The sequence below is a fragment of the Lepidothrix coronata genome, unplaced genomic scaffold (genome assembly GCF_001604755.1).
Source record: "Lepidothrix coronata isolate B3197 unplaced genomic scaffold, Lepidothrix_coronata-1.0 Scaffold187, whole genome shotgun sequence".
Lineage (NCBI taxonomy): Eukaryota > Metazoa > Chordata > Aves > Passeriformes > Pipridae > Lepidothrix > Lepidothrix coronata.
Window position 1 is genome coordinate 74,681 of NW_016690367.1, and position 138,414 is coordinate 213,094.

At 49.9% G+C, this 138,414-nt stretch overlaps 6 protein-coding genes and 1 long non-coding RNA gene across 22 annotated transcripts in view; 5 read left to right on the forward strand and 2 right to left on the reverse strand.

Moving 5' to 3' along the window:
* The window catches only part of LDLRAP1 (low density lipoprotein receptor adaptor protein 1), a 22,385-nt gene extending 13,386 nt beyond the window's left edge, over window positions 1-8,999 (forward strand). The window contains exons 8-12 of one of the 6 annotated variants that reach the window (XR_001877445.1): window positions 163-197; window positions 1,970-3,284; window positions 4,146-4,171; window positions 4,259-4,335; window positions 5,468-5,588. Coding sequence is in view for 1 of the 6 variants with exons in the window: in XM_017831133.1 (XP_017686622.1) it covers window positions 163-197; window positions 1,970-2,114 (180 nt within the window). In the remaining 5 variants the exon portion in view is untranslated. Of the gene's footprint in view, window positions 1-162; window positions 198-1,969; window positions 4,046-4,145; window positions 5,314-5,467; window positions 5,589-7,456 lie in introns of those variants that run through there. The other 5 variants (XR_001877446.1, XR_001877444.1, XR_001877447.1 and 2 more) reach the window with 5 other exon arrangements.
* A 4,164-nt stretch (window positions 9,000-13,163) lies between these two features.
* Window positions 13,164-20,198, forward strand: LOC108505207. Of its 3 annotated transcripts, XR_001877423.1 has the most exons (5): window positions 13,164-14,523; window positions 16,602-16,683; window positions 19,074-19,161; window positions 19,266-19,372; window positions 19,752-20,198. It is a non-coding gene; the product is annotated as an uncharacterized LOC108505207 (long non-coding RNA). The 3 variants fall into 3 exon arrangements; XR_001877422.1 differs by having other exon boundaries at window positions 19,074-19,372; XR_001877424.1 differs by lacking the exon at window positions 19,266-19,372.
* Window positions 20,199-25,407: 5,209 nt separating this feature from the next.
* MAN1C1 (mannosidase alpha class 1C member 1) lies at window positions 25,408-88,314 on the forward strand. The gene is made up of 12 exons (XM_017831111.1): window positions 25,408-25,996; window positions 45,154-45,250; window positions 66,819-66,934; window positions 69,028-69,108; window positions 71,310-71,404; window positions 75,659-75,782; window positions 78,358-78,451; window positions 81,943-82,058; window positions 82,247-82,466; window positions 83,979-84,151; window positions 85,107-85,222; window positions 85,941-88,314. Exons 1-12 carry the CDS (start codon window positions 25,430-25,432, stop codon window positions 86,059-86,061), a joined length of 1,920 nt encoding a protein of 639 aa, XP_017686600.1. The 5' UTR covers window positions 25,408-25,429; the 3' UTR covers window positions 86,062-88,314.
* Window positions 88,315-93,135: 4,821 nt separating this feature from the next.
* SEPN1 (selenoprotein N, 1) lies at window positions 93,136-109,898 on the forward strand. Its single transcript, XM_017831095.1, has 12 exons — window positions 93,136-93,278; window positions 97,050-97,167; window positions 98,256-98,386; window positions 98,878-99,090; window positions 99,881-100,005; window positions 100,743-100,880; window positions 102,635-102,716; window positions 103,644-103,832; window positions 104,739-104,844; window positions 105,577-105,689; window positions 106,364-106,465; window positions 107,606-109,898. Exons 1-12 carry the CDS (start codon window positions 93,165-93,167, stop codon window positions 107,774-107,776), a joined length of 1,602 nt encoding a protein of 533 aa, XP_017686584.1. The 5' UTR covers window positions 93,136-93,164; the 3' UTR covers window positions 107,777-109,898.
* A 384-nt stretch (window positions 109,899-110,282) lies between these two features.
* Window positions 110,283-120,563, forward strand: MTFR1L (mitochondrial fission regulator 1 like). 2 transcript variants are annotated; one of them, XM_017831100.1, is made up of 8 exons: window positions 110,283-110,300; window positions 110,421-110,515; window positions 111,987-112,091; window positions 112,784-112,893; window positions 113,755-113,966; window positions 116,147-116,459; window positions 119,582-119,707; window positions 120,007-120,563. In XM_017831100.1, exons 2-7 carry the CDS (start codon window positions 110,501-110,503, stop codon window positions 119,685-119,687), a joined length of 861 nt encoding a protein of 286 aa, XP_017686589.1. In that variant the 5' UTR covers window positions 110,283-110,300; window positions 110,421-110,500; the 3' UTR covers window positions 119,688-119,707; window positions 120,007-120,563. The 2 variants fall into 2 exon arrangements, with proteins under 2 accessions (XP_017686589.1, XP_017686588.1); XM_017831099.1 differs by having other exon boundaries at window positions 119,582-120,563.
* Window positions 120,564-120,956: 393 nt separating this feature from the next.
* On the reverse strand, window positions 120,957-128,644 carry LOC108505262 (membrane progestin receptor alpha-like). 6 transcript variants are annotated; one of them, XR_001877438.1, is made up of 5 exons: window positions 128,582-128,644; window positions 125,332-126,571; window positions 125,032-125,182; window positions 123,304-123,439; window positions 120,957-122,082 (listed from the first exon to the last, which is right to left on the reverse strand). XR_001877438.1 is itself a non-coding variant. In XM_017831096.1 (3 exons), the coding sequence occupies exons 1-3, from the start codon at window positions 124,227-124,229 to the stop codon at window positions 121,232-121,234; spliced, it is 1,077 nt and encodes a 358-aa protein (XP_017686585.1). In that variant the 5' UTR covers window positions 124,230-124,279; the 3' UTR covers window positions 120,957-121,231. The 6 variants fall into 6 exon arrangements, 3 of the variants coding, with proteins under 3 accessions (XP_017686585.1, XP_017686587.1, XP_017686586.1); XR_001877437.1 differs by lacking the exon at window positions 128,582-128,644 and adding an exon at window positions 127,193-127,610; XM_017831096.1 differs by lacking the exons at window positions 125,032-125,182; window positions 125,332-126,571; window positions 128,582-128,644 and adding an exon at window positions 124,140-124,279.
* A 2,115-nt stretch (window positions 128,645-130,759) lies between these two features.
* Window positions 130,760-137,018, reverse strand: STMN1 (stathmin 1). Of its 3 annotated transcripts, none has more exons than XM_017831103.1 (5): window positions 136,957-137,018; window positions 133,574-133,644; window positions 132,640-132,812; window positions 131,673-131,864; window positions 130,760-131,298 (listed from the first exon to the last, which is right to left on the reverse strand). In XM_017831103.1, exons 2-5 carry the CDS (start codon window positions 133,584-133,586, stop codon window positions 131,230-131,232), a joined length of 447 nt encoding a protein of 148 aa, XP_017686592.1. In that variant the 5' UTR covers window positions 133,587-133,644; window positions 136,957-137,018; the 3' UTR covers window positions 130,760-131,229. The 3 variants fall into 3 exon arrangements, with proteins under 3 accessions (XP_017686592.1, XP_017686590.1, XP_017686591.1); XM_017831101.1 differs by lacking the exon at window positions 136,957-137,018 and adding an exon at window positions 135,214-135,293; XM_017831102.1 differs by lacking the exon at window positions 136,957-137,018 and adding an exon at window positions 134,136-134,265.
* Between the last annotated feature and the right edge of the window lie 1,396 nt (window positions 137,019-138,414).

Consider the following 138,414-nt stretch of genomic DNA (forward strand, 5'->3'; position numbering starts at 1 on the left):
TAGGAGGCAGATTGCAGAGGAGGGTTGATTTGGGCACTCAGAAGCCAATATGCACATACATTTTTTGTCTGCCAGTGCTCAAGTGCAGAGCCAGACCTCTAAATACACTTTTGTGTGCTCTCTTAGCAACTACTTGTCTCTCTTTTTATCTCTTTAACAAAGGAAATGGATGATGGTCTCGACGAGGCGTTTTCAAGGTAATTCTCATAACTCCCTTTACTAGTTCACTCCACCACTGGGGACCAGCCCCAGAGACTTGACTGCTGACTGGCTTTTAATAATGTTCCTCATCTAATCAGTGCCATGATCTGACCTAGGCAGCTGCCCCATCAGTGCCTCGGCTGGTAATTGAAAGATAGGCTTTGAGGCTGGCTGATAAGCCAAATATTTTGACAACCTTTTAAGGGTGGAGAGAGGCTGTGTGTGATAGGGAATTTAATTCCCCAAGCAGTTGGTGTGTCTGCTCCCCCTTGCCAAGGCTTTTCCAGGCTGCCTGTGATGCTGGTCCCAGCTTTGGCACGGGGGGTTTTGCTCTTCCTTGGCTCACAGATTCAGAGTGTGTGGCCATTGATTCAAGGGGTTTAGTTCTCTTTCTAATCCAAATTAAAAGCTTCCCTGCACGTGCATGCCGAGCAAAACAGCAATGTTAAACAAATCCATTTCCTTTCAGGTGGGTTTTCCTGCTTGTTTTCATGTGGGGACCACCCTGTGGGGTGGTGGGAATGGTGTAGTTTATTAGGGTCTCCTCCTCCAGGTCAGTGTGTGAAGCCACCTGGCCACCATGAGATGTGGAGGCCCCAATTTGGGCAAATCTGCCCTGGGTGCAGATGCCAGAGGCAGCAGGGAGCTGCCAGGTCTCCTCTTCCTCCTCCTCTTCTGGCTGGGAGGTGCTGGAGGAGGGAGTTGGGCAGGAGCAGGGCTGACCCAACACTGTCCCTTCCCTGAGAGCCATCTGCCTGTGCCAGGGTTTGCAGCACTGCAAAACTGCCTGCTCAGCCCTAAGGAAACAGCCCTCTGGGTCTTGTTTGGCTCTCGGGGATGATTTACAGCTTCCACTTCCACAGCAGCCTTGTCCCAAGATGTGGCTGATAAAGGGGCTGCTTCAATTTGCATCCTGATGTTGGCTGTTTTCCTCAGCCCCTGCTCCTTGCCCTACTTAATGAAGCAGATGTTGCTGGTTGTGGGCTTTGTTTTTGGGTTGCTGGATCCTGAGCTGTCACATCACCCTCGGCCTTGTGGTAGTGACTCAGTGTTTGGGCTGCTCATCCTCCAAGGCGGGTGCTTCCAGAAGCATTCCTGCCACATCATCATCATCCCTGGACATTTTTCTTCTTTATTAAAAAACGTGGCTTAATCTGAGGCTTTTTTTGATGAAACACCAAATGTTTGAGTTAACCTTCAGCCCGGGGAGAATTGATGCTGCACTGCTGCATTTTTCACAGAGGTATTTAATAACACAACAAAAAACTGGGGCTCGTTAGGTTTTTGCGAAACATCTGGGATGAAAAGCTCCTAAAGCTGATCCTGGGAGCTATTAAACATCAGCTGAGTCCTCTGTGTCTTAACCCGAGGGGTTAATGCTCGGGCAGAGCTACAGCACACGCTGCCTGTCCAGACACAGCACCACGACACTGAGTCACTGCACCCAGGCTGCTCCTTTGGGCAGCAGAGATCAGATCCCAGCCATAGCTCCGGGGAGGAAAACAGCCAGGCTGTTAATATATGGGATGTCCAGACTGCAAATTCCCTGGATGCCTGCAGGGGAAACGCTGGGACAAACCAGCAGCAAAGCTGCGACGGCCCTCGAGGGCGCTGCAAATGTTCTGTGCCAGCTCCCCCCTTCCCGAACCACTTAATTCCCTTGGAGGGTGTTGAAATGTGGAGCTGCAGTGTTATGGATGCATCAGGCATCCGGGCTATAAACCAGCAGGATTTGGGTTCTTACTTTGTGTTTTTCTCCCCCCCTTAGGTTGGCTCAGTCAAGAACAAACCCTCACGTCCTCGACACGGGGCTGACAGCTCAGGACATCCAGAGTGCAGAAACGCTCTCCCCTGTAGACTGGAACAAAATAGATTCCACCACAGGCGAGAAGGATGATCTGTTCATGTTCTGAGGTCAAATGCATCTAAGAGCTGACTAGAGAATAACCACTAAAAGTCTCTGGACTGGATCGTGCTGTTGCAGGTGCTGTACACAAGGGACTCTTCTAAGGGCTCTTCTCCAGGTCAGGTGATGTTACAGCACAGTTTAGACCAAAGCTTTAGAAACCTGATGCAGATTTTTATACCTTGTTTTTATCTAAACCACGAGATGCTCTTGAACATATTTATTCCCAGCCGTTACCGTTTACATGTGTTATTGGAAGGCGTGGAGAGCATCTACAGTGTTACGTGGCAATAATACCATGGGAGAACCTTCAGCAGTGCCTGTTGCTCTCTGAAAACAGACTGTGCACCACCAAAGTCCCTCTGTGTGTATCCTCTAGACAAAGGTCTGCAGATGCAAATGCAATTCCAAGCACAACTGTTACTAATCCACTGATTCTTGAACAACACGTCACCTGCCTGGGCGAGGGGAGGAGATTTGCAGCAGCTGCTGACAGTGTTAAATCAAAGAGGTGGCAGAGATCTTGCTTTTGTATGAATGTCTGTGACACTCTCACAGTTGTCAATCACCCCTGCGGGTTCTGGCCATTTCTTCACCAGCTCCATGTGGGAATTGACACTTTTTTTACCCAAAGACTCTGCGAAGTTTTGCACTTTAAAACTTGAACTGAAAGCAATGGTCCGAGTTGTCGAGGTAAGCAGTGCCTGTATTTTCTCTTCAGAAGCTATTTACCCAAAAATAACCCAACCTGGCAATGCTGCAGCTCTGTTTCAAAGCTGATTCCTCATGTCCACCATCTCTGATGCGACTCAAAATACTGAAGCTCCTTTGCACTGTTGGCTTTGAAAGCAAAACCACCAAGGAGGAATGATTTGTTCTGCTAAAGCGTGTTGGAAGTGGCAGCTTGGGTGGACCAGCAGCAGGATAGGTCTGTGTTCTCAGCCTGGCTGAGTGGATTTGCCTGTCCATGACTTCTTACTGCCTCAAAACCATTTGGTTGTTGCTCACTCGATGGACTCCAGTGGAATTGGATTGGGCAAGACCAATACCTGGATGTTCAGTTAGCAAGAGGTGCCCCTTCCAGGTACTTGGATCCCCTGCTCCCTGACAGCCACAGCTCCCAGGAGGCTCAGGAAGCTGCTTCATCTGCTCCTGGAACTGAAAATAAGTAATGGAGGTATAAAGCTTATGCTAATTAAAAGATTAAGTTTAATGATCCTAAATAGTCACACTGACAGTTTGCAGTGTTTGTGGCCTTATGTGAAGTATACTAATCTGTTTTATAGATTTGTAACTTGGGTTTGAAGCACTAATTCATTCCCCAGATAGCTCTTCATAACTCCCTTAAAACTGCTCGCAGGAAAAAAAAAAACCCTCTCTGTCAGCTGTAAGAATTCATTAGGAAGCAGCTGAGTGACTCTGACTTAGATTTGAGATTTTTTTTTCCCCTCCTAAGTGTTAGAGTGAGAAGGTGTCGAGGACTCGTGGAGCTGACTCATCATGTCTCTTAATAAAACGTGTGCTCTGTGTATCCTGCAAAACGGGGTTTAAAGCAATTTTACATCTTCAGACGACTGTGCCCATGACTTCCTTGATCCTGTGTGCAGCACCAGCCTCTTGTGATTGAAGGAACTATCAAAGCTTGTCCCTGCTGCAGAGGCACAGGGGAGAGACATGAACCTCCTGCACAGGCAGGGGTTGTAGCCAGTGCCTTGTCCCGACTCAAGGAGTTCTGATCTCCCCAGAAAACAGCCTGAGCTGTAGGATGGACTGTGAGGATTTCTTTGTACATTGATCTTTCTCCTTTTCTAGAGACTCTAGGAGCAGATACCGAAGTGCACAACACTATATATGTGTGTATATAGTTTTTTAAGAAAACCTGATGCTGTAAAGAAAAATCTGTACCGAGGGAAATAAAAGTTCTACCATTTTTTTGGAGCGTCTGTGCTGGGTGACTTTATTTTTACATGGGTCCTTTTAATGTGTAGAAGTGTTTGTATTTCTGGTTAAGTTCTCCCTGTCTCTTGATGCACAGCAGGAAGTGATTGGAAACATCCTTAGGAGGTGTGTGTCTGTTGGACAGCTGATTCCAGTGCCATCCAGGTGGGAAGAGGGCTGCAGTCAGACACTAGTCCGTGGTTCTGCTTCCAGGAAGTGCTTATGGGACTGGATGTTGCCCCCTGGGATGCACAGAGGGATGTACAGTCTGTCCCTGCATTGGCCTCCAGGTAAGGGGGTGGTGATGGGTGAGGAGAGGGAGGTCAGTGCTTCAGGCTCGTCTGCAGAAAAACGTGATGCCAGTAGCATCAAACCCCCAAAATCTCTTTAATTTATAGAATTTCTGAGTCACAAAGTGCTTCTCCCTGGGGGGGAGCTGAATCTGTACAGCTGCCTTTTAAATAAAAACAGCCTGGAGAGCCCAGCACAGCCCCGTGTGCTCAGCATCCCTTTGCAATTCCTGCCTTTGTTGGGCTCCTGCACTTCCCAGCCAACCAGGCTGCCAACCTTGTCTGGGAAGTGCATTGGGAAACCCATCTGGGGTGCTGACAGGTTTAACCTGCCACCCACTCCCTTTGGGGTGCTGGAGTGGGGCTGCGGGTGGAGCTTTGCAGAGACACCTCTCATCCCACAGTGCTGACAAAAAAAAAAAAGGACTAAAAGTTCATTTTTCAGTTTAAATTGCCTGTTCCAGGGTGAGCTGTCCCAGATTATGAGTGCTGAGCACTGGCAGGCTGTGCCTTCATGCATAACTGATGGCGGTGCTGAGGAACAAATTGATCTTTCCGTTCGGATGTGACCTTTTTTTAACTGCCGGTTAAGAAACTTTCAGCATCCATTTCCTTCCCCTCTGATGGCTGCGAGGGAGGGAGGGGGAGGCTCGGGTGGGCTGGGGGAGCTGGTGGCTCCTCTCCCCTCAGCCCCGTGTTTTTCCAGGGGGGACACGGAGGGATTCTGCTGCCCGTTCCCTCCCTCGGAGCAGCCGCAGCAGCAGCAGAGGTGTTGGCGTGGGCTGTGCTGTGAAAGGCTGGTCTGTCACCCTGTGCTGGCACGGGGTGTGTACGGGATGGAACAGCTCCATCCATCCCACAGCCGGTAGCCAGCGTGGGCGAGGGAGCTGACGGAGAGCCCGTCTTCAGCCTCCCTCTCAAATCACCTCTAAGGAAGCAGAACCTGCAGCTCGCACGAGCCACGTGCTGCTTCGGGGCTAAATGTTTTAAGTGCTGGTGCTGCAACTCGTTAAACTCCTTCAGAGCATCCCCAAAAGTGCAACAGCGAACCCAGCTTGCTGCTGCCAAGTTGCAGGCTGGGTTTAGGTGGAGATGTTAAGTTTTGTCAAGTGTTGCTGTTTCCTCTGCTCAGCGAGGGCTCTTGAATGATGGCTGTTGTTCTGTGAGTCGAGGCCAAACCCAGCTCGAAGGTTACAAACCAGCTGCTTCAGGGAAGTGCTGAGCTGTGGAGCACAAGGTGTGCAGTGTGACAGGTACCGAGCCCTGAACCTCTCTCCTCTCCTCAGAGCACCAAGAGGGTTTGTAGCTTCGTGCCAAGCTTGAGCAAAAGCTGCAGAGCTGTGGTTCCCCCAAATTGTTCCTTTTTCCACGCACAACTAGAGCCACCTTTCATCTGAACACCTGAATGCTGCGTTGTGGCTCTTACAGCCATGGGCTGCCCTGCCAGGCTTTCTGTGCTCTGCAGCAAGAAATAACAGTCCTCGTGGAGAAGCACAAGTGCCTTTTGGCTGGGGATGGAGGGGGGATTGGGTGGGAAAGGGGGGTGTTGGTTGAGCACTGCTGTCCCCCTCTGACACGTCAGCCTTGCGTGCCGGCTGCCTGTGAAGATGAGATTTGTCCTGTGGAAGCCAAGGGGAGCTGAACCAGAAAACACAGGCAGTGTTTGCCAACAGCCCAGGGCAGGGCTGGCTCAGGAGGAGCTCACCACGGGTCAGCACGCAGTGCTGGAGGGGTATTTTGTGCGTGTGTCTCTGCCTCTGCTTTTGAACTTCTCCCCAGGTTTGAAGTGCTCGGTGCAGGAGTGATCCCACAGCACAGCCACCCTTGGTCTGCACGAATGAGGGGTGAGGGGTTACTCTGCCAACCCCCTTCTGCGTGTGAAAGCATCTCCCTCTGAGAAAAGCCATAATTTCAGTGCCAAAAATCTGTAAACTGGTCAAAAATTAACTTTTTTATGCCCCCTTCCTTAACTTTTTTGCCCCTAAATCCTGCTGACCATCTGTCCCACCCACCCCAGACTCCCCAGGTCATGGCCCCAAGGCTGCCAGAGCTCAAGGGGTGTTTGGACAAGGCTCTCAGGCCCAGGGTGGGATTGTTGGGGTGTCTGTGCAGGGCCAGGATTTGGATTTGATGATCCTTGTGGGTCCCTTCCAGCTCAGGATATTCCATGATTCTGCCGGCATCTGACTGCGAGCAATTTATCAGGAGTGAGTGGATTCTGCTTATGACAGAGGGAGTCTTAATATTGCATTACTTCATTTATTTAGCACCTCTCCTCTGATGCTCAGGGGAAGGACAACGGGAAAGAGCATTGGGGGTTGCTGGGAGTTGGTTGTTATTTTTCTTCCCTGCTAAAAGCAGACATCTCCAGCTGGTTCTTGGCTCCGAGGAGGAACATTGGCTTTACAAAAAGGAGGGATGTCAAGTCATTAAAAGCTGCAGGAAGAGGAAGTCTTCTGAGGTGGGAGTGGAAATGGGGCCAGAGAGCTGGAGCCAAGACAGCAGATGTAGTAAGTGCAGGAAGACTGGAGGCAGTTGCACAGGGTAATGTGCAGGTAGAAGGTAATTAGTGACCGAGTGCCTGGTTAATTAAGTGCCACCGGCCTCTCAGGCTGGACACACACTTGGTCCTGTCCCTGCTGGGCTCTGATCTTCTTTGGTAGCGACTCCTTCTCACTCCTGGCTCTGGAGCAGCTCCCAGCGTGGCAGCTCCTGGCCAGCAGAGCCAGAGGGACCCTCAGCTCTGCCCGGAAAGCGGATTAGGAGCTCTGCTATCGGGGCCACGCGCCGCTGCTGGCCCGTGGCCAGCGTGTCTGAGCAGGGCACTGGAGCCTGGGGCTCTGCCTCCCGCCCAGCGCCCGGCTGGCACCGCTCACCTTTGGCAGCTCCCAGCCTCTCCCGGGGCACTGCCCTGCTGGCAAGCTGTCTGCCTGGGCTGTGAGCACAGACGTGTCTTTGCAGCTCCTGGTTCCCCGTGGCGTGGTCTTTGGGAGCCCCACAGGGGCTGGGCTGTGCCAGCCAACCCAGCGTGGGAGCACCGGGCAAAGCGGTGCCGGCTGTGCCCACGGGCAGGGACCCTGTCGCCTCCCAACCCTTCCCTCTCTCCACTTTTCCTTTGCAGGAGCCAGGTGATTCTCACCAACGTCACTGCTCCCGTGCCAGGGCCGCCGCGCTCCCCTCCCTGCGAAAGGAATCGGGAGAGGCAGGTTGGGAACATCGACCCCGTCGAGGTTTGGCTCTGAAATCCCCGCTGGCTCCTGTGATTTATCACTCACCCAGCTGCTGCTCTCAGCTTGGAAAAGAGAAGCGAGGAGGGAAAAAATATGGATTTTTAAAAGCTTGGCTTTAAAGCCCAGGGGCTCAGGCCAAAGCTCCTGTCCTGGCTGAGGGAACGGGGTGGGAACCACGTTGCTGGTCACAACTGGGATAAAACAGCCACCCACGTCAGGCTGTGGCCAAGCAGGGATTCTGCTGCCTACTCGACCTTGGCACACAGGTCTTTTGAGGTATGACGTGAGGAAAAACAGTGTTTGGGTACCAGTTTATTCCCCAGGCACCTTGTTTGCCCCAAACTTCTGCCACCACGGTTTCCACTTTGGAATCACCAAGCCATCGTCTCTCCGGCCACGCGGGGGGATACCCAGGGGGATTTTAACTCCCCTCCTTTTAAACCAACCACTCTGCAAATTCCTCTCCAAATCTCTCACTTTCTGCCTCCAAGGTTTGGGGTTTTTTTTTTATTTCACCTTTCCAGCCATCACCATCAGCAATTTCTCGCCCAGCAAAAAAACTCCAACCTCCACACGAGAGTCTTCCCGACGTTCCCTGCAAACCACAGCAGCAGTTTCTGTCTCGGCTGCTACAATCCCACGGATGGTAACACCACTCCAGGCAAAGTTTTGGCTTTAAAAGCCTTCATGATGATACTTTGCAGGGAGTTATTTGGCTTGTACCTTTGTGTTTCCATCTCCCTCCGCTGATCTTGCTGTAACAACCCCCCCAAACCTGCTGCTTGTCAGGTCTTGTTTTAGCTACAACCCTCCTCCTCCCCCTGCTTTTAATGTGACATCCCAGCACCCGGCCTGTCACTTGGCTATTGCCTCTATCACACACTCATACATACGAGCCTCAGGTCTAATTAATGTAATAAAATGTGTAAAAGCAGTAAATCTGCTCAGATGTGGCAATTTTATCACTTCTATACGCTGTCACAGCACAAGTAAAACTGACAGCAAAGAATAAAACAGTTATGTCTCTGGCATTTTTTACTACTTTTAATATGCTCTCTTTTTTTTTTCCTCTTTGTTACTGGAAATTTAAATTATAATGGTATGCTTCACTTAAAGAAAGTATCCATAGCAACAGGAACATCTAAATTATTGCAGGCTGATCACTTCTCTCCTGGAGTCACATCACATGCCTTTCAAAGACAGTCCCAGAGGTGCGGGATTTTAATAGAATTTTTTTTTTAACCTTTTTTGCAAACAAACAAGCGTATACACAGCACTTTCCCCATCAATACACTACCTACAGACAAATCTAAACCGAGAGTCACTGCCAGCACATTTGGCTGCCCAGAGAGGGGAGTTTCAGGCTTGCTCTTTCTGAGTCCGTGCCTCCTGGTCATCCCATGTGAAACAAGAATTTCCATGGAGTTCAGCTGATGTAAATTCTGTTGGATCAGGGGAAAGCAGGAGGGGAAGGGGAGGATCACTGAGCCTGCAGCATCAGGAACCTGCTCGTCGGATTCCAAGCTGGCCTCAGTCTTATTTGTAGTTTATCCTTTCCAAATTCCCAGGTGACAGGACAAGGGGGAAGGACTTCAAACTGAAAGAGAGTAGCTTGAGATTAAATATTAGAAATAAATTCTTTATTGTGAGGGTGGGGAGGCCCTGGCACAGGTTTGCCCAGAGAAGCTGTGGCTGCCCCTGGATCCCTGGAAGTGTCCAAGGCCAGGTTGGACAGGGCTTGGAGCAACCTGGGCTAGTGGGAGGTGTCCCTGCCCATGGCAGGGGGGGTGACACTGGGTGACCTTTAACTTCCCTTCCAACCCAAACCTGTCTGGGATTCTGTGATCCCTCAGAAAATAACTTTAGCAGCCGCTCAGCATTTAAAAGGCAATGGGTGGGAAAACACCCAGGTATTTTGCCCCCCCCATCCCCACATCTGAGCCTCCTCCGTGACTTTTGGGCTGAGGCAGCTTCAGCTTTCTACTCTTGAAAAATGCCATCGTTTTAATCATGGAAAAAGCCTGAGCAACGCACGCACAGAGCTGTCAAATGTGAGAAACAAACATTCTGGGAGAAACAGAAAGGCTGGTTTTGTTTTTTTTTTAATTCCAATCTCAATTATAGGAATCAAATGCGTCATGTGGATCAATAGTAAGTTGAAATTGCTCAGCCAGAAAGATTTTAAATATAAAAAAGCTGCAGCTGAGAGCCTTCCTTTGAGCTCATGTATTATTATAACTGAAATTATGATAGTGCACCGTGTTTACAGGCTCCCTTGGAAAGCTCAGGTTAAGAACAAAGGTTTAATCAATGTACCCGTACGTAGTAACAGGATCTAAAACCCAGCCCGTGTGTACTGGGATCTTATCATGGCCAGGAACAGCAGAGATTTGCTTTTAATGTCCTTTGATTCCCATTGCCATGTGGTACATTCCCAGGTCATCATTCCCTGCATTTTCCCCCTGTGATTCAAGCAGGGTGTGTTTGCAAAGAACATGCAAATTAAACTGAAGTGAGGCAACCTTTGAAAATACAAAATATTACTGATCACTTAACCTTTGTAGAATAAGAGCTGACGTGCAGACAAGTGGCTGGGCTTCATCCAGCCCAAAGGAAAATGCTGAAAACCAGGAAAGCGTGTCAGAGTTCTTTGGCTGGTTTGGTTTGTAAGGAAGGGTCAGGGAAGCTCTGTGTCCGTGGAGAAAGAGGGGCTCCCAAGGAAAGAGGCTGCAGGTTTTGGGCATGGTGGCATCAGAGAGACACCAGCAGAGGCAGTGACAGGAACCAGGTGCATGGTCTGGCAGGGACTTTCAGATCAACTTGGTTTCACATGTGAGTGAAAAAAAGAGTCAGAGTGAGAGAAGGTGGGTGGTTAAAGAGGGCTGAGCGTGATGCAAAAAATCTGTTGGACCGGCAGATCCAGCTCCCATTTGAAAATCACCCCCTTTACAGCTCCCGTGAAATCACCTTTTAATAAAGAGGCTATAAAAGGGACCTGTAATTTCGTGGTTGGTGCATGAGCCGGAAGATGAGCCAGCTGACTTTCACAGAGCTTTATTACAGCTGTGGTCCAGCTGGAGTCAGGGATATTTACTGTGTGTGAGCACAGAGATGATGCAGAAATCCACAGCACTGACCTCTGGTGCCAGGCAGTGAGTCAAAGCCGTCCCTGCCCGGCCCCAGCTGCCTCCCAGCTGTTCAGCATCAGGTCAGGCAGGAAGGTTTCCCCATCCACAGGTGGAGCCCTTTGACTCACAGCTTCCCCACATCCACCTTCTCACCTCTCAGAGTAATTAAATAAATCCCAGAAGCCACAGCCCGAGGTCCTTGGGAGGATCTGTCACCCAGTGGTATGTCTGAGGAGGGGGATGGGGCTGTGCTGCTCTGCTTGGGGTTTGCTTCTTAAATCGGGCCAGATTTGATCCTCAGCATTTATATTTGAGGCTTTGATGGATCCATGAGCATTTGGGGGCTGGGCAGTTGCTCAGAACTCATCAGCAAGATGGGATTGTGTCTGAAAAGAGTCAGTGCTGGGCAGGCAGGATTTTTGCTTTTAGGGGTGACAAGAGGGTGGACTTTGTTTTTCACATGGGTTAAAATACTGTGATCCAGCAGACGGCTGGCGTTGTATATCAAGATTAAATTCTGGGGAAAGTCTGTCAGAATCTGGGTCACTTGCTCCTCTGTGGTCTCCCATTTATATATCAAGCTGACCCGACTCACGTCTGCAGACTGTGATGGGAGAACTGGGAGAGCTTCTGGTGAAGTTATTTAAGGGCTTCAGACAGGTACGAGCACACGAGTCATTTCACAACCCTGACAGGAGAAGCTCGGCTGCTGTGCTGGCTGTACTTCATCGGTGCTTCCCCCTGCCCTTGATGCTTTGTGCCTTTCCAGTTCTGCTTTTTATGCCCTCCAAACGAGACTGTGGTCTCTTGAGGCCGGGATGAGACAGAGCCAGCACAGGCTGGAGTGGATCTTCCCAGCTACAAGTTCCCTCGTCTCGTTAACCACGTTGCATAAGGAGGTGCAATAGTGCTGAGCTCAAAATTACATCTCTTCCTTTCCTGCCTGACACAGCAGCAGGGAGAGAGAACCGCAAACAAGTTTAAAGTATTGCTTCCTCAGAGCAAAATCTGGGAGATGAGAGGTTTGGGTTTCGGCTGGCTGACCAAAAGCCCCTGGGGAGCTCGGGATGCTGGTGCCTGTGACTGCCACAGCCGTGTGATTCCAGCTCCAGGATGGCCCAGGGCACCCACCCGCCAGCTTTGCAACAAGCTGTGATTTATGGGATGCCTGTGAGTGGCTGGTCCCTGTGTGATAATGAAGGGGAGTCTGTGATGTCCCTGCTCTGAGAGCAGGGAGCAGACTCATCCACCCCGGGGGTCCCTTGTGTGTCCCCACACCACCTCTGCACCCCAGCTGACAATGTGATCCCACTTTCCAGCCCTTCCCTGGGCTGTGATCAGCAGCTGGGGTCCGATGGCTGCAAGCTGATCTCACTTTAACCTGGAGGGATGCAGGTGTGGTCCTGCTTTGGATTGTCACTGCTTCTCCCCTCCTGCTGCCCCTGCCAGCTTCAGTCAAATATCATCGAATCCGTCTCTTCCACGAGATTAACTCACTCTCAGACCCTCAGGATGAACCACACGCTGGGCTGGGACTGATGGAGGCCAGAATCTGGGAAACATTCCGTCTGGAGCAAGGTGAGCTGAATCCTAACCTGCTTCGTGCCTCACGCTGTGGCTGCAGAGCTTGAAGCAGGGAGTGATAAAGCCTCCTTTAAATGGTGATTTAAAGGCTGGCTGCCCTGATGAGCTTGGGCTTTATCTGATTTGGGACCAACTACGGCCATCTCAGGGAGGTGCTGGAGTGATAACATAATGCAATATCTGGAAAGGTGGTTTCTGGCTGTGCAGTGAGAATAAATGCAGTAGATTGTAACCCGGGAGAAAACCATTATCGATATCTTCTCTGGTTTTATACACATGGCTCAGAGATGTCACTTAATGACTTCTGTGCTGAACTCCAAACTGCTGCCTGAGTTACCAGATCTCTTTAAAACCACACACAGGCTTCCAAGTTGTTTGAAAAAAAAAGAAAATTTGTTAGATCTGAAAGGCCTTTCCAGCCCTGGTACCATAACTGTATTCCCTCTCCTCCAAAGTTTGATCCACCAGGTGCAAAAATCCTTTCAAAGAGCAAGAAGGTGAACAGGTACCTCAAGAGAAGAGACCCTTCCATGTAACAGGTGTTTTGCCATCAACCATTTGAGCATCTGTCCCTGAATTTTTCCTCCTCTCCAGGACAACTCTCAGCAATGGGTGTTTGGGGGCTGAAGTTTCCCCTCCTTTATCTCTCTAAGCTTCTGATGACAACCCTGGGATTTTCCAGGATGAAATGGAAAGAGCCCTGAGCAAGTTTGGGGGGAAATCTCTGGAAGCAGGCCATTAGCAAAGCATTAAAGGCTGAGCTGGGTTTGCCTTTGGCCAAGTACACACAGGCTTCCCTGGCTCCTGCAGGCTTCCCAGCCTGGATTTGAGATGCTCCTGGATGTTGCTGCTCCATCCATCCTGCAGGTGAGTCCCATGTCTTCCCTCCTCCACCCCACACAGCCCAGGGGCCATCATGGGCTCAGTGACTTGTGCCGGGGTGATGGCTGGAAAAACCCCCTGACCAACTGAGGCAGACACAAAGCAACAGCCTTCCAAAATCCACCAGGTGACATTGCTTTTTCCCTACCAACCAGTGAGAAAATGAGCAATTCCAGCCTCCCTACAGTGCTAACTGCTCCTACAGAGGTGCTCGGACAGGCCACGCTGATTAACTCCATGTCCCCTACAGCATTCCTGGGCCTGTGCTCCCAGGAAGTTCAGCTTGTCCCAAGTGTCTCCGGCTTCCAAGAGCCACAAAACCTGGGAGAATATCAGCAACATGAAGTGATGGCATTGCAGCAACCCATCAGCAAGGCTGATGTCCCCACAGGTCATGTTTTCCACACCTTGACCAAGAAACCTCTGGGGTTTGTTTCCTTTCTGAAGCTGGGACAGGAGGATGCCACCCTGAGACAATAATTTCCTTACCTCTCCCTTCCCCTGTAACTACTTGATTTCCCCCTCCCTTGCACTTCTGATACCTGGCAGGTATTTTTATAATCCCATAACTGTTGTTTTTCTTCAGCTCTCATTTTCTGTTTTGCAGCCTGGCCACCTGGTCAGAGCCTTTTCCATCTGTATGCAGCGTGCATGGCTGGAGCAGCCCACAGGAGACCAGGATTAAAAACTGTGAGCTAACACAGCAGCTCAAGGCTCAGCAACACAAATACCTCCTTTCCCATTTTTTTTGGCATTTCAGCCAGGCAGAGTGTCACCCTGACATGGAGGAGGGGGAGAAGGCACCGACCTATACAGGGTTTGTTGGGGTCCTTGAAGAGGAACTGCTTATCCTGGATGAGGATCCAAGGAAGATTTTTCTTCTTTCACGTGGATTAGGCATTGCCCTGTGTGCAGGCTTAAGGTAGGAAAAGGGAAGCTGAAAAATAGTTGGATCTATGGGTCCAGCTATGAGATTTGTCATTCCATGGGACCTCTTCCACAACAGATGGGGAATGATGTGGTGAGTCTGGGCTGGGACCACCCGGAGACACCAGCAAGGAAAAGCATTTTCCTGTTTCACAGGTCTTCAGCACCAAGAAATTGTTTTATTTTATACTGATCCAGGAAAAATTGAGAGGCCTCTGAGGACATTTCTGAAGTCAGCAGCAACCTGGAGGACGAAACCTTCGTCTCTCCCACCACGGCAGGGGGGCTGTGCTGGCCATCCGGCACCAGCAAAGCCCCACAGTCGGGATACTGGATGATACTGGAAAAGGGAGCTCCTCTGTCAGGAGAGTGCAGTGTCCTCTCCAGGGCTGGGATGATGAGGCACCTACAGGCCATGCCCTTGCAGATGCCACGAGGTAGGTGGGACATCTTTGCTCACTGGGCTCAGACTGGCAAAATGTCAACAATTTGGTGCAGACCTCCCCAGGTTCGGGATAAATATAGTGCAGCCAGTGATTCATCCCAGCGAGGTTTGGAGTGACCTGTTTCTCAGGTCGGGATGGATGAACTTCACCCTGAAGGTGACTTGGAAGTTATTTTGGGCTGCACTGAGCCCTTTCTGTATTTCAGGGTTTGACAGGGAGCTCAGTGCGGTGTCCAGGACAACCAGCTGAAGGGATTTGGCCTTGCAGGGGGACATGGACACTCAAGAAAAGTTTATTTTTAAAACAGAGCAACAATCCTGCCTTTCTGAGGGGAAAAAAATAACCTGCAAAATAGGACTGGTGACACCGGCACGTCTGCAAAGTGCGGACTCTTCTTTCATGGCTTTAGCTGATGACTTCCTGTGATGGTTTAAAATCTTAGCTCTTGTTTCTGGCCTGGATCCTGATGATCTGGCACAGAAACTCCCACCCTGGAAACGCTGAACTCCGCAGGGGCTCTGCTTTCCTGTTTTGGTTAATGGCTGGGCAGGGAAAAGGGTAATTCTGTAATTTGGCAAAGCGCTTCAACAACTTCTACTCCTCTCTACAGGGAATAGAAATACATTTAGTTGCTGGAACATCTGCCCCATTAACCTGATATTTTCTTTTTTCCCTACGTACTATTGACCTCCTTGGAAGAGGTTTAAATTCTGCTTACCTTGAAAGTCCCTGGGGAGGGACTTCACCTGACAGGCACCAGGATCTGTGCAATTTATCCCAATCAATAACCTGGCAGCTTTGCATCACTCCAGAAGGAGGCTGGTGACATCTGAGTGGTGCCAATAAAATGCCCTTAAATCTTAAAATAACTGCCCGAAGGGATCTCCTGATCTGCTTCACCCTCCAGCCTGAGCTACAGTTGACAGATGATTTTAGCCAAGCCTTAGTGGTCACCTGAGGATGGCCAATATAGAGAGCTATAAGCTGGAATTTTCATTGCAGCACCACAGTTTAAATGACTTTTAGCTCTTTGGAAATGCTTCCTTTTTCCCTACAATGGAAGTATTTATGTTATCCCATTCAAATGCTCTGAGGTGTCCTTATTTCTCTTGGCCTGGCTCATAATGGCCTGGCTCAAAGGCATTAAAGTTTAAGGGAAATGAGCCTGGCACCAGGGCAAGGGGGAAAATACTTTTGGCTCTAAGATGGATCTGTTTGCTCAGGCTTCTCACTGACCACGTGCAGGGGAGTGACTCTGCAGCCCACTCAGGGTCTCTCTGCATCACTTCAGGAAAACAATCAAGAGGGGTTGAAAATTCGATCCAGTGAGTTTATCAAGGATTTCCTAAAAAGTGTCAGAGAGAATCCAATTAAAATCAGCAGCGTTGGACAGTAACTTACCCTGTCTGTGGACAAATGGCCAGAGGACCTCCGTGGCTCCCTTGCCATCAAGTCTAATAACTCCAATTAATAACTCTGATTAATAATCTGACCCCAAAGTTTCTCATACTGTTACCTCTTGCTGAAAGATTCCAAAACTGCTTGTCCTGTAACAGCTGCTTTGATAAATTTCTTTGCAATGTGTGTAAACTGGTAGGTTTTAGTCTTTGACTTGTCTCCTAAAGACAAACGTCCTCTGTGTATCTTCCCATATGGTTTATATGAAATTGTTTTTTTCTCCAGTATTTTTTAATAGATTGCTACTGAGCAGTGTATTAACCCCAAGGGTCTGCTAACCACAAGCTGGAAATCTGTCCTAAATTATTGTAGCACTTATCTATTAGTCCAGAAGAATTCACACACTAATCCTCATCTAAAACTCTCCCCGTTGGGCAGGATCCTCTTCAGACTCAGCACCAGAGCTGAAAACTGTCACAGCTCTGCTGAAATCACTGACCCCGTGGCACAATTATTAACCCAGGGGGCAGCTGGGGCAGTGGGGCTGATATAAACCACGAGAGCTCTGAGGCAGGTAATGGAAATGTATGGCTGTGTTTCATCTTTGGCCAAAACACAGAGCAGAACCAAAAGAATATATGGGTTTGTTGGGGTTTTTTTTTGTCTTCTAGTCTGTGGACAATGAATGTGATGAGCAGAAAGGCTTTTCTTCCCGTGTTCCCACATGGTGATTAATCTTCCCAGTGTTTGAAGGTATTGGTTGTTATTTTCTGGCTTGCCTTGAAATTCACTTTTAAAAAGCAGCGACAGTGGGATATATTTATATGATGAAAGAAGATTTTTTGTGTGTGTGAAATCTGCGTTCCTGACAACGTTCTCAGAGCAAACCCAGCCCACCCCTTCGAGGAGAGCAGAGATTACCACACTGGGGGAGAGCAGGGATAGCTGCTGGCACGTGAGGATGCCTCTGGACTGCACAGATGGTTGTCAAATGAGTGGAAATTCGCCCTTTGGGAGGTTATTTTCCTTAAAAACTAAACCAGTCTTTAATGACTGCTAGGAAGCCTGGCAGTTTCCAAAAGCATTGGTCTGCTTGGCTCCTTCTGCAGCCGGAAAATTCCTGTATTTTCTCAAGTAGGGTCTCCTGGTAGGCTTTTAGCTGTTCTCAGTCCCCACTGATGTCAGATGGGTCTGTCACCTCCTGGGTTCTTCCCAAACAATTCAGATGTCTGCTAGGAAATGTTGGACAGCCAGATTTTACCTCAAAAAGAGGGGAGATCTCTCTGTTCCAAACAACTCCAGATGAAAACCTCCTATAGACAGCAGGTAATTCAGTCCCAGGAGGCCACTGGGATCACCACATCTTACACAAACTGCTGCTTGGGTTGACTCCAGATGCTTTTTTTGACACCCCAAACAAATATTTAAGTTTGGTTTAAGATTATTGGGCTTTCTCAATGCTTCTGTTTGTGGAAAACTGGGTTTGTTTCACTTTCACTGAGTTCATCACGGATTCACCTGCAGTTCTGCTTTGCCTGAACTGCATTTTCTGACAAGTCAAGTCTCGGGCTGAAAATTATTCTTAGACTTTTTTTCCACTTGGGATCTTATTTCTGAAGCCATCTAAAATAGGCTGTTGCTCCACATTCACGAGAGCAGATTCATTGCATTCTCGTGGCCCTTACCTTACTTAAGTAGGGGAAAATGGAACACAGACATTCTGATGATGCTGATTTTAATGGGGAAACAATGTGCAGGCTGCTACATTAGTCACCTGGTATTACAGGAAAGTAATAAACTAGAACTGTTTCTGCTCTTTTCTCCATGCACCTTCTGCTATGTTTCTGCTTTTGTACTATTTTTTAGCTTGTTTTATATTTTCCCTGGCACAGAGGAGGTAAGATTGCTGAGACCTTCACCATAATTAAGCAAGATTCTTCCTCTGATGAAAGCTCATTCCTACACAATTCTGGTTTAAGAGACACAGAACAGGTTGTTATCTCAGATGTGAATGGCTTTTTTCCCTTTTTCTAAGATAAAATATAAGCCTGGTTGAGGTGGTGGGGGTTATATTGTGTAAATGTTTCCTGCTAGCAGAGAACCATTGGAATTCTCAGCGAGGCTTCTATGCATCCCTAAATGTGAGTGTTAATTCAGATAATTAATATCTCATATGCCTGAATGTGGAGTTGAAGGAAAAGCACCCAAACCTGCAGATATGTGTGATGTTGCCTCTGAATTCTGAGGGTTCGGGGGGCTAAATATCCATTTTTCTACACATTAAGCTCATTAAAATTATCACATGAAATTTGTCCTCCTGCACAGCACAAACTGAATTAAATCAGGGCAAAATCCACTGCTGGTTTATCCGTTCTTGTGCCTTCCAGCCTGCAAACTTCCTCCTGGGCAGGAGCAGCAGCACAGGATGGTCACTAGATGCTGATGGGATCATTTGGAGGAGGAGGAGGAGGAGGAGGAGAAAGGCTGCTCCAAGGAGCCAAGCCTTAAGCATGTCTTTCTATACCTTTATCCTTTCCTTTCCTTCCTTTTCTTTTCTTCTCCTGCCTTTATCACCCACTTTATACATTAGTCTTCTCACATCATGTGCAGGTTGGTAGAGGAAACTCTCTCTGTTCTCAATATATCCACCCTGCACTGGTGGTATTTCCATCACCTGTTGGATTATTAGTACAGTTTAGCCTTTCAGTGTTTTATTAGAATAATTCCTACGGAAACAATCCTAGTAATCCCTCAGCACATGGTTTAATCTAAGCAGTCATGCTCCCCACTCCCTGTTCCTTAAGTAAGGAGCACACTCTCCCAGGTTAAACACCCCAGCAGCCCACGTTCATGGAGCAGATAACGAGGCTCTTAATTATCCAGGCTTCTCCACAGCCTCATGCCCTCTGCTTGTGTTTCTAAAACCTTAAAATAATCAATACCAGACAGATTTTTTCTGCCCTGAGTCATTACAGGCCATCAGGGACTGTTTTGCTCATTCTCCCTGCTTGGAGGAGTTTGGGGGCTGTTGTTTGTATAATGGATCAGCTGGTTTAAATGTATGGATTTCCCCTTATCTGATCACAACTGCAGGGAGACTGACACATCTATGCCTGGATAATATCAGACCTTGCTGCTTGCAGGTGGGGAACAGCTGCCTTGGGGCTGCATGGAGCAGGAAGATGCCTCAGAAGCTTTGTCCTCCCCGAAACATTCCCCACTGGGCCACGGGTGAGTAAGAGCCCGGGGTGGGAAGTGGGAACAGCCACATCCATCCCACGGAGCGGGAGCCCTCCGTTCCCAGCAGGGGGGGACTCATCAGCTCCTCGGATCAGGCTGCAGAAAGCTGGGCCACAAACTGGGCTCCATGCCACGGTGAGGTGTCAGGAATCCTCCAGAGGTGGCCCCTTGTTCTGTCACCGCCGCGCTTGTTCCTCGGGAGGTAAAGGAGCCCTTCCTCTCTAAAGCTGGCAGTTCCAGCAGCTTTTGTTGTCACTATCTGTACTTTGTAGTAGCTGTCAGCAGAGTTTGGGTGTCTGGTTTACATGCTGAGGCTGTGCTGTTTTGAGGATGCTTTTAGATGTTCTATCCCTTTCCATTACAATGAAACAAGGCTGGGTTGTTGGGCTGATTTCCTTTTCCTCCTTTTCTCTCCCTTCCTTTCCCTTCCTTTCCCTTCCTTTCCCTTCCTTTCCCTTCCTTTCCCTTCCCTTCCCTTCCCTTCCCTTCCCTTCCCTTCCCCTCCCACTGCCTTCTCCTTTCCTTCCTTCCCCTTCTTTTTTCCCCCTTTCTTTCTTTCCCTTTCAGTTTTTCTTTCACAGAACCACATTAACTCTGACCCTGCTGCCCTCACCACAGAGCCTCTCTTCCCATCTCCCTGCTCTATCCTTTCATCGCTGTGATGCCTAAAAATCACCAGCTGGAGTGGTTCTGAGAGCCAGAGAGGGCTTTCTGGGGAATAACTGGAGTGCTATTCCAGCATCACGAGACATCCCAGCCTCTCCTGCAGCCACAACGGGAGCATTTTCTGCAGTGAGAGCAAAATAAACATCAAGACTCTTTAAAAGATAGTCTGGAGGGTTGAGTGCAATTATCGGGCCAAACTCCGTTGCCTTGAGTGTTATCTATCACTCCGTAGTTTTCTTCCTCATAGAAAGGTGGATATTAAATTCTATTTTTCTTATGGCCATAAAAAAAAAGTAATTTTCTCTAAATTATTTCTTCCAGACCTGCTAAAAACAAGAATCATAATGCAGCAGGACCCCCATCTTCCCAGTAATTACACTCTGCCTCCTAACTCCTTCAACACCAATTTCTCAATTTATTTGGCTTCCATCTGGAACCACAGTCACAGGCAGAGCTGGGCTCTGTCTTATTATTACATGGACAAAATTGTTTTTAAAATGTAATTAAACATTTACCTTGAAGACAACGCTTTGTCTTCTTTAAGAAGCATAATATCTTAATTTAACCTAATCTAGAAAACCTTCCATTTCTGAGCTTTTACCTCCAAGACAACGTTATGCTAAACACAAAGCAAAACAAAAAGATTTCCTAATTTAACCTAATTAAAAGATAAGCCTCCAACTTCTCCATTGCTGCTGTCTGAAATGAGGAGGGAGGCGTAGCCCTTCCATTTGCTCAGAACTGTCTGTTTTATTATCCCTCTGGTTTGTTCTGTGCTGTCGATTTTTATTATCCTCCTTGATGCCCCCAAATCCTCTTAGGAAGCGGAGCCATCTAACCTTTCCCATCCGGGGGCCANTTCCCTTCCCTTCCCTTCCCTTCCCTTCCCTTCCCCTCCCACTGCCTTCTCCTTTCCTTCCTTCCCCTTCTTTTTTCCCCCTTTCTTTCTTTCCCTTTCAGTTTTTCTTTCACAGAACCACATTAACTCTGACCCTGCTGCCCTCACCACAGAGCCTCTCTTCCCATCTCCCTGCTCTATCCTTTCATCGCTGTGATGCCTAAAAATCACCAGCTGGAGTGGTTCTGAGAGCCAGAGAGGGCTTTCTGGGGAATAACTGGAGTGCTATTCCAGCATCACGAGACATCCCAGCCTCTCCTGCAGCCACAACGGGAGCATTTTCTGCAGTGAGAGCAAAATAAACATCAAGACTCTTTAAAAGATAGTCTGGAGGGTTGAGTGCAATTATCGGGCCAAACTCCGTTGCCTTGAGTGTTATCTATCACTCCGTAGTTTTCTTCCTCATAGAAAGGTGGATATTAAATTCTATTTTTCTTATGGCCATAAAAAAAAAGTAATTTTCTCTAAATTATTTCTTCCAGACCTGCTAAAAACAAGAATCATAATGCAGCAGGACCCCCATCTTCCCAGTAATTACACTCTGCCTCCTAACTCCTTCAACACCAATTTCTCAATTTATTTGGCTTCCATCTGGAACCACAGTCACAGGCAGAGCTGGGCTCTGTCTTATTATTACATGGACAAAATTGTTTTTAAAATGTAATTAAACATTTACCTTGAAGACAACGCTTTGTCTTCTTTAAGAAGCATAATATCTTAATTTAACCTAATCTAGAAAACCTTCCATTTCTGAGCTTTTACCTCCAAGACAACGTTATGCTAAACACAAAGCAAAACAAAAAGATTTCCTAATTTAACCTAATTAAAAGATAAGCCTCCAACTTCTCCATTGCTGCTGTCTGAAATGAGGAGGGAGGCGTAGCCCTTCCATTTGCTCAGAACTGTCTGTTTTATTATCCCTCTGGTTTGTTCTGTGCTGTCGATTTTTATTATCCTCCTTGATGCCCCCAAATCCTCTTAGGAAGCGGAGCCATCTAACCTTTCCCATCCGGGGGCCACGTCTAAGAGGATCAAGGGACCACCACCAGAATAGTTGGAGGGGTTTGGTTTGGTGGCGTTTTGTTTGGTTGGTTTGGGTTTGGTGGTTGTTGGTTTTTTTTTTATAAGGCTGAGACAAAATGCAGCCTGCTGTGTGAGGTCTCCCAAGGGAAAGAGGAGATTTAAGGAAGGTGAAGGATTATTTCCATTCAATGAGGCCGGGGCAGGTGCTGGGTGTGGGGAGAAGGGGTGATGGAAGCCCATGGAGCGATTCTGTCTTGCTGGTGCTGTTCCCTGGGGGGTTGCACGAGGCAGGTCAGCAGTAAAAGCCCTGCCAAACTGCATCCATGCTCGAAATACTGGAACTGGCAGCTGGCTCTCAGGGTTCTCCCCTTCTCCTTGTGAAGCCGGGCAAAGAAGCAAAACCAAATCGTCCTTTACGAGCTGCTCCCCTGGGCTCCGAGGAGCCTGTGGAGCATCTGCCGCGCTCCGCGAGCTCCTGCGCGACCTGCCAAGATGAAGCAGCTGAGTCTCCTCCTCTTCTCCCTCATGGTGCAGCTACAGGGCAGGGAAGGGAGAGCAGCTGTGCCGAGCGTTCCTCCAGCAGCTGCTCCGGAGGACACCAAACGTGGCGGGTGAGCGGTGGTGCCCACATCTCCCTCGTGCTCAACCGGGTCCTGCCTCCAAACCGCAGGTGATGGTTGAAAGGGTGATTTCAAGCCCAAACAATCAGGATGCAAATTTGCCTCCGAGGGGTGGCCACCGAGTTCAAGGTCCAGTGGGCAGCCACCAGAGCTAAAAGCACGAGGCTTTTCAGGTTTATTTTGACAAGAGGAAAACCTGCAGAGGCTGTGGAGGCGTGGAGGAAGGTGAAGGTGAAGATGATGCTTGGGCATGGCTGCGTCAGGAGCAGCTCCAGAATCCTGCTCCTAGAGTGGTTCTGCTACCTGCTTAAAGTGCTTTCCATGGGAAAATGATAATACAGTTACACAGTTATGTTTCTGATACTCAGCCGAGCAGTTCAAAGTCTGGGGCCCTGCAATCAGCTCAGGTATTTCTCCCCTGCGGTGTTGGTTGTTTGTGCAGAAGGCACACACTGCGCGCAGGCAGACGCAAACAGCAGATGATTTCTTTCCTCTCAGCTCCAGCTCCTTTCCAGCCTACAAAATGTTCTCTTTTAGCTCTTCCAAGTTTAGTCACAGTGATGCTCCGGTGGTTGTGTTTACCCTTTCCTGGGAGCCTCGTCCTACCCACAGCACCCAAATCCCACCTCTGGAGCCCCATTCCCCCCATCCAGCTGTTCCTGATCAATTCCAGGTGCTGCCAGGTTTGGGTGTTGCCCTTTCTTCTCTTTCATTGCTAATTCTGCAGGCTTGTTTGGGTTTGTTTTTGTAACATTTATGAGCTGCAGCTCTGTTTCACCATCTTCTCTTCTGGTACAGTATTACCTCACATGGTCGCTCTCAAATTTACTTGGTGTGGTACCTTGAAGGTTAAGGGTGAGGATTTAAGGATTTGGGGTTCATTGCATTTGGCTGTGGGCTCATAAAAACCAGAAAGGTGGTTTCCAACCTGCCCCCTCTGAGGGCCCTTCTCCTATCAGGCACTGAGGCAATGCCCTCAGGGCCATGTTGCCCTCCGGGTATGAATCCCATCTTGTGAATTCTGCCCTTCTGGCACACATCAGACCTCGGGCGGGCTGTGCCGGGTAAATTCGCCCCTCGGAGCCCTCATAAAGTGTGAAGTGACGGAAAAGCAGCGCTACCTCCACCCCACACCTGCCGAGCTCTCACAGCGTCTGGAGCCGCCCCGTCCCCTCAGCCCCTTTTTAAAGTAGCTGCGCCCCCCCCTCCACCAATCACAGCGGGCACGGCGCGTTCCTCGCAGCCAATAGAAGGCCGCCGCTGGAGGAAAGGGGCGGAGCCCGCCGCCCCGCGAGCCGGAGCCGGGCAACTGTGGTAAACAAGGGGGCGGGCCCCGCGGCTTGTCTGACATGCCGGACAGCCAATGGAAAAGGCGAGGTAGGCTAGACAGCCAATAGCAAGCGAGGGCGGGCGGAGCACTGCGCGTTGATTGGCTGGCGGTGGCGGCGGGGTGACCGTTGGCGGGCGGGGGCGTGGCAGGGGGCGTGGCGGGGGGCGGTGCCCCGGCGCTGTCGCAGTGAGCGGCGGGCGGTGCTGCCGTGAGGGGGCACCGGGCGGCGACAGCGGCCCCGCGGGTCCCCTCCGAGGTGAAAAGCAGAGGCATCCAAGTAGCTCAGTGCTGTTAGGCATTCCCCTCCCGCGTGCCTGGGTGGGCAGGGAGAGCGCAGCTGTCTCCCAGAGAGCCCAGCTTCTCCCCTCTCCTAATTGAGCGCTGGCAGCAGCGAGAGTGGGGCTCTCGCTGTTTGGGATGAGCGGGCAGGACTGAGAAGATTTTTTGCTCACTGTAGGAGCCGGAGAGGCTTGGATTTGTCAGAGGGGTGAGTAAAACAGGGCTGGGGGTAGAAAAGCGTCCGCCAAGCGGGGCTGGCGGCGTGTTTTGGGAGGGCAGCGCTGTCCCTGCCCGTAGGAGAAGGTGTGTTTTGGGGGCTTGTAGGGTAGGGTTTTAAGCCGTGTCCTGCTTGCTTTCAGGGTCTGAAAGTTGAGCGCTGTCTCTCCCATAAGGAGGGGATTGGTGTGGGGATGTGGATAACTCTAACAGCCAAGCAGAGATTTGGGGGAAAGAGGGAATTTGCCGGCATCTATTTTAGCAAGACCAAAACCCGTAGATTTTTAATTTTTTAATTTTTTTTTAATTTATTTTTGCCTTAAGAAGCTTAGCCCGAGCCGAGCTTTCCGCATGGCTGGTTTGCAGCCCCATCGTCCCCCAGCCCTGCGCGGGTGAAGGCAGCCCCTGGCAGCCTGGAGAGGAGCGGAGCAGCTTCGTCCCTGTCTGTCTGTGCTGTGTCCCAGGGCACCCTGCCCCTTCCAGGGTATCCTGCCTTTCCCGGGCTGTCTCAGGGCATCCTGCGCCTTCCAGGGCATCCTGCCTCTCCCGGGTTTCTCGCTCCCCGTCAGGGAGGAGCAGGAGGACCTTCTCGCTGCCCCTCTTGCTCCCGGGCTTCCCTACCAGCCAAGCCCAGCAGCCCGGAGCTGGAAAGGGAGATGGTGCAGAGCAGGAGCTGCTCGCGGACTGGAGAGTTGATGGCAAGTCCGGAGAGAGGGAAAGCGAACTAGTGCAGCTGGAGGGCGGGAGACGGGCAGGGGACAAAAGCCTTGTATCGCCGGCTGCCTCCTTCGTTGGTGTTGAATGACCGCGCTCTTGTCTCTCTCCCCCCCTCCCGCCCCGCAGAAATGCTGCAGCATGAACCCACCGCCTAGAGAGACCGGCTCGCACCTCCCCGGCGCCGCTGCCTGAGCCAGCCCCACACCGCAGCCGTCCGTCCGTCTGTCCGTCCGTCCGTCCGTCCGGCGGGGAGCCTGCCCGGGGAGCGCCGCCGGGAGCAGCCCAGCCCAGCCCGGCTCCGGCGGGATGCGCTCGCCGCCGCCTTCATGCCGGCAGGGGGGACGCTGAGCCGCCGCTCCGCCCGGCCCGGAGCCACCCACGTGCGGTCCCCGGTGAAGGCGGCCGGTGGTGCGGGCGGGCACCGCTGAGCCTTTGGCCGCAGGAGCCCGCGGCGCTCCCCGGGGCGGCGGCGGCGGCGGGTCCCGCCCGGCGGCCGCGATCCGGTGCCCCATGGTGGTGCTGCGGAAGCTGCCGGGCATGCCGGGCTGGCCGGCGGCGCTGGGGCTGCGGCTGCCGCAGAAGTTCCTGTTCCTGCTCTTCCTCTCGGGCCTGCTCACGCTCTGCTTCGGGGCCCTCTTCCTCCTGCCCGATTCCTCCCGCTTCAAGCGCCTCTTCCTACCCCGCCGGGCCACCGCCTCCGCCTCCTCTTCATCCTCCGCCTCCTCGTCCTCCGCCTCCTCCTCCTCCACCCGCGACACCGACCTGCCCCGCAGCCCCCCCGCCGCCGCCGAGCCCCGCCACGCCAGCCCCGCCGCCCCCCGCCGCCTGCGGGAGAAGCTCCGCACCGCCGCCCGCATGGCCGGCCCGCCCGCCCGCACCGCGCCCGGCGCCCGGCAGCAGGTGCAGGGCGGCGAGGGGCGACCCGAGCCCGCCACCGGCGCGACCCCCGCCCGGGAGACGCGGGCTCCGTTCCGCTTCGACTACGAGCGGTTCCGCCGGAGCCTCCGGCACCCGGTGCGGGGCGGGCGGCCCGGAGAGGACCCCGAGACCCGCGCCCGCAGGATGAAGATCAAAGAGGTGAGGAGCGCCCGCGCTGCTCTCAGTCAGCACTCACTGCTGGGTACCCCCTCTATCAGCACTCACTGCTGGGTACCCCCTCTATCAGCACTCACTGCTGGGTACCCCCTCTATCAGCACTCACTGCTGTGTCCCCCTCTATCAGCACTCACTGCTGTGTCCCCCTCAGTCAGCACTCACTCCTGGGTATCCCCTCTATGAGCACTCACTGCCGTGTCCCCCTCTATCAGCACTCACTGCTGGATACCCCCTCAGTCAGCCCTCACTGCTGGGTACCCCTGAGTAAACCCTCATCCTCCCCTCACATCACGTCCCCCCTCAGTCAGCCCTCACCTCCCCTCAACAGCTGCGTCCCCCCTCACTCAGCCCTTGGGGCCGTATTCCCCCTCAGTCAGTTCTTGCCTCCTCTCACAGCCATGTCCCCCCTTAGTCATCCCTCGCCTCCCTTCATGGCCACTTTCCTCCTCAGTCAGCCCTCACAGCTGTGTCCCCCAGAGTCAGCCTTCATCCTCCTCTCACATTGTGCCCCCCTCTCAGTCAGCCCTTGCCCCTCCTCACAGCCATGTACCCTCTCAGTCATCCCTCGTGTCAGCCCTCACCTCCCCTCACAACCTCCTCCTCCCCTCATTGCCTCCACTCTCCTCACCCTCCCTCACCTCCCCAGCCTCACCCTCATTTCCCACACAACCCTCCCGTCCCCCTTTCTCCTTCCTTTTCCCAAGGAAAGTGGCAGGAGTTGGGGTTGTCCCTTTCCCGGGGGGTGTTCCTGTCAGCGGGCGCGCACACCTCCGCTCACAGGAGAGGAAATGTCGAGGCAGCCTGATGGGGTGTGACTGGAAATTAAAGAGCTGAAATTAAGCAAAGGGAAATTTAAATTTCAGCTTGGTTATTATTAGGGAAAAAAAAAAAAACTCGCTTGGCGGGAGGTGTCTGGTTGTGCAAGAGGCTCCATCCCCGGGGGGTCGGTGTGAATCTCTGCAGAAATGGGGACAAAACTTGTGCTGGTCCGCGGGGATGGGATGGGAGGGGATGGGATGGGATGTGCCCTCACAGGAGCTGGGGAGGAGCAGGAGGGTCTGTCCCTGTGAATCCTTGTGGAACTGGCACAGGAATCGTTACCCACTAACAGGGAGCCGAGGGCTGCCCTCGCTGTGACCCCGCCGAGCCAGGATAACCTCGTCGAGGGGGTTGCAGGGGTGTGAGGGTGAGGGGAGAATTTGTCCTCGTGCCCACAGCTCGTGCATAAAAGCCTGGCAGCCTCACAAACATCGCAGACGGGCTGTGACCCAGTTAACCAGGAGCAATAGGCTCTGTGTAGTATTCGATTGTGTTTGTCGTATCCTTTTGCTATGATGAATAACCAACTTGGAGGGAATTTTGCTCCAGAAAGAGGTGCCAATAAGTAAAAAGCACAGATTTAATTAAGCAGAGTGTAAATTTCCCGAGTTTGTGCTCTCGCAGAGGTGCAGCCATTCAGCAAAGATGCTGCCCCAGGTTGAAGAGAGGAGAAAGTCAAAGAGTAACACAGCGAGGGCTTTCATCCGCTCCAACCTGCATTTTAAAAACAGTTTTTTAAAGCTCTCATCCCGGTATCTTTGTCAGTCACTAAAACAAAGGCTGCACGGCTGGTAAAATTCCAACTTCTGTGCCGGGCAACCAGACACAACACACCCAGGGGTGCTGGGTTTCTTTATGATCCCAGTCGGGATTGAGCCATCCTTTCCTGCTGCATCTCAGCTCCGGGGCATTTGGAATATTCCAGTACCCGACCGTCGCGTGTGCTGGGAGTTGGGGAGTGTGTGCCTGAATACATTGCAGAATCCCACTTCCAGGGTATTCCAGGGAGCACCACATACCTGGGAATAATCCAGCTTCTGCTCCGAGCAAACGAGTCGAACTGAAAATCGAATTTAGGAAAGCGAGTGGTGTTCATTCAGTCCTTTATTTGTAGTTAATTATTTTTTAAATATAGGATTATTTCAAGTTGTATGGATTCAGCCCCATCTGTTTCTAACAGCCATAATCAGTGCTGGGTAGCAGAGTTAGAGTTTTCAAGGATGAGAATCCATAAATATTAGTTTTATGCTGACAGCTAATTACTCTTCAAACAGAGCCCTTATTCCTTAAAAGTGCCTACACTCTGTTTATTCAGAGAGAGAGAGAGAGAGAAATAAATATGGTGCTGAGATATGAGACTGACTGTGCAAAACAAGGGAGGGTGGTGCAGCCTGGGAAGGAGATAAGGTGTATCTTTTTTTTTGTGAATCAAAAAGACATGAAGAAAACAAATCAGGAAGGTTAGAAGACAAATGCTGTATAAAAAGAAACAGATGGGGAAAAAAAGAATTGCAAGGCAGAAGTAAGTGATGATACAGCCTTTGGGTTAGCAAATATTCCTCATGTGATCTGAGATGCTGGCAGGGCAGGTATTGGGTTTGCTGGCTGGTTTAAAGTGTGTGCAGTAGCTGCAAGTAGCTTTTCTCTCCTTCCTCCAGAGCTTTAAGTCCTGCAATTTGCTAAAATGTGTTCCAAACTATCTTTGTACTAAAAGCTTTGTTGTTTTCTTTGCTTCCCCTTAGGCCATTCTTACAGGTCAGCACCTCTATAACAGAGAGGATGGATGTGGATGCAATTTGTTGATATTTTTTTTTCCCCATCTGCCAGAGTTTAGATGAAAGCCAGGAGGAAAAAACAGTGCGTTATCAAAGATGCCCAGAGCTGATGCCCAGCCCAGAGACTTGGAACTTTCTGTTTTCCACAGGACCCCTCCAGTCTGAGCAGGAATCCAAGCTTGTATCCGCTCTTTCCCACCAGCCTCTAAGCTGCTGGATGCTTCAGCTAGGGAAGAGGGTGTGTCATGACTTTCTTGGCTGGTATGTGTGGAAAGTGCTAATGCAGCCCTGCCAGACTTTTCCTGTTTAAAAGATAGAGTGTGAAACCCACAGCTGTGGTGTCTCCCACTTTACTGCTGTTTGGGAAAGCCCTTTGGAGTGTGAGGGGCACCGGAGCTGTTTGCAGATTGAGGAGTCAGGCTGGGGGGGTGTATTTGCCTCACTCACTCATGTGCTTTCAGTGCCGTGTTTCCTCAGAGTGCAGAAAGGAAAAGAGGTGGATTAGCAAGTTGAAATGACACCCAGAAAAGCCTGTTAGAAGAAGTAAGTGCTGCAGGGAGCTGAGCTGACATGTGCATGCAGGTATCTGCTTTGCACTGGTGGGTAACAGAGTGGCAGACAGCTTGGGTTCTGCTTACCTTTAAAGACAAGTCCAGGGTCAATAAATGGTTGTTTTCTTGAGAAGAAAAGAGAGCACCTCTCTTGCACAGGCTGTTTACTGCAGAAAGGTCGTTGGTCACCTGGAGGATTGTCTGGGATATACTGCTGTGTGTTCCTGTGGGCAGCTGAGTACTGTGGGCACTCTGACCTTTCCAAGAGAGCTGCAGAAAACCAAATAACAACCTCCCCGTGCTGCAGGTTGGGAAGTTTGAAAGGGATTATTCATCTCTTAAACTGACCTCTGGAAGAGGTATTAGTTCTGTAATTGATCAGTCAGGCATGGCTTCAGGGAATAGCTGATTTTTTACATGTGCCAAATACTAATCACTGATGCTCATGAAAGAAGGGAGGTGGTTGTAGCTGGAGAGCGACTGCAGAAATGCCACGGTGGGATTCCATATTTATTTGCTCTCAACAATTTCCAGATCAGATTGGCTCAGTGAAAAGTCAAAATTATTTCCCCTCCAACTGCTGGTGTTGCAAACTCAGCCTCAGATCTGGGGAAATCAGACCGTGTGGTTTCTGCCTTTTGCATCATAACCAGTAATAAAGATTTTGCTGTTGGAGCTGAACTGACAGTTTTGCTGATGATGGATGAACCAAACAGACTGTTTCTTGCTGTACTCCTGCTGCGTTGGCTTCACGGGCCTCATAGGTAGGGAAGCAGTGGGGAGAGAAAAGAGCATTTCTTTATTTTTTATACCAACCCTACTAATGCCATCCAGGGCTTAAGGGCATCCACTGTAACCAGCCAGACCAGAAAGTTCATCGGTGAAATACTTGAGTTCAGTCACGGGACGTGAGAAAAATGTGAAGAGACAAAGAGATTTACTAGTTTTTCTTTTGTTTTTTTGGGTACAAAAGGCAAATTTCTGTGCTTGGTGTCTGGGAATACCTCATACCTTAACCTGACAGTGTCCTTTGTCCCTTTCAAATGAGGGAATATGTCAAATTCAGGCAGGTGTTTAGTCCTGTGCTGGGATTGTACCCTTGGGTTTGACACATGCATTAATTTCCTTTGGTTTAGTAATACTGAAGCCTATTTATTTTACATTGCAGTTCTCTTCATCTTGGCTTTTTTTCTACTTGCCTCACCTTGCTGTCCTCTGTCCTCTTTTTAAGACAGCTCTAAAGATGTATTTGCTTTCAAAACTCACACCCTGGGGGGAAGGAGGCCATCAGAGTCCGTGTACACAGTTACCCTGCATCACTCCACAGATTAACAGGTAGATCAGTCTTTTAAACACAAATATCTTGACAACTTATCACTAAAAGATAATTAGCAAGAAGCAGGAGTGTTATCAGGAGCTCAGCTTTTGTGGGGAGTTCCTTGGTGTTGGTTGCTGAGTTGCCTTTGTGTGGTTTTGACAGTTGGGACTGCAGTGAAGAAGTGCTCGTTTTTGGGGCAGAGCTGGGGAAGCGCTGCTCGCTCTCCCGAATTTGTGCCGCAGCCCTGACCCCTGCTGGGAGAAGTGTCTGCTCTGATGCTCGTTCCCTCTCGCACACCTTTGGGGAGGCGAGGTGTGGGCGTGGGTGTTCTCAGCGGGAGCTCACAGGGGTTGTGGTCACCAGTTCATTGAAAGCAGGGCTCAGAACAGTTCCCAGTTCGAGTTCAAGTTGCCCTGTTGGTACAGCGCTGTGAACCACATCACTGAGGGTCTCTGACCATCTCCTTTCTGCAGCCAGCAATAAAAAGGTCTCAGACCTCTCCCTTTCCCTGCTCTGTGCAGCTCCTATTCTTCCACTTGGAGAAAATGCCTTTTCTTTGTGTAATCTGGGGCTGAGCAGCACGACAAGCAAATAACGTGATCCGTCGGTGGCTTCGGTGCGTGAGTAGCACCACGCACAGTTCCAGGTGGAAATGCACCTCCCCGTGCACAAATTCCTCCCTGAGACACCTGGAAAGTGTCTCATCCTTTGTGCCGGCCAAATGTGAAACCAGTGGCTTCCAACAGACTTGCTTTGGGTGCTGGGGGTAAAGAAAAGAGTTCTCAGTGAAATATTGACTATAATGGAGTGGGATAATGATCTCAAGCCAGTCAGATATACTGTGATCAGATCGTAATTCTTTCTCTGGGGTAAAAACACCTTTCCAAGAGAGAATTTCTCTGCAGTTTGAAGCACTGGCTGGCTCCAGGCTTGCTGGAATTTTCCTTTGCTCCACGCTCCTTCTCTTGCATTTATTTACTGAACCTGTGAAACGGGTACTGTAGTGTAAATCCCACAAATGGTGCATACAGTGGATTTTTTGCTTCAGTAGCCTTTGGTGGATTCATGCAAACACAATTTAGAGCTGACCTAGAGCCTCTTTCAGCTGTAGGGTGTACAGTTAATTGACTAAAAATGTATTTGTTCTGTTGATAGAGTGCATGAGTACAGAAAATGCCTCACATGCTGTGATCTGTGCTGCTGTGCTGTTTGCCTCAGATGCCAGTGATACCTCAGTGCTCGCTATTACCGATCTCTGTCGAGCTGAGGGTGTTTTGGAATTTGGGAGTACTGTGCAATTTGAAGTCATTTGTTCTTATCTCCCAAATCTAGCACTGAAAGCACTTGTTCCACAACAACTAAATTTGATGCTAGACTGGTTTATAAACTGCCACTTAAAGGCAGTGCCCTGTTCACAAGGGCAGAATTGTTGGGTTTTGGACCTCTCTGGGCGGATGATGAGTGACTGCAAGTGCTGGGCATGGTGAAATGAGTTTCCAGGATGCAGAAGGGCCTACAGCTTCCTGAATCACTTCAGTAGAAAGAATCACTTATTTCCCTGAAAATGCTCAGATAGAAAGACAAGGGATTTAGGGCAGGAAGGATGGAGCCTGGCCTGTAACCTCCCTGTTTTACCATCATTCTGTGGGGCTGTGTATGTCCAGTTCTTCAAATATTTACTAAAAAGCAGTCACCTGGGTTAAGATCCCATCTTTCCAGCCAAAATTTTTATAGACTCTTGATTAACTTTTTAATCAATGATTAAATCTGCCACTTAATGGGAGAAAGATTTTTGTGCTAAGTGTTCTTTCCTTTGGCTCTGCATGCAGGGCTCTACCAGAGGAGGTTAATCAATCATGTTTGGTTTACTCTCTGATTCTGTTACTGTTTAGGTTGTTTATCATTTTGATGGTTTTGAATATGTTTTCCAGTATTGAGAACAATTCAGATTTTAGATGGGAGGCTGAGGGGGGAAAGGGGAATGTATCTTTAGTATTAAATGACAGTGATCTGAACATAAAGCTGACATGAAGCTGTCAAAAGGAGAAGGCAGAAGGAATATTCACTCCATTGGTAAGAAAAGGAGGTCTTATGCTTGGAGCATTCTGATTCTTAAACTTAGGAAAGAGACTACATTTATATTCCCCAGAAAAGTGCTTCTCACTGAATGCTGTGAATGGATTTGGCATGAAGAGCACACACTCCCATGATTGCTGTCTTTACTGCGTGTCCCCTTGGCACTTCAGTTCATCATATGACACAACATTTTGGAAGGGCTCCAAGGGAGCTGTCATGGGCAGTGATGTCCCTGATCCGTGCATAATGTGAGTGCATTGTGCATGATGGACCCAAACCACTGTAGGAGAGAGAGCACAGTGGGGACGCTGAAGGACTGGATAATAAACATCCTCTGTTTATGGGACAGGGATGTTACTCATTTGTACCCTGACTGGAGGAGCAGAGCACCTACTGTTGATGAGATCAGGACACTCGGTACTGTGTTCTGTTCCTGATGGCAGATTCGTTGTGGCACCGTGTGGTTCCACTGGGCACCTCTGTGAAATGGGCACAGGTTTTTTAATCCTTAATCCAGCAAGTTAATGTGCAGCAAAACTGCTTCCTCTCGGGCCCTTCAGCGTTCCCTGGGAGGACTCTGGAGCGTAAGTAATGGCAAGAGGTTGCACTAAACTGAAGTGACTTTAGTGCTTCCCTTCTGCATCTACTTATCTTGACAGCAGGGATGCAGAGTCCCTCGTGTGCGTGTCTGCTGCGTGCTGGAATCAAAGGAGAGATCTCCACGGTGTTTGAAAAGGGGAAGTGTGTTCGTAAAATCTCTTCCCTTAGCAGGAAAGGTGATGGATTCTGGCTCTCTAGGAATGGGAGCCCCGTGTGCTGAAACCCCCATGCATCCTTAGATCTATCATGGGGACTTTCCCCATCCTTGTGTTTGTAATCCTGTGTCACCCATCCCTGCCTGGTGGTGTCCATTGCTCTTCCCAGTGTCCCTCCTTGGCCGTGTGAGCCAGAGGCACCATCCACACCCAGCTGCCTCTTCCTCAGCGGGCCCTGGGCAACCAGAACAGGAGCCTGTTGTACCCCCCTTTAGTGGGACACTCTGTGGGTCTCCCCACCACTTTGTTGGCATTTTGCACTGAACTCTAGTTTGTCTGTGACCTCTCCCCTCTGTCAAACCCATCTGGAGTTTTCCAGCTCGGGAGTTTTCGGGGAGGACGGGCAGACGACAGCGGAGCAGAAAACGGTTCTTGGGTTTATTTGAGCTAATTGTTCTGATGGTTGTAATTGAGTGGCAGCCAGGAGCTCATTAGTTCTAATCTGGCCTCCAACACTTGCCTTGCATGGCCCTAGAGCCGTTGTTAGATTTCTCTCTCTTAGTTTATTAGTGGGTAGAATGATATTCTGCTGCAAAGAATAATAAATGCGAGAGATGTAGAAATTCTGCAGCATCTCGTGCCAGCAGCTCCAGCACAGATGATGATATAGAGTGAAGCTGTATCTTCAGTGCATCCTGGAGAGTGTCTCTTCTCTTCAGAGGAAGTGACAGAACTCCCACTGATTTATGGAGCAGGATGGCTCTGAAGACTGTCTGTACTGAGAATTGGAGCCGTGTTAGTAACGTCCGAGCAACCATGTTTAAAGCAGGGTTCTTGCTCTAATTGTGTTAACATGATTTCCCTGGGCAGTGAAGAAAGTGCATAACCGTGTACTTTGCAAAGTAACAAAGGATAATTATAATGTAATCGTATTTCATCCATCCTGAAACCCTCCTGCTGTCTGGGTTAGCCAGCCCAGCTCACAAGTGAAATACTTCCAGTGGAAATGGGATGTTTCTGCCTTGTTTTTCTCTGGAGTTTTCTGGGAAGGACACGTATTTATGTCGGAGTTCAGCGTTGTGCTGAACCCAAACAAATCCTTGGCTGATTTCTGGTGCCGTTTTGGCTTTCCCGAAGTCCTTCCTCCAGCACCAAGACCGTGTTGGGATTCCTCAGTCCTGAACCAGCTCAGTTGTGTTCGATTATCTTGTCTATCAGACATTTGTTCTGAGTGTTGGTGAGCCCTCAACAACCAGAACATTGTCACTGCTGGCTGTGGATCTGCCCACTCTCATCGGTGGCTGCACAGTAGCATAACTCAAAAGGTTGATTTCTGAAAGGCAGCCCTGGCTGCAGTAGGATAAAGCAGTCTTCTCACTTGGTTCTTTTGTTTCTGGATTTCAAAGACTTAAAGAAAATTTGGAGTTGAATGTTAGGGCGGAATTTGGTAAGTGGAACAGAGTGGAACCTTGTTCCTTTGGTCTTGAAAGGCAGCATGGCCAGAGCAGTACTGTGGGTGCCTCTTCTACGCTGACAGGAACATGGAGTCTGTGACCTGGGAGGTGCCTTCTGTCTCTAATTCTGATGAATCTTTATGGCTCTCTTCTTTAGTTTATTACCCAGATCCCTTAACTTGCCATTTCTTGCTTTATTCTTTCAGCAGTTCATTAGTCACTGTCGTATGATGCCTGTGTAGTGCAGTGCTGGAGTGATGCCAGGGCCAAGCCTCGATCCCTCTCGGGATGGGAGGTCAAACTAAATGAAAACGAGTCCCCTCCATCCTGCCAGCTGAATTCTGACATTGTTCTAACATCCACTCCTCCAGCTTCATTTTTATTAAAGATCTGGTGTTTGCAACCTGATTTGTATGATTTATTGTGGGCTGTGGGACTCTTGGAAGAGTTTATCAGCCCCTGGTTAATAAATTTGCTACCGTGGTCCAGGAATTTCTTGTAACGCTTTTGTAAGGTGACAACTCTGACATGAGGCTCTAGGAAGGCTGTGAGTGAGTTTCTGGTGTCTGTTATTAGCTATTACCTTTGATAAATTATTGGACTAATCTCAGTGGACTACTTAATGCTTGAGAACTGCTCTGTTCCTCCCGTCAGAAGTTCAAATCACAAGTAACTCTGGGAAGGGGAGAGGACAGCAGTGCTCCAATCTGTCCCTCTGAGCAAGGACTACAAAGACAGATGGGGAGCAGGTGAACCAGCAAGAAATCATTAAACTAAACTCATCCTCCCAGATCTCTCCTGTTAAGCCATCCAAGTGTGAGATAAAGCACGAGGTGTGCTGGCAGTTCTCAGCTTCCCTCTTTCTCCTGTTCCAGCATTTGGACTGAAACAAGGACGGTTTCCAAACAGATGTTCCTTCTGCTCCCTAAGTCGGTTCTCACAGCGTGGAACAGGAGTGATGCAGGGTAACTCTTGGCCTGTATTTACATTTTTTTTTCTTTCTTTCTCCCCTTCCTTCAGTTATCCCATCTGCTTCTGCCTGCGTTTCGGGCCCTTGAGCCATCCATGTGTCAAAAGCAATTCCCTCTTTGTGGATGCTGGGAGGGAAGAGGCAGCTCAGCTGAAACGGGAAGAGTGAGATGAGTGCACTGAGCTCCGAGTGAGCCCGGGATGGTGCTAAGGTTTCCTTCTGATGTGGAAGGACTCCTTTTGTATCTTACAGCGTGGGTCCTGCTCAGAGCTGGGATTTCCTTTTCCGGATTTAAGGGCCTGTTGAGGTTGTCATCAGCCAGGGCTGCACCTTGAGCCGTGGTGTGAATCAGTCCCGTTTATCCACCTGGCTCCTGCTCTGACTTAGCAGCTCCGTGTCACTCTTGTTCCAGAGCCTCTTGCTGTATCCCAGGCCGAGAAATCTCTTCCCCAAAAGAGGATTTGGCGACTTTGAGGCTGGTCTTCACTTTTTATGTCTCTGAAAATGCCTTGGAAGTGTTTCTTGGGCTGAACTAGAGCTCTCCAGGTGTCCAGCTTGGGCTGCTGGATGTGGAGCCTCACACAGAACCCCAGCCTGGTGCATCATGATTTCCATAACCTTGTACCACAGTGACTGTCAGGATGTCTCTGCTCTGGGCGAGGAAGGCTTTATTTACTTGCCTCAGGTTGGCTCCGTGGCAGATTTACACACAGAGGCTCTGGTCCCTGTTTAGTCTTTCACTTCCATACCCACAGAGGATTCCTGCCATGGTGCCACATCCAAGGCTCAGGAGCACAAAGCCTGGCATCTTCTCTTGTTTTGTTTCTTTTCAGTATTGATCTGTTTGACATCTGTCCCCACAGACAGGCCTAATAGGTTCTAGAGACTTTTTTCCCCTGTTCTTATTATCCTTGAAAAAGTGAAGCAAAGTGTTTCCACAATCTTTTTTCTCTGTTCCTCCATCTCCTTGCAGTCTGCCCATTTTGGGTTACTTATGGCTACAGCTCCTTTTAGAGCATCCCCTTGGGCTGCAGCTCTCCAGAAATGAGAATCTTGTGCAGATGGTATCTGTAGGGAAAGAGAAAATTACTTACCTTGTCATAATGCAGGTCTGTAAAAACAGTCTTGCTTGTGTTTCCATCCACCTTCCCATTTAGCATGGGGACGTTATGGTGAGGAGCTGATGGATTCTTGGCCTGGGTGTTTAACTGCTGCCCATCACTCACCTGCAACGCCGGTCACTTTTCTGTGCTCTGTGTGTAATTAGGGATTTACAAAGACCGTGTGCTGTGCATGCTTGAAGGGACTCAGCTGAAATGTAAGAGCCCTCAAGGCAGCCTATGGGTATGTGGCAGTGCCCAAAATCTTGAGAGCTCGGGGAGTTTCCTGCGTGATTTGTGCTGCAGGCGCAAAACTCAGGAGGGGACTTGGAGGTGACATTTGAAGGAGCATAATTACTTGGTAAGTAATTTTTCCCCACTTTCTTTCCTCAAAGCCTGCTGGAGTGAAATAGTAGTTACTAGCAAAAGCGAGACTGTCCAACCTGGAGTTAAAAGGACTTGAAAAATCTAAATAACAGTGTCACACGGTGTGTACTGGGGGCTTTGTGGGTCTGCCTGCTGTCCTGTGTTCCTGCACCCCCCACAGTAGCTGAGGAGCTGTCACGTGTTTGACAGACACCTCCTAATACACAACTTTGTTAGCAAAAGTCATCTTGTGAACTGAACCAATACATTGGATTGTAAATGAGTTGTGATATTTTAGCAGTGTCAGGGAAAATATCTGCTTGATGTGCCTCCGTGTGTGTTTGGGTATGGGGTACCCTCTCACTGCCAAAGTGCACCATATCCCATAATTCCTGTAACTAGGAGCGTGGAAAAGTATAGCACAGTGTGATGTAGTTGGGTATCTTTTAATATTTTTAAGTATTTGCTATTATTATGTAGCATTCCAATATTTTACAAAAAGGGATTGATTCCTGGTCTTCCGTTTTTCACATTCTGGTACCTTCCAACACATTCTGGTACCTTCTGCTTTGAAAGAAGTACTTAAGTGCTGCAGATATATCCTCACAGCTGCAATTTCCACTTACAAAATCTGATTTGGGTGGGAAATCTGGCTGCAGGGAAGCCATAAACCAGGGTTAAGTTCAAATTCTGCACAGTATATACATTTTTAAAAAAAACCCACAATGTTTTATAAGCACCTTAAATTTCTTCCCTGGTTTCCTCATGTTACTCAAAGAGCTACTTCTGCCTTCATTCTGTGGTAATAACGAGGGGAGATCATAACTATTGCTGTGGTTTTAAGCTCATCTTTGTTGCAGTGTCACCTCTTCAATTTCTAATCCTTCCTGTATCTCACTATTCCCTTTCCATGTGTTTGCTGGCACAACATCTTCACTTTGGTCTCCATCACACAGTTAGACTTGCCCTCCGACACCAATTCTTTTTGCACCACCCCAGATTACCTTTGGAGTGTCCATCCCTGGAAAAAAATCACCTCTCAGATTTAATGGGGTCACTTTGCAGCCTGGCTGAGGCTGCAAACTGGACACCATGGGTTGCCTTTTCCTGCCTGTTCCCCAAACCTCGTGACAGCCAGTGCCTGAGTAGCTGTCAGGGGCAACAAACTTAGGGCAGAAAGAATCCTTATTGTTTTTTATTGCTGGATTTGTTGTGCAGCATCAGCCTGGCCGTGCTCTGGAATATCCTGTGTGTGATCAGCTGTAGAGGCTCGCAGGGAACATGAAGCTGACAGCACTGGGAACACAAGTACCTTTTTATTTCTATTAGATTTTTCCCCAAGCTTTGATTTTTTGGGAAGCGAAGGAGCCGAGGCTACGGCTCTTCTCGTGTCTCTACTAAATCACTCTGTGCTTTGGTCTAGACTTGCAAATTTGTTCTCAAAACCGTTGTTGTCCTCTTCCAGTCCAGCATCTCATTACTGGGCTAACTGCAAAATCAACTGCTCTTGCTGACATGTTTCCTGATTTAGATGCAGCTGGATCCAGCTGGGTCTTAATGCCTGAGATAGCCCTATCAAAGAGTTTTAGTGGTTTTTTTTTTCCCCTCTTGACACAGTTAAATCTAGTTACATTAGGAATTTAATTAGGTGTTAGTTTAATTGTGGCTTGAGCTGTTCTTTCCCCCATTCAGCTTTCCTAGCAGGGACTGTGAGTCAGGGAGACTCTTGAGTTCTATTTCTGTCCTTGTCACTAACACTAACGACCTTGGACTACTCTGTGCTGGGCTTTTTTTCCTGTTCCCCCAGTGCAAATCAGGCTTCTAGCCCTGCTTTTTCCCTGATTGTGGCAGGGAGAGAGTGCTTACCTCTGCAGATCTGAGCTGGATGCAGCCATTACTCAGCTGGACTGTCTGGCTGGGAACAACAAGCAGAATGTAAAACTTACTTTTTTCTTATTGTAACTTGCTGGAAGGTGCCTTGTGTCTGGATGGAGGGTGATTTCTTCTATCTTCATAAAGAATTCCTCTGTTGTTCCAGTGATGGGGATCAGTTTTGTTAAGCAAGGAGCTGTCGTGCAAAAGGGAGGGAGCTGTGATAGCAACTGATGGCATGAAAAACCACCCGTGCCAGTTTGAGGACAAGCTGCCAAGACTTTGCCAGAAAAAATCTGAAGCAAAGCCCCACTCACCTGTTGCTTGAATTACTGTTATGTTTACTTTTAGATAAAGCTGCATGTAGCAAGTGATTCACAGTCTCTATCTGCCATCAACACCGAACTATCAGCTGATGTGTTTACAGTCAGTAGGCTGACAGGGTTTGAAATTTTGGGTTAGAATCCATTAGGAAGAGCTGGAGCAGAAGGGAGGAGTTCTGTTCTCAGGCTGGTGCTTTAGGTGTGGAAACATGAGCTTTAGGTGTGGAAACATTTATCTTGTGCTTAAGGAAAACTCGAGCAGAACATTGTGCAAAATGATTCTGGGTTTGCAAGATCGTTCAGTGAAAGAATATTGAATCATGGAGTCACAGAATGGTTTGGGGTGGAAGGGACCTGAGAGATCATCCAGTCCCACCCCCTGCCATGGGCAGGGACACTTCCACTAGCCCAGGTTGCTCCAAGCCCTGTCCATCCTGGCCTTGGGCACTTCCAGGGATGGGGCAGCCACAGCTTCCCTGGGCAACCTGGTTCACCAAGTGAGCTCAGTCCCACAGTGTTTAATGCACACTGGTTTCTCTCTGTTCCCCCCAGTGCTTTGAGAAGAAAGGGGTGAGGTCTGTGTTGCAGAGGGATGAGCTGAGGCACAGGGTGGTGGAAGTTGCCCAGACAATGTGTGAGAGTCAAGAATGGAACTAGAGAGGAAATACCTGTCCCGTTGGAGTCAGGACTGTGTTCACTTGGCTTTGCCTGGGCTTTCATTTGGTAGTGACAGGCTCAGGTTTTACCCCCAGTCACCCCTTTGCCATCAATTAAAAGAAGAATGATATTTGATTCAGAGTTAGAGGAGTGAGGTGACATTAGATTAGCACTTCCCAAGGTGAGACTCTCATGGTTGTCAGTTGTTTGAAGGCCAATTAAATGAAAATCTCAGCAATTCACTCAATGTTTTATTCACAGACAGGAGCTAACATGGCTCCTGGAAAACAGACAGGTTAGCCAGCGTGTCTTTGAATTGCTCAAGTTCCTGTTGGGATCTATTGGATTTACTGTAATCTTTAATTATAAAGTTTAATTACTTTAGAATGGATTATCAATGTTGGTGTCCGTCTCGGTGAGTTGCCTGGTAACGTCTCTGGTGCTGCAGCACTGTCTGTTCTGCAGTTCCAGGCTTTTAAACCCACCAAGTAAAAGCCTCTGGATATTTAGTGCCTGCCTAAATGGAACATCTCAATCAGCTGAGTTAACACACAGCCCTTTTTGTTATCCTTTTGCTGTTACGTAAAAACATTACTGAGGACAGAGTCCCAAAGAAGTAACCTGAGAAGTTGCTCAGCTTTCTGTTAAAGATTTTCCAGTGAATTCCAGCTTTTTTGTATCATTCTGTTTGTATGGATATTTATATCTCCGTGTGATAATATTCAAAACAGCAACACGTAATAAACATGATGCTGTTTCATCACCTTTCCCGCAGTCAATCCTGAATTATACAAGTTTATGCAAGTCAGATTAGGGAAAAGTACATCCATTATTCCAAACATAAATGGCTTATCCTGGTGTGTTCAGGCAGACTTTTTCTTCTGCCTGCAACACTGGCAGTCAGTCTCTCTTTTTCTCTGCATCTTGTCATCTGGCAAATTATTTTTTTACACAGTTGGGGAAAATATATGGAATTATGTTGCAGCTTAAAAATGCAAACCAGAACAGGGCTATTTTGGGGAAGCAAGAAAGTTAGAGGTGGGAAAGAACAGATCTTGGGTTTGAAAGGGATGAGACAACTCATCTGCCTCCAACTCCAGAGAAAGGAAGAGAGGTGGGAAAAAACCAGTTAGGAATACAATGGGGAAAGAAATATTTAAAATTACCCTCACCTTCCCTTTTTGTTAACCCAAACTGGAAATTTCTCAGATGCTTTATAGTGAAATGTTTGAAGGGGAGTTGAAGAAAGGAGGCTGAAGAGCCACAGAAGTGGTTATCTTGTGAGGATAATGGCTTTGTGTAATGTTCCTTGGAAGTACTTGAAAGGGGCTGATTGGTCAGGATATTTAGATTCCATCTTTTAAGCATTTACTAATTATCCCAGTCTAGATGGATCCAACTAATCAAATAGCTGTTTGGGAATGCTCTGCATTTGGGAGTCTTTCCTGTTAACAAAAGGAGGGCAAGTGATAGCAGGGAGGAGGTTTTCCCCCTTTTTTTTTGTATTTTTTTCTCTCATCTCTCTGCTTTTTGCAAGACCATAAACTCAGAGATTTCGAGTGGTTTAGTTATTAAATGTGCTAAAGATCTGTGCATCTCTTCAAAGTGAAAACACTTCCTTGGTCAAGTTTTTATCCTGAAACCTGTTTCATCATTACCTGGATCACAGAATTCACCAAACGCCTTTTTGTTCTGCTGCTGCCTGTATGAAATATGTGGGCTTGAAAGCCAGATTCTTTTTGGGTTTGGATGGACCAAAGCACAAGGGAAGATAATGGCCTAAATGATGAAAGTGGTAGTGCAGATTTTCAGAATTCAGTTCCGTTATTTCTAGTTGATTTTAATACATAATTGTCTGACTGGGCTGCTGAAACTCTCAAAAGTAACAAATGACTTACAGGTTGTAGAAAAGAAAGAGCAATCTGACAAATTAAATTATAAATTTGGAAGTCTCTGCCATAAATCAGCTGAGAGCCAGAGTGATTAGAATATCAGGGCCAAATAGATAATTATCTATTAGATGGCAGATGGCTCACTGGTAAGAGCAAAATCTAAAATTATGGATCTATTTCCATAATTTTTGTGGTTCTGGGGCCATTTTTCAAATGTAAAATGGCATAATGATAACACTGATGTATTGTGATGTGTCACGACTGGAATGGCATAAAATATTCACTTCTAACCTTCGTGTCTCATCAGAAACCTGCCTGAAACACCTCAGCAGGCACATTCCTCTCCTGCACCTCTCAGCTCCAGCCCCTTCCCTTTCAGCCTGGAATTTGGAACCTCGGTCAGAGAAAGCTTTTGAGAGCTCCTATAAATGTGGAGTCCCCACTTTTAGAAACTTGATGAATCTCTTCAGTGGTTTGGAAGTTGAGCTGCTAAATTTGGCCTGGAGAGGCAGCTGCAGGGAGCCAGCACGGGCAGAATGGTGCAGATGCTTTTGGCTCTTAAACTTTTCCAGTTGCTGCTTTTGGAGAGAGGAAAGCTTGGTCTTGGAAAATGAAAAGGGGTGGGGGGGGGCCACATTATGCACCTTGCCTCCCAAATCTACAGGGTTTAAAAGCAGCAAGCAAACTTTTCTTCACGTAACGGGAAAAAACTGGCAGTTTGATGAGGCAGCATATCCAATCTCATCCATCATCTGTCTCCCTGACTATCAGCTCAGGACAGAACAGGGAAGGAGAGTTTAAGACACCACAGCCAGTGCAGCCCAAGAAATCATTTTGTAGGGGAACTTTCTGCAGCACCGTGACAAATGCAGCTTAAGTGGCTGAATAGGCAAATGAAGAATAAACGTGTTTATTCGAACAGTCCTGTGTGAAGTGGGTCACTCTGGGGAGCCTGTCAGGCCTCAGGCTGTCCCTCCTTGTGTGAGGAGACAGAAGAAAGGAGGAGATTTCCCTTGTAGGACATAAGAGACTGTTGAAGAGAAACCCAGGGTAGTTTTCCATCACCTCCCTGCGATGGAGGTGCTGGGGAGCTCTGGATCACAGGGAGCCGTGTGAGGCAGCGTGGCAGAGATGCCTGGGTTTGGAAGCTTTGGGTCTTCTGGAGTGGAGGGGTTAAAAAAGCAGAGGGAAGGAATTAACTTTAAATTCCGTGCTCAGCTTAAAACGAGGCAGATTCAGAATTACAACGTTAGGAGTTTCAGGCAACAAAATAGAGTCATTTCCACATCCTCTCTGTGTCCAGGCTCTCTGTGTGCCAGAAGGGTGGGTCCTCCTTCCTCAGCTCTGATTGAGAAGAGGAATGAACCCAGTAGATTGACTTGCTGTTTCCTTTCTGCCAGGGAATGCTGTGGGAATGCTGTCTTTATGGAAACACCATCTTTCCTGCAGGGAGCTTCAGGATCAAGCTCTGAGACATAAAAGCATTTGCTCCATACTATCAGAGTCCCTCAAAGATTTGCCCTCTTATCTTGATGAAGAGTGAGAACTTCCCATTTTGAATCCGCTGCCACTGGAAAAAAAAATCCAGAGATCTAGCAAAAATAAAGTAAACACCCTGAGTCATATGATTGAGACATGTTCAAGTGGATTTTGTGGAGGATTTCTTCCCCCCCCCCCCAGGCATTATTTGGTTTCCTCTCCACTGACTAATTCGTCCCACACTGAGTTTTTAAAACCCAAGTTGACTTTATTTGTTTGTCCAACATTCCATCTCCTGGTGGTGCCAGAGTCCGAATGTTATCAATCAGTCCAGCAAATGTTTATCCTTCCTCCATATGACCAGCTTTATGAAACTTTACTTTGGAACCTTGATGTTTGAAAAGGGCTGGGGGGGGGGAATCTGGCTTTTTGGGGCTGTGTGCTAATTAACGAGGATACTACCAGAGGCTTGTGATGTTGGGCTTGTGAAGCACACAGCTGGAGGGGAAAGTAAGAACTGAAATGACAGCAGAAATTCCAGACCAAAGTAACCTGCACATTCCTGATGCTGAAATAGAGCAGCAAACGCTGCTGCAGACACGAGGCAGGGGCACTCTGTGGAGGAACAACTTGTTTTAAACTGTCATTTTCTCTCAAAAGTCTGGTTTGAGTGAAGCATTTTAGACAACTCTTACCTTTGTTGGGCTCAGCAGAGAATGTTGTTGATTCTCTGAAGCCGCTTTCCTCCCCTTTGTTGTCTTTTTTTCCAGGGATGGAATCAAAGAATGTCCAGGTCACTGCGATGCTGGGGCTGGAACTGCTCAGAGCCAGGCTGGGTGGGTTATAAAAGGCAGCTTTATTTAAGGCACTCCTTAGAAGCTGACAAATCCCAGTCTCTCCCAGATGAAGAAAAGTTGCTTGTAGGTTTAATTTTTCCTACCAGCTGAAGCCAAAGGGGCAGGAGGACAGAAAAGGCTGTGCTGGGGGGTGTGTGTGTGTGTTGGAACCTGCACAGACTTGCCTTGCAGTCCTCAGGGGAAGGTTGACGTGCTGGGCCCGGGCAGGACAGTTCAAATGTCCCAAAAGGAATCGTTTGAGTTGGAAGGGGTTTCTCAGAAATCACCCAGCCCTTGTGCAGAACTCTCTTAAGGATGAGACTTTGGAGTTTTGATAGAAGATATCAAAATGTCGTGGATTTCCCCTTTCTGAATGTATTCTGTTAATTAATAGAAAGAAAACTTCCGTGCAGTCCTTAAGACCAATTTCTTCCTGTACTTAGGGACAGATCAGCTTTGGCTTTACCATTTTGAAATACTGATAAAATTTAAATACTGATAAAACTGAAATTCTGAAATACCGATACTCTCTGAAAAAAAAAGGTCAGAAAGTCAGAGGTAGAGACATCTTCCTACAACTCCCTCTTGGTTTGGATAGCTGAGGGGAAAAGTAGGCTCTTGGTGTGTTGGATACTGTGGTACTTCTGAGATGTGCCTGTCCCAAGTTGTGCACCAGGAATGATGAGCTGGAGACTTCCTCAAACCTTTGGATGCAGCTCCACTCATCGTGTTCAGTGTGAATTCAGACTTTATAATTAATGGGCCACTGCTTGCTGGGTTTAGCAATAAGTGAGAAACTCCCATTCCTTCCCAGAGCTGAGGTTCAGAAGACTTTCAGTCCTGTTAAGTGTTTTTATTCAATTTTATTCAATTTTATTCCATTTTTCTCTTCACAGATGATGAAATTTGCTTGGGATAACTACAAGCAATATGCACTTGGAAAGAACGAGCTGCGCCCGCTGACCAAGAACGGCCACATCGGGAACATGTTTGGTGAGTTCAGGCTCAATTTTAGTGCAATTTCATTGAATTTTTTAAAGGTCACATGTCAGTTCCTCTCTCTGCAATGCGGTGAGGAGTCTGGAACAGCTTTGATCTCCTTCCTCTCTCCACTTGTGTGAAGCAAGACTTTGAACCCATCTCCTAGAGGTGACCATTGCTGAGAATCTCATTCCTGCAGGCATCTCTGTCCCGGCCTGTATCACCTCTCTGTGCAGGTCTAGCACCAGATGTGTCTGCAAACAGTGCTAAACTGAAAGTGTCTTTATTAAAACATGAGGGCAGTCCAAGCCTGACAATGGTGCTATTTGTCTGAGCTTGTAGACATCAGGACCTGACCAAACTGAGCGTTTTCTCACCCGTTTCTCCACCGTGGAGCGAGATGTGAATTCCATGAAATATTGAGTGAATCAATATTAAAAGTTCCTTACAGTATGTGCACACTGGCTGGTATAATTTTACTCTTTAGCAGATTACCTCTTTTTATGTGAGCTGGTTATATAATTTCAGTGCTGTTCCCCTGCTCCTTCTGCTGGAATACTTGTTGACTTCTTGGGGTACTTTTTGATGCTTTGGGATATAAATCATCTTTTTCTTTTTTTTGCACTCAAAGCATTTCCCTGCTCTGCTCACTCTGCCCCTGCTTGGCCTTGTGTCACAGGTTATGCCATGGTGAGGCCAGCAGAATCTGCCTGAGCAGCACTTTCCCACCCATCCTTAGGGAATTCTTGCTGAGCAGGGGTCTCTCAGCTCCTTTACAACAGGAGTCTGTTTTGCAGAGATTATCTCCTGGAGTTTCCTCACCCAGATTAGAGCGGAATAGAGTTCTTTAGTGGGCAAATTATCTGTGAGTTGATTTCCTCGGGGCAAAGGGATAGGACTGATGGTATGAAGAACACTCCCATTTCCTGTTTTGTACTCTGTGGGTGTCCCAGTCTTTCCCTACATCAGGCACATGACGTGGGGATCTTTCAGAGTGGGTGTGGAGATCTTCTGCTTTGTGTGGAGACTGAGTTCAGCCTCCTGCAGAGACCTCCTTAGCTCTGGGGGGCCGGGAGATGTGTGTGAAAGGGAAGGTTTGAAGGTAGAAATGAGTCAGGTGTCTTCTGACACCATCAGCCTGGGGAAGAGAAGCTTCAGGGTGACCTGGTCGTGGCTTTCCAGTACCTGAAGGGGCTAAAAGAAAGATGGAGGGGGACTATTTGCAAGGGCCTGGAGTGCCAGGACAAGAGGGAATGGCTTCACACTGACAGAGAGTAGGTTTAGATAGATATTAGGAAAATATTCTTTGCTGTGAGGGTGGAGAGGCCCTGGCAAAGGTTACCCAGAGAAGCTGTGGCTGCCCCATCCCTGGAAGCTCTTCCGTTCCTCAGAATATCCCAGAGGGTTAACTCACATCTGATTGTGCAATACTGGGCTGCAAGAAAGCCACGTTAATGGCTGTGGGATATCTGGAGGAAGCAGTGCTGGAAGTGGGCTGGAAGTGTGTATGACAGCCTTGCTTTGTCAGGGGCTTTGATTCGGGTTGGTTTGTCCTTTTTTCTTGTTTCTCTTTCAACCCCCTCCAGCAAGACCCAGGTTTCTTACTTGAGAATTAAGTTCAGCACTAAGTTAAGCATTTTGCAGCCTTTCCATTCTGGCAAGCTTGTCAAAATTCCTCAAGGAGCCTGCCAGTAAACAGACAAAAATATTGAAAGCTTTAAAATGCATTTATCATGCTAAAACAATTGACAGTACTTATGCTTGTTTGTAGCGTGCCTGTGAGCACTCTCAAGGAAAATGCTTTGGAGCACAAGGATTTGCAGACAATTGCAGAAAAGAAGCTACATGGTACATTTCAGCCTTTTAATAGGCTTTTCCTCCTTTTAGCTGTGACTGGTAAAGAAGGGAAGCATTAGGCAATCCCTTGCTGCAGCCCTCTCTCCCTCTTGCCTTCAGAGACTTTCAGAAATTAGGACAGGGCGCTGTTGCCCTTCATTGTTGCCCATTGCCCCTGCTGTCACATCTTGCATCTTTTTATTCCTAAATTCAGATTTAATGGAGGCCAGTTGGGTGCTCTCCAGGCTGGAGATGTCAATATTAAGCTGAGATTTCTCTGCAGCTGCTTGCACGTGGGAGGGAAGGAACCTCTTTGGGGCTATTTTCGCGTGTGTTTGTGTGCATGAGAAGCAATCAAGTTCTTGAAGGGTGATACATTTTGCTGTTGTGAATGTGATGCTCACTTGTAGCCTTCAGTTTAGCATCTCGCCCTGGGGGGAAGCGGGGGAGCTGCTCTGTATCAAATATTCTCTCTCTAATCAAAGTAGAAATAAAAATAAACATTCACCTTCTGCTCCTACGTAGCATCCTGCTTCTCCTGACAGCTGTGAGTAGCATCCCTTCCCAGCGTTTTTCCTGCCCAGGTGGCAGGAAAATCACTGGCAGGAAAACTCTTGTATCCCCAAATCAGTCAATCTCCTTGCTCCTCTGCCTTGGAAGGTGGCAGCTCACCTGGAAATTCAACTTGCCCACTCCCCAAATAATTTCTAGGCTGCTACACCCACTGCAGGCAGCATCCCACTCCCTTGGACTTTGATCTGGTGACTTGGTCCTTACGTTCCTGCTTGTGTTTGATTTGTTCTCCAGATCCTATTTCTAGGGCATCCATTTCATCAAGACTCTCCCACGTTCTGGACGTAGTTTATTTGTACAGAACTCCTCTGATTGCTGTCATTTATAATCACTGCAGCTTGAGAGCCCTTTCCTCAAACCCACAAGCTGTGCTTCTTTCATGAGCATTAATTATTCATCTGTGATGCTGGTGATAAGATGGGCTCTGCAGTGGGGTAAACATGTTTTACACTTTCAGATGTGGGATGATTTGCCTGGAAAATGTGCCGTGGAAATGGGCACAGCACTCTGCCAGGGGTGGAGGGATGATCCCTTGCTGGAATAAAACCTGCACCACAAGGCTCCAGTGGGGATGGCTGCACAACTTAGGGGTTTTCAGAACTTGCCTGCAAGGTTTCTCTCTGCACTTAAGGTGACTGAAGGGAAACCTGCAGAATATCAGGCCCAAAACATGCTTTTTAAGGGAGATTTAAGGAAAATGACACCACTGAGCTCATGGCTGAGGGTAAGGCTGGAGATCTGCAGGCACTTATGATGCTCCCAGTGCTGATCTGGTTATTTTAACCCTTCTTAACCATCTCAGCATTCCTGCCCTCGGTGCTGCAAGCATTAAATTTACTGATGCTTGCAAAGCATGTTGGATTCCTGGGAGCAGGGCTGCTGGAGAGGGCAGTGGTGTTGTGTAGCACAGCCCTTGAAGTGCACCTGTCACTGGGATATCCAGCAGCAGAGAGCTGAATTGTTATTCTGCCCGCTCCCCAGGTCTGTCATAGCCACTTATTTCTCTGACAAAATGTTTTTAAAATCCTGTTAGCTTTACAGAGTTTCTCTAGCTATGGGAGAGCGAACTGGCATCTATTGCTGCTCAGGCATCAGCTGAATTGTCAGTTCCATTTTGATTGCACAGTCTTTTAACAATGATAAGGTAAGAAGCCTGATTTTCAGATATCTCCTGAAGTGTGCAGTGCTGGCAGCAGAAGAGAATCCTTCTTTGACTTATAACCTGAGCCAATTTGCTCTGAAATCAGTGAGAGAAAGTAAATATGGAGCCTTGGTGTGCTGTCAGACATTTTTTACCACCTTAATGCACATTGGTATATTAATTTTAGTTTAAAAATAGCAATCCTTAACTAGGTTTCCCCTCTTGCTTCCTCTTTCCCCACTTGAAATCACACCTAAAATTATGAATTGCCTCGTTGCAGCCATTGCTTCTCTCAGCATATGCTGAATTTATGCAACACTGTGAGGCTCTGTAGCTTTATCTGATGTGAATCCATGTGACAACTGTCACATCCAGGGCACATCCAGGTCACCACGACCGGATGGCAAAGCTCTGACAGCAGCTGGGTCTAAAAGGTGAGAGGTGTGTTTAGACCTCACCCTTGAGCAGGGCTCTTGTGTTGCTCCACGTTTGTTTGCTTGGTGACAGGACACAGGGAGGTAGATCTGCACAGGGTGGAGAAATTCTTGGAAAAATCCGTGGCTGTGTTTGTGTACTCGGCTCAGACTTTGGCCTGAGCTGTCCCAACGGTTTGTTTGGAAGGCAGGAGGTCGTTGGTCTCAGCTGCCTGGAAATGGTGCTATTTTGGCTCTCCAGCATAAAAAAAGGGGGTTGGAATGGCTGGGGAAGCAAAGCAGTGACCACATGAACAGGCAGAGAGGCCTCTGGAAAATTGTCCTGAGATCCAGAGCCCCTCAGGTTTGTTCTCCCTGGCAAATCCCACCAGGCCTTGTCACTGCACTGTGACACTGTGACCTGCCAGGCTCAGATCTGGATGGGGATTCAAGGAACATCTTCCCATTGGATTTAACACCACCAAGCTCCTGTCACAGCCAGCTTTTAACAGCAGCTGCTCTGTGACTGTCACCTCAGGTGCTGGGCCCAACTGGACCCAAAAAGCTCCACATCCCAGGATTAGTGCCTTCAACCATCCAGTCTTGCCAGCTGAGCCAGACATTTTCCAAACAGCTGCTTCCTTCACCACTGATTTATCTAGGAAACCATGGAGCAGGCAGGAAGTGTTCCCACCTCAATTAGAAGCAACAGGAGTTGATGTATGAATACATAACACAGGAAAGGTAATTGGATGAAAATATTAATTCAGCAACATTCCAACTACCAGAAGGAAATGGTAACCTCCAATTGTGCTGCACCTTTTCTGTCTATAAGTCTCTTACCCTGGGATCACAAAATTACAAAACCCTGGAGTGTCCTTTTATGTGATTAAAATAATAATAATAATAATAATCGCTTTATTAATTTGTATGCTGAATTATTCCTGCTGCCTGTTGCACATGACATTACATGGTTGGCTCCGTGGGCTCTTTAAAGAGAAAAATATATTGTAATGAAGATGTTGCTGGAACTCTGTTGCTCCCTGGCATCATCATCTTTCTAGGGGTTTTTTTGTGTGTAATGTTACCCAGTTGAACATTATTTTCAGGAGGGTGTTTTGAGTTGACTTTGGCTTTTGCTGTCACTGAAATCCGTAGCAACAAACTTATTTCCTGTCAGCAGGAAGCAGCGAATCAGGATATCCTCCAAATACCAACCTCATCAGGGACTGGCTGTGTGATCCATGTTGGAGCTGACATTAATCCCTGTTGGGGTTTTTTTTTTTTTCCTTGTTTTGACCTGCCAGAGATCACTCCTTGCAGACCCCAAGGTGGCCATTAATACTTCAGGAGACTCGTTCCCACTCTGCCCTCACCTTGGGTCGTGCTGGGAGCGGTGGCTTCCACTAAATGTGCTGTTCCAAGCATTAGCTCAAACATCAGGGCTCCGCTGAACCCTGAACCTCACACAGAGATTTAAGCTTATTACAGTGGCTCAGCTGACAGGGAGCAACTTGTCAGCTTGAAATACTCATTTCGAAAGTTTAAACAGGAAAAACTCGGTGTCTCATAGAGTGACCTGTGGCCTTCTGCAAACACCTTTGCTGCCAAAGCCTTGTTCTGGGGCTGAGCAGAGCAGCAGTTAGGGAAAAAACTTCATTTGAATCAAACAGATTCATCTCCCTTCAGCTGAGATTTGCATCTTAGAAAAGAAGTAAGCCAGGGAGGAGAATGGAGTGGAGAACAGCCTTGGCCTGAGCTGCAGAGCCCAGATGCACGTTCAGGGTCTCTCTGTTTGTGTTCAGCCCTGGAGATGCGAGGGCAGCTGCGAAGGCTGGACAGCGTGGTTTGGTCTGGGTTTGTCCTTAGCAGGAAGCTGGGCAAGCTTCACGTTATCTCCATGCAAACCCATTAATCATCCCAGCTTCCTCATGAGCTTCATGAACTTTCCATTGACCCTGAACACAGTTTTGAGCTTAATGAGGCCTAAAAAGTGGGAGAGAGTGTCTTGGGATTTGTCAGAACTGCTGTGCGCAGCAAAATGGAGGAGAAGGAAACGAAACAAAAAAAATAGAAAAACAACCACTAAAGTAGCAAATGAAAGCAGAAAAAGAGATAAAATTGTGTTGAATTGTGACTGGAGAGGGTTCTGTGGGGCCTCTTTAAGTTGCTGAGGAGTGGAACGTGCAGTGGCGTGGAGGAAGCCACGCGTGAGCAGCCCCCTTACCAGGCACGCAGGGAACAATCAGGCTGTAGCTATTTGTTCATCCCCCTTTTTCAGATTCCGAGGGCTGTATTTCAAAATACGGTGAGCTTGTCTTTAAGATTTTTTTTTTCTCCTTTTTTAAAAATTTTTCTCCTTAAGCACCCCGTTATGGATGTTGTCTGTGCCTCATTCTGGACACTAATTATGCGGAAATAATTGCCTAATCTTCGGCGATATTGAGCGTGTGATTAAAAGGCAGCCAGCTGAGAGTGGGTGGTGTTGGACTGCTCACAGATTCATCTCTGGATTACGGAGGCTTTGGTGGCAACTCCACAGCAAAAGCTGAGTTGGAGGTTTGGCACTTCCAACCACCTTGAACAAACATCCGGCGTCTCCTCCAGGGACCTCACCGGCACCACTCGGTGTCGGGTTGGAGTTGTTGGACAGGGCTTGGAGCAACCTGGGCTAGTGAAAGGTGTCCCTGCCCATGGCACAGGGGTAGAACAAGATGAGCTTTAAGGACCCAAACCATTCTGGGACTCTGTAGGGAGTTCAGTTCCAGACTGGAAGCTCCTGAGTGCACAGATGCCTCTGCCTGGGTCAGAACGTGTCTTTCGGGAGCGCTGAGGGCCAGTTGTCTTCTGGCCACCGTTGGCAATCAGATGCTTTACAGCGTTTCCTGCCAGAATCACAGGATTGTAAAGGTTGGAAAAGACCTTGAAGATCATTAAGTTCTACTGTGGATGCAGCACCACCACCGTGTTCACCATTAACCATGTCCTCAGGTGCCACATCCACTCGTTTTTGAACACTTCCAGGGATGGTGGTTCCACCACTGTCCTGGACAGCCTGTTCCAACTCTTTCTATGAAGAAATTTTCCCTGATATCCAATCTAAAACCTCACCTGGTGTAACTTGAGGCTGTGTCCTCCTCTCCTGTCACTTTTTCTCTGGGAGCAGAGCCTGACCCCCAGCTGGCTCCAACTTAATCTCAGGTGGAGGTTGCAGACACAAACCCACCTGCAGACAGGCACTACCACAAACTACGTAAAAAAGCAGAGCAAGTTAAGGATATTTTAAAAATATACTTTTAGCCGTGCCTTTTAATGTTGGAAATATCTCGAGGCTTCTGGGTTTCTTATCTTTATCCCTCTGTATTTAGCTTTCCCTTGTTTATTCAGAGGAGGTGGGGAGCTAGAAACTGTGCAGCAGAAGAATCCACTTACTTTGGTTTTAATTCACTTGTTTTCCGCTCTTGAAACTTCTGAGGAGATTAGGCAGGTTCCGAACTGATTTTGCTGTGTTAGATTCCACATTTAGAACTTAACTGCTTTATCACATCATTTTGTGCTGCTGCTAAAGCTTTTTTCCACCCTCATTATGTACCTCATTGGATATTCATCTGGATTAGTGTTAGATTTTGACATTTTTCTGTTCAACTACAGGAGATCACATTTCAAATGGCTCCTGCCACAGCATTTCCTTCCCTATAATTTCTCCAGGTACTTGTTTCTGATATTTTTTTTCATCTCTGGTGCCTTTTGGGGCCAGAGAAGTCCCTTATTTCACTTAATCAGTGGGTTTAACATCATCCCGTAGGACGTCAACTTTCAGGTTTGTCACTGGTTTCCAGGCTGGATCTGTGTGCTCTGAATGTTGTGGTAGGCATTTGTCATTCAAAGACCTTTATGCTTTTAAAAAACACTTTCTTTTAGCCTCTCAGGATTGTTCTTGTCTCTAGAGAGGATTTTTTGGAAGTTCAAGAAAATCCCTTAGCCTTTGCTTGAGGCATCAGTGTGAAAAACGTGGATGATTTTTTTTTTTTTTTGGACTTACTAAAATTGTTCATCCTTCTTCTGATGTTTTATTCTCAAAAAAAAAACCACTGCACCCTAAGACACTTTATATGCAGCTCCCAAAAGAAAAAAAAAAAAAAGGAGAAAAAGCTCAGTGCAGGAAAATGAAGGTGTTTCAAGAGGAAGTTCTGAAGGCAGAGGTTGTTTCCTGCGAATTTCAATATACCCAGAATATATTTCTCTGATAGAAACATGCAATTAAGAACACCTAAGTTGGGCCTGTTTCTCACCATGGTGCTTTTATCTGAATGCATGATTACATTGGGATATCATTTCCTCACAGCTGGAGGCTGGGAAGGCACAGACTGTGCCAGTCGTGCAGTGCAGCGTGGTCCAGGATCACAGCATTCCAGTGATGGTCTCCACAGCCCTGCTTTCTCTGTTTCAACTTAATTTCCAAACTCCAATCTGTGCTGTGTCCTGCAGGCAAGAGCAGATAATTCAGGAACAAAGAAACCGAGGATCCGTTTTTTCCCGTGCATGAGTGCAGGGAGAGCTTTCATGGACTTCTCCAAGGCCTTCTTCAGGCATCTGGAAGTGGAAATCGCCTTCAGGCATTAAGATTAACACCTTTTGACTAGGCTAGAACATTCCTTCTCTCTTGGCAGGCTCCATCCTGGTTGCTGTGGGAACGAGCATTTTTAATTTCCTGACTTGTGTGTACATCCCAAATTGTAACTGTGATGTTCCCTGTCACTAAGGTAGCTTTGGGGGTTTGAAGGGAACTGAGCCATCAGAAAGCATTTTATGTAGCACTTCCTTCTCTCGGAATCACTTTGTTGCATCTGCAAGGGGCAACTTCATGAGGCTTTTTGGAGACCTGCGCTTCTCATTACTGTGAGTAACAACAGAATACAAAAGTAACAGCGAGAAGTCATTTAGTCCTTCCCTTCCTAAGGCACCCTGAGGGCTCCCCCGTGTTGGAAAGTCGTGGCAGGCATTCTGCTTCAGTGCTTTACAGCTTTAAAGCCTGTGCTGGTGTCTGACCCTGCTCTCCTGCAGAGAGTTAAGCGGTGACTTCTTGGCCTTTCCCCGTGGATGTGGAGAACGGTTTTCCCGTCTTATTCTTTGCAGCATCTCTCCGTGCCTTTGCAAAATGTTGTCAAGTTTCCCTCAGTCTCCTCCCCTCAAAGGGTGAGCAGCCCCAGACCTTGCCAGCTTTAATTGTAGGTCACATTCCGTGCCCTCCTCCTCACAGATGTTGCCTCCCTCTGGAGTCTCCCGATGAGCCTGAAGTGGGTTGATGTGGAGAGCGGGGCCAGAGCCCTTTCTTGTGTGTCACACACGTTATTGCTCACCCTGGGGTGGGGCTTGCTCCTTTTTGGAACATTGCAACGGTGTTGATTTGAGCTGAATTCCTGATCCTCTGCAGCCTCAGTATCGTTTTCGGCCGAGTGCTGCTCGAACTGTTTATTCCTTATGCTTCATGGTTCGTTGTGCTTCCCTCGGGCTGGAACGCGTTGTGTGTCCTTATTGAATTGCATCCCGCTTGTTTCAGACTATTTTCCCAATTTGCTGAGATTATTTTGATATCTAATCCTGTCAAGTAACATACTGGAGAGCATTTGGAGGCTTTCAGCCGGGGTCTTGTTGGTGTGACTTTAACAATATGGGAGAGAAAAGGAAGAACACGGACAGATGGTCCCAAGTGACAGAGTTACCACAGCTTAATGTGTTCCTGCTCATCGCTGAGACATGGTAATGGACCATTTGCATTCTCCTGACCCACTGCATTCAGAAATAAAATGCATTTAAATTCCTTCATCCTTGATTATTAGGGTTCCAAGCTCAGCTCGTGGAGCGCTCAGCAGTTGTCCAGACCAGCAGCTCCACTCTGTTCCATGCTGAACAGCACAATTAATCCTATTAATTTATTTTTGAGGCAAAGGATGGTTTCATTCCTTTTATCTCTGAATTCTGCTCTTGCACCTGGGCTTGTGTTAGGGACCGGATCCTTTCTGGGAACACACTCTGGGAGGTGATGTTTGCTCCTCTGGACTGTCGATAAAACCACGTCAGGGATGAGCAGTTTTATAACCCCGAACTGGAACGTGGTGTCTGCTCTGCAAAGCCCATCCAGAGCGGATCTGCTGAGGGAAAAACGCTGTCAGGACTTACAGGCTGCATCTCTGCTGTGCTGTCATAACACATCTGCCACAGCACTTTTTGGGAAGTGTGTTTGGAAGATAGAAGGGCACCTTCTTTCTAATTATTGTAACGAAGTGCCTCTCCTTTGAATTCTAAGGTGAATTAGCAGTCTCTGCTCATTAACTGCTACCTGTGTCTCTCGGAGAACATGGATAATAGTTGCAGGTAGGACGTGTGTCTTTGTTTTAATGGGCCTGTTGGGACCCCTCACATTAAATGATGCAAGTCCTCGAGGAGGTGTGTGAAGGAGGAATAAATAGTATATAATCAGATTACCTTTAACCACTCTAAAATTAATTTCAAGCATCCAGACCAGGAGGCACCAGCAGCATTTTGCCCCACCGGTATTGCTGCTGTTGTCTTCTGCTGAACCTTCTTGAACTGGTCCTCCCAGAATTGCTCCTTGCTTGTCAAATTAGCCATCATTGTCAGAAGTGATTTCCTCTGCCTCACCGACATCTGAGCCCCCTTGCCCAAGAACAGGAGGAAACCTCTTTCCCCAAGGAGCATTTGAGTGATGATCACTTCCCATTTTCTGCTGAGCTCTCCGTAGCTGATGTAGCCTGCCTGCAATAGAGTCTGTGTGTCAGGGGAGACAGATTGGATACACGTGGAGAGTGGATTTGCAGTATCTCTGCTGTATCAGGGATTGTGTTCCTGAGGCTCAGTCAAACCAGCTTCCTCCTCTGTGACACTTTCAAATGGAGACAGTTTGATTTGAGCTCCAGGAGGTTTGGAGTCATGCAGTGACGGGCCAGGGCCTGTTGTTGTAGGATCACTGAATGATGAAAGATGGTTGGAGAAACTGGGGAAAAGAGGATTAAACTGGGGAGCTGCTGCCAAGTATTAAATGCTTAAGAATCAGTTGGCAATAGGTGCTTATCATATGTCTTCTTTCCCCTTCCTGAAGGAAGTAACTATCTGAAGGGCTGTAGCTGTGACAAGCAATTCGTTTTTATGCTGAACACCTTTCTTCTCTTTTCTTTTTTTTCCCAGTGCATAATAAGAATATTGCTAACCTGTTCCCATCAGCCCACTCTCCTCCAGACTCTGCCTACTTTGCCACACTCCTAAATGAGCACGAGCTCTCTTCTTCTGTCTCTCACCCATGGCTGGTTCAGGGGAGAGCTGCCACCGCTGGTTCAGCCTGAACGACAGGCTTAATTCTTCAGGGGGAATTGATATTTGAAAAAAACATGAGTGGTTTGTAATCCAAAAAGGAGATTTCTCCCCCAGCTGGAACACATTCTTTATTAAATTCAATCAAAGCCAACACTTCAAGATGCTCCTCTGTGGTGCCAGATTTACCCAGAAGCTGTGCAGGCCATGTGCTGACACCGTCGTGTGGTGCAGGTGGAACTGGGATTCATTATCACTTCCCGGGAACTCGGAAGATCGCTCCTGTTGACAACGAAAACCAGACTGGGCTGTCTTGTGAGCCAGATGTTTGGGTGATTTCCCCAATGCCAGTGTTGAGAATTCCTTTCCTTTAGGTGGGAGGCTCATCCTTGTTTGGCAGGTGGATTTTTTTTCAAGGCTGTGTTACCTTTTAAGTCTCTGCATGGTCTGATGTGCTGTAGGCTCTGCTCCTTCCAAACCACATGCTCCAGGATTAGTTGCTCTCCTGTTCCTAAGCATCTCTCCAGGGAATGATCAACACTTTGACCTTTCCTTAGGTGGAGCAAGTGTGACTTTATCCACCCTACAGTGGCACAGGACTAGGGTTTGAGTTGATTTAGGTGTGAAGCTTATGGAGTGGTGGTAACCTTGGCATGGTCTTGAGTGATGTCCTGTGTGGAATTCTGATGGGCCCACTAAGTATTTCTTCTAGAAATACAAGAAAATTCACCTCTCCAGGTTCAGGGAATTGGTAGCTGGAGAGATTGGTAGCCCCTTGGTAGCCACCATCCTTCTGAGGAAGTCCCTGAAGTGTAGGTGTGCAGTGGTTTATTTGGAAAGCAAAGAAAAATGAGGTTGCTCCAAAGCTAATGGACTTTTTTTTTCCCCCAGTCTGCAAGAGAATGTGCTGATAAAAAAAAGAAATAGATCTAATTCTTGGACTGCTTCTCTGTCCCCTTCATCTCTCTCTTCTGCTTTCTTGTTGCTCAGATGTAATTTGTTTAGTTTACCTTAAATAAAGGGAATGAAGTTGCTCTGTGTTACAGCTCTCAGGCTCACAAACAAAAACCTCAGTAAATAAGACACAGTGGCAGGGTTGTAGCTCAAGTCTGGTGTTTCTGGCTTTGCAGGCTTCATCTGCAGTATGTAGGTACCTCTCACAGGCAGCTGAAGGACTGGGCTGTAATGAAATGATTGTGAAGATTTAACTGAGAAATTTTCTTCCTTTCTGAAAAGGCCTAGTTTCCTAGTTTCATTTGTGTCAGCTGAACAAATAGTCCCAGCTCTGTCCTGGAGATCACTGACAACTGGGTTGATCCTCCTTGTAATGTGAGCAGATTGAGTTTCTACTTGAGAGTATCAGCTGGAAGTGGAGTGTATTTTCCAATGCTGATTCTTGGTGCAAGGTTTTTGTGCTGATGACAATTCTGATAGGAAAAGTTAAAAAAACAAGCTGGTGGGAGTGTTTCTGCATGACCAACAGCACCATTCCAGAGGGAGGATGAATGGCTGGTGCTCAGTGCTCGGGATGAACAGAGGCAGAATTGCCTGGACAGAGGATGGTGGATAAATTCACAGGATCAGAGGAGGTGGTGGTGCAGCAGCTGGCACGGGGACAGGTCTGTGCACCAGGGGCTGTTTGTTTGGTGTCACAGGGGTCACCTGTGCTTTGCTGTCTGGTGACTCTTGTTCCTTGTCTTCCTGTAGCTGGTGCTGAGAAGAGTAGGCAAAAACTTTGGTCACTGTGCTGCAGCATTTCCCTGAATAGGGATTTTAATACCTTCTTATTTCTCTAACCAGCACATTATCTTTATTTAAACCCTCTTTGCTTTCAAACTTGGAGGGAAATGCCTCCTGCCTTTTTGCTGGCAGAAGAAATTAAGGCCCAGAGCAGGCAGGGAGCTCTGGCCTAAGCCCAGATCCTGTCTCAGGAGTTCCAGACTCCCATCGCTCTGCCTGACCCAGAGCGCTCTGCAGAGGGGACTGACTGGCAAAATCTCTGCTGCAAGGCAGATCTTTCAAGAAACTGTGCAGTGATTTTCACAGTTTACTTTGTTGCCAAGATAATTCTGAGCTGTGTAAAACGTCTCTGTGTAGATTTCTCCCAGAATTCGACAGTTTGCCACCACCCAGAAGCTGTGTGGTGACGTGGTCCCAGCCGGCTCCCAGGCTTCTAGCACGAATCCCTGGATAAATGTCAGAAGTTCAGGCTGGTCTCCAAGCACTGCCAGTGAGAAAAAGAACCAAAAAGAACAAGAAAAGCAGCACTCGGGAGATGGTCGCTTTTCAAACTCCTGCTTTAACAAGGCACTGATTTTAATCAAAGCCAGACCAGCTGTTTGAAGCCTTCAGACCAGCAGAACCAGGCAAGGGCATCTCCGTGGTTTTGGTTCTTCTTTGGCCCTGGCACCACCTGCACCCTGAGAGGTGAAGATAAACAACCAGTAATGTTATTATTGTGCCTCGACAGTTAACAAGTTCATCATGTTTCATAGAAACTGCATCCTAATTTTTATTCCAAACAAGATTTCAGCACTAATTTCTGTTTTGACAAATATGATTTGACATAAGAACAGTGGGAGTCAAGACCTTTCATTTTTGATCTGGGTTTACATTGCGCTGATCTAAATTCCTCCCCCTTCTGCTCTTGCCTTTCAATTGTAAACTCAGTTATTAAAGTTAGCAAAAAGCCATTTGAAACCCTCTGTTCTGTAGCATTTAAACAGTCCTGCTGTATGCAAGATTAAGTCTGATATCTTCCTAATGACTTGTGCTGCTCATTTGAAGCCTTGCACAATGCATTACTGTACAGATTGTTTAAATGGCTTTGTTGAAAAGGAAGGATTTGGTTTCTGTTCACTGGGTAACTTCATAAAGGATTGTTTGCCAAATGGCAGGGCCAGGCCCCCTGGGTCTGAGTCTCCGTGGCATTAAAGACGATATTCCCCAACCTTTTCTTGCTCCAGTGCTTTGGCACTGCCTGACTGGGTGTGTTGGTGAGGTCAGTTTGGGCTTCCATCCATCTCTGGGGCAGACAATTCACAGCAGTCACAGGGATACGTGGCTCTAAACACGGGTGATGTGGCACAAAGAACCTTCTGGGGGAAGGTGTCCCTGCCCATGGCAGGGGGTGGGAACTGGATGAGCTTCAAGGCCCTTTCCAACCCAAACCAGTCTGTGATTCCATAGTTCTGTGAGAGAAGAATTTTCTTGGAGGTAAACCCTGACATCAGGGAGGTAGTGCTGGAAAGCTGGTGAAGATACTCCCATCTCCTGCTGCTTGGGAATCCTTGCACCGTGTCCAGCTTTCCAGAGGTGCATCTGGGAACGCTCTGAATTCGTCCTTGCTCCTTGCACCTCGACAGCAAAGCTGGTGGGAGGTGAGACAGGGAGACTCCTGCATGTGATGTGTGGGTCACTGCAAGGTCTCACCTGTGAGCCCTTGTGCTCCTTGGCTCCCCAGGCATGGAATGTCAGGTGGATTCGGGAATGTCTGATGGAGTCAGGCAGCGCCGTTGCTAAAAGGCATTTCTCCTTCCTCAGGGAAAGGGCTATTACAGACCCCACTCTTAGCTACTTGTCTGCTGAAGCATCACTTTTATGGTTTTTTTTAAGGCTCTCAAGGGACAGACTTGCAGCTGGGAGCCCTTCAAGTCTCATATCTGGCCTGTGATACTCCAAGCTGGCTATTTTGGGAGGAGGGGAGTGAGGGGAGGCGGCGCTCTCTGTCCCTCCCCGTCACAGCTGCTCCACTTTGGAAGAATCAAACATTTGCTAAGCTCTGGAGGCTGGATGTGTCCTGGGGTTGGGCCACTTGTTTAGTTTGGGAGAAGCAGGTGCAGGTCTGTGTGCTAAGTCTGGACTTGCACACGTAGATCCCCAGCCTGTGAATACCTCACCCCAAGGAGGTATTTCATTTTGGCCAAAATTCCTTCCTAGAGCCTGAGTAACTTCCAATCAAAAAAAAAGAAAAATTAAAACCCCAAAAACAAGGCAACAAAACAGGGCAAAACCCCTAACAGCCACCACAAAACTGATTTTGACCAAGGGGTGCTCTTTGACCCTGAAAAGTGATACCCCTCAGGTTGGGATGGAGCTGGAAAAGCCAGAAGGAAGAGCAAGGGATTGATTCACCCCTGTGAGCTGCCATGGGGAGCATGCAGGGGTGTCCTGTGGGATTCTGGAGAGAGATCCCAAAACCCAAGGTGCTGTACTGGCCATCCCTTCTGTTTGGCCCTGCTGCTCTGCATCCTGCTTAATACAAGCCCTGTGAGGTGGGTGAAGGTAAATGAATTGTGCTTTGTTACCGGTGAGTCACAACCATTGTCTCTTCTCCTGTCAGTGAGTCACTGTCAGCTCATTGGAGCAGCCTGGAAGGATCTGATGGGGCTTTGTGTCCACGGCAGCTGCATGGGCTGAACTGAGGAGAAGGCAGGAGGCTGAGGCTCCAGGGCCCAAGGGGGTGACAGATCTCCTCTGTTAGGGGCAGCACTTTGGTGTTTGAACTGACAGAGCTGGGGAAGACAAACCATTTTCTGAGCACAGCAAAACCCACCATCTATTTCCTGATGCCAAGGGAACGCATTGAAAATATCTTGGATGCTCTTGCAAGTGCTCTGCAGTCTCTTTGTTCTTCATTTTTCTTTCCCTGTAGTCCAGTTCTCTCCCTCTTCTTTTTCCTTCCCTGATTTTTGTCCTTTCCTTCAGTTCCCTGCTCACTCCTGAGTCGTGTAGCTGCTGTTAAATCTCCCCAGCACTGTCCATCTCTGCTGGCTGTTGCTGCCCGTGGGTGCAGAGGGTGGAGACCAAGGTTCTTTCAAGCTGAAGGTTCTGACCTTGGCTGCAAGAAGCTTTTATGAAAAGTTGTGGCTTTCTCTGACGTGCCTGTCTGCTGTTCTGTGTCGCTCCCACAGAGACTGAAGGAGAGCTGAACCCAGGGCAGTGTCACAGTCTCCTGATAAAAGGCAATTCTTTGGTGTGAACTCTTTGTCTTTTGCTCAGTAGGTCACCTTACTACCTAAAAAATGCTATCCTGGGCCCTCTCTAATGAGGGAGCTGGACTGTGCTGTGTGAGCAGTGCCTGGATCAGTGTTCTGGCCCAGTGCAACTCGTGGCCATCCCTTGCTATTGGGGTGCAAAGCATCACAGTTGAATTTCAGATGTGGATTTGGTGGCTTGTGAAAGCTTCAGCAAGTCAGGAATATACTCTTAGTGCTCTACTAATGCAGTTTCTGTTGTGTACCTGGTGCTGGTGTGTTTGCTTGGCCTGTTTCTGCCTAAATTGGTGGGTTTGATTTGCAGATAATGGGTAGCTAAAAGGAAGTTCACTGGCAGAGCAGCAGTTGTGATTGTTACCATAGTTATACTTAGTCCCTGCTTGGTGCTGTGCAGTGCTTTTCAAGCCTTAATTATCCCTTTCATGTCTGGCAGGTGGCAGGGCAGGTACTCCCCTCCTATGAGAGCCCTCGTGGCCTCTCTGTAAACCATACATGGAGAAGAAACTGCTCCCTGTTCTCCTCCACGCCCGGGGATGCTGGAGGAGAGCAGGGCCATGGGACATGTGCAGATGAGTGAATCTTGTGCTTGTGCCAGGGACCCCCATCTGTTACTCGTAGGTTCCCCACTCACCTGACTTGGAGTTTTTCCCACCCTCCGGCTTGTGATCCAGATCCCACTTCTGTCACCTCTTGGCTCAGAGTCCATACAGATCTTCCTGTTGGGGTCAGAGGAGCCCCAGGCCATGGTGGCAGCTCTTCCCTTCTGCCCTGTGCTCTGCCAGGGGCTCCAGGAGGGTTGTCCCTCACCTGGCTGGCAGCTCCCTGGTGTCCTGGACTCGGCTGTAGCCTGGCAGACTTTTGTACCTGTTAGTCCCTTTGGTCATTGAGATTGGCATGTGTCTTCCAAGGTGTCCCCCCCCCTGCCCTGGCCCAGTGACACACGTTAAACCCCCTAATGAGCCTTTGGAATTGTGCTTTGTCTTATGAACTCTTGCTGCAAATGGCTCCTTAGAGCCCCTGAGCTATCAGGCATCAAGGACAGAAGAAGAGGATGAGCCCTTCTTATTCAGATTATGTACCCCAGAGCAGAACAAGCTGCTCTGGGCTTTATCTGGGGTTTTTAGAGATAGCACTGCCATTAATTCCCATGAAAGCCCTTCTGAAGCTCTGCTGCATGGAAGGTCTGTTCCTCCAGACTGGCATTAGAGCACATTCCCAGGGAGCCGTGGGGGCACGGTGTGAGTACAATGCCAGCTCCTCTCCGTGGAGGCTCCATTCAGCACCTTTCACAAGCATTCTGTTAATTAATGTAATGTTTGTTAGTGCTCTCTGTGGCAGCGCTCACTCCTCTGGGTGGGTGGGAGCAGGAACAGAGCAGCCTTGTTGCCTACACTCGTATCTCCATTCTTTTTGTGCACAAAAGAGCAAATGCAGGGTGGTACAGGCCCTCCTTCGTCTCAAGAAGAGATGAACCTTTGTCTTGCTTCCATGAGCTGCTGCTTCTCCTCTCTTGCTGTTCACTCACGGGTGGAACCCCAGGCAGAGGCCCTGCAACTTTCTGTGACAAGAGCTGCTCCGAAGTCCTTCAGCTGGAAATGTCCCCAGACAAGCATTCCTGAGTTCCACCTGAGGTCCCAGTTCTTCTCCCTGGTCCCGGTGGAGGAGGATCATCCCATTCAGGATGACTGTGTGCTCTCACTGGGCGGTGCAGGAGCTGGTGTGGATCCCAAAGCTGTGCCCCATAGACCCACCTTCCCTTTTGGGCATCAGCAGAGTGACTTTGCCTCTCCCAGGTAAGGTGTATCTCCACTCCAAGCCAGTTTTGGAGCAGGATTAGGGGGAGCTCTTCATAGCACACAGAGCCTTAGGTTTGTGGAGACAGGTAGAATCTCAGACATGGAGTCCTGCTTAAAAGCCACTGCTCCCATCTCTGAGTACTTTCAGGAGCGTTTCTTCTGAGAGTTTCTTGGTTTCTACTTTAAAACTCGAGTACAATGAGGCTGAAACCAGCAATTTAGAGAGGAGAGTGTCAGCAAGAGTCAGAAGTGACACAGTGGGGTTTGCTTCCTTTTTCTTTTGAAGCTGCTTCCCCTTTGATTATATCCCTCCCATGTGCAGGTTTGGAAAGGTGATGATTTCTAAAGGAGAGTGTCAGGCAGGTGTCAGCACCTTTACAGTGGGTGTGGATATGTTGTAATGAACACACTGGGATGTGGACAGCACCATATTTTGACAGCTGAGTATAATCAGAGCTGCTGGACGTTGTGTCACGAGCTCTGTCGTGACCTGGTGAAGCAAAGTCTGAGCAAGAAGGAAGGAAGATGCTCCTGTAGCAAAGAAGTAACAGGGTCAGGGGACCTTCCTGGATGTCCTGGCAAGTGACAGGCAGAGCCAAGTCCTGATGCCTGGTTTGCTCTGTGGTTTTTTATCACTCTCACGAGGCCGAAGCTGAGGCGGCCGCTCTGGTGTTGTGATGGGCTTTGGGAGAGTCAGTCGTGCCTTTGCAGTGGCTTCAAAGCTGGTCAAGAAGAAAGGAAGCATTGCCAAGACCCTTGTACAAAACACGCAGTTCATCAGATACAGAGGGTTAGGGGAATATTTAAAGCAAATGTTTAAACTGACACAAAGACAAACCAGCAGGGAAGGGAGGTTTGCCCTCCACTTTGTCAAACACAGGGAGGAAAGCTGAGCAACTCCAAGCTCTGCCATAGCAAAGATCCAAGCATGTTCCCAATCCCCAATGCAATTCATGTATTTAAAGGCCTTACTTGCTAAAAACATAAAAGGCTCTGTCAATTCAATAATTTTTCACTTCAATTAATCATCCCAGAAAATTGTAAGTTTATTGTCCCTTTGTCTCTGTTTAGCTTGAGCAAATCCAACTTTTCTCATTGTCTCTCTGCAGATTATGAAAAGCTTTGTTGATTATATCATCAAATTAAATCGAGCCCATTAGTGTTGCTCTCAGAACATCACAGTAACAGGCTGTGCCTCAGGTGGCATTGCCCTTCCTTCTCTTTTTAAATGCTTTGCCTGCGTCCGCGTCGTGTCTCTCCTCGCTAATAGGAAAGTGTATAAAAATCACATAACCGTTAATATTGAAGGTTCATTAAGGTTGATAAAAGCAGCGCTGCCTGCCATGGTGTTGTTTTTCCTGGTCAGTGCTTTTGGCAAGCACTCCAGACCCACATCAGCTCAGCTGTGTTTTAGGACCCACCAGTTGATCTAGTGACTGTTTGACTCCATCTCTTGCGCCCTCGGAGATGGCTCCGGTTAGAGGATCATTTCCCAAGCCTGTGGGAATAAATGGATTTCTAGAGGCTGTTTCAACTGTCTCCATCCTTTTCCACAGCTCCTGCTTTTGATGCAGACAGCATCCGAAAGGCAGCAATCTGTAGTTGAGCAGTAAAGTCTTGGTTGGGTTTTTATTAAAGCAATGATGTGCTGGCTGGCTGAGAAGTGTCAAAACTGCAATCTTGTAACATCAACAAAATAAGGCAGGATCCTTCCTTACGGGAGAGGAATGCTGAGAGCAGAAATGAGCCCGACATGGAATTGTTGGATCTCAGCACTTCTCCTCTGGGGATGATGTTCATCAGACAGAGTCGGGTTTTTTTCCCTTAATAAGAAAAGACCAAATTCTGAGGGTTCATGACAACTGATTCACCTTTGCCTTCCCCTCCCCTCTGCAGTAGTTCCCCAACAGTGCATCCAGCTGGGTTTTCCTCTCTTAAGCAGAACAGGAATTGAAGTAACACTGAAGGTATTACAAAGGTGCCAAACCAATCTGAGCATGCAATGAAAGGCCAGGGGCGCTGGGGGAATTTGGGATAGTAGTTTAAAGTCTGTTGGTGAAAAGAAGGGACTGACCTGAGCCAAACAGAAATAAGTCTCAGGAAAATCCCTGGGCACAGCAGTGTGTGAGAGTCTTTCTGCTGGAAAGAGAGATGATGGGGACAGAGCTGGTAGGAGCAGCTTCTCCTGCAGAAATGAAAGCTGAACTTCATCCAAGTCTTTGCTGCCGGAGATTCCAAAAGGTCTGGCTGTCAGGGGGTGGGCAGGAATGTGGCTGCAGCTGAGCAGTGTGTGTGTGTGTGGGCCCAGCTCGCTGATGGTGATACAGAGGCAGCTTCACGCCTGTGTCCCTGGTGCGTTACATCCACGGAGGGATGACTGATGATCAGCCCAAACTGGAGTCCTCCACGTGAGGATTTGTGTTTGCTGAGTTATCCAGGAATGGGGTGGCCTTTGTAATTAAAGCACCAAGGGGTTTGAGTCATGATGTGCTTCATTCCCTTTGCTGTCCCGTGCCAGGAATAATTTTAGGGAACCCAGACAGAAATAAATTCCAGTGCTGAGGTGTTCCAAACCCGGGGTTGTTACATCTCTAATTCCTTTTCATCTCAACTGCTGTGAGATTGTCTGCCTACACACCCTGCCTTCTGCCTCACTAGGAGCTCTCCTGTGGTCCTTTTGCATGAGACAATGCTTGGCATGAAGTTTTTTACATAAATGACCTGGTTGGTCCAAGTACTTGGTTGGAATTTACTTCAGCCTCGTGTGTCCCATTGCCACCTGCTGGGGAATGGTGGGTGTGCTCACAGGGTCTGTTCTGTTGGCCAAAGGAAGGGACCGGTCCCTAAAGTCACCCACTCTCTGCTCAGGGTTCACTGAGATTGGTTTCTGGTCTCTCAGCCTCCAGGGGTGGCTTTTGTCCTTTCTGTGGAGTATTCTGTCCATATGCTGGTGGTGGGACACCCTGGGTCATGGCATGGTGCAAAAGGATTTGTGCCCCAGAAAAACAACCCTGCATGAGGACAGGAGGATCAAGGTCCTGCCTTGGATGCTCTTGCACAATAAAAATACAGTTCTGTCACGTAGAAGAGGCTTGTGCTGGTAACTGGGTTGGAAAGAGGCTGAATTTATGTTTACAGGTAAACAAAGATTAGAGCTGGAATTGCCCAACCACTTTGGCCAAGACAAGACTGGGAAAAAGACCAAGGCTTGCAGTCATGACTGGTGGCTTCAAGCGTGGACCTTGAGCTTTCCTTGGGGGAATTCTTTCAGAAGTGTCAGGCCTTTGAAAATTGGGTGTCTCCAAATTTGTGTGGCAGAGCTCACTAGTCCTGGTAGAAAATCTCAGCCTAGGCCATGGTCTGTCTGGATCCCATCCAAACATCCCCAGTACTGGGGCTGGGAGCTGCTGCCTGTGCCAGCTCCCACAGATGGGTTTGGAGCTGAAGAGGATGGGGTGAGCGGGGCTTCATCGCTCCCTTGTGTTTGTGATGCAGGAGGCCTTCGAGGAGCAACTGTGATCGATGCCTTAGATACCCTCTACATCATGGAACTCGAGGAGGAATTCCAAGAAGCCAAGAAGTGGGTGGAGAAGAGCTTTGACTTGAATGTGGTGAGTCACTTACTGGGAATGCCTGTCTGTGTCACCTGAACAGCCAGTTCTGATCACAGTCTTCTCTAAGAATCCTTTGGGGAAGGGAACCATGAGGTCTGTGGGGGGAAGAAACCACTCAACTGATTATTTTCTTTCTAAGGCCAAAGGGACTACGATGATTCACTCCCAGCCAGGGGTCACCAGATCAGACTCACCGTGTCTGGCTGAAAATAAGATTCAGTGTTTAATGGTTTTGTGTTTTGGTCTGGGTTATGAAAACAGCTGTAATTATTAGACACTCCAAGGAAGTTTTGTTCATCAAAGAACACTTCTGTTTCATCTCAATTAAATGTCTGCCTGTGATAAGACAAGGTTTCTGTTTCAAATGCTGTAGATTAAGATTAAAACCACAGATCTCCTTGTCTGGGCCCTTTGTTGATGTGTCACTGCTGGGACTTGTGCAGTGGGACTGTGGCACCTTGGCAGCAGAGTGAGAGCAGAGGTCTGGAAGGAAGAACACCTCTGAAAATGGCCAGAGGTGCTTCTCTCTGTGGCTTCTGAACCTCTCCTAGATACTTTTGGGAGCTGTGTTAGACATGCTGGGGCTCTGGGTGCAGCACATACCTTGCAGTGCAGTCTGCTGCAGGATGCTGTCCTTATCCATCCCTTGTCACAGCTCTGCCTTGGTCTCCAGGCCAGCTCCTGCATTTCTTGAGGCCCAGCTGATGGGATCTCCTCAGTGGCACACAGAGAATGTTAAAACCAAAGTGCAGTTCAAGCTTTTATTTGTTTAATGCCAGTCTAGTTGTTATGAAAGATGGTTCTCCCATGTGAACAATGCCTGCAGCTGCCTTTCTAGAAAAGCATCATTTGGGAGGGCATGACTGGCACTCGTGGATTCATAAAAGGCAGACCACATCTGATGGATTTGGTGAATGGTCTCACAGTCTGTTACTGAATCAATAAACAAGGGACAGTATCAACTGGGATATAATTTATCTGGATTTCATAAAAGCTTTTACTCTTGGTCTGCAGAATAGATTGATCTGTAAAGACAAGAGTGAATGCTATGGATTGATCGGTGGACTCAGGGAGCACAGCACAGGGAGACAGGGAGGGAAATTAATTAAATATTGGCTCTGTACAAGGAACTCCAATAGTCCAGAAAAGCGAGGTGGGAACTCCAAGGCCCACAAGCTCTGTTGGAAATCGGGTGCTGTGATCTGTCTCATGCAATTGCACTCCTCATCTCCAGAAAGCACTTGCTGTGATTTGTGACCTGCAGGTATTTGCAAAGGGCAGGGTAGTGCAGAGGTTCAAGTGTCCCTTTGCTCACTCAGAGTGCTGTGTTGGTGGAAGATCTTTCTGGTTGTTGGCTTTGTGTGTTTGCGTGAGGGTAAGGAATCATTTGATAGCCAGGAGCAGGTATTTTTTGTAGGCCTTTTTGAATGCAATTGTTTTGACATTTGCTGATCATCAGCTGAATTGGCAGAGCAGGACTTGTTCCAGGTGAGTGGGTTCCTGAGGGATTCAGTGAACCACATCCACGTGTGTCTGCTCTGTGGGGTGTGGGGCACACGAACACCACGCAGCCTGTCTGTCCCTTAATATGACCAGGCTCTGGTCCTCTCCCAGCCTGCACACAGGTGAGTCCTCGAATGACTGAAAATATCTACCTAAAGGAAAGCAAGAATTGCATCACATCCATCTGATGCAGTGCCCTCTTCATGAGAAAATGGAAAGTATTTTTTTCCATGGGGCTGCACAGTTTCCTCGTCAAATAAAAACACTTTAAGGGGTAAATTTTTACCCTAAACTGACTCACAGCTCTTTGCGAGGCCTAACCCAAGAAAGGGCTGGCTGGACAACACATCTTCCCCTGGCTGACTTAGGTGTTGTGATAAATGGGGCAATTTGGGTGTTTCTCTTCCCTTCAGACTCCACCTGTCACTGTGGAGCAAATAAAGCGCTGTGAGATCTTGGGCAAGAAGCTGTGCTGCCCTGTGGGTGGGGACTGGGAGACTGAGGGATCTGCCTACAATCTGTTCCCCCTTGGCTGCCAGTTGCCTGTGCAGACTTTGCAGTCAAGTGTTATCCTCGTGTTCTTTCAGAATGGAGAAGCATCCTTGTTCGAGGTGAACATCCGCTACATCGGAGGGCTGCTGGCCACCTACTACTTGACTGGAGAAGAGGTTTGTATCAGCAGCTCTTTGTGCCTCACACAGTCCCCCTGTAGTGAACTGAAAGGGTTCTCCAGCAGCTTTTCTCTGAGCATCAGATAATCCCTCCATAACAACAGGCTAAACCTATCGGTTTTTTGTGAATATGGAAATGCCACTAATGTTCTTTTAATTAAGCCTCGCATAATTACCTTGCACACACCGGGCACGGCTCATTTGCAAAGATCTTTTCTCCTGTGGGCAATTCTAGCAAGACATGCTTCCAGCTTGGACACATTGCTCCCCAGGGAAATGCCATTTGCAGGGATCTTTGTCTTTGCACTTGTTCCTTTCTATTCTAAAGGGGCAGTGAGATTTCATCAAACGTCATTCCAGGTTCTGCCTCGGGCTAAGGAGGGCAACTGCTGAGGGGCAGGTGCTCCAACCCAGCCTGGACAGTCTCTCTGTAGCAGTAGTTTCTGAGATGAAGTGCCCTGGGATACAGGGAAGGAGGCTGGCAAACTGTTCCTAGAACACCTTCTGGTGGAAGGGGGTTGGAACTTCCTTGAGGTCCCTTCCAACCCAAACCAGTGTCAGATTCTATGTCCTGCCAACTCCTGTGACCAGTGGTACAGCTCCACAAAATGTCCCCTTGCTCTGCAGGTGTGGGCTGGGTGTCACAGCCCCTCCTGTACCGTGGTGGAGCAGCCTTTTGATGGATGCTCCATCCCCCTGGAGTCCTGGATAAAGCAGGAGGCTCTCACTTCCACTTCCCTTCTTTCTCTCTAGCCTAGCAGAGGCCAGGGCTTAATGCCATAATCTGTTTTATAATGTGGCTGGACTGGAATTTTACAGCTGGCTGTAGAGAGATGAAGAGATTATTCCTTTGCCCTGGAAGTCTTTGGTGAGCAGAAACTCTGATTCGGGGGGGAGTTTTGTGAGTGAAGGAACTGGAGGACTGGCTCTAAATGACAGCTCAGTGCCCATGGCTGGGTCCTGTCCACCACAGCAGGGTGGGATGGCTCCTCACTGCAGAGTGACACCATTGATCCGAGGAGGAGTCACAGGAGCAGCTCTGTTACTTTAGTTGCATTTTAAATGAGTTCCAGGAATGACTTCTCTCCGTGATTTCCCTCCAGGGAAAGCTCTCAAAGACTCAGTGCCCTGACTTGGAGTCTGTCTCAGTGACAACTTCAACAGGTTTCAGATCAACAGAGCAAAAAAGAAACCACATTAAACCATAAAACTCCAGCAGTGACCTCTTGAAGTCCAGTCAGCAGCGATGCTCAGCAGCCAGGGCAGTGCCTGTCATTTACCCAGTCAGTGTCACTGGGCTGAAAGGCAAAAATCAAGGCCCTGTCTCTTGCTTTTCCTTCTGAACCAACCCCCTTTTTCCTTGTGAGTGTATCAAAGGTCTGCAAGCCCACAGGAGAGCTCAGGTTTCCTCAGTGCTGTATTTTTAGAGCAATAAATTCCTGCCTTCTGAGCACTGCCACGACAGGGCTAGAGGTAAAAGGCTTGTGTTTTATCTCCTAAGTCACTTACAGGCTTCCCTTGATCAGGACTAATCTCTGGAGCAAAGATAAGTGCTTGTATCAGTTTGTCCCAAAATAATTGTAGATGGTTGCCCTGTGCTGCAAACCACCATAAGCTATAATTTGACTTGAAGGCCCCAAACTGAGGCATTAAAAATGGAAAAGGAGCAGCTTAGCCATGAAACCATGAATCCCTCTTGGAAAAGAGTTGCAAGGGAAAGATTGCTCTTTGGAAATCAAGGTTTTTACAACAGGAGATGACACAAGCTGGACAAACCCATGTTGTAAATCTTAACAGTGCTTCACCCTAGAAAGATTTCCTTTGATTTTAATTCAGTCATTTCACCTCAGCCACCCTGGGAAAGGGAAAAATTTGTCCCCAAAGAGTATCCTTTGGATCAGCTCAGATCATAGGGATCTGCCAAAGTATTGGGGGTGTTGTGAGCTCTGGCTGCTCTTGTCCAGGCTGAGGGTTTGGCAGGGGACTGGGCACAGGTTTAGTGTAGATTTTAGAGGAAATTCAGAGAGATACCAAAATTCAGTGTGACTCTTGGTTCAGATCTGTCAGTGGAACCAGAGCAGCAGCACACCTGAAACAGGGGATTCTTGCAGTTTTTTATAATGGTGTGAAAGAATCCCACGTGACTCTTATTCACAAGGAATCGTTCAAACACTTATCCTCTCTCCTTCTTTTAACAGGTGTTCAAGAGTAAAGCTCTGGAACTCGGAGAGAAACTTTTGCCAGCTTTTAACACCCCCACTGGAATCCCACGTGGCGTCATAAATCTGGGCAGGTAAGACACACGTCCTTACAGACATGTCCCTTTGGTGCTGAGCGTCTGTAAAAGCCCAGGGCTCGAGCAGGAACAGCAGCAGCTCCTCAGAGGTGCCCCCTTCTAGTGCAGATTCTTCGAGGTCATTTGTTTTGCCAACTCAAACCCAAGAGGTGCCTTGGCAGAGATCGCAGGTGACTCAAGTCAAACCCAGCTGTGTTTTATTAATTTTGGGCTGTCCACAGTTTCTCCCTCTACCTCTTGGCAGGGCTCCCTGCTGCAATAGCATTTTCCTCACTCTCATTTTCTTTGAAAGGTTGTTTTGTAGTCTGCACGCAGCGTGGATTTTTGCAGTCTGCCCAACTAGATGCATGTGAATTTATCCAGGCTTCATGCTTGGCAAAAGTGGGAAAGGGGGTGGATGGGACTGGCTGACAGTTTTGCTGCTGAAAAGAGGGGAAAATACAGATCCTCTGGTGGTGTCCCTGTGAGCAGCACTCAGCCAGGTGTGTCCTTCCCTTGGAGCCCCAGCATTCTGTGTCAGGTAGGGGATGTTCTCAGGCCAGAGGGGAGCGTTGGGGCAGCTGAGTTAAATACCTGCTGGAGGTCTGTCAGCAAGCAGAGACAGAGCTGGAGGCTGCACTCCTGGTCTCTGCTTCTTGCTCCCTGCCAATAAGGGCTGATTTGCTTGTTTTGATGCCTCCAAACAAATCCCCCGGGTAAGAGCTGAGACAGACAGCGGGAAATGTGGGTTAACAAAAGCCTTTCATCCTCACCTCTTGCAAAACTGGGAGCAGCAGCCATGAAAGTCATTATTCATCTCTTAGCCCAAATCTCCTCTTTGGCTCTGCGGAAGCACAAGACTTCCAAATATTTGGCTCGTGCTGCTCCGTTGCTCAAGTATCACTGTCACCCTTCGTTTGTCTTATGTGCTCATGATCCCAGTGAAAATTTGAGCCACCACCACGACTATAATTGTCTCTTTTTGCAGAAGAGACATCCTGCTTCCTCTGCAGCTGATAAAGGCTCGGCAGAGGCTAACCTTTCACAGAAATGCCAAACCCTCCCCTGCCCTTTGTGAAGACAATTGAAGCAGCCTGTGTCTGCCTAGACATTCCCAAAATGTTTTGCTGATGACCTTGACTAAGAGCAAAGAAAATCAACACAACACTGAGCCCACATCCAGAACCCCTGTTACTGCCTTGAGCTCTGGCTTCAGGGCCGTGAAACTGCTGTGAGGGTTGGAGTATCAATTGATTTAGGAGCAGGGATGAAGGGAGCTGTATCCATAGCCTGACTGCTGCAGGAACATGATGAACAGCCAAAGGCTGTAAACCCAAAGGGGAAGGGATTTACTCAGTGTAAGGGAGTGTGTGGAAGTGGAAGCAGAGGAGGAGATCGAGGTGATGCTGTGAGAGCACACTGACCCAGAGTCAGGGCCAAACCAAAGCCCAGAGGAGTTTTGCAAGAAGGAGTTCTCTCTCCAATTCTACTTTTGCTAATTCCAGAGAGACATCTTCATCCCAAAAGGAGAGTCTTGCAGCGTGTGTGGGCTTATGTTGGTGGTTGCTCGGGGGGGGTGGGTTAAGAATGACATTCAGAAATTTGAATCAGAACACCCCTGGCATTAGGACAATTCTGCATATTTTTGAGGGCCCAAGCACAAAGACAGCCACCCCCCACCTCTTCCATGGCCAACTGGCTTTATCTCTCGCTATCAGCTCACACCACCTTTTCCTCTGTGTCCCCTCTCTGCTGATGTCCTTCCCTGTGCCTGTTTTCCACGAGCACTGGATCGTATCTCACACAGGCTTGTTTTCCATCCTGCTGCTCCAACTGCCACGTTGTCTGCCAGGTCCTGGAGTACTTTGTCTTCTCCAGCTGCTGCTCTGTGCTCTCTGTGTTGCTCTGTGATATCTCTCCTGATGCCTTCTGTGCTGTATCCCTGGCCCCTGCTTTCCTTCTCATCTCCCCTAAACCCTCTTCACCTCCAGATTTTTCCTCATCATTCTCTGCTGGCCTCTCTCTTGGCTTGGCACTGGTTTGCTGCCTTGGATCTCCATGAGGGAAGGAGGTGATGCAACATTTCAGTCCATGCTTGCACTAGACAGTGTTTAAGGGAGACCCACTTATGTGGGAGATAAAGAGAGTTCTGGGCATGTTCTTTTCCCTTGAAGGCCAAGCCCCTTTGAACAGTGGCTTCCTCTGAGATGTTACAAAACAGGGCAGCTGTGAAGACCCAGTTTGTCCAGTCTGTAATGCTGAAAAAATGTTTTCCTCCAGAGAGTCATTCCACGCTGCTCTTTAACCCAGGGACACGTTGCAGACAGACTCTTGTTTCCCCCAGGCCCTTGTTTCCCCCAGCCCCCCTCCCCAGGAGTTTTGCTGCGATTTTTAACCCAAGGCTCGGGCTCCCGGCAGCACATTCCATGCCCGGCTGTGTTTTTGGGAGGGCAGTTCCCTGGGAGAGGGTTGTGTCGGCCGCTGTGACCCCACACAGCCGCTGTCACAACAAACACAACCCCATTTGGCTGCTTCCAGCACTCCTGATCTGCGCTGGCTGGGAAGGCAGTTTCTGTTTGTGAGATCGTATTCGTTACAGCGTCCCTTCGGTGCAGTAAATAAAGAAAAAGTAATTGACTGTTTATAGGTGTGAGAACACTGTGGGGTTGTTCAGCTCACCCAGCCCAGGGCCAGCTGCTGCCAGGATCAGCAGATATGGCCACTGTGATCTTAATTCCACGTTCACCTGGGTCAGACTGCGGGCCCTTCCTGCCTGCACGGGAACATTTCTGCCGTAAACCCTCGATGTTATTGGGGTGCCCATTTGAGCTGCACTCGGCGTTTCCAAATGAAAAGTGGTGCTGCAGCCTCCTGACATTTTGCAGGGCAGGCTGACGTTTGGCAGTGACTGAGCAATTTGAAACAGCGTGAACATATTGCTTATCTAATGGCTCTTTTTGTCTGGAGGCGAAACAAACAGCTCTGGACCTGGAATGGTTTTCCGTATATCACATGGAGGGAAAACTTCTTTTTTTTTTTTTTTTTTCCTCCTCCTCCTCGGAAGGATCATTAGTTTTTCGCCTCCTGTAAACAACAAACCCTTCTCTTCTCCCAGCCAAGCTTCCAGGCGCCATCTAGTGTCACCCCCACCCCCATCCCTGGAAAGCTGTCACCTCCCGGGGATTAACTGCAAAGGGATGGAAAATCGAAGCTGCGTCACGTCTGAGGTGGCTCAGCCAAACTTCCCTGGGCCAGCACCTGCAGAGGCTGGTTTGGGACCAGGGCTCGAGGTCCTTATGTATATAACCCTATATTCTTGAGGACACTGTCATGTCTGAGTAGGTTTCAGAGGGCACAGAGCAGAGGGGTACCAGGAGGAAGCGGTCGAATGTAAAAGCAGATCCGCATCCTTTGGTTAGTTTTCTTTAAGATTTAAGGGAGAATTGTTGCCCTCCTCATCCCCAAAATCGATCCCTTGCTTTGCTTCGGTGCTGATCTCTCTCTTTGCCTGGATTTGGCAGGTGAGGGAAGTCAAAGAGAACCTGAGAAGGGATCCCAGTACATCAAACACAGGGGCAAAGGCACTTTATGTAACTGCCTTTCTTCACGCAGTGTTTGTAGTGCTCTGCTGCCCCACTGTTCTTGCAAAGCACGTGAGATGAGCACCAGTGGGGTGCTCTCAGAGTCAGATTTCTCCTGTTAAGATTCCCCGTGGCTTTTCCTTCCTGTCAGGTGTTCCCAGTGGCACCTTTCCCCTCTCCCCGATGTTGCCCCGTGAGCGGGCACACACTGGGAATGTCAGTGCCACGTACACAGAGACTGTGAGGTCTGCTTGAAACAAGGTGCCTGGGGACTGTCTGGATTCTCCGTAAAATATCAGAGCATTGAAGATGTGAGAGTTCAACCCAAAGCTGCTTGCAGACACGTTTTACCCCAAAATGTCTCGTGTAGGGCAGGGTGTCAGCGTTCTAACAAAGTTTGCTTGAAGTTGATCTCTTTGGGAGCGATTCCTCTCCCACAAAAAAACGTGTTTTCCCAGTATGTGCATTAGCCCAATTCTAAGCAATCCTCTGTAAAACTGCTGCTCCATCCCACTGGAACTGTTCCTTGTGAGAGTCCTGAAAATCTGTGTGTGTCCTTTCCATGGCCCCTGTTGAGACCTGGTGTGCAGCACAAGCCCATAGCAAAGGGAGATCTGCACTGGGGCAGGGGGAACCTCAGGCTTTGGCTGTGTTTTCCTGGCAATGACGGCTCCCTTTTCTCTCCTTGCAGTGGCATGAGTTGGAGCTGGGGTTGGGCATCAGCTGGAAGCAGCATCTTGGCAGAATTTGGTACCTTGCACTTAGAATTCCTGCACCTCTCCGAGCTCTCTGGCAACCCGGTGTTTGCAGAAAAGGCAAGTACTTCCCACCTTGGTCTTCAGTGAATTGGTCTCTTCATAATTCTGGGATGTTTCTCCCCGTGTGTGTGACGTTGTAGCAATTTTGCTCAGACAAGGACACAGCCAAAATTAAACCATCAAGTGGATGCAGACTGCCCAGGGAATTGTTAATTCTGATATCCCAACAGCAGTGCCTTGTACTTGCAGAGCTTTTGACTCTGAACAGGCATTAAATGTTGTGCTCCAGCCAGCAAGATTTCTACAGAGGTTATTTTGTGTAGGAAAGGCCTGACAGTCGACATGCTGCACCCTTTTGTGTAACTTTAACTGAAAATCTATTAATGTTATACATTACCTTGTGGTTTTCTATTCCATAGCTGATCTTGTAGTGCGTGTGAGAACATCTTAATAAATACCAGCAACTCATCAGCTTTTTCTGCTCGTCCCTCAGGAACCATCTCTGAGGGAGACAAATTGCTCCAGTTAGAATCCAAACTGCTCCTATGAGCCCAAGGGAAATGGGGCTTGTCCCAAGTCCCAGAGCAGGGTGGAAACAGGCAGTGGTTACAGGATTGCCAAAAAAAGCTCAAAATGATGCTTTTCCAGGGTATGTCCAGTGCAGGTCTGTCAGATGTGAAACAAGGAGAGAATCTGAAGGAAAGACAGGAAGAAAGAGGAGGAAGAAGCTGGGAGAGCAAAGTGGAGACTGGGATGGAGTGTATGGAAAGCAATAAGGGTGGGGTGAGCAAGAGGAATGTCAGGGGGTGAGCAGGAGAGAAAAGCAGAGGGTGAAGGGAAACAAACCCAGGGAACTCTGTAAGGAAGATGAGGAAAGACTGGTGATTTGAACTGAAGAGACAAGCTAGAGATTCCTGAGGACAGTGATAATGACAAATTGCTCAGAGGAAGGAGGGAGCTGAGAAAAGGCCAGTAAAGGGAACAGTGGCCTGGAAAGAAAATGTGTGTGAAGGAAATGAAGGGAATGAAGGGAGGGGAGTTGTGTGGGGAGAGATGAGCACGGAAAACACAAGGACAGGGAGATGCACTGCTAAAAACTAGAATTGCATCTACATTCCAGTCTCAAACTGTGGCATTTTGAGCCAGGGTCAAGCCTCTGTCCCCAGCCTAATATGTTTTCCTCTTTTCCTCCCAAGCCCATGGAGGGAAAAGGGCAAAACCTTTCTAATGGACTCTCCTGAGCTGATGTGTGCACAGAAAATATATCACATTCATCCTGACACCCTCTGAGAGGCAAAATATAGGATGATGTGGGCTCAAACAGCCCATCCTGTGGGAAATTACTGCAGAGGAACCGATCAACTCATTAACTCACAGCTTGGGACTCCTGTGATTTTAGGAAGAATAAAGTCCATCTGTGTCTTTTATTCAAACATGTCATTAATATGCCAGGCTCCTAAACTTCAGTAAATATTATGCAGCCTGACGACTTACTTGGAAGCACTGACTTAAGTCTGTAGCCAGCTTTGGGCGTACAAATTGTCTAATTTTATAAAAGGTTTAGAGGGTATTAGCTGCTCTGTAGGTTATAATAGAATATTTATGCTGCACAGCATTTAACTGGGTCCCTTATGGGAGAGGCCTATTGGATTTAATGGGAGTGAAACCAAGGGGAGGGTTTAGAGAGTAAGTGTGGCTGTTCTGGGGGTATTAAAGGAGCTGCCTGTCGTTGAAATTAAAGGCCCCAATTCATCATGCTAAGTGACCACGTGGTGAATTTTAGTGCTGTGTGAGTCACTCATCCCTGCCACTCCTTTCCCTTTGGATCATGGAAAAAATCACCCTCCGCATCTCTCACGTTTCACTTTTCCACCCAGATCCCAAGTCACGGAATCACAGAGTCATGGAATGGTTTGGGTTGGCAACAGCCCTAAAAATCATCCAGTTCCACCTCCTGCCATGGGCAGGGACACCTTCCACTAGCCCAGGTTGCTCCAAGCCCCATCCATCCTGGCCTTGGACACTTCCAGGGATCCAGAGGCAGCCACAACTTCTCTGGGAAACCTGTGCCAGGGCCTCACCACCCTCACAGGGAGGAATTCTTCCTAAAATCCAATCTAAACCTGACCTCCTTCAGCTTAAGGCTGTTCCCCCTTTTCCTATCACTCCATGCCCTTGTGAAAAGTCCCTCTCAGCTTTCTTGTAGCCCCCTTAGGTATTGGAAGGTGCTATAAGGTCTCCCTGGGATTGCTTCTGGACCATGTTAGTGAGCTGCTTCCACTGCCTGCTCAACTGGGGCCTTGCAGGGTTTTCAGAATCATTTCTGAAATCCCACAGAGCTGGATAAAGATTGGGCTGAGCAGTCCAGCCCAAAAGCTTCTCCATCCCAGAGAGCCGTGTCACTGGGCTGTGCCTGACCCCAGTGTTCCAGGCTGCTGTGCCTGATCCCAGTGTTCCAGGCTGCTGTGCCTGATCCCAGTGTTCCAGGCTGCTGTGCCTGATCCCAGTGTTCCAGGCTGCTGTGCCTGTTCAGGAGGGATCAGCACTGAGGCATTAGAGACCTTGGTGACAGAGCAAGCCTGCAGCTCTGTCAGCAGAGCAGTAACACCATTCTGTCTCTCATCTCTCCTAGGTGATGAACATCCGCAGAGTCCTCAACAGAGTGGAGAAGCCCCAGGGCCTTTATCCCAACTTCCTCAGCCCGGTGACAGGGAACTGGGTGCAGCGTAGGTATCTCTGTGTTCAGCCCTGCCTGGAGCGTTTCAGTCTTTCCATTTTTCTTCAGGAAGCAGTAGCAACTGTCAGAGCAGCAAGCCAAGAAAATGTCTTGTCAGGCAGCCTGTTATACATGTGATTGGATAATACAGCCCGATTTGTAAGATGCAATACAGTAATTGCACACTTATTCCATCAGCCTTGTTTCCAGCTGAGTGTCTCACCTCCAGAGAGAATTAGGGCCTTTCTTGCACGGGGGAGGATAATGGTACATGGTCCATCACACAGATATTAGAAATCAGCACATCTCTTTAAGACTTCATCCTGCAGTCAGCACAGAGCCCGTGGACCTGCTCGGGAGCCGCACGGGAAGGCTGAGCAGAAGCACTGTCAGATTTACCTCCAGAATGTGCTGCAGGAAGTAAGGAGCCACCTGGAGAGGCAGAGGGCTTGTAAGAGTCTTGGATCCCCCTCGGATCCGGGGCTGCATTCTCCTGTGTGCACTCCTGTTCCTGTTACCATGGTACCTCTGCATCGTGCGGTTTGGTGCGAGAAGGATGAGACAGGAATGTTTTCTTTCCTCTTGTTGAGAACCCAGCACGGGAGATGTGGGCATTAAGTAGATACTGCCCTGGTATGAAAGGGGAGAAATAACAAGGAAAGGGCTAGAAAAGAGCAGGGAAATATTAGAAGCAGTGTGCCCAGGGACAGGTTATTTACTTTCCTGCTTTACACACACAGCCCCCTCCTTACCCAGAGAAGAGACTGTACCCCTCTTCTTGGGTCACCCACGTTTGCCCTCTGCTAGGAACAGGAGGTGCTACTTCTGCTGCTCTGACCTCAACCTTCTGCTCTCTTATTGATTTGCTTGTTTTGGTTGCTGGATTTCGTGTTCCTCTGTCAAAGGAATGAAAAGTCTCTTCGTGCAGAAGATGTTTTGAACCTGTCAGTGGATTACATTTATTGTCTGGGCAGGTTGCTTTTAGTCCTTACATTACCTGGTGTCTCCATGTCTCGCTGCACTGTTTGTTCAGCTGGATCACTCCAGGCCTTTCCAACTGTATTAATGGCTCTGATGGTACCTGACAGACAGTTGTGTGGCTGAGGCAGGGACAGAGCTGTGGCTGTGAGCAATCCCTGACCTTCAGCTGCCACATGAGCACCTCTAATGGTGACTGACAGGTGTCCCAGCAAAGTGTCTTGGATGGTCACAGTTATCCCGTTAAACCAGAGCTGTCCTTTGGGGCCGTGGGGAAAGAAAACAGGTTTCTGTTCAACCCAGTAATTGATCTTCAGAGTTATCCCATCCCTTTGTAAGCAGTTCAGCTTCCCCTCTGCATCTGTCTCTGCAGAGTTGTTGTTATATGTTCCACTTGAAAAGCTCATCTCCCAACCCCTGCTGCACCCTGAGATCCCATTTCCTTGAGGTTATTCCCAGTGGCAGTTCCCAATTCCACGCTGTACATTCCACCAGACACCAGCATTAGTTCTGCCTGTTCGGTGGTGCTGAGAGGAGGAGAAGTGCCTGGCTTTGCCATAACTGATCATTACAGAATCTCTGGGAAACTGAGGAGCTGTGCTCTTAACCCAGGTGGGGACGATTCTCGGCTGGATACCCAGCACTCATCTCTTCTGCCACTGATTTAATTCTATTTTATGCCTGCAGATTTCACTTCATTGCCCTGACCTGCTCCCACCCCTTGCTGACGTAAAGAGAGGCCTGTTGCTGGTTTTCAGAGCATATTAAAAGTAGCCTCTGATTACTTGTTCAGGGATAGGCAGATCTATGCCAAAGCCTGCAAATAACCTGACTCCCAGGCAGACTTTCAGCCCATGGCACAGGCTGTTTGTGGCAGTTGCTCATCATATGACCTTGTGATCTCAATCCATATTCCAAGGAGTGAAAAGACTGATCAGCCCCTTCTGCATCTGGTGAGAAAGAGATGAGGACCAAAGCAGGGAGGCAGCTGCAGCCTGTTCCCTGTAGGTGCCAGGCTCTCATCTTCTCTCTTGCCATTAAAGCTCTTTGCAGGAAGCCGTTTTTCTTGAAATTGCTGTGATTTTCTTAAAAGGTGTATCTCTGACCTGGTTGGATGAGCAGATCACCTAAATGAAGAGACTGTGCTGTACCTCTTCTGAGTGCAGTTGTTACCTTTAGAAAATTAAAGCCCAGTCCCCTGCTGAAAGAGGAGATTTGTTTATGCAGAGTGCCTGGGAGGCAAACGCTGGCAAAGCTGATGCCATATGGAAAGCAATTATGTACCAGAGCTCCTGCTTTGGTGATTTTATGAATGACACACTTAGGATCACAGAGCTGCTCTTTAAAGACAGGCTGTGCAGCCGGTGTTTGCAAATAGTCTGTCCTCTCCTTTTTTTTTTTTTCCCCACTGAATTCATGCGTCTAATCCCATTGTTTTGCTATGGATTATTCCGTGGATCATTGGACACAGTGTATCAGGGATGTTTGCTCTTCAGGTCAGGAAAATGCATGGCTGTTGATTTCTTCTGCTGGTAGGATTTAGCATTTAGAATAAGCCTTGGGACTTTATATTTGTACAAGGCAAAGGAAAACAAAAATCCGAACATTTAAGTCCGAACACCTGCTGCATCTGCTTCCCTTGGAAATGAGGATGGTGCAGACCCAGGGGTGGACACTGTTAATTAACAGGGGCTGCTTAGTCCACGGTGGGTAATTTGTCTTGCTCTCCTAGAAAGGGGAGTGCTTGGCTGCTTAAAGAGTGAACGCTGCTCTTCCCCCCGTGGTACAGTTTAAAGCCATAAATCCATCCAGCAGTTCCCCCCGGGCACAAACCTGCAGCTGTCGTGCCCATTTCGCACTGCAATCCTTCAGCATCCCCCCGTAAGGTCAGAGCAGGGTGTTCTCTGAGCAGACAGCCTTGGAAATCTGATTTCTGCACAGGGAGATATTCAGTGCACATCCTCGTACCTGACTTTATCATTTTAATACGCCAGCAACCCCAGCCTTCCCCAGGGCACAGAGTCCCACTGTGAGCCAGGAATACAAATGGCACGACGGAGAAGTCCCTCCAGCAGCCCCTTGCTGGCAGCTCTGTGGGATAGAACACACATTCTCCCTTTCCTGAGGCAGGGAGACAGCTCCCAGGGGCTTCATATACATGGAGATCTATCAACACCCCCCCCCCACTGCTCTTGGTTTATGAGGGTGGGATTTATGATGATCACTTCGTAAACAGGAAGCATCTTCAGGTTGCAGTATAAATAACTTGTAAAATAAGACCTCTGAATGGTTTTGGTGAGGGATATTAATGCTCTGTAAAATGACAGGACATTTTTCTTCTGATTGCACTTTCCACCTTTCTTCCCCTTTGAAAAAGAAATGCTGCAAGCTCTCCCCAGGAAAACTGGGAAGAGGAAGGAGAGAACAAGGGCATTAAATAGGACGTGGTTGTTTCCCCTTTGTAAAGCGACTGCTCATTGTCTGTCATGAACCTGAGGTTCTTTTCTGGCTTTCCCACTACAGACCACGTCTCCATTGGGGGGCTTGGGGACAGCTTTTATGAATATCTCATCAAATCTTGGCTGATGTCAGACAAGAAGGACTTGGAAGCTAAAAAGATGTACGACGATGCACTAGAGGTAAGGAGCAGGTTGCTCTCTGTGTTTTTTTTGGGGGGGACATCGTTCACAGGAAGGTTTCAGATCTTCAGAATGTCTTGGATCTTTGGGTTTCCTTGGTGTTCACTCCTGTATCTTGAAATACTTAGTGAGTAAGTTTTACTTACTGTCCACTAAGTATCTTGAAGCCTTGATTTTCATCCCTTTAGGCGATAGAAAAGCATTTGGTCAAAAAGTCTGCTGGAGGATTGACCTACATCGCTGAATGGAGGGGAGGCATCTTGGACCACAAAATGGGCCACTTGGCTTGTTTCTCTGGGGGCATGATTGCACTTGGAGCTGAAGATGCTGGAGAAGAGAGGAGGCAGAGGCACATGGATCTGGCTGCAGAAATAACAAACACATGTCACGAGTCTTATGCACGCTCAGGTAAATCCGTGGGCTGCCTGGACGTGTGAGTGAGGGATCACCCACAGCCTCAGGAGGCTCAGGGTCGTGTGGCAGAGGTTTGCAGTGGGGTATTTTGTGCTTCAGCAGCATCTGCATCCCTGTGTGTGATTTTCACTTGGCTTTTCTGGGGTATCTGGAGGAGACAGCAATATGTTTTATACAGCAGGCAGCTGGAGCAGAGGGACAGGCAGATGTCAGGCCCTGTGGCAGAGCTGGGAATTGAACCCAGGGCTGAATCCTAGTCCTGCCTCCCAGTCACAGAACCAGCCTTCTCCCAACAGGACTGTAGTTTGAGTCTGTCCTTTCACATCCCTGTGTGGACAAGAAGGGGAGATTAACAGAGATTAATTGCAAAGCATCCCACTATATGGAGCAGAGCAGCTGAGAAGGCCAGGAGGGGAGTGCTGGAGACCTGCAGCTGCTGGTAGGAACCAAAAAAATGAAGCTGCTCAGCCTTTCCCAGCTGTCTGAGCAGAGGCTGAGTGAGTCTTTTCATTTCACAAGTTCAGTAAAATTTGTTTCATCACCCAGTGCTTATCAGTGCTCTGGGAGAGCAGGGACTGGTGATGAATGAAGGACTAGGTTAGTTCTCTGCCTGCAGGAGCTGTTTTGGACACCACTCCTTTCTTTGTAGGCATCTCTGCAGCTCCTGGGAGGCTGCAGGCAATGAGGCAGCTTTCCAAGACTCTGTCAGGCACAAGTCTGCCTCCACTAACTGTTTGTAAAGAGTGTTTCACACCTTCCTCACATCCCCAAGCCCATATTGGCAGTTGGTGTCCAGCACATTTGCCCAGTAAACTTCCAGCTAACGTGAAATGATGTTTGCAAATAACTCCTCCCCCCCCACCAACACTTACAGATCTAAAACAAGCCACATGAACTAACAACCCTCTGGTTGTGAGTGCCTGGAGCCAATTTTCACCTTCAGCAACATCCATCAGCTCAGAAAGGACAGCAGCAAGCTGCCCACAGTGTTTCAGTGCTGGCATTTCAGCAGGCTCAGTGTTCTGCAGGAATTGTCTGTGCATGTCACCCTGTTCCCCCCCCTGCCATGGGCAGGGACACCTTCCACTAGCCCAGGTTGCTCCAAGCCCTGTCCATCCTGGCCTTGGACTCTTCCAGGGATGAGGCAGCCACAGCTTCTCTGGGCAACCTCATAAGCAACCTCTGCAGTTTCCCTGTTTTCAAACAGGTGTTGCAAATGGGGATCTGAGTGCTAGTTAATGCCTGCAAGAGATTTGAGTGTCCCTCTTATGTAAGGGACACTCAAAAAGACCAAGGTACTCTTAATGCTTTATTTATAAAAGCCCAGTGAAGTTGGTTAAGCTTCCCCATCATGCCCTTGTCTCCTCTCCAAAGAGGCTGCGAGCGAACCAGAAGAAAAGGCTCATCCAAGCCTTTGTTCAACGTTGGCAGCCCTGAGCAACATAAGAGCACCTGGATGGTCTCTTTACTTGTTTTGTCCTCCTGCATGTGTGTGATTTTGGGCAGATACCAAACTGGGCCCCGAAGCCTTTCGCTTTGATGCCGGGAGTGAAGCCATGGCAACCAGGCTGAGCGAGCGCTACTACATCCTGCGGCCCGAGGTGGTGGAGAGCTACATGTACCTGTGGAGGCTCACCCACGACCCCAAGTACAGGCAGTGGGGCTGGGAGGTGGTCAAGGTAAGCCTGAAGAAGTCACGGTAATGACTTTCTTGCTGGATTCCTACAAAAATCTTTCCTTCGGTCAGTAAAAAAAAAAAGCAGAAATTATTTATAAGTCGTGTTAGGTGTTGAGATACATTAGTGGAGGTGTTCAAGGCCAGGTTGGATGGGGCTCTGAGTAACCTGGTCTAGTAAAAGGTGTCCCTGCCTGTGGCGGGGGGGGGGTGGAATTAAGGATCTTTAAGGTCCCTTTCAGCCCTGTGATTTTACATTAGCAATGGGGCAGGAATACACAAAATAGCTCAGCTTGGTGTGGCATCTCTGTTGATTGTTGTGGATGTTTCCTCCTCCTTTTGGGCTACAGTCAGTCAGGGCAGTGGAGGTTTGTGGACAGGAGTGCTGCAGACAGCAAAACCTCCCATTAATGTAAAAACCCTCTGCAAAAAGGAGTCAGCCTTGTGTTTGAAGTCTCTGGAGTGCTCAGCACCACTGGTTTGGAGTTAGCCAGGGAAACCCAGCAAAGCTGCCTTTGTCCTTTGTTGTGTCTTCTTCCTACAAAGACCTCACAGCCAGAAGGCCCCTCACCCATTCCCAGCTCATGCAAAGCCCCTTGGCTGCTGCCCCATGTCCTGGCAGGGGCTGCTCTGGTGGCAGAACTGTCATTTCTGTGCTTGCCCTGGAAAAGAGGCCCCACAAACAGCTTGAGCTGCCTCTGGAGATCTGAGTTTGCTGTTTGTGTGGTGTCAAGGTCAATCAATCACCTAACTTAGGTGGCTGATGTTTCTCTTACTATTTCATTAGAGCTATCTTGATTCCCAGAGTCTGGAGTAATCACCACACTCTTCAGTGAGGGACAGAGGCTGTGATAAACCTGGAATTTGATTTGTACAGCTGGCTGGTAATGCAGCTGATGGTGATTAATGAGTTGCTCCACACTGCTGTGTGTCACTGAGGTTTCTTTTTTCTTTCTCAGGCCCTGGAAAAACACTGTAGAGTAGAAGCTGGTTTTTCTGGCATCAGAGATGTTTACACCACAACCCCAACCCACGACAACATGCAACAGAGTTTTTTCCTCGCAGAGACTCTGAAGTAAGTCTGGTATCACAGAGGCCTTTCAGAGTAGCTTAATTCCTGCAGCACCAACACTCTGGTCTGCAATAAGTCTCTGGTACTAAGGGGGAAGTCTTCTCTTCTGGTGGAAGGTGTCCCTGCCCATGGCTGGGGGTTGGAAGGAGGTGATCTTTAAGGTCCCTTCCAACCCAAACCATTCTGTGGCTCTGGGAGGAAAACTGGGCAGGCTTTGGGTGCTCTGAAGCTTTGGCAGTTTCCTGCTGTAGAACCACTGCTGTCCTTGGTCTCGAGGTTCCTGCTCATGTGCTGGATTTAAAGAACTCTCTTCCTGTGCCTTAGAGCTGCTCTAAGTGGGCGGCTCTGACTGCTGATCTCCCTTGAATTTGCCTCTGACGGTTTAAGAGGCAGCCCTGTCCTCTGCCAGGTTCATGTCCTGCACTCAGAGGAGGCACGACTGTGGCCTGAATCTGCTGCCCCTTGGTGCAGATCTGCTTTGCTGGTTGTGTGAATGTTTGGGGGGGGGGGCTGAGCGTGGATGCTCATCCCTTTTTGCCCCAGGGGTGGTGGTTTCCAGCAGGAGAGTGAGCCAGGGGGTCGGGAAATGTGCCACCACAGATTGTGACGCCTGTGGGCAACGGCAGCCCCATCACAGTCCTGCTGCTTGTGCGTGCTTGGGGTCCCACCTGGGCTTCCTCTGACCTCCCTTTGTGTCCACCTCCTTGCCCTGTGGCTCCAGGTACCTCTATCTTCTGTTCTGTGAAGATGACGTGCTGTCCCTGGACGACTGGGTGTTCAACACCGAGGCTCATCCCCTGCCAGTCAACCACACGAACTTTAAAGCAGCTGTGCAGCAGTGAGGCCCTTGCCCAGCACCTGCTTCCGTGGGTCACTGCTTTTCCTTTCCATTAAAGGAATTCCTGTTGTTCCTAAAATGGTATTTTGGGGCACTAGTCCAATTCCGGACAGTATTCTACTGGGAAGATGGAACCATGATGTAAGCACCTTCTTTTCCTCTGTGAGGAGCTCTATTAGCCTGATAATGAGATGTTTATTCTGGGCCATATTGTACACAGTTCATAGACATTCCTTTATACAGAGAATTTATATGAAATCCACTGATTTTGCTTTATAGTGGCCAAAGGACTGGAAGTTTGCCATAAAATAGACACAAACACACACACACATCCTCCTTTCCTTTTTCTGTTTCATTTTTGCCTTTTATATGCTCTTGGATTTATCAGCTTTCTAATGAACAGTTTTCAGCATACTGTGCTTTCTGGTGGTGGGCTCTGGGGGCACTTTGGGAAGGGCAGGAGAATGAGGAAGGGGAGTTGCCCTTGATGTGGAGTGTGTGGGGGTGGATGAGGAGCCAACTGAGAGCTCAGGGCTTGGGATTAAAGAGAGGACAGGGAAAGATGACCTTACAGTGGGTGTCTGCTGTAGGCACCTGACCAGGGAGAACAAGAGGATCGGACCCTCCACAGGCAGGTAGGAGCAGCATCAGGTTTGAATTTGCAGACCTTGGTCTTCATGGGGGACTTCAACCCTCCTGGTATCTGCTGGAGGGACACACAGCAGGGAATGAGCAATCCAGGAAGTTCTTTGAGTGGATTGGTGATAAATTCCTCCCCCAAGTGACAGAGGAGCCAACAGAGGGGCTCTGCTGACCTCACACCAGCCAGGGGCTCGCTGGGGATGTGAAGGTCAAAGGCAGCTCTGGCTGAAGCGACCATGAGCTGGTGAGTTCAGCATCCTGAGGGCAGGAAGGAGGGGGAAAAGCAAGCTCAGCCCTGGGCTTCAGGAGAGCAGACTTGGACCTCTTCAAAGATCTGCTTGGAAGAGTCCTATGGGATCAGACCTGGAGGGAAGAGGGGCCTGAGAAAGCCAGTAAATATTCAAGAGTCATGTCCTCCAAGCTTAAGAGAGTTCCATTCCAGTGAGCAGGAAGTCAGGCAAAAATGCCAGGAGGGCTCTGTGGATGAGCAGAGAACTCCCAGTCAAACTCAGACACATGAAGGAAGCTGAGGGTGGAAGCAGGGATAGGTAACCTGGGACCACTGCAGAAACATTGTCTGAGCATCCAGGGCTGACATTAGGAAAGCTAAAGCCCAAATGGAATTGAATTCAGCCAGAAATGTCAATGACAAGAAGAAGGGCATCTATAAGAAAATAGGATACAGAAGGAAGATTGGGAAAATGAGGGCCAACCTGCACAGGAAACCTGTTACACAGGACATGGAAAAGGTGGAGATACCAAATGTTGCCTTTGCCTCTGTCTTGACTGGCAGGACCAGGACTCCCAGGTTCCACAGACTGGGGGGGAAGGCTGGAGCAAGGAAAGGTGTTCCTTCTCCTCCCCTCAGCACAGGTGAGGCTACACCTGGAGTGCTGTGTCCAGTTCTGGGCACCCCAGTACAGGAGAGACATGGACAGGCTGGAGAGAGTCCAACAAACGGCCAAGGAGATAATTAAGGGACTGGAACATCTCTCCTCTGAGGAAAGGCTGAGAGAGCTGGGACTGTTTAGTCTGGAAAGAGAAGGTTCAGGGGGGATCTTATTAATGTATAAAAAGACCTGGAGGGTGGGTGCAAAGCCAGGCTCATGCCAGTGGAACCCAGTGACAGTTCCAGAGGCAACGGGCACAAACTGAACACGGGGAACGTGAGGAAACACTTTTTTACCCTGGGGGTGACCAAGCTCTGCCACAGCTTGCCCAGGGAGGCTGTGGAGTCTCCATCCTTGGAGATACTCAAAAGCTGCCTGGACACAGCCCTGGGATCCAGGTGGCCCTGCTTGAGCTGGGGGTTGGGGCAGGTGGACCCTGGAGGTCCCGTCCAGCCTCTGCCATTCCGTGATTCTGTGACTCTGTGGTGTCAAAATTGTAACTGAACCAAAACCTCTCTGCAAAATCCTTGATCCTAATGTATTTTTATATACTTTTTCTGTGCTCTTAAAACACATTTACCACACATCTCATTTAAAACTTTTCCTTCATCGTTTTTGTGTTTTTCTACTTTTATTTGGAGCTAAGTGTTACGAGTCACTTGTAATAATTTCACTGCTGTAATAGTCAAATCTGTGAAACAGAATAAAAGTCTTGTAAAATAAAATGCCTCTTCGGGTTGGTCCTGTAAAATACCTGTTACACTATGCTTGGAATAACTAGGTGACAATACTGGTTGATTCAAAGAGTTTTGCACAATAGATGATGTTGCTTTCTAGAGTAATCCAGCCAGTGTATGGACAGCAATTTCCAGCTCTCTTGAATTTCTGGATCTGGGATCAGCATTCCCTCTGATCACTGCAAAGCTGTGTGGCCTTTGAGGATGGAAGATTTTGGTTCATTCTTGTGACATTCTCTCGATAATCGGTTCATTCAGCGACTGGGGAAAATAGGAGTTGCTTCGAGCAGGTTGTGAAGACAAAAAATGTTGTTTCTAAATTCCTGCCTTTGTAATTCCCCAAGAGAAATAAGGTTGTCAGATGGGGACTTAGCATTATCCAGGGGATAAAGATACTGGCTGGTAAGTCTGGCCTAGAGGAATGGTTATTGGTAAATAAACATCTTGGGAGTGAGCTGTGTTATCCAAGAGATTTGGATACCAGGAAGCTGTTCTAGCTCAGAGGATTTTTATAATGGATTAAGGGAATTCCTTAAATAAAAATGTTCTGCTCTTGGAGTAACTCAGAACTCTTTGCCTGGAAAAATTTAAACCCCTAAAATAAACAGCATGGTTCTAGTTTCCTTTAGAAATAGGTGCTTGGTGTTGCATTAAAACTCCGTGGTTGTTTTCTCTTCTGCACAAGGGAGCAGGAGCTTGTTTGTGGCATCCCACATCTGCAAATGCCTCTGCCTGTGCTCCCAGACATCCACTGAAATCCCCGGGGGCCAGAGGATTAATCACAGGCATCAAGTTAAGCATGCCTGTGTTTAGCAGGAGTAAAGATTTATTCCAAGGATCAGCTTTGTTCCAAGGCCTGGCCCTGATCCATAACCGGGATTTTTCTGTCCTACGGCAAGGCAGGTAACAGAAATGTTTGTCCTGCTGGTGTCTTGAAATGCTTCTGCCCTTCCCTTCCTCGAGCCTTGGCTGGAGGCTCCTGCTCAAGCAGAACTTGGGAGCCCTGTGTGGGATTTGGGCCCGTATTCCTCCTGCCAGGTGGGTGGGGGGGATTTCTGTCCACCCAGAGGGGAAGCCCTCGGTTTCCAGACTGTGAGCAGGTCAATAAATGGGGTGTCACGTTGAACCAGAGGTTTGGCTTTAAATGTCTGATGGGAGGATCTGGGAAGATGTTTGTCTTTGAGCTGCTTTCCTGCCTTTCTGTCCCAGGCGTGTGGGACATCAGTGGGAATTCTGTTGTCTGTTGTTGCTTTTTTAGTGTTTTTTCCCTACTTTGAGCCTCCAAGCAATTTGATCAGCCTGGGTTATTGCCCATTTCCCCTGTAACATTCAAACTCAGAAGCCGTGATTACCATCTTAATTTTCACCGCCGGAGCATGTGATATTTTATATCAGAAGGAATTTCCTGTAAAATGAAGTTCTGATAACAGAAAGTTGCATTAGTGGTAGAGATGAAAACTAATCCCTATCGCTGAGGCTGCTGTCGCCCGGCCTACACGGAGATAAGACAAAACCATCCAGAAAACAAATGCATCTTTTTGTAACCCACACTTCATTTTTACGGCGTTATTAAATTCCCTTGGAAGGCTTTCAGCAGAATTGGTTATTGAATTCAAAAGCCTGGCAGCCAGAGTATTCTTCCACATACGTTTTGATCTGATCTATTTATCTGATTGTTTCAGATGTGATGCACGAGCACTGGCTCCCAGTGCCAGCAGAGTTCCAGCAGCTCCTCCTGATCACGTTTGGCTCTCTGGCTTCATTCCCTGTGTAGCCTCCAGCAGGTACCGTGCTGGAATTGGGAGTCCTCTCAATAAAACACCTGCTTTGTGAATGATTTCGTCCAGGGAGAGCCACGGTGTCCGGACTGTAAGTGACCCACAGATTGGATTGCTTCCCCCTCAGGAAAGGCCAGGGAGGAGCTAGGAATGCAAGACATGGGAATTGGCTCTTGCCCTTCAGCTAAATGGTTTACTTTGAAATGTCTCAAACTTCATTTCCCTCTGCAGCCTTTGCTGGCCTTTCATTTTCTGGGATGAACTCTCTGATTTCCATGTCACCTCTGGTTTTCTCGTCCCCTCCAAAAAGCCCCACGTGAAACTAGACTTGGCTACTCCTTGTTCCTTACAGTTTCCAGAGGATTAATGTTTTTGAGCCTCAGTCTGGTCGGGACTTGCTTCCCCGGGGAGGGGGGTTCTGTTTCCAGGTGCTTTTTCCATTCAAGCACAGAGCTCAGGTTTTACAGCCTCATTCCATTGCTCTGTGATGGGTTTGGCTTTTGATCCAGGGTTTCAGGCAATGGGAACAGGGCCATGGATTGAAACAAGGACAGGGTTCCTCTGCTCTCCCAGCGTGCTGCCCTGGAATGTGGAGTGACTGCCTGTACTCTGACACATGGAAAACCCATCCATCTCCTGCAAAAAAGGTTGCTCCAAGTTTTTCATCCCTGCCACCAATTTCTCACTGTTTTTCTTAAAGTTCTCCCTCCTGACAAAGGGAAAATTTGGGATGGTTTTTCCTGCTGGGTGAATTCTCTTGGTGGAAGTCTTCCCTGTTATTTTTCTGGGATTCCCTTTGATACAGGTGTGCCTGGGTGGGCCACACAGCAGAAGTCTGGATATTTAACATTCTTCCTGAGTGCTGTAATCTCAGGACCCAGCAGTGCAGAGCCAGGAGCTGCTGGGTTTGTTCTCTCTTGAGGAGGATCAGCTCCCAGCAGACACCCTGAATTATTTGACCTTTTGTCTTTTCATTCTTTTTCCTATCAAATAATTCTCCCGTTTGTCATCTTTATGTGGTGGCTGATGACACTGGAAATGGTTCAGCTGTAAAATGAGCCTCTCATTTAAACAGGATCACCTCGGCTCTGCCAACCAACCTTGTCAGGTCTCCTCCACCGAGGAAGCTCCAGGCATTGTCATCTCATATCACCTCTTGCTCTTGCTCATTTCCCAGACAACCAAGTCCATTTGTCCTGTTACATTTTGTGCTGTAAAGGTACGTGCTGGGTTATTTGAGGTCAACAGCAGCTCTCCACACCTTAATGGGGCTGGGAAGTTTTAAAGCACATCTGAAGTGCTTCATTGTTCACCTCATTCACACCCGTCTCTGCTCCAGACACCATTTCAGTCCTCTGCTAATCCAGTTCCTCCCATCTCCTTCCCATGGCCCAAGCACAGGTTCTGTGATGGATGGGGAGGTGCAGAGTGAAGAGGAGCTGTAGAGTTTCATGGAAGTTTTCCTCTATGGTGGAGCTGGCAGAAGGAAGATTCTCCTTTCTCCCTTGGCTGTGCAGGTGAAACAACACTGATGTGAATCACAAATTGACTCAGCTCTCAGCTGATTCTGGTTTTTGGGCTCCTCTGTCTGGTCCCAAGCTTTCACCTTCACTGCCAGAGAAACATCAAGGGCTGTGGGGATCTGTGGTAGAGAGAGGAACAGTCCCAAGTCCCAATCCTGGCCCAAGACACCACCCAAGTTTTGCTGGCTGGTGGAAACCACCCACTCCCATCCTGTGCTGCCCAGGGGGACCATCCTCATCCTCCCTCCTCCATGCAGTCACCACTGCTCTCTTAATGGCTTGGTCATGCTCTCCTCATCTCCATCTGAAACGCTCTTTAAACCTAAAACAAAAATGATTAGGCAGGCTTAGGAAACGGCAAAAGCTTCAAAGGATTAAATGCTAACACTTCCTGCTACCCTTGGAGAGATCAAACACTGTGCTGTTCGCCCTGCAGCGGCAGAAAACGGCACTAAATCTTCCCCTGCAATCAGGGGATTTCGGGATTGCGTGTACTGAGGAGCAGGAGGCTGAGTTATGAGGAAAGATTAAAATGACAAAATATATATATCTTGGCCGAGCCACTGCTAAGAGACGGTGTGACAACAACGTGACACCCGTGTGGATGGACCTGAAGGGCACAGAGAACACGGGGAGGTGGAAGAGTTTGGGGTGAATGTGGGGTGATGGTAGAAATGACCTGAAATGTGAGGGTGATGTTGGAGGCAGGAGGCCTGTGCAGCATCACCCCGGGGCTGACAAGTCATTCCCATCCACTGATTCCCATTCCTGCCATCCTGGGGCTTAAACATCAGTGAAATCACTGCAAGTGAAAACACTGCTATCTGTTTTGTTAAAACACACCCATTTTGCTGAACTAAAACCAAGGAGAAGTTCAGGATATGGCTCTTTTTTTGGGAAGTGCTGAATTAAGGGCCAGAGACCACTCTGGAAATTTGGGAGTGGACACATACACACACAGCTTTTCCACTGATAATAAAGGCAAAGCCCACAGGAAGCATAAAACCAGGGAGAAGTTCAGGATATGGTTGTTTTTGGGAAGTGCTGAATTAAGGATCAGAGACCACCCTGGAAATTTGGGGATGGACACACACACACACAGAGCTCTCCCATTGATAATAAAGGAAGCATGAAAGTAACTACAAGTTCAGGACATGGTTATTTTCTGGGAAGTGCTGAATTAGGGGCCAGAGATCACTGCAAATTTGGGGATGGACACACACACACCCCGCTCTCCCACCGATAACAAAGGCAAAGCCCACAAAGAGCACTGGAGAGGAGCGGCTCCATCCCCTCCGAGGGCCCCGCCAGCGGAGACATTTAAAACCAAAAAGGATTTTTTTTTTTTCCCTGAGCCAGCGACGGTCGTTTAACCCTAAAAAAGAGGGCTTTTTTTCCAGACCGAGCACGAAAAAAACACCAAAAAAAGTGTGTTTTTCCTGGCCGAGCCCCGGCCGGCGGGGCCCGGCCCCTCCTCGGCGCCTGACGCCTCCCCCGGCCGGGCGGCCATGGCGGCTCGGCGGCGCTGAGCGGGGCGATGGCCATGGCGGGGCCCGGCGCGGCCCCTCCGCGCCTGGCGCTGGCCCTCGCCGCCCTCGCCGCGCTGGTCGCCGTCAAGTACTACCGGGACGCGGAGGCGGCGCGGCGGCAGGTACCGGGCACGGGGCGGCGCCGGGGCCGGGAGGGGACACGGAGGGATGAGGGGATGGATGGAGGGCGGGGGGGGACGGGACGGGGAATGGAGGGCGGGGGGGGACGGGACGGGGAATGGCGGGCGCGATCGCGCCGCCGCCCCGCCGAGCGTGAGGGGGGAGGCGGCGGCCGCGGGGCTGAGGGGGCCGAGCACCGCACATCGGTGGCCAGCGGGGCTGAGGCGGCCACCACCGGGCTCAGGGGACCACCGGGAGTTGGTGGCCACCGGCGGTGAGGTGGCCGTGGTCAGGCTGGAGGGAACCACCAGCCATCAGTCGCCAGTGGGGTTGAGGTGAATGCCAGGCATCAAATGGCCACTGGGGTTGAGATGGCCACCACTGGGCTGAGGGGAGCACCAGGAGTTGGTGGCCACTGGGGTTGAGGTGGCTGTGGCCAGACTGAGGTGACCGCCAGGCATTGGTGGCCAGCAGTGTTGGGGCGGACACTGGCCTTGAGGTGGCCGTGGCCAGGCTGAGGTGATGTCTGCCGGTTTAAGTGGCCGCCAGGGGCTGAGGTGGCTGCTGCTGGGCTGAGACCACCACACTTAGGTTGCCACTGGGGTTGGGGTGGCTGTGGCCAGGCTGAGGGTGCCACTGGGGTTGGGGTGGCCACAGGGGCTGAGATCCTGCCACCAGGCTGAGGTGACTGCCACACATCAGTGGCTGCTGGGTTGAAGTGACCACAGAGCTGCGGTGGCTGCTGGCGTTGAGGTGGCCACAGGGTGTTGGTGGCTGGGGTTGAGGTGGCCACTGCCAGGCCGTGGTGACCACAAAACCATGGCAGCCACTACTGAGTTGCGGGGACAAACAGGTATCAGCAGCTGCAGAGCTTAAGGTGGCCACTGCCAGGCTGAAGTGGCCACCATTGAGCTGTGGTACCACATGCCAGTGGACACGGGGCTTGAGGTGGCCACTGCCAGGTTTCTGCAGAGCTGTGGTGGCCACCGGGCTTGAGGTGACCACAGGGATTGTGGTGGCCACCACCAGGCTGAAACCACCATGGAGCTGTGGTGGCCACCAGGCTCCAGCAGTGACCAGTGAGACCAGCTGCCCCCTGGAAGGAGGAGGAAGAGCAGGAGCAGCAGCACCTCCTCTGCTGCGGGCTCTGAAGGACACTGCAGAAGCAGCAAAAAAACAGGAACAGAGTCTTTATGGTTTTTTTGTGTATGTTTGGGTTTGTTTTTTTTTTTCTTTGAAATTAGGCTGATTGACTGGTTTTGATTGTAATCCCCATAATTCCAACGGCTGTGCCGTGCTTTGGAGAACACCTTTGTTGGAGATTGCACTCCCCTGGCTCTGCGCTTCATCAGTGAACATCTGAGAAGGTTTTGGGAAAAGAGCAGGCTTCCCCTTCTTGATATTTCTGTAGTACAAGGAGAAATGTTTTTAAAGGATGTTTTTAAAGGATGCATCTTTTCTTTGTGTCTTCTTGCGTTGCAAAAAGGGAAAAGTGGCTCAAACCAGTTAATTAGAAGAATTTTTCCTTCAAGGACAGAAGGGTGAGGACAGTCCTCACAGCCTGACACAAGCCAGGTCTTCTGGAGGTTTGTGTTTTTCCGGAGGACAGGCAGACAGCTGTCACTGGGTCCTGCTGGAGAGGAGAACAAAATGTGAACAGCCCAAGGGTTTCATTTTTTCTTCCTCTTGCTTCAAACATATGTCTTGTCTCTTTCTATGGAAATGTTTGTTTAGCTGAGCAACCCACAAGCAGGTGGGAGAGGAAAACTCTTTGTGAAAAACCACAGCTCTACAGAAAGACTGAAAAAGCTCGGTCTTACCCCTCTGGCACAAACGGGGGAACTTTGTGTTTCTTATAATCCCAGATTAGAAAGAAAAAGGAAAAAAACCCACAAGCTGTGAGAGCTTTCTTTCATGTGAATGTTATCAGAAAGCAGGAGGCCGAGCCCTGACATCTCTCTCCCCTTTTAAACATCACTTTTATCGTCCCTCGTGGCTGAGTGCAGCAGGACTGGTGTGTTCTCCGTGGAAACCTTTGTTCCTCTGTGTTTGGGGTCTTCTCTCCAGCCAGGTGGGCACTCCTGGGGTCCTGCTGGTGGTTTGTCACTTCTTAACCCGTGTGTCAGTGCAGCTGAGGGATGTGACCGTGCTTTCAGCGCTGTCTGAACATTGATTTTTGGATGCTCTTATCCAACGCCTGTGTTCCCACTTCACGTCCTGCTGTCTTGGCTGCAGCCAGAGATGTTCCTGTGGGGTGCAGCTGCTTCTCCTCCTGCCTCCAGCCCTGCTCAGTAAGGGATGATGATTTCTCCCCACGCTCCAGCAGCAGGCAGAGTCCAACCAGATGAAAGCTGGGAGAAGTCCTGGAGCCTGGCACAAGGCTTTGTGGTGTGATCCTGGCACCTGGCTAACGGGGCAGGTGCTCAGGGAAACATTCCCTGTTTACAGGGCCAAGGATGCCCATCCCCATTCATTCTGGGAACAGAAGCACAGTTTTAGCCCCAGGAGTGTGGGCAGCCCACAGTGGATTGTTCCTGTGCACAAATAACCATCTTGTTCCTTCATTTTTTCACCTGTGTAGCCCCTGTGTCTCCCCTCCTTGTCTTTCCTCAGCCATGCCCACATCCAGATCTCCAGTTTGTATTCCAGGGTCTTTATTTCTCTCTGTCTCAGGCCTGGAACTGCCCTGGAAGGCTCGTAAGTGCTTTTGTTGCTGCAGTTGATGGGAGCAAAGCCTTCCAGGCTGCATTAGTGCTGCTTCAGGCTGGCAGGCAACAGATGGAAAATAAACTCGTTCAGGAGCTCTGGGGATGGTGGTGGTGCTGCAGGCAATGGAGAACAGCAGAATACAGAGGATTTGTGCTCACAGCTCCAGGTCTTTCCAGAGGGGTGTCAGGGGAAGCTGCCCCAAGTGATGGATCACAGGGGATGTGCCGAGGGCTGGCAGTGAGGGGCTTGTCTCACTTGCCCCATATCTCTCCCTTCTCTCACACCAACGTGGAGCTCTTCTGTTGTGCCTCCAAGTTTTCCCTTTCCCTGCAGGGCTGAGACTGTGGAGTGGAAATAACTGGAAGCATCCAGAGCCCTTCTGGGGCTGCTCCAAGGGAGACATTGCCTTTCAGCCGTGCTGGGTCTCCATGTGGGCTTTGCAGAGGGAGAAACTGAGGCACAGGGTGGCTGGAATCTTGTGGGGCTTTCTGGAGAGGACCATGGGGTTTGTGGCTCCCTGATGGATGGCTGAGGGAGCAGGGAGCCAAAATGCTCCATCCAGTCCCAGGGCTGGATGACCAGAGCAGGGCAGTTGTGGGCAGTAATGCTGGCTTGGATCTCATGAGTTCCAAGGGCTCAGCTCATTCTCTTTGTGTTTTTGTGATGTGGATACTCATGAATTTGACTGCCTTTGTTTCACTACCCATCAGTTCATTCCAGCAATCACTATCTCCAGGTGCTCTGAATATCTACAGGTTTAGGACTCAATAGCTGGAAAAAGTGGGAAATGTGTCTGACAAAAGATTTTTAATCTGACTCTGAGCAAATGGTTCAGTTTGAATTACTCAGCCAGATGCAGTTTTAATATTCTCGTGCCAACAGTTCCTGGACACTGATCCCAACTGTAAATAGCACAAAATCCTGCCAAGGGGTGTTAATCTTTCCCCTGGATGGTGTTTGTGTGCTGGGAAGAATGCAGATTAACTCCAGGGCTGAGAGGGGCCAGAGCGGATTTCTGCAAGAGATTGGGATGAAATCTCACTTGCCTCTTCTTCCCAAACTAGGAGCTGGCTCTGAAGTCCTTGGGAAATGAGGGGCTGTTCCTCTTTTCTTCTCTGGACACAAACAATGACCTGTACCTCAGCCCAGAGGAGTTCAAGCCAATAGCTGAGAAGCTGACAGGTAGGTACCTGTGTGCCTTCCAGAGCTCTCCCTGCACAGACCAAGCAAAAACCAAAGCTAATTCACTCCACAGGTTTTATTCACCTAATATTTTATTCACTTTATTATTTTCTGGGCGCTGTTTTGGGTCTTATTTACATGAAGAGAGGCTGCGAAGCTTTACATGTTTTTGGAAAGGCTTAAGCCCTAGACATCACTTTCACAAAGTAGAGTTTTTATAAGATGGAGGATCCCATTGCTGGACTAGCAAAGTACATAAGTTACTTTGTCTGGAGCTTAAAGGGGATTTGGGATGGGTGAATGCAACAAATACAGCTCAGCCCAGGCTAGGCCAGAACTATCAGTGAGTCCCAGCGTTCCATTCATCCGCTCCCCCGGCTGGGGCGGCCCCTCTTGGATGGCAGTTGTGGGAGATCATGTTTGGAGACCATATCAGTGCAGAGCAAATGTCTCTGCTGGTGCCAGGCAGGGAGAAGCGTGGGGATGATGATGCACAGTGGAGCTCCCAGTGCAGTGGAAACACAGACAGTGTTTGCTTGTGCTGTCAGGGATTGGCTCGAGCGCGTGTTGGGATCGCTCCGAGGTGTGGGGAACCTTCCTGGCTGAGCTGTGGGGTTTGGAGTCGTGGAAACATGGATTCCCTGACAGGTTTGGGTTGGAATGGACCTTAAAGCTCATCCAGTTCCAGCTCCCTGTCATGGGCAGGGACACCTTCCACTAGCCCAGGTTGCTCCAAGCTCTGTCCAACCTGGCCCTGGACTCTTCCAGGGATGGGGCAGCCACAGCTTCTCTGGACAACCCGTGCCAGGGCCTCCCCACCCTCACAGGGAAGATTTCCTTCCCAATATCCAATCTAAACCCACTCTCTTTCAGTTTAAAGCCACCGAGTTGGCTGCTGAAAGGAGGACTCCCCTTTAATTCTTGCAGCCAAAACTGTCTCTGGGGTGGGTCTGAGTTCTGCTGCATAGGGACAGCTGGGAAACTCCCAGTGCTCCTGGATGTGCTGGGATAAACGTGTAATCATTTCACAATTGCTTAAAAAGGGAGGGAGGGGAAACAGCTGCTTAAATTCCTGTCCTTTTGTCTAGGGGTTGCTCCCATCCCAGAATTTGAAGAGGAGGAGACGCCTGATCCAAGCGGGGAGACTCTGTCCGTTGTGGCAAAATTCCAGCCTTTGGTCATGGAAACAATGACGAAGAGCAAGGATGGTTTCCTGGGAGTAGGTGTCATGCAGGATGTGTTTGGCCACAAAATCTGGAATAAATATGGCCACAAATTCTGGAATAAATATGGCCACAAATTCTGGAATAAACATGTCCAGTGGGCTGGTAGCATCACCGGGAATGTGTGCTGGAGCGTTAGGAGGGGGACATAGTCCTGCTGAAGCCTTTGGGATTTGATGTGATGAGGAAACTCTCTGCTTCCTGCAGCATTTCAGTGTTTTCAGCACACTCAGCAGCTCCATGCCCCAGTTAAGACACCCTTCCTGGGAAGCTGGGAGTAGGAATTAGACGTGGCTCTCCTGGAGCTAATTCCAGGAGCAGTGGTGTTAGGTGGCACGTTCCCCTCTCCTCTATTACTCACAGAACTGTTTGGGTTGGTCAGAAGAATTTAGAATGTGATATATATTTTTCCCCCTTTTCTAAAGCCTCCTTACATCCATGATTGGAAGGGTCCAGTCTGGGCTCTGATAATGTGTTTTGTTCACAGATTTCTCACGTTGCTCTCTCTGGGCTGAGGAACTGGACGGCCCCAGCAGCCCCTATGAGTGTGCTGCTTGCCAAGCAGTTTAAAGCCTTCCTTCCTCCAAAGAATAAACTGGATCTCGGGGATCCATGGTGGATAATTCCTAGTGAACTGAACATCTTCACTGGGTATCTTTCCAACAACAGATTTTACCCTCCACCTCCCAAGGGCAAAGAGGTGAGAGATGAAACTCAGTTTCTATATACCCGAGATGTAGTTGGTGGAAATGTTCTGCTTCATAGCCCAGATGAATCACAGGAGTGCCCAGAGGGACAAGGCTGTTGTTATGTGTCTCCCTGGGTTTTCTAAGGAAGCAGAAAGCCAGGAGCACTGTCTCCTGAGCTGGAGGTAAAACTGAGAGCAGGCAAGATGAGGCTGACTTGAGTAACTTCATCTTGCTTTGTTAATCATGTGGGATTTTAGGGTGGTTTTTCCCAGAGGGGGTTATCCAGAAAGCAGCTGTGTGATGTGATCATTCCTTGTGGAACAGTGGCCAAGTGCTACCCCAGAGGGGAACACTTTGGTTGACAAGTGAAAAACACTGTGTGTACACAGCAGGTAAAGCCAGGCATGAGCATCACCCTCCCCTGGGTGCCCAGGCAGGTGTCAGGGATCACTGAGCTGATGCACCTTCACAGCCTGCTGTGATTATTGATTGCACACCCACTCCTTCAAAATCTGAAACCCTATGGATGGAGGCAGCCTCCTAGATCAGTTTACTGTCCTGACTGGGATGATGGAAACTTGCAAACAATGGGAATAGCGTAGAAGCCCTGGAAGATGGATTTATTTTTAAAAGCCATCCCTTGCTTCATCTCCTCGGTTTGGGAATAGGTTGGTCTCTGAGCTAGTTTTGAAGTCACAGCCATTCTCTCGCCTTCCTGCTCTGGTGGGGAGTTGCTTTGGAGCTGCAAACCTGCGTGGAGGAGCTGTCCTCATTCTTGCTCTCCTACAATTGCTTCTCTAGGTCATAATCCACAAGCTTTTGAGCATGTTCCACCCCCGGCCCTTCGTGAAGACCCGCTTTGCCCCCCAGGGGGCCGTGGCCTGTATCCAAGCCATCAGCAGCTTCTACTACACCATAGCATTCCGGTGGGTCCAGGGGGCTTGAGGGGGGCCTGGGGGCACTTCTGAGCTTGTCCCATATCCCAGGGAGTGGAGAAGGCTGCTGTGAGCCCGTGGCAGACAGCACACATGCTGTCTGTGCAAGGCCAGGTGTGTTCTGGCTGGGAGGGAGGGGAAGTGTCAAGGAAGAGGGGGGTTCACAGCCAGCTCTTGCTCCCAGTGTCACTGTGTCCCTGGTGAGGCAGGGACTGTGCCCACATGCAGGACAACAGCCATTCTCCATCACCCTTGGAGCTGTTCTGGCTGAAAGGGGAGAGTCTGATTAGCAAGAAATTTGCTAGATTTTGGTTAATCAGGTGGTGGGGTGTCTTTGCAAGGGGGAGAGTCTGGGGAATTATTCTCTTGTTTTATTGGGAGTGTTACAGCTTTTATTTGCCTGATCAAGCTGGAAGGGAGGCTGAAGGGGTTTTGTTCTGTGCCTGTGTTTCAAGAAATGATGATGTAATTTGTCCTCCAGGATGGACACTTAGTGCCCAATTCCAAAAGGCATCAATACTGGAGATGTTCCTGACCCAGAGGATCTTCTCCAGTCTTTTACTCGCTTAATTGTGTGACATGAAAAGCTTTTTGAACTCCACCTCTCTGCCCCAGTTTAGGTTCATAATTTCTGGTGCCTGGAGACAGCTTTTCCCTGCTGTCATGTGCAGCACATGATCCTTTCTCTCCCCCGAGAACTGCAGCTGACGGCTCCTTTCTCTTTTCAGGATACACGCCGAGTTCCAGCTGAACGAGCCACCAGACTTCCCCTTCTGGTTTTCCCCAGGCCAATTCACAGGTCACATCATCCTCTCCAAGGACTCTTCCCATGTCCGAGAGTTTAAGCTCTTTGTCCCTAACAACAGGTACAGCTGTTTCTCCCTCCCCCTGGGTGCTGAACAGACTTGAGGATTGTTACAGACAAGGCCCAGCTGGAATCCAGGGGCTCTGTGTGCGTGGGGGGGCTGGTGGGCTCTGTTTAGGTGAAGGTACAAGTGCAGTGACAGCCCTGTCCCCTGTGGGCATCCTGGAAGTGCAGGGAAGGCAGAGCTGCAGCCTGAGCTTTGGCCAGGCTGGCTCTGCTGTTTCCTCATCTGCTTTCCCCACACGTCCTTCCCTGCCAGCGGCCGGCACGGTCATCGTGTCCTCCATTCTCTAGTTGCTCCCTAAACCGGTTCTGATGCAATTGTTCAGGAATAGCTTTGTTTATCAACAGGTCCAGGGGGAGTCTGGCTTGGGAGACGCAGGGAAGGACAAGGATGGAGAGGGGACAGGAGGGAAGCAGGGCACAGGCTGCTGGGGAGGTGGAGCACAGGGTTGGGAGTAGTTGTCCTTGCACAGCCTGAATGCAACCGGCACCTGCTGCAGCTGAGTGTCCAAACCCGAGCTATCCTGTGCCAAACCACTTTGGAAGGAGGTACCTACAGGCACGTGGGAAGACAAACGTTGAAGTTGTCCTGCTGTTGCCCTAGACAGGCAGCAGCCTCCTCATTAGTAGCACTGCTGCAAGCACTGCTCCTGTCCCAGCACTCCCTGGCTGTGGCAGGGGCTCCCACGGCTGTCAGGTACCTGTTGGAAGCTGCAGAAGCTCCCTGTGTGTCTGTGATCACAGAATCATGGAATGGTTTGGTTGGAAGGGACCTTAAAATCATCACCCCCAAGTTCCAACCCCCTGCCATGGGCAGGGACACCTTCCACTAGAACAGGTTGCTCCAAGGCCCATCCAGCCTGGTCTTGAACACTTCCAGGGATGGGGCAGCCACATCTGTCTGTGGTGGATGAGCCCATGCTGTTTTGAGCCAAGTTCCTGGAAAAGGAGTAATTTGAGCTCTGCAGTTGCCTGTAAATGCATCTTCTCTAGTCACTGAGGATCCCTGACACATTCCAGGGTCTGATTCACTCACCAGTAACTGTCCCTTGGTACTTGGGGGATGAGGAGGGTGTGGAAAGCAGCCCTAGGCACAGTCCCAGTGCCTGGCTTCAACCACTGAAGTTAAGCAAGGCCTAATGCTCCTTCTTCAACATATTTTTTGCTTGGAGTCTCACAGGTTAAGGTTTTGTGTGCATAGCTTTGCACTAGCTCATTGCTGCTCTCCTGGCAAGGAGCTGGAAGTGTTTCAGGGGAGAAAAGCTTCAAATCTCTTTGCCCATGACGTGTGGAGTGAAAATTCTATTATAACATTACCCTGGCGACTCAACCCCAGTGGCTCTGTCAGCACATTTCTTACTGCGAGCAGACACTCGGGGCTCTGCCAACAGCTCCTTGCAAAAGCCTTTTGCTTCCAAAAAAACACTTTTAAAAGTTCAGCAGGATTAGAATGTGCGAATTAAGTGCTGGGAAGGAAGAGGGAGCAAAGACATCTCTCTCTTCTGTAATTTGACAGAGCTCAGAGGTGTGAGGGCGTTTTCCCAGGGTGCTGAGTGGGTGCCTGGGCCCTGATCCAGCAGGGATCTGGTGTTGCTGGTCTGGTGGAAGGAACACGGTGATCTCCAAGGAGCCAGAGCCTCCAGGCTCCAGTGCTGACCCTGCAAGAGGAGTGTTGGATGTTGCCTTTTTTGGGGGGGTTTCCCACATGCAGCTTTAGCCTTGGGTTATGGACATGCTGGGTTCCCCTTGCAGGTCTCTGAACGTGGACATGGAGTGGCTGTACGGGGCGAGCGAGAGCAGCAGCATGGAAGTGGATATTGGATACCTGCCTCAGGTGTGTGGTCACTCCCAGTCCTCCATCCGTGGGCAGCAGCTCCGCAGGGATTTGTGCTCTGGTGGCCCCAAGCTGTATCACATCCATTATCCTTGATCTTTAGAGCCTTCTCTTGAGTATTGCAATATAATTTCCACTGGTCTGTGTATGTCCTCTGTGCGGCTCCCTACTGCCAGCTTTTGTGATATATTCTTTTTTCCCTCCATGTGGGTTGAATCCTAAGCTCCTGGAGTCATGTGACTTTTTCCTTTTTTAAAACATCATCTGACAGGCAGGAAGGGAAGATGAGGAGGTGAGCTCACAACAGTGGGTCTGAATTTAGAAACTGCATGAGGTTATTCCCCTGTTTTGTGGTAATCCTGGCTCTTGGGACAGGAAACATAAGTCAGGGGTTTGAATGCCTGAATTTAACAGCCCCGTTTTCTCCTAAACTAGGTCCATGTTTATTTTTAATTGCCAAAAGACAGGAAAATAGACTTAAAATCATTTCAGCTGTACCGGAACAGAGCCACAGGGAAGCTCCTGAGCAGCTTTCCCTGTTGCACCCTCTTGTGGCTTCCCAGGGCTCTGTAAGGGCTGAGCTGGTGATGGAAGCAAGAGCTTCCCCTTAGCCCTGCAGGTCCTGATGATTTTAAGGATCTGGTGTCCCACAGTTAAAAATCTCCACTGGGAAGGTGGGAACATGGAGTCTCACGCATTTCCAATCTGGCAAGCACAGCCAAGCAACAGCTGAAGGAAATGAAGTTGCTTTCTTGGTATATCCCCCACATCTGCAACTGGTAAAGTGCAGCTCCAGGAGACAGGAGATCAGGCTGTACCTTCATTAGCAGCTGCACAGTCTTATTTTGGATCTTCATCCTGTCCTGGAGTACAGAAAGACCAGGGTTGGGGTGTCTGCAGTGTCCAACTGAGCCTGTTGTCTTGCAGATGGAGCTGGAATCGACAGGACCTTCAATCCCCTCCGTGATCCATGATGAGAATGGAAACATCATCGACGGCAGGGACCCCTCAGGGGAGCCCATCCAGTTTGTGTTTGAAGAGATAACCTGGCAGCAGGAAATCCCTTGGGAAGAGGCAGCCCAGAAGCTGGAAGTGGCCATGTATCCATTTAAGAAGGTGAGGAAGGGGCTGGGCTCTTCCTTGGCACGTTTATTTGGGGCAGCTTGTCTTCACTGAGACATCCAGTCACCTCAAGAACAAGCAGAAAGCAGAGCCCACAGACATGAGCAGCATTCAGAGCAGTGTGAGAGTCTCCAGCTCAACATGTGCCTCCAGGCACTGCATGCACGGCTTGATGGGCTTCAGCTTCCAGATGAAGGAGTGCAGCATCTCTGAAAGGGCATTTGGGGTCACAGGGCAGCACAGGCAGGAGCAAAGCCTTCATGTCAGGTGTCCCAGGCTTGTCTTGTAAGCAGAGGCTCATCCTTCCTGCCTCTTATCAGTGGCTGCTGCCGTGATGCCTGAGGAGGCTCGTGCTCCTTACAAATGATTTTCCCCTGGCATTACTTTTGCAGCATTCAGGTACCTTTGGACCAAGCTTTCCTTATCAGCAGAGAACACACAATCTGCCTGTGCCTCTGCATCCCGCAGTGAGACACAAATTTATAGCTCTGGGTGACCCAAACTATTTAACATGCCAGCAGCCTGTGGAGCAGATGGCTACTGCCTGTCACCGCTTCCTTGGCTGAAGGGACACGTTTCAGTGGCTGCCTTCTTGTGCCTGAGCTTACAAATGTCCCTTCTTGCTGCCAAGATGTTAATATCAGTTCCTTTCATTTGAGTGATTGGAACAATCTCTGTGCAGGGTCAGTTTTTAGGCTGTTTCAGTGAGGTTTTGTAAATAAATATCTCAGGGCCAGATTTCCTGGGCAGCTGAGGTGGGTTTGCAGATGCTTTGTGCAGTCAGTAAAATCAGGGCTCTGCAGGTGCCAGTGAGGGATCACAGTCTGGTGTCTTCAGAGCTGCTCCTCTTTGGGCTGGGCAGTTCTATGTCTGTTCCTCACGCTGTCTCTCTGCCTCCAGATCTCCTACCTGCCCTTCACAGAAGCTTTTGAGAGAGCAAAAGCAGAGAAGAAGCTGGTGCACTCCATCCTGCTGTGGGGGGCCCTGGATGACCAGTCCTGCTGAGGTGAGGGCATTCCCAGCCTGGCTGGGAGGGATGATGTGCCTTGTTTGGGCTCCGAGGAGAGCTGGGGGTCAGGGAGCTGGTCACGAGCCAGCAGTAAATGTTCTGTTACTCTTTTTGGCACTGAAGATGCTGAACAGACAAAGGCTGGAAATGGGGAATTACTGATATGAGCTTAGTTCCCCAATGGCAGGATCAGATCTGTCTGAGACAAGCCCCAGAAGAGGCAGCACTGGCAGGGTGAAAGGGACACTGCTCTCTGCTTCAGCCCTGGCACCTGCACAGGACAAGCCAGAGCAAGATGTGGGCTTGGCATTGTCCTGATATACAGCTTTTCCCCCCACCAGTGCCTAAGAACTTCCATGCCACGTTGGGCAGGAGGGATGGATGGGAGGGGATGGGTATCTTTAGTTCTGTCTGCCCTTAAATACTCCCCAGCACTGGGCATGAGGAGCGAGTGGCACTCGGGGGGATCTGCAGGGGTCGGTGGCAGACTTTGGTTTGGGGTCTGCTCTGGTGAATCTTCTCTGCCAGCAGCACCTGCAGGAAACAACAGCAGTGGAAAACTGCCAACAAGGGAGGGAAAAAGACAATGGGAAGGGCTGGGGGGGAGCCAGAGTCAGCTGCCACACCAGCCAGAGTGGTGGCATCAGGGTGGCATCGAATGTGGTGACAGTCACCTCAGGAAACACATCAAACCCCTCTGTTTGATCAAAACACATCTTCCCACGCCAGGTTCGGGGCGAACTCTCCGGGAGACCGTCCTGGAAAGTTCGCCCATCCTCGCCCTGCTCAACGAGAGCTTCATCAGCAGCTGGTCCCTGGTGAAGGAGCTGGAGGAGCTGCAGGTGAGGCTCACACCACACTTGCCACCTTTGCTGGTGCTGGGGAGCACGGATGGGGCTTGGCACAGGGGTGCCAGGGGAGGGGGAGCTCATACCTCTTCCAGGGGGGTGGATTTTGGTTTTCAACCCTCCATGTCTGAGCCCCTGCAGGGGCCAAGCAGACACCAGATGGAGGCAGCCTAAGAAATGGCACAGTGACCCCCTTGGTTCTGTCCTGGTGCCAGTTTTAAAAGCTAAACCAGATGCTCCACTGGGAGACAGCCCTCCCCAAGGCCACTGGTGCCATCAACCAGCTGACTTCTCTGCAACCCAGGGAGCAAACAAGTAACCCTCCGAACCCTGAGTCTCCTGATTGCACCATTCCCCACTTCTGAGCCCATCTCTGGGCCTATGCTGTCAGTCACAGAGCTGGAGACTCTGGAAAAGGCTGGGATCAGACTTGGTGTGCCTGGAAACCGCCAGGGATGGGGTGATTTTATTCTTTAAGGATAAAACCTACAGCTGAAATGTAAGAGGGAGACTGAGAGGGAATAGTAAAGCAAGTTGTGAGAATGGTACCAATTACCACCAAGCTGCAAAGCAGCTCTTCAGTCCCTCCCTCACATGCTCAGTGTACTCGTGTGCTGTTCTGCCAGTTCTGGGGTGTGCAAACGTGTTTCTTTGGGGTCTCCCTACAGAGCAACAGAGAGAATGAGTTCTACAGCAAACTGGCTGACCTGCACCTGGAGAAATACAACTTCCCTGTGGAGATGATCATCTGCCTCCCCAACGGCACTGTGGTACAGTCAATACCCTTCAGCTGGGCTGGGCTCTTCCCACTAGAAACTGTTCTCTGCAGGGTCTCCCAGACCCTGGAGTGAGTGGCCACTGCCCCAGCCATTCCCTGGCCCCTCGAGCCGTTGCCCTTCATGGTGTGGTGCTCCCAGGGATGCTGTGGCAGACAGGCAGCAGCTCTACCCAGAAATCTGAAACAAATGTGGTTTTATTCAGAGACAGAGCAGCAGCAGGGCTGGAACAGACCTGAACCAAGTGTCTGCCTGCGATTCCTCGTTGTCCCTGGTTGGAGTCAGCGACCTTTGGGAGGCCACTGTAGCTTGTTTCCTGTGCCCATTGTCCTTTGTGCTCATCCTTTGGAGAAAATCTCCTTATCGGCACCTTCTAGCACATTTATCTTTCTCTTGATTCCCCAGATTTGTCATGGCAGATCAGCCATTAGCAGGTCCACACGCTTTGGCTCTGCTGTGCTCCCCAGCAGCCCCCCCCTTGGATTTGATGAACAGTTCCAGACACTTGGCAGCACGGTGCTGCCCGTGTCAGCTGCTGGGCTGGGCTGTCTGCAGGGGAGGATCCTGCCAGGGCTGGTCCAACTGTGCCCCTCGCTGGGCAGATACCAGCTGGTCACACCTGCAGGGTCCCCTCACTGTCTCTTCGTGGCTCCCCTGCAATGAGGCCACGGGCTGGGGACAAATCTCAGCTCAGCCTCTCTGTGGTCAGTGGCCACATGTCCCCCTTTCCCAGCTCCATGGGGAGTGGGAAGTGTTTGAAGCTCAGGTGCTGGTTTTGCAGCTGTGTGGGCTGAGGGCTCACACCAGCATGGTCAGGCTCTGTCTCCCCAGCCTTTACTCAGAGCCAAATGATCTGAGCCTCCATGATTTTTCCCAAATCACTTTCATCTTCTTTTTAACCTAAGCCAGGGGTCAGCACTTGGGGGAAGACAGACACTGTTGTCTTTCACACACCTTTCTCTGATTTTAAAATACAAACCTAGATCCTGGTCCCTGAATTAGCATCTGCAAAGCATTAGAGATTCTGTAAGAGCTGTTACAGCCTTGTCACCTCTGTCCTGGCCAGAGGCCAAGGCAGCGGTTGGGGAATTGTTCTGGCCCTTAAAGTTCCCTCTCATCTTTTTTCTATCCCAGATTCACCATATCAATGCCAACTACTTCCTGGACATTACTTCTATGAAGCCTGAAGATGTTGAAAGCAGCATCTTTAGTTTCTCAACCAATTTTGAAGACCCTTCAACTGCAACTTACCTCCAGTTCCTGAAGGAAGGACTGCAAAGAGCAAAACCATACCTGCAGACCTAAAAACAAAGGCACCTGAATGCCCCACAGAGACAGCCAAAGACTTCAGAGATCTATTTTGGTTACAGCAACTCCTCCTCATCTTCATGCCAGACATTGATGTTAAGCTGCAAAGAGTCCCAGGGCAGGGCTTTGCTCTGGATGTTGGTTTGAGGCTGAGTTTCAAGTGATACCAGTTTACACAACCTGCCCTTTTGAGTTCAGGCAAATTTTACAGGAGTTAAAAAATACTTGAATACATTCTCAGTGCATATGCCTTGGTCTGCCACCTACCCTCATTTGTTTTTCCAGCTCCTGTTCAGACTCAGGAGCATCACCCAGATGTAACAGCATCACCCAGAAACCCTGATCTGCAGGACTGGACTGTTGCAGAATTGCCATTATGACCAAACACTCGTGGTGAGAACAGACTCCAGCACCAGTGGGAAGCTCCCTCCTCCCACCTCCGTGCCAGTGCCATGGATGCCAGCTCCTGACAACAGCATTTATTGACAGTGACAACCAGTGTGTGATGGGACTGTAGCTGGGAATGTGCAGACAGGAACGTGGGAGGTTTGAACTGGAGGATGAGCTCTGGAGTGGCCTCCCAGGGCCTTGTGTGACCTGGTGGCAGAGGGGTCTCACTTATTCAGGCTCTGTGCCCCTGAGGGAGGTGCTGAGCTTCACACAGGAACATTAGGAATGGAGACCAGGGCACTTGGTGCAGCTCAGAGGTGTCAGGTGAAGGATCAGTTTTGGGGGGCTGAGCCCCCCCAGTGCAGTCCATGCACTCCAGGCTCTGGGACACAGCAGTGAGCAGTGCCCCCCGTTCATCCCAGGGCTCCCACCCCGCTGGCTTTGGGACCTTGGTTCTCCCAGTGTCTCCTCAGCAATGCCCTCTCTGTGTTTGCTTTCAGCTTCCAGGTCACCCTGGATGATAAACCATGAAGTTCCCTTTGGGAACTGCCCTGAGAGCATTACCTGGTTGAGAACTGAGCAGTTCTAAAAGCCAGCAGTACTAAAAATATTTTCAGGAGATTTTTCCAAAGATGTTGTTCAGACATAAAGCCTTTATCCCTTATCTGAAACCACCCTGAGCAGTTGCCCCTACTCTCTCCCAATGCCTGCCTACAGAGCGAGCGTAATTTTGTAATTTGGAGAAGGAAAAGTTAAATGAAATGGGTTTTAGGCATATTCCTACAGATATGTGAGGAGACAAAGCATCTTCAGTAGCTGCCTGCAGCCAGTTGGTGATGCTTTTTCTGCTCCCTGAAGCACAATTTTGTTGGACCAAATCAAAAGAGGTATTTTCATTCCTGGGCTCCAGGTCCAGGGAATATCCTGGGAGTGGTGATATCCTGACCCCACCCTGCCCCAGCCCTCCTGTCTGTACCCGAGCCTGGAGACTGAGCTTAGCTGGACCTCTGGGCTGAACCAGTGCCACTTCACTAATTGCTCTAGTGAGATTAATTACCCCGGGAAGTTTCTCAGTATTGGCTTTATAACTATGCATTAGCTCTGCACTTTCCTCACACTCCGAGGGGCTGCAGTGGGACAGGCTGGGACTCTCGTGCTGAGACACCGAGCTCCTGCCACACCGACAGTCTCATCCCTTCGGGGGACTTCGATCCCTTCAGGGCTCCGAGGAAGCCTTTGGGATCCTACAAAGTACCTTGTTTTTTACCCTCGTGAACCCCTGGGCTCCTGCAGCCACCTCTGAGCGCTCCCGGGAGAGCTCAGGAGAAGGGGGTCGGTCTGAGCAGCGGCAGAGGGGGCCCAAACAGCCACCCCCAGCCTGGGGGGGTCCAGGGGGTCCTGGATCCTGTTAACCTGCCAAACTGCTCCGTCGCTGCCCACCCGCAGCGGTGGGTGGGCTGTGGACAAGCAGCTGCCGCGCGAGGCTTTACTAATTCGTGCCAAGCCTTTGTGTCCTCTGTAAACCACCGATGTACTCTGTAAATTCTCCGCAGGGTCAGCGATACCTCGGGGAGGGCTGGGTGGGGTGGGTAGCTGGTGCTGTTTCCCCCCCTCCTTCCCTGCGCCTTGTGACGCCCTGGCCTGAAACCCACGGCGGGCCAGGGCCGATGTCGGCCGGGGAGGGCTCGGGGGGAGCAGCCCCTGCGAGGGGCGGTGCCGGTGGGCGCGGGGGGGGCCTCGGGCCCGGCTGTAGCTGCACCGGTAAAACCATCCATCCCACCAGCCTCGGCCTCCTGCAGTCCGTCCTTCCGTCCGTCCGTCCGTCCTTCCCTCGGGGGGGCTTGGGGAGCGGGGACGGGGTCGGGCTGAGCCCGCACCCAGCGCTGTCGCCCCGCACCGGGACCCCCCTCCCGGCCACCCCCCGGTCCCGATCCCGATCCCGGTCCCGGTCCCGATCCTGATCCCGATCCCGATCCCGGTCCCGGTCCCGATCCTGATCCCGATCCCGATCCCGGTCCCGGCGCCTGCGCAGCGGCCCCGGAAGGGCGAGGGGCGGGTTCTGGTTCCGGGGATGGCGGCGGAGGGCCCGGGAGCGGCGCTGGGAGCGGGGCCGGGCCGCGCCCACCCCCAGGTACGGCCGGGAGCGGGTCCGGGAGCGGGTCCGGGAGCGGGGGGGACCGGGGGGAGTGGGGGGAGCCGGGCTGGGGCCGCCCCGGCGCTCCCGCAGCCCCTCGGGGTGTGTGTGTTGCAGTGAGACGCGGCGGGGGGAGCGGGGTACGATGAGCCCCGGCAGCCGCAGGAGCCAGCGCTGAGCCCGCCCCGGCCGCGGACATGGACGCGGAGGCCGTAAGTGAAACGGGGCCGGGACACCGGGAACTGGCCCCGGGAACTGACCCCCAGCACCTGCCCTCGGCAACCACCCCCGGCATCTGCCACTGGCGCCTTTCCCTGGAACCAGCCCCCGGCAGCTGTTCCTGGCCACTGCCCCGACAACTGCCCTGGGAACTGCCCCCGGCACCTTCCCCCAGCCCCCGGCACCGGCCCCAGCAACTGCCCTGGGAACTGCCCCCGGCACCAGCTCGGGCCACCAGCCCTGGCATTCACCCTGGCAAACTGCCCCAGCACTTGCCTCCAGCAACTGCCCCTGGCAGCTGCCCTGGCACCCCACCCAGCAACTGCCCCAACACCTTCCCCAGCCCCCAGCAACTGCCCCAACACCCTCCCCAGCCCCCAGCAACTGCCCCAACACCCTCCCCAGCCCCCAGCAACTGCCCCAACACCCTCCCCAGCACCAGCCCCCTGCCAGAGATCAGTCACAGCACTCACTGCACCCCCAGCTCAGAGATGCAGTTTAAAACACACACTGGGAGTTTCGGATCTGGCTGCACAGAGCTCGGTGCAGTGTCACTGACTGCACAGTGACTGCCTGGGCTCAGTGTGTGGAGCGAGCTCTGTCAATCAGTGAATTAATGGGTGTGTCGTGGCCCGAGCAATAAAATCTGTTTGGATTCCCGTTTGTCCTGGTGGTATTTGCTGTCCAGAGCCTTGAGCTGCCTCCTGGCACAGGATCCTGTGACAGCGTAAAATGGGCAGGGGGAAGAGAACTTCACCTTTTGGGTCCAGTTCAGTGTCCAGAGATCACTGAAACATTTGCTGTCTCTAAAAACACCCACCAAGGCTGTTCTCCATGGCCCTTGCTTGGGAGAGGTGTGGAATAGATTTGTCACTTTGCTGTCACCAAAGAAACGTTCAGTCTTATCCCAGAGTCCCAGAAGGGGTCAGGTTGGAAGAGACCACTGGAGGTCACCTGGTCCAACCCTTCCTGCTCAGGCAGGGTCTCCTAGAGCAAGTTCCTCAGGATCATGTCCAGGTGAATCTCTCCAGGGAAGGAGACTCCACAACTGCTCTGAGCAACTTACCAGTGCTGCTCGTAGATTATGTGAAGGCAAGAGTGTCCCTTTAAATAAGTCTTTATTTGATCTTATTTTCCTTCTGGGCCCGTGATGTGCCACTGTTTTCCTCCTTTTGCCAAGTTTTCATTTGTCACTCAGTGCCTGTTACTGAGTGGTTTTAGCTTGAAAATGCTACAGCAGTGTTCAAAATGCTCCTGTATCATGTGACTTCATGTATGTGATGCTGAAACACAGTTTTATGGAATGGGGCCCTTAGTTATCAGCAGGTTCCCAATTAAAAGTATCACTGAACAAATAAAGTCAGAGATCAGACTCTTGACAGTTTAGGAGAATTTCCAGTTTAATAAATTTCGAGGAGGGCAGCAGACCTGAGGTACTAATTCTGTCACGTGATTGCCTTGCAGACAATCCCCATCTGGCAGAACAAGCCCCATGGCTCAGCACGCAGCGTGGTCAGGATGATCGGGTCAAACCTCCCTCTGAAACCCTGTCCCAGAGCCACCTTCGAGGTAAGTGGCTCGTGGGCTTTGGGGGTGGCTGTGGGAGCTGCAGTTCTGGGGCAGGACAAGGCAGTGCCTCGAGATGCTCTTTGTCACTGCACACCCACAGGGCTGTAGCCACGAAACTTGTTGCAGTACAGTTCATTTTAAGATTTTTATTTTTTCTTTAATTTCTTTTTATCCTTAATTCTGTTCTTGGAAAGCGATCCTTGGCAACTTGAGGAAATACCTCCTCAGACAGTGCCTGAGGAGCAGGTTTAACAGGCTGGAGGGGATGGAAACTGTGGAGCTGCTGACTCAGTGCTTTGTTGTTCGACCTCCAACAGGCCTCGTGCCCTCTGGGCCTGTTTCCTAAACAGTCAGACGGGGTTTATGGAGGCACTGACGTCACTGCTGGAGCTCAAGGACAGCGCTGGGACTTGTAGTGGCAAAGTGTTGCACGTGGCCTTGGCAGTGTCTGGGCTGGATCAGGTGTCCCTTCCTGCCTCAGACACACACCAGCACACCAGGAACACATGCAGGAGCCAAGGCAGGGAAGCACAGCAGTTCCCAAACCCGATGGTGTTGCTGTTGTGCATCTGACAGAGGCAGCTGCTGCTCTGTTGCTGAGGGGATGGGCTCTGCCAGCCGGTGCAGCACATTTTGAGTGGCTTCAGGAGACAGAAACACCCGTCTCCTTAACAGCATTTTCTTCTTTTCAGGTTCTACCAAGTGTTTCAGATCTGTATTTAAATGATGTGCCCCCAGTCCCCACCTTGGCTGACATTGTGTGGATCGCAGCAGACGATGAGGAAACATATGCCAGAGTCAGGTTGGTTCCTCTCCCTGTCTGCAGGTCCCTGTTTTTATCCCCTGGTTTGTTTTGCACAGCTCAGGCCAGGTGTTGATCAAATGGTCACAGCTTCCAGTCCTCACAGGCTCTGATGTGGTGCCTGTTGAAAGACATTTTTCCCAAGAGAAGGAGGTAAAAAAAAATTACAAAGGACCCCATGAAGAGTTCCTGTAGGAAGTGCCACAAGTCTGTGCCGTGCCATGTTTTACTCACTGGCTGATCTGTGCAGAGTAACCCCCTGATCCGGGGTGGTTTCTGGTTAGGAAGTTGGAGAGTTGAGTTCTCACAGGACTGAAATGTTCTGCCCTCGGGAGTTTGGTTCTGGCCAGTGGAACTTCTGTCCTGGAGCAGGGCAGTGCTGACAGGTGTCTTGTGAAAGAGAGAACAGGCTTTGGAGTCAGAGGCAAACGTTCACTGGTGAGTGACATTTCCCATGTGCCCCCAGCGTGGGGACACAGTCACCAGGAGAAAGGTGACTTCAAACCGTGTGAGCACACACAGATTTTTGTCCCTGAGTCCTCTCACCCCATCTTGTGCCACCGGGTCATGATTTCTGTGACAGACTTTCACAGAATCCCAGACTGGTTTGGGTTGGAAAGGACCTTAAAGCCCCTCTCATTCCAGCCCCCAGGGGCAGGGACACCTTCCACTAGACCAGGTTTGCTCCAAGGCCTGTCCAAGCTGGCCTTGAACACTTTCAGGGATGGGGCAGCCACAGCTTCCTCTGTTCCTTGTTAATCCACTGTGTTAAAAGCTCCTGCTGCCCTCAGTGGAAGCCCAGCATTGCTGTCACAGAGGGGGTTGGACCCTGTAAATGCCCAGCAGGTTTTTGTCCCCCAGGAGCGACACTCGCCCGCTGAAGCACAAGTGGAAGCCGAGTCCCTTCACCGTGATCCAGCGGAACGCCTCAGTCCCCAACCTGAGGAAGCAGGAGGAGAAGCTGCTCGCCCTGAAGAAGCCTGGCTTGCCAGCCCTGAGCCGAACCACGGAGCTCCAGGATGAGCTGAGTCACCTCCGGAGCCAGATCGCCAAGATAGTCGCTGCAGAGTCAGGTAGGGCCATAATGAGCTTTATTCCTCTTGGAGGCTGAGCTGCTGAGCTCTGTTATTTCCTCCGTGCACTCCAGACTCATCCCAGCCAAGCCATGTCTGCTCTGGGGGCAGCTCAGGGCTGGGTCTGTGTTTAGAGCTTTGTGCCTTTCATTGGAGGAATTCCAGCCCGTTTTTAAGAAATCCCAATTCCTGCTTTGTGGCTGCATTTGGAGGCACCTCGTTCCATGAGAATGTTGGTGTGTTCTTGCCATTCCTGCTCCAAGCTGGCCATCAGCACAAGGGTTCTACCTTGATTTGGGTAGGAAGGAGGTGTTGGTGTTTGTTTCTGTACAAATGACAGAATTGTTTGCCATTTCTGTAGCAAAACAAAGCAAAAAAAGGTACTGGGGGAAAATCTCTGCTGGAGTGATTTCTTTCCTTTTTTTTTTTATAATTAAAATTTTATGCAGTTAAAAGCCATGATTTAGCCTCAAAGCTGAACTGTGAGGAAAGACTTTATACTTCTTTTTGTGGCTTTTCCCATGTAGTCAGCTCTAAAAATGTGACACTGTTTGGTAGGATACAAATCCAGGTGGTTCTACAAGTCTTGCTGCAGCAGTGGCTGCTTCAGAGTGTGTGACTAGTAAAGAAATACCTTGGTGTCTGTGAGTGGAGAATTCAAAAGGCAGAGTTTATCTCCCAACTCAAAAAATATGGGAAGTTTTGCAGACTAAAGGAATTCAGTCCTTTCTGAAGACAGTTTTTCTTAAAAGCTGCGTTTCTTTTATGCAGAACATTTTGCCAGGTGACAGCTGTGTCAGGGCTGCTTTCCAGGGGAAAAGAAGGACCTGTAATTCTTCCCATTACTTTAAAAATTGTGCCACATTTTAAACACAATAACCTCAACCATGCAGGGAACGAGCATAAAACGAGGCAGCACAGATGTCCCCTCCAGAGAGGCTGTGTGTGCCCTCATCCTTCTTTGAGGAGCAGAGAAATTGAAATTGAAAAAAAGAAAGCCTGTGATTTTATTCCCTTCTCGGTGTTGTCCCAGCTCTACAGTTGGTTAGAAAAGCCTGTTTAAATTCAAGGAGGGTAATAATGAGGGAGAATTAGAGATGCAGATGGGAGAAAAACGATTTAATCATTTAATACCTTTGTCTTCCTCCTGCCCACTCCTGACGTGTGAGAACAGCTCGGATCGACTCTCAGTCAATAGCAGGAGCAGTGATTTAGAGCCTTTGCTGCAGCTCCTCATCTGATGCAGGAGATAAGCACTTAGGAGGCTTATTTTGGAAAGATTGATGTCAAAAAAAGAAATACTGTGCACTCTGCTTTATTACCTACTGATAGAGACATCCCTTAATTGGGAACTGATGACTGTCTCGAGGCCAAGGGCATCAGTGCTTGGAGGTACAGTTTGTTTCCAGTGCCTGAAGGTTCTTCCAAGGAGATGTGTCCTTGGCATGTTCCTGGCTTTGGATTGGTTTCCCTTGGTGTTTTACACGGGAAATGCCAAATCCTATTTCACTGAACACTGGGAATTCCTGTAGCTGTTGTTATCCTCACTGTGTTTTACATAAATCCCGTCTTCCCAAATAAATCCCATCCTCCCCGTGGGAATAGGTGGGTGCTGTGCACTGTGCTGATGGGAAGCAGAACAGGTCAGAGCAGCTCCAGGTCACAGGGTGAGTGGTTGTGACCACCTTGTGTGAAATCCTGGAGCTCCTGGGCAGGCTCTTCATTCCCACCAGGCATCGTGGATGTGGGGAAGGAGCCTGGCAGGAAAAGAAAGGCCAGGAGTTCTCAAGGCAGTGGAGGAAAAGAGGAAAAAAATTGACAATTAAGACCTGACTCCTGACACAAGCTCCCTGGGTGACCCTGAGCAGCAGCTAAAATCTCTGATCCTCCTTTTTACACTTGTAAAAAAAAAAACCAGGAAAAGTAAACATCACCTGGCTTGTGCTGGGTTCGGACTGGAGGGGTGATGGGCACGGCAGGAACAGAGATACATCAGGGGCTTGGTGGGATAAAAGGTGCTGGAGAAGGAAGCAGAGTGGCCGTGGAGGGCAGCAGAGAACTCTGAGGGGTTTGTTTTCTTGCAGAGGCCGACGGTGCCTCTTGATTTATATTTGGGGTAAAACTGTCCCGCGTGGTTTGGTGTGAGTTTGTTTATCCACCTCTGTTGTTTTCTTTTCCAGCTTCTGCTCAGTTAACACCAGATTTATTATCTCCAGGGAGTTCAAATGCATCTTCTCCTTTACATTGTTTTGGACCCTCTTTCCAATCCACCACTTCCTTTGTCATTAGCGATATCACGGAGGAGGAGGCAGAGCTGGAAAGCCCCGAGCTCCCGTCGGTCTCCCTGCTCTGCTCTGCAGCCTCTGAGAGCTGCAAGCCAGACCCAAAGGATCCTGATGAGGAAGACTCCGTGTCCCTTTCCAAGGCCAGCAGTTTTGCAGACATGATGGGAATTCTTAAAGACATTCACAGGATGAAGCAGAGCAAAGACTTGTAAGTGCCTCCCGAACTCCCTTTGATTTTATCTCCTTTTGGTTTTGGTGTTAAATCGTTGTTTTCTGGACACTGGACGTTGCACTTGCTGCTGGTGCTGCTTCTTTATTTGTGATTTGAAGGGAAATACCTGTTTAGAGCAGAACTTGATAACACATTCCTGGTTTTTTGTTTTAACTCTGGCTTACCCACCCCGAGAGGAAACAGTGGAGGGGGATTTAAACTGATTAGCCCAATGTTTGGCTGTCCCAGCTTTTTCACCTGGCAAAAAGCTGTGTTTGCCCAGATGCCAACCAGGACTGTGTGTGTTGGCAGCTTTCAGAGTGAGGAAGGGTCACACCACCAGTGTTCCAGGTGCTGGTGCCAGCCCACCTGACATTCCCAGGCAGTTGGGAAGCTCAGCAGCCTCTCCAGCGTGGCACAGGCAGGAATGAACACGTGGAGCTTCTCAGCTTCTCTGACTGTGCATCTGGCCCAGCCCTGAGCGTGGGCAGGGTGAGTTTGCACTTGTCTCATGACGAGTTGACACACTGATCATGAGAACTCCTGAAGCTGCTCCATGGCTGGGACAAGATTCTGCCCAGCTGAGCAAGTTCCTTCTTCGGTGTTGGCTGAAATCACAGTGAAGAAGTTCAGTCTCCACATTTTTCAGCCCAGCCATCATGTTGTGTGAGATTCCTGGCCAAAAATAACACCTGTTGTGTGATGGCTCTTCACAGTTTCTCTGCCTGATTCGGCTTAAAAGGAATTAAATCCTCAGCACTGAGAAAATTGTGTAGTCACATGAGAGGAACATGTTCAGCTTCCACCCAGAGCATCGTGGGGGGGTTACACCTCCATCACTCACCCCTTTCCTCTTGTTTTCCTGAGTGTTGAATATGACTCAAAGCTTAAACATTTGATTGATTTATATAAATGCCTGTCATGTGTCTTGGGGGTGAGGATTCATGGGCCACAGGTGAACTGCTCCTCTTCTTTCTCCCTGTCTGTTGCACAGTTATTGATTTATGAGGCAAATGGAGAGAGGATTAAGAGAAATCTTGTATTCTGTGTGTCTCAGTCCGTTGCACAGCAGAATTATTGAATTTTTAGGCAAATGGAGGGAAAATTGAGAAAAATCCCGGGGTTTGTGGGGCTCGGCCACATTGACTCAACAGGGATTTGGGTTTGGCTTTTGGGAACTGGAACTGCCCCATTCTCATGGTCACTCTGGTGTTGCAGGTACTTCATGCTGTGCCAAGGAGTGTTTTACCTGTACCAAAACCTGCACATTCACCTATAACAATGCAATTATCACTCTTCTCATCAGTTCAGGCTGCTGTGTCAGCCTCAGGCTCTCAGGGCAGGGAAACTGCTGCTGTCTGTGCCAGGGGAATCGGGGGAAACGTGCATGAAAAAAGCTTGTACAAATCCAGATTATGGCAGGGAAATCCAAGGCACTTCTCATCCACGCCTGGATGTGCCAACAAGGCTCCTGCAGAGTCCAGGATTCCAGCACTGGCCGAGTCACAAGGGGCTGGGGGGGAGGATGTGACAAACAGTGTGTGGGTGACAGGGAATGCTGTGACATAAGGGGCCACAATTTGAATTTCCACGATGGAATTTGTGAGAGAAGTCCTGAGGGATGAAGGTGTTTGATCCTGCTGTTCCCTGGGAGAGCAACGGGATGGTTTGTGCTCGAGGAAAGGCTTTAATTGTGTTTAAAGTCACAGGAGGTGGGGTGAGAGCAAAGATTTGGTGCTGAGAGGAGGGGAGAGCTGCCAGATCCCTCCTGGACAAGGTGGGCAGAAGGAGGGGGTCAGCAGGACCCTTCTCCCTTGATCCTTGACTGATTATCCAGGGAATGCTGTGACAGAAAGGCTGCTTCCTGCTGGAAGTGAACCATTTCCCCCTCATCCCTTTCTCTGTCTCAGCCTCTGACTCTCCTGAATCCAGCAGTGACATTTTGGGGTTATTACAGCTTAATTAAAGCTGTCTGAAGAGTGGCAGGGAGTTGGAAAAATTCAGTTAGTCACTGGTGTTCATGACTTGATGAGATTTAATTCCTCACACCCCCCTCAGTGCAGTTGTGGAGCAGCTCCCCCAGCTCTGCTGGGCAGCTCTGGGAACCCTGAGCAGGGTCAGGTGCTCTTTTAAGTGGATGAAAGTACCAGAAGATGCTTAAAGAGATAATTACATTGATGCCTCTCTGCTGCTCCTGTGTAGGACTTGGTGCTTAAACTCAGCCTTGGTGTTTGAACACAGCTTTGGAAGCTTCAGGAATAAGGGAGAAACCTGCAGAAATGTGCCTGTTTCAGCAAATCTGAATTACAGCCTGTTCCAGTGTCTGTGGTGGAAATGCTCCAGGGGGATTTTTATTTTTATTTTTTTTTTTCTTTTAGGAATGTTTGAAACACCCATAATGTTTTCTGAGCAAGGGAGGGCTTCAGCTATGAAAAAAAATAAAAGCTCTGAAATTATCATTACAGGTTGTGAACAAAACTGCAGTGAGCAACTCATGACACCTGAGGGAAAAGAGCTGGGGTTTGGCTTCCTGTAAAAATAATCTGCTTCTAAAAGGAGCTGCTTGTGTGAACTTGTTGAAGGAGGAAAACTGCTCTTAGAATGCTGCAGAAAAACTCATGTAGTGGAAGGAAACGTGTACCAGCCCTGCTTTAAAATGTCTGTAATCACCCATGTTTAAATAGGAAATAATACACCTGTTGTATGGCAGAATTAATGAAAAAATACATATAGTCCCAGGAGTTCACCTCAGACACCTCACTGCTTGCTGATTTGTGTTGAGGGGCTGTAGGCTGTAAATAATTGATCAAGTTTTGGGTTACTTACTTGTTATTAGCACAGCTGAACAAAAATTATCCAGAGCTTTGATGGTGAGGTTTTTCAGGATCCCCCTTGAGCCACGACACGGGCTCCAGGTTTTCTGGGCTGACATGAAAGGGCTGAATTTCAGCTGCTTTTTGTTGTTCTGTGATGTTGTTCTTGCACCTCCTTCACTTGTGACAACAGCTGATGGTAAAGGCTGCAGAAAAAAACACTTGGAGGACTCTACCCAGAGCTGTTAACCATTAATTTTGGCACTAGGCTGTGCTAATGCACAGTGATTTTTGTCTCCCCTGTAGAAACCGACCTTCCATGAAGGAGGAAGACCCGGCTGTTCTTATTGCAGAAGTTCTGAGGAGGAAATTTGCCCTGAAGGATGAAGATCTGGCCCTGAAGGAGAAATGATGTCGCTGTCATTCAACTCTGTAAGCAAAAGTGTTATGCTCCCAAAATTTTTCTCCACAGTAGCTGCCTTCCTAAGGATTGAGCCTTTTGCCTCTTTTATTAATTAGACCTGGTTTCTGCACTGGACACTTAGGAAAGACCCTACGGATTTGATGTGTTTTCCATGTGTTGTTATATTTAAGAAAAAAAAAACAAAAACAAACAAATCTTTTTAAGAAGATGGAAATTCTTTTCCACCTGTGTTTTGATGTTGATTATTGATAAGGATCCTCTGGAGTGCTGCTGGATGACGTTCTTTCTTACCTACACTCTTCCTTAGGTTCCAATTAAGCATTAACCTCCAACGGCCTCGTTGCGATAGAACCAGTTTCCATTTCCAGCACAAACAGGACAAAGCCTCCAGTTCTTTGTTCTGAGTGTGGTACAGAGCTGCTGAGAATAAGCTCATTAATGCTTCCAGGTCTTCAGGCTGTTGGATCAGAGTGGTAAAAGACGTTTTCCCAGTGACAGGACGGAACGAACCCCTCGGTGGGGCGTGAGTGGATTTCGTGTGCCCTGGGTGTTTAGCTCACAGATTAGCCCACAGTTGCATGACAGAATGGCCTTAATTTCTTGCCAGTAACTTAATGTTTCATTACCAGTCCTTGTACTCCAAACCTGTATTTTATTTAGCGTTCAAAAGGTCTATTTATTGATGCACCAGTGCAAAGGGCCGGGCACCCCCCGGGAGCAGGGGAGGAGTTTGGCCTTGGCTGTGGCTGCAGCTCTCACCCACTGAAGAGTTTTTCCTTCAGCCCCACCTTCGCTGCAATGTTCCTCATGGCTGTATTTAAAGTATGGTTTTTTTCCTTTATATAAAATGGAGCCTTAATAAGACGATGATTGTCCTGGAGATGATTTCACGCGCTCGTGTTTGGGGGGTGGAATTTCGGCTGCTGCAGCTGAACAGACTCACAGGTGGCGAGGATTTTTTTCTTAATCCACCTTGATTTTCTTAACCAAGGGCCCTTGGCCCTTAAAAAATTAAATCATCATCCCCACCTTAAAAAATGAGAGGAGGCTTTTATGGCAGAGAACAGGAAGAGCATTGAAGGCTTGATCAGTTCTACAGGGAGTTGATACAGCTCCTCCCCTCCTGGATGCACCCCGAGAGCCCCTGAGCACTGGGATCCTTCTCCCTGTCCCCATAAGGCTCCTCTGCCCAAGGATTTGGTGGGGATGCACCTGCCTGTGGAGAAGATGGAGCTGTCACCAGGAGTCCCATTTCCTGGGAATGTGCTCCATGTGCAGGCTGGACAGGAACACAGGGCAGTACTATGGGCTCTGATCCTGAGGGAAGCAGTCAAACCCCTTATAAATAAACTCCTTCAACATTTTATTTGTATTAAAGCAAAATAAAAAACAGAGAGGTGCTGCCTGTGGCTGCTGGTTATACCCTGCACACAGACACAGCAGGTTCACTTCCCAAGTTCTGACAACTTTCTTCCAGCTCCTCCCTCCCACTTTCCTGCTGCACAAGAGGCCACACAGGACACTGAGGTCACTCACCAGTGTTTAATCACCCTGTTCCCTTCAGAATCCTGTGTGAACAGTAACTCAGGGCCCAGCTCCAGCTGCTGCCCCCGGGGCTGGCTGGAGGCAGCACAGCTGGAACTGTTCCCCTGGGAAATGCCCCTGTCCCTGCAGCCGTGAGCAATGACCCTGTTCCCCTCCGAGTCCTGGCAGAAGAGCTCCCTGCAGGGGCTGTCCCAGCCCACCCCAGCCCCTGCCATGTTCTGGCCACGCTCTCTCAGGGGCTGAGCTCTCGCTGGGCTCTGTGGGGATGAACAAACCCCCCCAGGAGCCCAGGGCCTGGCTCCTGGCACGGGATTTATATTCTCAGTCTCAGCAAAATCAATTAAAGAATTAACACTACTCCACTGCTGTGGTTTCTTACTCTGCTTTGCACCAAGCCCTGGTTGGAAATCCAGTCCAGCCTTCACCTCCTGGCCCTCCTGTTTGGTTACCCCCCAGTCTGATGTGACACTGCTGCTTCCCGAAACCGTTTCTCCAGCAAATAACTGGGATTTGTTCCTGTGACTGATGATCCGGGGGCCCTCTGAGTCCTGGGTGAAGCTGCAGCACCAGGAATCCCCTCCTGGCCCACAGGAGGCTTTACCCTGGCTCTGTGACTCCACTTGTAGCTCCAAGGAGTCTGGCAAAGGTGCTTTCCCTGCCCGGCCCTGGGATGTGACCTGCACCCCCTCCTCGGATCCAAAGGGTTGATCCCGGGCTGTTTTCACCTGTGGCAAGGCCAAGATCTTCACAGGGCAGGCAGCCAGAGGGACACCTGTGTCTTCACTGTCCTTATTTGAGGTGAAAGGAGACGGCCTGGTGTTTTCTTTGTCTTTTTCATCTGAAAACAACACAAAATCGGTTAAAGCCAGAGCTGGCAGACACATTTCTCAGGATTAGACACATTCCTCGACTCAGACCTGCCACTCTCTCCCGTGGCTTTGCTCTCCTTTGTGTATCCCTAAGGATTGTCCCAGTGCTGCCACCACCTCACAACAATCTATTTGTGCTGCAGAGGCTGAGCTGGAACAGCACCCAAAGCTTGGGGGGGGGTCACAACAATCAGAGTCCCTCGAGTGAGGTCAAGAGCTGCATCTTCAGCTGCTCCAGCCTTTGGCTCCTCCCTCAGCTTTCCAGGCAGGTCACCTCTAACATTCCCTTTAAAAGCAGCAGCTCAAGAGTCACTTAAAAAAAAAAAAAACAAAAAATACAAAACTGCCCAGTGAAACTCTGCCTGTGCCTGTGTGGTCCCATGGAGGCATCGAGGCCCACAATTGCTTCTGAAACCACTGAACATAAAACCCAATACAAGTTCTCAGCATAAACCAGCTCCCCCTCAGTTCAGGATAATTTAAAAGAATAAAACCCTCCAGCATCCTAAATCCTCCAGGACCCTGGATGAACATTCGGACACACCCAGGGAGTAAGTGAATGCAATCAATGGGGGCAATCAAATGGGAAGAAAGAGGAAAGCACAAACCATGTTCAGAAGGAGCAGGAAGGATGACTCCAAAGCAAAAACCATCAATACCCCTGTCACAACACAGAAATTCTGTCAACCTGTGCAATTTCTGTAATGCCTCCTCTCATCTGCTTATTTCTAAACCAGTTTAATGCTGATGAACCAACTCTTACATAACTCACAACACACAAACAGCTCCAGAGCCCTGCTCTGCTGCTTTCTGCATCTGTTTCATTTCTCTCCATAGCTTTTAACTTGAGACCCCTGGAAAATCCCAGTTTTTTCAGAGCACAAAAAAAAACCAGCCTCAAAATCACAGAGGTTGTGAGCTGGCTTAATTAGCTTAAATATTCCAGTTCCCCTGGGATGGGGGAACTGGCTCCATTAGGATTAATCACAGCATTCCTTAGAAAAGGCTTTGTCCAGCCCTTCATTAACAGCTGCACCTGCATTTGGATTAACCCTCACAATAAAAGCCTTTCTGGGAGTTCAAACTTTTACTCTCTGCACTAGAAAATGCACTTTCCTGCCCAGCAAAGCTGCCAAGAGATACAGTGAGAGGGGTTTGCTGTAACAGCTGGAGCTGCTTCCCCTCCTTACCTGTGTGGGAGCTGAAGAAGGTGGGGATGGTGGTTTGCTTGGTGCGAGTTTGGGGGGCTCTGCTCTGTGTGAGCACCACCGAGGTGGGTTTCCTCTCCAGAATTCGGGTGGCTGCTTTTAGCTTGGCTGTGAGAGGCTGGGGGGGGAGGGGGGAAAGAAACAAGGGAGAATGAATGTATGAATATATAAAAAAACAATTCCTCCTTCTTCCAGAGCTCCCACCTCCACTAAACAGCAACACAGATTCATTTGGGTTGGAAATCACAGAATTGCTGGGGTTGGAAGGGACCTCTGGAGACATCCAGCCCAAGGCAGGGTCACCTGGAGCAGGTGACACAGGAACCAGGTGGGTCTGGAATGTCTGCAGAGAGGGAGACTCCAAGCCCTCCCTGAGCAGCTGTTCCAGGCTCTGCCACCTCCATGGAAAGAAGTTCTGCCTCATGTTGAGGTGGAACTTGTTGTGTTTTAGTTTATGGCCATTGCTCCTTGTCCTGTCGCTGGGCACCATGGAGGAGAGTCTGGCACCATCCTCTGACAGCCCTGGGAGATATTTGTATGGATTAATGGGTATTTGTATGGGTTGATGAGTTATTTGTATGGACTGATGAGATATTTGCACGGACTGATGGATCCCCTCCCAGCCTTCCCTTCTCCAGACTGACCAGGCCCAGCTCCCGCGGTCTCAGCACAGAGATGCCCCAGACCCCAAAACGAATCTCAGATGACGGAGTACCACTATCAAACGAAGTGAAACACTTCAACTCTCCAACTCTCCGGGCTCACCCGACCCCTCGCAGCTCCCGAGACACCCCCGGTGCCCCCCCCCCGGGTCTTACCGGCGCCGGTCTGCGCTTCAGCTCGGCCGTGTCCAGCCACACGCCGCACGCCTCGGCCGGGGCGGCGGGGCCCCCGCGCCGGCGCCTCATCCCGGCACCGTTCCCGGCGGTTCCCAATTCCCGTGGGTTCCCAATTCCCGGCGGTTCCCAGTTCCCGGCCGTTCCCAATTCCCGGCGGTTCCCAGTTCCCGGCGGTTCCCAGTTCCCGGCGGTTCCCAGTTCCCGGCGGTTCCCAATTCCCGGCGGTTCCCGCTCGTTTCCCGTTCCCGGTTCCCGCCCAACGGGCCCCGCGCGCGCCGCCGGCGGCTGACGGACCAATGGGAGCGGAGGGGCGGGGCCCCGAGTGCAGCTGGCCCCGCCCATCCGGGCCGTGCCCTATATAAGGCGGTGGCACCGCGGCCGTCCCTCAGAGCAGCAGAGAGGGGGCGGGAGGGGGGCGGTTCCCTCATGGGCCGGACCTGGGACCGGGATCAATCCGTGGGTATCAGAGCGGGGCTGGCCGGTGCTCCTCGGCAGGAAGGGATGGAAACAGCGGTGCCGGAGCGGAGCAGCACAACACACAACGCAGGGGGGCGTTCCCCCGCCCCGCTGCCCCTCCTGCCCCAGCCCCTCACACCGTGTCTTTTCCCCCCCTGCGTTTGCCCCCTGTGTGCTGTTCAGGGGTGTTCCCCTGTTCCCGGGGCCTGATCCAGCCCCACCACATCAACCCTCTCCTCCCACTGCACTTCCCGGGACAGGCTGTGCCCGTCTCGCTCCCCCCACTGAGGGACAGGGCCCTGCCACTGCACGGACAGCTCTGAGCAGCTCCCCGGGCCGTATATGAGGGGCCTGAAATGATACTGAGTTAAGTTTGCCGCCCTTGTTTGTGGTTTAAACAGTCTCAGCTCCTTACCTCGTGCTGTGAGACCTGGCAGCTTCCAGGAGCCTTCCCCAGGCCACCACTGTCGGGGCACAGGGCCGCAGCACCGAAACACTTTGTTCCAACTCTTTATTCAGAGCTGAATTAAATATGTACCATTCGTAAGAGCAAGCTGGAACTATTTCTGAATTAAAAAAAAAAAAAAGGCATAAAAAAAAAAAGCTTTTACTTTCCCTTCCTATAGAAAGCACTTGCTGAATAACAGTTCATGAAGCGTCTCATTCCTCTTCTCAAGGTTTGGGGCAGGATTCATCCAGCACGGGCTGAGCTCACCTGTTTTTACTCTTCCTTGAAGCTCAGCTTGTTCTTCACCTTCCGGGCCATGTAGGCGGCTGTGAGGACAGCGCAGGTCACAGTGAAGAGGCAAAGGGCAGAGAAGTTGTGTGCCAGGTCCCCCTGGAGAGCGGAATAAATGTGCCGCCTGGATTCGTAGTCCAGCACCACGGCCTCGATCTGCGCCAGCGTGCAGAGCACCAGGCACACGTGGAAGATCTGGTGGCTCTGCCCGAAGAAGTGGCACTTGCCAGGGAACCACTTCTCGGGGTAAGGCTGCGAGAAGAAAAAGGCACCGATGAGGAAAAACAGCACCTGGCACTTGTGGTAGAGCAGGGCCGGGTCCGGGCGCGCCGAGGGCGGCGCGGTGCAGATGCGATGGACCACGGGGCTGATGTCCAGCAGGTAGGCCAGGCCCGAGGGCAGCTCCTGGCACAGCCGGCCCAGGAGCCGGGCGGACTGGTGGTACCGGTACTTGGCATAGCAGGAGCCAGCACAGGACAGCCAGGCCAGGAGCACGGCCGCCGGCATGTAAAACCCCCGCACCCTCTCGTGCCAGCTCGGCTCGATGGCGTAGTAATAGTGCCCCAGGGCGCTGCCATACTGGTAAACAGCAACCCCCACGTAGTCCATGAAGAAGAAGCTGTAGTGCCAGAACTCGGATTTGGCCTGCAGGAGGTGGGCGAGGCTGCTGAACGTCAGGTAGGTGATGGAGGCCGCGAGGATGATGAGGAGGGGCTGGGCGTGCAGGTCCTGCCCGAAGTCCACCCGCCGCGAGAGCTGCTGGAAGCGCAGCAGCAGGATCAGCGCTGCCACCAGGTGGGTCCAGACGTTGATGGCCTCGTTGTGCTGCTGGAAGAGGGTGGAGAAGTAGTAGCGCCAGGTCTGCTGGACGGGCCGGTAGCCGGTGTGGATGTAGGGCTTCCAGAAGACCTTGGGCACCTCGGAGCTGCTGACGGTGGAGGGAGAGAGGGGCCCCAGCAGCTGAGGGACCTGCCTCACGTTAATGAAGAGCCGGCTGAGCTTCTCGCTGACAAATGTTGCCATGGTGTGGCCCCACTCCGGGTCCCCGCTGTGCGAAATAACCTTTGGGGTGCAAGGAAAGCTTTGCTGCGGGGTTTAAAAGTGGCTTCAACACAAAGTCAGCGAGCGGGGGCAGCTCAAATGCTTTGCCAGATTTTTTTGGTTGGTTGGTTGGTTTGTGTTGTTTTTCCAAAGGTAAGTGTGGCCGGAGAACAGCCTGAAAATAAGAATCACCAACAGGGGTTAGGAAGGAAGGAGGCTGAAGGGAGATTTAGGAAGCCCTGATGTGCCTCTGCTGCACAGGTAACAGACTGCCTGGAGGAGCACAGAGGACACGAGTATGGGGTTAATTGATGCATCAGTTCCTGGCTCACCCCTTCCCTGCAGTTTGGGAAGTGCTAAACAAACCAAGCATCCTAAACAAACCTCCCACTCCAGATTTTCCCCCTTGTAAACTGTTTACAGTCCCTGTCCTTACAAGTGACACAAGCCACCTTCCCACCAGCATCGAGGTGGGATCAACCTGCTCTGCCTCCCAAGGGGGGGCACCTGAGAGCAGAAATAACCAACGGCACTAACAGGGGGTGAAACTCCTGCATTTGGAGTTTTGCCACCTTTTTTGAGCTCCCAATTTTCCAAGCAGCTTTCCACAAAAACAACTCAGCTCAAGTGAGTTCATCCTGTTGCATCACTGAGGTCCAGCAGCACAATCTTTGCGGAGCAAACGTTTCCATATTTACATTTTGGAAGCTGCTGCCCTCACCCGGATAAAAGCAGCCCTTTCATAAAAGCTCATTGAACAGAACATGCCCAAAAGGAGATTCTCCCCCCTTTTTACCTGCTCGTGCTCAGACAAGTCCTGAGGAAAACAGCCTGGATCCCATCCAGCTCCAGTGCTGATTTATGCCTCAACCCCTGGCAAGTGCCGTTGTTTCAGGGACAGCTCAGACAGGAAAAGCTTTTCAAAGTTTGGGAACAGGAGGAGGTGGGGATGACACTGTTTGTTTTAAAAATACCCGTAATTTCTTCATCAGAATGGGTCTGTAACCCATGCCTGTCTGAATCCAAGGGGCACAGATGCAGACAAAACCAGGCTGTTTGCTGCTCAGCTTCCCTCCCGAGTGCTCTTTTCCCACTTTGCCTGGTTAAAGAGGCCCCACATCCCAAACAGCCCCCCTGGCTGGGGCAGCAGCTCACAGAGGGCAGCCCTGACCCCTGCTTGGCCTCCTAAACCCTCCTGCAATGCTGCAACACGCTCTGGCTGCCAGTGAAAAATTAACTTCACAAACCTCTTCTGGACTCGCAGCTCCTGTGCTGAACTGAAACAGCCCTGGGTCCCGCCACAGAGATGAGGCCAAAAGCAGAACTTCCCAAATTCAGCTGTTTCAACCAAAATACGATGGGCAGTTCGGAAGAAAACACTGCCCAGAGAACTTGCCTCTATGCCAGGGCTGCTGCTGCTCACAGGGATATTCAGGTAGAGGGGAAGGGGCTCAGCTCCAGATCGTGTCCGACCCCGTTTCGGCTTCCAGGAGAGAAATTCCTGTGGGAAAGGCACCTCTGGTTTGCTCAGGGAGATGCTGTGGCAAAAGCAGTGGAGAGCAGCCAAGCACGAGGCAGGAAAGGGAGTGGTGTTCACCCCAGCTCCTCCAAAACTTGTCAGAGCAGGGCTTCATTTGCCAAGCTCTTCCCAGCTATCAACCCTTGAGCAACGCTCCGTTAGGAACGGAGCACATCTTGGAAATCATTCACCTGCCTGGTACTCCAAATAACAGCCTCCACATCCCCACGAGCTGTCAATAGCGCTGCCTCAAACGCCTGCTGCTTCCTCCGAAGCATTTCCTTTCCGCAGCAGCATCCACCCATCCCGCCGAATTTTTTTGTGATGATAGAGCCTCGGCCCCGGGCTGTTTACATCCCTGTTTGCTCCCGCCACACAGCGGGATCCACCCTCCTAAGGCACAAATATCTTTCTTTTTTTTTTAAGCTGGGATGGTTTTTTTTCCACCTCGGCTCACCGAGCCCTTGATAAACCGGAGTCCCCCCCCCCCTTCCAGCTGCCAAAACCTGGGAGCCAAGGGATGGTTCTCCATCCCCTGGGATTTCCCCCTCCCCGGCGCGGGGGATGCTCCAGGGCTCGGGTGGAGTTGGACACGAGGATTGGCAGCGCTCTGGGACCCTTCCCCTCCCGCTGCCCCCCCCGGGACCCCCATCCCCGCCCAGGCACCTGCAGAACGGACCCCTCCGGGCCGGGCTCAGCCTCCGCCGCCTCCGTTTCCCTCCCCCGGGCCCGCCCCGCTCCGGCCCCGCCGCTTCCTTCCCTTCCTTGTCCCCGGTGCCCGCTCGCCCCGGCGGCCGCGGCTCCTCCCGCTCGGATCGGAGGGGGACAGGGGGGGCTGTGAACCGGGGGTCCCGTCCCCCCTGCCGCCCCTACGAGCTGCTGCGAACCTGCTCCCCCCACCCCGTGCCCTTGGCGGCCCCCAACGCGGCTCCCCATCGCCCCTCCCTCCGCAGGGTGGAAAGAAGCTGCGGAGCCTTTTTGTCCTTTATTTTGAAAGAACCTGTTTCCATCTCACCCTGATTCCTGTTTTCCTGCCCGACCATCATCCGCAGAGTTCCCCCTCCCTTACCCCTCTCTCACATCACTTCTGTCCTCTCACCGCTCCCACCCCTCAAAATCCTCCCCCCCCCAGCAGAACTCGGGGGAACCAGCCCCAGTTAAGCACAAACAACGGCAGACACGCAAAGCAGAAGGAAGAGGAGGGAACAGAAGGCCCCGCGGAGATCTGACAGCCCTGACGAGCCAGAAACCCGCGTTTATCGTCTTTTTGGGCTCTAACGCCATTTGGGGTTTGGCAGCTCCCCCATCCTCCTCCCCCCCGCAGGAGAGAGACGGGAGATAAACCCCCACACGGTATTTGGGACACTTGGTCTGTTCTCAGCAGGTAAATAAATACATTAAAATGAAGATCTGGGGAGGTTTTTTTGATTGTTAGTTGTACCTCATCTTGTGCACGGGCTCTGATCCAAGGATCCCTCCAGCCTCCATTACACAGTACCAGGGATTCAGCTCCTCTTCCGAGCACACTTATCAAGCCTCATCTCAAAGTTCAGCTCTGTATTTTCCTGCCCTCATCCCTGACCCCATCCCTGTGCCCTCATTCCCCTGGACAAATCCTGACCCCATCCCTGTGCCCTCAGCTTACCCAGTGTCGATACGAGCCACTAAAAGCTCCAAACCTGCCCGGTGCCCCCACCCCGCGGCCGGGCAGTCCCTCCCCACCAGGGAGCAGCACAGACTCACCTCCGACTGTGGAGCTTCTGGAATTCCTTCGGGAAGAGCACCAGCTCCAGCCTTCCAAGCACATGCAGCTGGGCTGCACCTCACTGCTCCTGATGGGTTAAGCACAGCTCAGGTGCAATCCAAGTGCCCGGTGGGACACAGGAAAGCTCCCTAAACTGAGGGTTTCTTCTTGATCAAGTGACCAGCACTCCTTTAGCCCCTTAGAAAACCAGTTTCCCACCAGGTTTTCCATCCTCGGAATTACGTGTCAGCTGGGCTGCACCAGATGCTCCAGGTGTGGAGTTAAACCTGAAAGCAAACCTGGGAAGCAAAAGGCTCAGGATCAGGGGTACAGAGAAAGCCAGAGCCATGAGTGTCACACTGAGGCTGTGAAATCCCTGGCACTCACTAAGCCAAGAGTTCTGGAACAGGGGGTTGGTGCTGAGGAAGTTGGGTGCCTGCTCACCCCCCTTGGCTCTGCCGAGGGCAGCACAAGCACCTGTGGATGTTCTTAGGGGAAGGATTTGGGGTACAATACAGCAATTTTGTACCCAATCCACCTAAAAAAAAAAAAATATATCATCTTTTCTCAGAGCACAAGTACAGCCCCATCCATTCCTCACACCCCAGGAGGAGAAAAAAGACACCACTGCTCTGGCTGTGGGCAGGAGTTAACCTTGGTGTTCTATCCCAACACAGATGCGTGACACCCAAACAAAAACAATTCTTATCCACAAACAGCATTTTGGAAGAGGTCCAGCTGGCTTATCCCAGCACCAACACAGGTTCCTGACTCTCCCCCTCTGACACAGCCACCATTCAGCAGCACAAGCCATCTCCCAGAAACCCTTCCCAAAACCAGGCTCAGACCAGTCATGTGGTAACAAGGGCCGTTTGTTGGGGCGTCAGAGCCCCGGGGAGGTGGCTCTGAACCCTCTGAACAAAAACACCCGACAGCTGACAACTGCTGAGGTGTCAAAACAAAGCTCTGATTGTCCAGCTGAGACAATGCTGTGCTCTGGGGGAGCAAGGAAATGTGCTGCTCCAGACCTTCCCACCGGGGTGAGGAGTCCCACTGCAGCCCTCGGCTGGTTTTTGTCCCCTAGGAAATGATTCTCGGGATAACAGCACTGTGCAGCTTTATTGAGTCACTCAGTTACAGCAGTATTTTAGCAGACTGACTGGGACAGAGTCAGATATTTACTTTACTTTTTTTTTTTTTTGAAGTGTAACAGATATTCAGCATGGAACAGTTACTACAGATTCCTTTCACAAAGGTCTTACAGAGCTGATACAGTACTCGCCATCAACCCAGGAGCGAGAGCACTGGCGTAGAAAAGGATGCAACAAGAAGAAAAGCTACACTGGAAAGACAACACTTTTAGAAAAGTGACACATGGAAGGTTCTCCCCTCTAGCCCCCAAAGCAAGTGTACAGTTTGGATCTAATTTTACAGTTCTACATCAGTTTCTAGAAACTTAAAAAAAAAAAAATATATATATATAACCGAACCAAAAACCAAAGATAAAACCACTGGCCAGTACAGTCTTTGGATATTTAGAGGAGGGGGAGAGTAAGTTTCCAGAATGAAATCAGTCGGTTTCGGCCTCACCGGGGTCTTTGCCTTCTTTGTTCTTTCGAACCTCTTCGACGTGCTTGTCCTGAAAGACAGCAGCAGGAAGCAGTTAGATCCTGGGAAAGGTATGGATCCTGGGAAAGGCACGGGGCTTCCCACCCCCAGCTCACAGCAGGAACCCTGCCGTGGGTCACCGAGGGGGTACAGGGTGGAGCTTTAGAGGAGAAAGCAAAACACTGCCCTAACTCACTCCCTCCGTCCCATCCCCTCTCCCCCCAAAAGAGCTGCGTTTCTGCACAACCTTCTGCAGGTTTAAGAACCTCTGAAGGTCACAGCACTCCCAAGGACACCCATCTATTCGCAGCACCCCCTTCACGTGGCCGTTCCTCTGGGGTTTTCAGCCAGTTTTCCCAGCAGGGAGCAGGGATAACTCCCTCTCCAAGGGGCCCCCACACCCACCTTCTCCCGCAAGCGCTCCAGCTTGGCAGCCATTTGTGCCTCACGGTTCTCTTTGTTGGCTTCCATTTTGTGGGTCAGCTTCTCCTCTGCCATTTTGCTGAAGTTGTTGTTCTCCTCGATGGCTTTCTGCAGCACCTCCTTCTCGTGCTCCCGCTTCTCCGCCAGCTGCTTCAACACTTCTGCTTCGTGAGACTGGCAAGGCAGAGGGGGCAGGCGTTGAGGAACCGCACACAGGCAACCTCAGTTGCCCCCAGCTCCTCAGAGAACACTTTTTCTACCTTTTTACACTGCAGAACAGCAGCTTGGTGCTGCAGGACAGAGCTCCCAGTGCTCCCCCCCCCGCCCAGAACCTGTACTTCACCATCACAAGCTACCTGGGAGGTTCAGTTTCTGTCACCATTGTTAAATGGGATTTTTCTGGAAAGAGAACATCGATTTATTTTTTTTTTCCTTAATACTGATGGAACTTTCCTTGAAGAGTCTCCTTTCACAGAACGGTGAATCACTGAGATTTAGGTCAGGCTCACTTCAGTCAAAGCCTCAGCACCATCAAGGGCTCCAGGCTACACCAACAGCCAGATCTTTCATCAGTCAGACACTGCATTAACAAACTGCTCATTACAGATTCACCACTACATTTTCTAGGGGAAAATTAATCTGTTCTGGTGCCAAAAGACAAGAAAAGCAGCTTCTTCCTGAAATAGCTGCCCCTCTCAACTAAACGTTTTCCCCCCTGTTTTAATTCAAGTGACAGCTCAAAAATCACTTTGGAAATAAAGCCACGGCTTTCCACACCATGACAAAGGTTCACAAGAGCCCCAGGGATTCCAACAAAGCTCAGTTAATATTCCATTTATCATAATACAGACCACTGATCACTTCTCCCAAACCATTAAAAACCCCAAAAAACCTGCAGAACTTGCACCGGCTGGTTGAGCAGAGCTCGCTTGGGCTGCCCCAGATTTACCTTACGTCTCTCTTCTGCTGCTTCCAACTTCTTTTGAATCTCCTCCAGTGACACATCCTTCTTCTTTGGGGGAGAAAGAGGGAATTCTGGAACGGCTTCTTTCGAGCGGGGACTGAGAATCAGCTCAAAGGCCTGCCCAGAGGCTCGCTTCTCCAGCTCCTTCACTTGGATGTCTAGGAACGTGGGGGAAAAAGCCAAAATAAGAGCATTTTTAAGCCACTAACTGGCTTAAAAGCCTTCAAACATTCCCTGCCACAAAGCTCACTGGAGGAGAAGGCATCCAAGACAACAGTTTTGTCTTAAGCACAGCAAGAGCATTCGAAAATATAGCGGTTTTCTTTGCAATTCCCTCTTGAGATTCAACATCACCCAAACACCTGACATTTTGTTTTAGCCTTTAATATCCAGAATTGCGGGGGGAAAAAAAAATAAATTGTCGGCGCTTCAAATTAAAAATCATCATTTCTCCAACGACAGGTCCAAGGACGAGTTTCCAGGTGCCTGCCTGAAACCTGACAGAGCCAAGAAGAACAGGGAGTTTTCAAGGAAACCCAGAAGCAGGGTTGTGTCTCCAAACCTTCTGAGAGGCATGTCAGCCCTGCACAGTGTCAGCTGCACCCGTTTGGGTCCCCAAGATGCCTTGGTGACAGTCAGTTCTGCTGAGGGAGCAGATGGCTGCAGGGAGCTGGAGCCCATCTGCTGACACTCTCATCTGAGGAGGCTTTTTGGGGTGTTTTCACAACCACCCAGTCTCAGCAGCTTCACCCAAGCAGCCCAGAGACACGAGAAAAGCACGGGGAGGGAACAGTTTATTTTACTAGATTAGATTTTTAAGTGATTTCTGAGGAAATTAAGAAGCAAAAAAAAAAAAAAAAAAAAAAAAAAAAAAAAAAAAATAAAAAGACAAGAGCATTTAGTACATAATACTACATACCAGAAGTAGCCATGACCAAGAAAATAAGATTGCAGAAGCCAACCCTGGGAGAAGGTCAGTCAGTTGGATTCCTAGATAACAAAGAGATGTGCCTTTGAACAGCAAGCACACGGATTATATTCCTTCTAATAAAAACTGCTAAGCATAATAAGATCTGCTGAACAAAAGGCAGCCAGGTAGGTCACTGCAGTCAGTGATTCCAGGCAGTCTGTGGGGATGAGGCTGATGTACATTGCTAGAAACAGTGGAGAGGTTCTGCATTATGGGTGTTATTCGAGCATCTTCAATCTCTGTTTTACTCCACCGTAATTAAGATGCTCAAACAAAGACTCAGTTTTACTGAGTGCTGTGGATATTACACTGCTATCACACACAGGTAGAGCCATCTGAATTAAAACATGGCACACGACAGGGCAGCACAGGCAGAATCCCCGCTGCTCCCGAAGGATCTGAAATGTGCGCAATCAAACCTCATTTAAAATTCTATTTTAATTGCGCAGCCGAAGTCAAGACGCGCAAGGCAGCGAGGGCGCACACGCAGCGCCCGAGGGGGGACACACACCTCGTCCAAACGGCGGCGACATAAAAATTGCCAGTAAAGGGTGTAAAAGCCGTCAGAAGAGGGTTTTTTTCGGGGGGTTTTAAGCGGTGAGGACGCGGGGGGACGGGCGGGGACGGGGCAGCGAACGGGCGGCGCTGGGACCGCGCACGCCCCCCCCGCGCCCAGCGCGGCCCCGCCCACCGCGGGACGCCGGCCAATCAGCGCCGAGGCGGCGGCGGAGGCCCCGCCCCGGCCCCGCCCCCTCGCGCCCGGCCGCTCCGAATTCAAACGGCCGGGGAGAGCGCGCGCGCGCGCCCGCGCGAGGGGGCTCGAGGGAGGGGGGGCGGGGCCAACGGCAACATCCGGGCACCTGCCGCCCCCCGCCTCAGGTGCGGGGCCGCGCCCCCCCCCCCTTCCTCCCCCCTTCCCGCTTCAGCCCCCTCAGGGGCGAAAGGGACGGAGGGGGGTGAGGTGGGGACGACACGGGCACAAGGGGCTCGAAGAGGGTCCCCCCCAGCTCGATGGCGTCGTGGCGCGGCCGCCCGGACACCGCCCCTTCCCCACTAACAATGGCGGGGAGGGGAGGGGGCGCCGCCGCTGCCGCCGCGGGTAGGGCGTCGCCCCTCGCTGAGGGACAATAGACACCCCCTTCCCCCTCAGCGATCGGGGCGCGGGGACACACATTAGGCACACCCCCCTCCATTCCCCCCATTGTCTCCCTTCCCTTTGTCACCGCGACGCCCCAAAAGGCGAGCGGCGACGCGATGCCCGCGAGCCGGCGGGGGACAAAAGCGACCCCCCCACGCCGAGCGCCCGCGGATCCCCCCTGCAGCTCACCCTGACACCCACCCTCAGAACACCCTCCGCCGCCCGCCCCAACGGGGCAGCGGACCTCCGTAACCATACACACACACACACACACACACACATAGACACAAAAATACACGCACACATATGTAAACGCTCTCAAGACGCGGAGGGCGCCGCGGGCGCACCCCGCGGTCGCGGCCGGGCCGTCCCGTCCCTAAGCGCTCTGCTCTCCCACCCCTCCCCTCACGGCAGCACAGCACAGTACAGAACAGCCCCGCTCCGCACCCACCTGCCCGCGCCGCCGCTCCGGCCACACTCCGCCCGCGCCCGCCCCGCCGCGCTCTAAAGCGCCAAACAAAGGCACGTGACCCGCCCCGCCCCGCCCCGATTGGCCGAGCGCGCCGGCACGTGCCGTCCGCCGCAGGGGGGGGCGGGGGGGGCTCGCGCCCACCCCTTCAGTCACACACACACACACACACGCGCCCCCCCCGCCCCTCACGGCCCCCGCGCGGTGCGTGCCGGGAGCTGTAGTTCGCCCCCCGTGAGTGGGGGGCGCGGGGGTCGGTCCCAACGCGACGCCCCCCGCGGCTCTGAGGGGCTCGCCGGGGTCGTAGCCCCCTCGTTGGGGTGTGGTTGTTGTTCCCCGTCCCACCGCCGGGGCTCCCTTTGTCTGCCGAGAAAGGAGAGGGGCACCCGGAGTGGGTGCTGTGAGCGGGGTGGAGGGGTCTGAGCACACAGCGGGGTGGTGGGAGGGGGTGTGGGTGGGATGGATGGGACTGGGCATGGATTTTGGGGATGCAGGCACTTCATGGCCATGGGCACTGGACTCGTGGCTGTGGTCACCCAGAGCCATGGTCACCCAGAGCCATGGTCACCTGAAGACTATGGTCACCCCAGGGCCATGGTTATCTCAGGCCCACGGTCACCCAGAGCCATGGTCACCTCAAGGCCATGGTCATGTCGGGGCCATGGTCATATCACAGCCATGGTCATCTCACAGCCATGGTCACCCAGAGCCATGGTCACCCAATTCCATGGTCACCCAGAGCCACGGTCACCTTGGCACCATGACCATTTGCGTCAAGACCTTGACCACCTCAGAGTCACAGTCACCTCTGGGCCACAGCACCTACCTCAGGGCTTTTGGTCCCCTCAGGACCACGGCCACTTATTCTACCTCAAGATCATGGTCACCTCAGAACCATGGTCAGCTCAAAGCCATGGCCACAGATCTTCGGGCCATGATCACCTCAGGGCCATGATCTCCTGCACCTCAGGACCACGGCCACATACCTCAGAACCTCATGGCTCATGGTCACCTCATGGCTCTTGGTCACTTCAGGACCATGGTCACTTCCAGGTCACCATCACCACTTATCCTGGGTCCATGATCACCTCAAGGGCATCATGACCTACCCAAGGGCATGGCCACCTCAGGGCCACAATGGCCTCAGGGCTCTTGGTCATTGCTGAGATGACCACTGTGTCCCTTTGGTCACCTCCAGGTCACAACCACCACAGGCCAACCCCAGAGAGGGTCTGTAGCTCTGACAGTGCCTTGGCCCTGCAGTGTGTTTTGGGGGACAATGCCTTCCTCTCCTTTGGGGTGACACCAGCAAGTTCAAGCATGTCCAGAAAAGCCATCGCTTGTGCAGATTCCAGAGTATGGACAGAGTGGCTCTGTAATGATCCATCCTTGTCCAGGCTGCCCTGGGAACATTTCCTTCCCAGGATAACACTATTGCCAATCCCAGATAAGCTTTTCCCTCCCAAACATGCTTTAAATGTTCACATGTTCCATTCAGAGGAATTCTGTACAATTCCCGCGGTGGTTTCCATCCTACAGTCGCTCCAGTTACAACAAGAGTCAATCCACACAAAAGGCAGATGGACACAGAACAGCACAAATCCACAGCCCCAGCTCAGCAGCCTCCACACCCAAAATCCCAAATAAAGGACTTTCTGGGACCCCTCTTGTTGTGCACACCCTTAAACTCAAGGATTTTGCACCAAAAAAGAAAAGAAATCTTACCTTGCGGAAGGTTAATATTGTGACAGAAAGGCAAAAAGCTTTCAAAACAGAGATTATTTTAAACACTTGCCCTGTTTTTTGCTGATCTGACGTCTATTTCCATGGAAACCACATCCAGCACCGAGCTGCTAGAATTGGGAGAGGCTTCTGCCAGAGTGGGCATGGGAAGAGCCATTTTCCAGCAGCATGGAAGGACCTTTTTGTGGGATTGGAGGGATTTCAGGTTCAAAATCTGAAATCTGGTGCGGCTGCTTGGCCCTTTGGGATCATGCCTGGCACCTTCCCGGGGTTCCTGGCTCCATCCCAGGGAACGCACATCGATGTCACCCACAACACACGTGTTTTTCAACGAAACATCTTGAGTGCTTGGATGAAATGGCATCAAATGTTGCTGGAAGACAAAGCAGCCAAGAGCCCCTGCCATCAGCCTGTGTTTTACTTTATCATTTATTAATTATCACCCGTGTAGCTCAACAGTGCGTTGGATGCTTTAATATTAATGCTTTTTAGTAAAATCAATGAGCTTATCCTGGGATGATCTCAGGATTTCCCAGAGGGAAACAAGGCTTCCTGGGCTCGGGGCTTTTGGTTTAGTACCTGTGTGATGGCCTTTAGTCAGCACTCACCCCCCAGAGGGAGGATGATGAAATATCCTTTACAGCTTTTGAAGAAGGGATGGAGGCTGAGATAAATCTACTAGTCATGCCTGCTGTTCTCAGCGCTTTCCATCTTATTCCCTGTCCTCTCAAAGGGAAAAAAAAAAGGAGGGAAAAAAAAGAAGGGGGAAAAAAAGAAAAAAAAAAAAAAAAGACCTGACTGTAACTTACCTCCCCTTGCAAATTGGTTTTAAAGCCAAAAATATTTCTTTTGGGTAAGAACTGCCTTATGTAAGAGGCAACATGGTTTATTGACGAGAGGCACCGAGCTGGGAATAGGATTTGGGATCTGTTCTGAGCTCTGGCATTTTCTATGCTGCGTCACCTGGGTTGAGACTCTTTACCAACCCATTCTGCTGGTGCATCCTGCCCCTTGTCACCCCCCTATCCCGACCACACCATGACCTGAGTAATGATCTGAGTAATTCTTTTTAGGCCTTGGCTTTGACAATGCCCAGGCTGAGCTCCTGTGAGCTTGTCAGGAATCCCATCTGCTCCTGGACAGTGTTGTGCTGTCTAATGACTTTCTTGCTTTTTTAACAGACATCCCTGGAAATTTTTGACCGAATAACATTTTTATTGTGTAGTAAATCATATATAGATCCAAGTTAGATTGTTAAGTTAATAAGTGTTAAGTTAGTGCTGCTGTTAAGTTATAAGTTAAGTGCTGCTAAATTAAGCCATAAGCAAAGTTAAGTGTTGCCATATCCCTTTTTGTCCTTATATCTTCTGTCCTTTTGTCTCACCTATCCCCCACCCCACCACAACCACAACCTCCATATACACGGTCTTGTGTTTATTT

Coding starts and splice junctions, on each gene's coding strand:
- MAN1C1 (XM_017831111.1), top strand. CDS start 25,430: ATGGTGGTGCTGCGGAAGCTGCCGGGCATGCCGGGCTGGCCGGCGGCG. Junction 25,997..45,153: donor GCAGGATGAAGATCAAAGAG/GTGAGGAGCGCC, acceptor TTCTCTTCACAG/ATGATGAAATTTGCTTGGGA. Junction 78,452..81,942: donor GACAGGGAACTGGGTGCAGC/GTAGGTATCTCT, acceptor TTCCCACTACAG/ACCACGTCTCCATTGGGGGG.
- MTFR1L (XM_017831099.1), top strand. Junction 112,092..112,783: donor GTCCCAGAGCCACCTTCGAG/GTAAGTGGCTCG, acceptor TCTTCTTTTCAG/GTTCTACCAAGTGTTTCAGA. Junction 116,460..119,581: donor ATGAAGCAGAGCAAAGACTT/GTAAGTGCCTCC, acceptor TCTCCCCTGTAG/AAACCGACCTTCCATGAAGG.
- LOC108505262 (XM_017831096.1), bottom strand. CDS start 124,229: ATGAGGCGCCGGCGCGGGGGCCCCGCCGCCCCGGCCGAGGCGTGCGGC. Junction 123,440..124,139: donor TGAAGCGCAGACCGGCGCCG/GTAAGACCCGGG, acceptor CTCCCCCCCCAG/CCTCTCACAGCCAAGCTAAA. Junction 122,083..123,303: donor CTTCTTCAGCTCCCACACAG/GTAAGGAGGGGA, acceptor TGTTGTTTTCAG/ATGAAAAAGACAAAGAAAAC.
- STMN1 (XM_017831103.1), bottom strand. Junction 131,865..132,639: donor CAGCAGAAGAGAGACGTAAG/GTAAATCTGGGG, acceptor CTGCCTTGCCAG/TCTCACGAAGCAGAAGTGTT. Junction 131,299..131,672: donor TGGAGCGCTTGCGGGAGAAG/GTGGGTGTGGGG, acceptor GCTGTCTTTCAG/GACAAGCACGTCGAAGAGGT.